At 35.6% G+C, this 132,957-nt stretch overlaps 12 protein-coding genes and 2 pseudogenes across 12 annotated transcripts; 12 read left to right on the top strand and 2 right to left on the bottom strand.

The window, feature by feature from the left end:
• Positions 1 to 7,228: 7,228 nt before the first annotated feature.
• Positions 7,229 to 8,167, top strand: LOC118628578 (olfactory receptor 52A1). Its single transcript, XM_036259558.1, has one exon. It carries the CDS (start codon positions 7,229 to 7,231, stop codon positions 8,165 to 8,167), a length of 939 nt encoding a protein of 312 aa, XP_036115451.1.
• Positions 8,168 to 25,531: 17,364 nt separating this feature from the next.
• On the top strand, positions 25,532 to 26,814 carry LOC118628577 (annotated as a pseudogene).
• Positions 26,815 to 34,378: 7,564 nt separating this feature from the next.
• On the bottom strand, positions 34,379 to 35,329 carry LOC118629011 (olfactory receptor 52A5-like). Its single transcript, XM_036260105.1, has one exon. It carries the CDS (start codon positions 35,327 to 35,329, stop codon positions 34,379 to 34,381), a length of 951 nt encoding a protein of 316 aa, XP_036115998.1.
• Positions 35,330 to 45,593: 10,264 nt separating this feature from the next.
• On the top strand, positions 45,594 to 46,545 carry LOC118628991 (putative olfactory receptor 52P1). Its single transcript, XM_036260085.1, is given in 2 exon segments — positions 45,594 to 45,985; positions 45,987 to 46,545. Coding segments are annotated over 2 exon segments (951 nt in total).
• Positions 46,546 to 54,430: 7,885 nt separating this feature from the next.
• Positions 54,431 to 55,384, top strand: LOC118628576 (olfactory receptor 51V1-like). The gene has a single exon (XM_036259557.1). The coding sequence runs from the start codon at positions 54,437 to 54,439 to the stop codon at positions 55,382 to 55,384; it is 948 nt and encodes a 315-aa protein (XP_036115450.1). The 5' UTR covers positions 54,431 to 54,436.
• Positions 55,385 to 59,251: 3,867 nt separating this feature from the next.
• LOC118628281 (olfactory receptor 52Z1-like) lies at positions 59,252 to 60,205 on the bottom strand. The gene has a single exon (XM_036259147.1). It carries the CDS (start codon positions 60,203 to 60,205, stop codon positions 59,252 to 59,254), a length of 954 nt encoding a protein of 317 aa, XP_036115040.1.
• Positions 60,206 to 62,037: 1,832 nt separating this feature from the next.
• Positions 62,038 to 62,573, top strand: LOC118629004 (MORN repeat-containing protein 2-like). The gene has a single exon (XM_036260100.1). The coding sequence runs from the start codon at positions 62,217 to 62,219 to the stop codon at positions 62,454 to 62,456; it is 240 nt and encodes a 79-aa protein (XP_036115993.1). The 5' UTR covers positions 62,038 to 62,216; the 3' UTR covers positions 62,457 to 62,573.
• Positions 62,574 to 79,627: 17,054 nt separating this feature from the next.
• LOC118628575 (olfactory receptor 51A4-like) lies at positions 79,628 to 80,566 on the top strand. The gene has a single exon (XM_036259556.1). It carries the CDS (start codon positions 79,628 to 79,630, stop codon positions 80,564 to 80,566), a length of 939 nt encoding a protein of 312 aa, XP_036115449.1.
• Positions 80,567 to 81,844: 1,278 nt separating this feature from the next.
• Positions 81,845 to 82,755, top strand: LOC118628574 (annotated as a pseudogene).
• A 4,586-nt stretch (positions 82,756 to 87,341) lies between these two features.
• LOC118628573 (olfactory receptor 51G2-like) lies at positions 87,342 to 88,314 on the top strand. The gene is given in 2 exon segments (XM_036259555.1): positions 87,342 to 88,277; positions 88,279 to 88,314. Coding segments are annotated over 2 exon segments (972 nt in total).
• An 8,124-nt stretch (positions 88,315 to 96,438) lies between these two features.
• LOC118628572 (olfactory receptor 51G2-like) lies at positions 96,439 to 97,374 on the top strand. Its single transcript, XM_036259553.1, has one exon. It carries the CDS (start codon positions 96,439 to 96,441, stop codon positions 97,372 to 97,374), a length of 936 nt encoding a protein of 311 aa, XP_036115446.1.
• Positions 97,375 to 105,416: 8,042 nt separating this feature from the next.
• LOC118628804 (olfactory receptor 51G2-like) lies at positions 105,417 to 106,376 on the top strand. Its single transcript, XM_036259768.1, has one exon. It carries the CDS (start codon positions 105,417 to 105,419, stop codon positions 106,374 to 106,376), a length of 960 nt encoding a protein of 319 aa, XP_036115661.1.
• Positions 106,377 to 116,719: 10,343 nt separating this feature from the next.
• LOC118628571 (olfactory receptor 52Z1-like) lies at positions 116,720 to 117,739 on the top strand. Its single transcript, XM_036259552.1, has one exon. It carries the CDS (start codon positions 116,720 to 116,722, stop codon positions 117,737 to 117,739), a length of 1,020 nt encoding a protein of 339 aa, XP_036115445.1.
• A 9,331-nt stretch (positions 117,740 to 127,070) lies between these two features.
• Positions 127,071 to 128,015, top strand: LOC118628570 (olfactory receptor 52D1-like). Its single transcript, XM_036259551.1, has one exon. It carries the CDS (start codon positions 127,071 to 127,073, stop codon positions 128,013 to 128,015), a length of 945 nt encoding a protein of 314 aa, XP_036115444.1.
• Positions 128,016 to 132,957: the final 4,942 nt, after the last annotated feature.

The following is a 132,957-nucleotide window of genomic DNA, read 5'->3' as shown; positions in this document are numbered from 1 at the left end:
GAAAAGATTTAGAAACACTGAAAACCAAGCGAGTGAAAATGAAGAATGACATAGCAGAAATTAAGAACACATTAGAAGGACTAACCAGCAGAGTAAAGGAAGCTGAGGACCGAATCAGTGAATTAGAAGACAGGGTAGAAAAAAATCAACCAATCAGAAAACCAAAAGGAAAAAACAATTAAAAAACAAGAAGATAGCTTAAGAGAACTGTGGGACAGCTGGAAACATAATAACATTCCCATCATAGGAGTCCCAAAAGAGGAAGAAAATGAGCAAGGAGAATATATTTGAAGAAATGGTGACAGAAAAATTTCCTAACTTGGTGAAGGAAGAAGGCATTCATGTTCAAGAAGCACAGAGAGCCCCAAGTAAAAAACAACCCGAACAGGCCCACACCAAGAGACATAGTATTTAAAATGCCAAAAATTAAAGACAAGGAGAGAATCCTAAAGGCAGCAAGAGATAAGCAACAGGTTACCTACAAAGGAACCCCCATAAAGCTATAAGCTGACTTCTCAACAGAAACACTACAGGCCAAAAGGGAGTGGCATGAAGTAATCAAGGTTATGAAAAACAAAGATCTGAATCCAAGACTACTCTATCCAGCAGAGCTACCATTCAAAATAGAAGGTCAAATAAAGAGCTTTCCAGACAAAAAAAAAAAAAAAGGTGGGAATATATTCACACCAAACCAGCACTGCAATATATGCTAAAAGGACTACTGTAATTAGTAGAAGAAATAGGAAGAAAAATAGAAGCACACTAAATGAAAATGACAATAAATAAGTACATATCAATTATTACCTTAAATGTGAATGGGTTGAATGCTCCGATAAAAAGACAGAAGAGCTGACTGAATAAGAAATCATGAAGCACATATATGTTGTTTACAAGAGACCCACCTCACAACAAGTGACTCACATAGGTTGAAAGTGAAGGGATGAAAAAATTCTTTTAAGCAAATGGAAAGTAAAAAAAAAAAAAAAAAAAAGCAGGGGTAGCAATACTCATATCTGATAAAGTAATTTCAAAATAAAGGTCATAACTAGAGACAAAGAAGGCCACCACATAATATTAAAAGAATCTATCCAACAGAAAGATATAATCTTGGTAAACATATATACACCCTATATAGGAGCACCAACATATATTAAAAATCTTTTGGAGGACTTCAGAGGAAAAATCAAGAGCAATACGACCATAGCAGGGGACTTCAATACCCCACTGACATCACTGGATAGATCTTCTAGACAAAAAAATTTATAAGAAAACACAGACTCTAAATGAAGCGCTAGATCAAATAGATTTAATAGATAGCTACAGAGAATTACACCCCAAAACTTCGCAATTCACATTCTTCTCAAGTGCACATGGGACATTCTCAAAGATAGACCACATGTTAGGCACAAACTAAGTCTCTACAAGTTCAAGAAGATTGAAATCATATCAAACATCCTCTCAGATCACAATGGCATACAACTAGAAATCAATTGCAACAAGAACATGCAAAGACATTTGAAAACATGGACACAAAATAGCATGTTATTGAACTATGAATGAGTTACCATGGAGATCAAGGAAGAAATTAAAAACTTTCTGGAAACCAATGAAAATGAACACATGACAACACAAAATCTATGGGATGAAGCAAAAGCAGATCTGAGAGGGAAGTTCATAGCACTACAGGCCTACTTCTAGAAGCAAGAAAAATTTCTAATAGACTATCTAACCTCACAACTTAGAGAACTAGAAAGCAAACCAAAAAGAAAACCCCAGAGCAAGTAGAAGGAAGAAAATAGTAAATATCAGAACAGAAATATATGACATGGAGACCAAAATATCAATTCAAAGGATCAATGAAATAAAGAACTGGTTCTTTGAAAAAATAAAAAAAAAAATTGATGGACCCTTAGTTAGACTCACAAAGAAACAAAGAGAGAGAACCCAAATACACAAAATCAGAAATGAAAGAGGAGAAATAAAACTGACACCACAGAAATACAAAGGATCGTTAACAAATATTATGAACAATTATACCTCAACAAATTCGACAATCTAAGTGAAATAGACAAATTTCTAGAAACACATAGTCTCCCAAAACTGAACCGGGAAGAGATAGAAACCTTGAACAAACTGATAACAACAAAAGAATTTGAAAATGTAATCAAGACTCTCTCAGCAAACAAAAGCCCAGGCCCAGAAGGTCTCATGGGGGAATTTTACCAAACATTCAAAGAAGAACTAATACCCATTCTCCTCAAACTATTTCAAAAAATTCAAGAAGAAAGATTTCCAAACTCGTTTTATGAGTCCAGAAAAAGACACTACAAGGAAAGAAAACTACAGGCCAATATTTCTGATTAACATAGATGTCAAAATTCTGAACAAAATACTTGCAAATCGAATCCAGCAATACATCAAAAAAATTCTTCACCATGACCAAGTGGAATTCATCCAGGGATGAAAGGCTGGTACAATATTCACAAATCAATAAATGAGATACACCACATAAACAAAATGAAAGATAAATATCATATGATCATATCAATAGACACTGAAAAAACATTTGACAAAATCCAGGACCCATTTCTGAGAATAATGCTCAGCAATGTGGGAATAGAGGGATCATATCTCGACATAATAAAGGCCATATATGAAAGACCTACAGACAACATCATACTCAATGGGCAAATATTAAAAGCATTTTCCTTAAGAACAGAAACAAGACAAGTAAGCCCACTTTCACCACTGTTATTTAACATAGTACTGGAAATCTTAGCCACAGCAATCAGACAGGAAGAAAAAATAATAGGAATCCAAATTGAAAAGGAGGAAGTGAAACTGTCATTATTCGCAGATGACATGATATTATACATAGAAAACCCCAAAGACTCCATCAAAAGTTTACCAGATGTAATAAATGAATTTGGCAAAGTAGCAGGATACAAAATTAATGTCAAGAAATCGATGGTGTTCTTATACACCAATGATGAACTCACAGAAAGAGAATCTAAAAAAAGAATCCTACTTACCATCGCTGCAAAAAAATTAAGATACCTAGGAATAAATTTAACCAAAGAAATAAAGGACCTATTCACAGATAACTACAGGTCATTGAAAAAAGTAATAGAGGAAGATATAAAAAAATGGAAACACATACCTTGTTCATGGATTAGAAGAATTAACATCATTACAATGTCCATACTACCCAAAGCAATCTATGGATTCAATGCAATCCCCATCAAAATACCAATGACATAGTTCACAGAACTAGAACAAATACTTCAAAAGTTCACATGGAACCAAAAGAGACCTTGAATAGCCATAGCAATCTTGAAAAAGAAGAACAAAGTTGGAGGGATCACATTACCAGATTTCAGGTTATACTACAAAGCCACTGTAATCAAAACAGCCTGGTACTGCCACAAGAACAGGCAGATAGACCAATGGAACAGAATAGAGAACCCAGAAATGGACCCAAGGTAATATGCACAATTAATATTTGACAAAGGTAACAAGAGCATACAGTGGAGTAGAGACAGCCCCTTTGATAAATGGTGCTGGAAATTTGGACAGCTACATGCAAAAAATGAAACTAGACCATCAACTTACACCATACACAAGAATACACTCAAAATGGGTAAAAGACTTAAATGTGACTCATGTATCCTTAAAAATCCTTAAAGACAATGTAGGCAACAAAATTTCAGACATCATACGCAGCAGAATTTTCACTGACACATCACCTAAGGCAACAGAAACAAAGGAGAAAATGAACACATGGGACTATATAAAACACAAAAGCATCTGCTCAGCCAAAGATACAATCATCAAAATGGAAAAGCAACCCACTGTATGGGAGAGCATAATTGCCAATGATATATCAGATAAGGGGTTAATTTCCAATATATATAGAGTGCTCATACAACTCAACAAAAGGAAGACAAAGAACCCAATTAAAAATGGGCAGAAGAACTAAATAGACACCTCTCCCAACAGGACATACAAATGGCTAAGAGACATATGAAGAAATGCTCAACATCACTAATCATCAGAGAGATGCAAATTAAAACAACAATGAGGCATCACCTCACACCTGTCAGAATGGCGGCCATCAACAAATCATCAAACAACAAGCATTGGTGAGGGTGGGGAGAAAAGGGGATTCTATTACACTGCTGGTGGGAATGCAGAATATATATATATATATATATATATATATATATATATATACACACACACACACACACACACACACACACACACACAGAGTAACTTTTCTTCCTATATTTATAAACATTTGAAGGCTCTTCGGTATTTTTCTGTTGTTTTTTTTTTTTTTCATGTGGCAAAACTGCTTTTTGAAGGAAAAGGGAGAAAAAGAAAGGAGGGAGAAAGGTATAAATGTGGGATGGAGAAAAACCAGTAAAATGTGCAACAAGTTGCTCAGAGCTCAATGTGGTAGGATTTTAAAATAGCCATCACAATTGGAACTGGTCATTCTTTGAAATTGCTGAAATTACAAAAATAGCTTCAATTAAATGAAATATAAACACTGAATAAAATGATAAATGTGTGGATTCAGATTTTTCTTTCCAGAATCTCCTTAGTGAAAGGAAGGGTCATAGGGATATCTAGTTAAGTAGATTTCAGGTAGAGGAACATGCCTATATTTAAGGATACTCTAGATTCTTTTGCAAATGAGGACAGCAGAAAAATAACTCAACGTATAAAAGGGAAACTTTTGTATATTCATTTCTCTGCATTTACCCTGTGGGGAATAAGAAAAGAGGAGAGCAAGGAGATGTCTGAAAGTTGTAGAAATGATTTCATGGACATTAGATGTAGGTGAACCCAAAGTGCTTAATTAAAGTCTGCTGGGTCCCTCATGGTTTTAGCTACTGACCAGAAAATTCCTCATTCCATGTTCACAACTCCTCTACCCATTCATTAGGGAACATTAAAATTGGTGGCTAGCAGCTTTCTGTCTCGACTTGAGCTCAATAAATATATGCTGCACCTCTGTATAATACAGACCTTGCTGTGAGCTTTGTGGGAGGATGAATGCAGCAACATGATCTTAGACACACCCCCAGAAGAGGAATTGTGCCTGTATTGAAGAGACAGAAAGGAAAAGCATGAAAGGCTATCCCAGAGATGTCCACAGATTGGCAGATGACCCCCGCAGCCAGTGGATTAGGGTTTATGACATTGACTGGGTGCCATTACATAAGGCGCAGATAGAAAGAAGAGACATTGGAGAGGAGAAAAAAGTTGATGTGTAATGCACAGTGAATGATAGTGATATGAGGAACTGACTCTTCAGGCATCTAGCAAGAGTAATACCGGCTCCCAACAACTGGGTGGTAAGTCTTATGCTTCCCAAGTTTATCCCCATAATTCTTCATGACCAACTTTTCCAATAATAATCCCTTCACCCCACCAGCCCTGCACTCACTTATTTACTCCCCCTCTGCCACTCCACTCTCTTTTCCTGCCAGGTAACACTCACATGCCATCTCTTTACTCTGGAATAAGTCAGGTGCTGTGATTGTTCTTGAAGGACTCCCATTCTAATCCTGATTGTATTTGAGGAAGAAAAACTTTACCCCTAAAAGAGTCAGTGATCCATGGATTGGGGTGTCATATAATTAAGCAGAGAAGAGCACACCTGTTAAATCAAACTGCTGAGATGACTTATTATTTCATTCTAACGCTATGTCAGCTGATAGAGCCTTCCTGTCATAGAAGGATGCCTACTGACTTGATTCCTTCACCTGAAGTGTACCTGCAGAAACCACAGCAGCTTCTTAAATTATTGGCATATTCCACCACATTCGGCATACAATTAACTGATCGTAAGCTTGTTGACATAAAGTAACTTTATTGAAGAATCTACAAAAAGATAAAATAACATAACCTTATTTTCATAAACTCAAAAGCACTTCTATAAGATATGACTTGACGATTTCTTACTTCCAAATATAAAATATAAAAAGTAATGGTTTTGATCAGAGAAGAACTTTTATATAAGTCCTAAGAGCCCACGTTTGCAGAAAATACAGTCATCAGTGAATGGAAAAGTGCATAAATTCTCTTCAGTTACTCTACACTACTCTCCTGAATCATTGCTCATATCCCAACATCTGCCCTATTTCATTTCTATTTCTCTATATGGCATTTGATTCCTTTTAAGAAAACTGTCAGTTTACCCTTTATTTTCTATTAATTTCTTATGACTGAGCTCACAAAATGGTATACATGTTCCAAATTAATTATAGTTCATTAAGAATTAATACGCCTAGCCCTGGCCAGTTTGGCTCAGCATTGGCCCATGGTCCAGAGAGACCTGGGTTTGGTTCCTGCTAGGGGCACATACCTCAGTTGTGGTTTGTCCCTGGCCCCAGTTGGTGTCATGTAGGTGGCAGCCAGTTGATGTGTCTCTCTCACATCAATGTTTCTCTCTCTCTCTTCCTCCTTTCTACCAGTAAAATAAAAAGTAGCAAATAACATTGACCAAGAATTGACAAAAGTATATAGATTTGAATATTTTTTCTTAAAGTTTTTCTTCACATTCTTTTAAAAGAACATTCAGTCTTACACAGATACAGAAATCTGTAATTATATGTATAATTATGTATATGTAAATAAAATCATAAATGTATTATGCTGCTTAGTATCTACTGTTGGTATCACTATTCTGTTTCATAGCAAGTCTTTTACACTAAAATCCTCATCAGAGTCTGAGAATTTGCTTGTCCAAACCAACTGTCCCTTACTTAAAGACAAATAGAAATAATAGAATATTAAGTTAACTGAAATGTGGGATATGGAGAGATTCATCAAATTCTGATTAAAATAAAATTTCCAAGCAAAATAAACAAGTCTGTTTTTTTTTTGTTGACAGGTCTGAAAAGGAAATGACGGACAGGTCACCATTTTATTTCCTTACCCAGGTGATTTTGCTGGTTCTAATGCAGTTGGTCTGCCATGCATATAACATCTTATTGTGATAAAGTGCTGTGGACACCCTTTCTGAAAACAGTAATATGATTCTGTGGATCTGTGCTTTCCCTTCAATGTGTCAATGAGATGAATAATACGATCTTAGAGTTCCACCCAAAACACACAGACTCAGAATGAGTTTGGATAAAAACAAGATGCAGAAGAGGAACACTAGCACGGACTAACTTCTTTTTTTTTTGTATCTGGAGGCCCAAAGATAATTATGTTCAATTCCAACATCACTGTTTTTATGCCTTCTGTGTTGACACTAATAGGGATCCCAGGCCTAGAGTCTGTGCAGTGCTGGATTGGAATTCCATTCTGTGCCATGTATGTCATTGCTGTGATCGGAAATTCTTTATTTCTGAACATCATCAGATCAGAACGCAGCCTCCATGAGCCCATGTATATATTCCTAGGTATGCTAGGAGTCACAGACATTGTACTTAGTACCAGTGTTGTACCCAAAATGCTTGCAATTTTTTGGTTTCATGTGCAAGAGATTTATTTTGATACGTGCCTGTTTCAGATGGGGCTCATCCACACATTTCAGGTCATAGAGTCAGGCATCCTTGTGGCCATGGCCCTGGACCGTTATGTGGCCATCTGTTATCCACTAAGACATGCTGCCATCTTCACCCACCAGCTAGTCACCCAAATAGGGACTATGATAACCCTCAGGGCTGCTATTCTAGTAGCTCCAACCCCCATTCTGATAAAATGCCGACTTCAATTTTATCATACCACAGTCATTTCCCACTCCTACTGTGAGCACATGGCCATTGTAAAACTGGCTGCTGAAAATGTTCAGGTTAACAAAATCTATGGTTTGTTTGTGGCCTTCACTGTTGCAGGGTTTGACCTCACATTCATCGCATTGTCCTATATACAGGTATTTATCACAGTGTTTCATTTGCCGCAGAAAGAGGCTAGGTTGAAAACATTCAACACTTGCATTGCTCACATTTGTGTCTTTCTCCAGTTCTACCTCCTTGCCTTCTTCTCCTTCTTCACACACAGGCTTGGTTCTCACGTCCCCCCCTATATCCATATTCTCTTTTCTAGCATGTACTTGCTGGTCCCTCCATTTCTCAATCCACTTGTCTACGGTGCAAAAATCAATCAGATCCGCATTCACGTGGTAAAAATGTTTTGTTTATGAAGTCCACTGTGATTAATACCTACTTGTCTTCCTTTTAATGCAATAGTAGTGATCACGCAAAACAAAACAAGCAACATAAACTCATGTTATTTAAAATAATTTAATTTTTATTTAATACTTTTGTGACATTTGCCAGGATGATAGTTAATTTTCAGATCATCATAGCTCATGATAGCTATCAATCAATGGAGGTTGTGGATCCTACAATAGCAACAAGAGTAAGAAATGTAGAAAGAGCAAAATATTGAAAATATATTCTTTACTTTTCTTTGATTTGTTTCTGGTTAAACTTCCTCCTCTAAGAATCCTTCTCCAGAAGAATTCACAAATTATGCTTCTCTTCCTGAATTCAAATGTACTCAAAGCTTATTGTTTTGAGGAGTCTGAGTACACAATAAAAATAAGTTGCTGACTCTCTTCACATCTTGGTCATCCCAGTCATCTTTAAAACAAAATTAAAGAAAATGTACCTTAATCATGTACTATCCACAAAAACAAAAACAAAAACAAACAAGAAACTTTATGACACTGATGAGACAATAAAGTCTAAAAAGTCTAGTACATTTCTAGGGTCATTTGGGGAGATAACGAGCACAAAAATCACGAGGTGTTCCATTTTACACATCAATACTTTTTCTGATATTTACTATTTACTTTTTATTAATTCATCTAGTGTCATAAAAAACACACAACTGTAAATATTGTTAGAGGATGGTGGCATAATGATAAATTTGACACAAGGCTTAAGTTTCATGAGTTTTCTGCCCTGGCAGCCCTATATTTATGATAGAGAAAGCAAGAGAGAGATAAAAAAAAAAAAAAGAGTGAGATAGATGAGAAAGAAGTAGTAATACCCAGGGAACATGAGGTTAAAAAGAGAGTAAAGCATTGAAATCTAAGGAAAGCAGTAGTCAAGAGAGTTACATTTGTTTTGTTTTAATTAGGAAGTCTGATTTTTGAGAAACGATGAATACACGGACAAGCAAGTAAGGACACACCATGCCAGGTAGATGATAAAGCAGATTTAAACTAGAGAATATAGTTTAAGGTAACTACACAGTTAGTGTTGTTTTAAATGTAGATACAAGGTGTTCATCAATAGATGAATGGATAAAGAAGATGTGATACATTTATAGAATAAAATGCTACTTAGTAATAAAGAAGAAGGAAATATTGTTATTTGTAACAACATGGATGGACTCAGATGGCATTATGCTGAGTGAGGTAAGTTAGACACAGAAAGACAAATACCTTATGGTTCTATTTATATGTGGAATCTAAAAAATAAAACAAACAAAAAACACTCATAGAAACAGAGACCAAAGGGATGGTTGTCTGGGGGGAGGTCAGTGGGGGGGGGGGGTGAAGAAAAATTGTACAGGGAAATACAATCAATAATATTGTGATAAGTTTTCACTGCAACAAAAGATAGGCCCTAGAATTAGTTGCTACAAATGGCAAGAAATAACATGCCCGGGAGAATATAGGCAGTTGAGAGAAAGGCTCTGGTCTGTCTTGTAGCTGGAGTCAGATCCATGCATAGCCTGGCATTGGGAAGCACGCTAGGTGGGACAACAGAATATCTTACTGGTCATTTATTTATGTTATCATTTATTTTATTGAATCCTAAATCAGATGCCATGAAAGTTTTTTATGTTAAAGTATTCATTTCAGTGTCTTTAATGTATTATAAAGATTGTCTAACCATCACCACTACCCAATTCCAGAATATTTTCATCATCCTAAAAGAAACAATATTCCGTTTCCTCCATCACCCCCACCCCCAATAGACCAACCCCCAGTCTTGCCAACCACTAATTTACCTTATGTCTCAACAAATTTGCCTTTCTGGGTGTTTTATGTAAACGGAGCATGAAATATGTGAATTTCATTTATGCATCATATCAGTACTGTGTTCCTTTTTTTGACCGAATAATAGTCCATTGTATGGATATAGCACATTTTGTTTAGCTATTCATAGGTTGATAGATTGTTTCTACTTTTTGGTTATTATTAACCATCATTATAAAAGCATCACTAAAGGTCTCACTTGAGGTTATTTGTAATCAATTTAAAAATAAGTCCAGTTAGCATTTTTATGCATTTTTCTTCAGTCATTTTATTTGCATAGGAGAAGGAATGTGCAAAGTAGGTATTCTGATTTAGACAGGTATCAGATGAGATATATGATGAGGCCAGAATGGGGTAAAGGAGTTGACAATATGGCAGGTAATCACAGTAAGATGGGATATGAACTACAAAAGGAATGAAGGACAGTAGAAATAGGGTACTATTAACAGTTTAGATATACCTCATTGTGTAAAAGTATTGTTGAAACTAGAATGAGAAAAAGTGAGCAACTAAAATATAAGAAAAATATAGGAGATAATAAATACCAGGTGTATGTTATCTATTACCTTTGGAAGAAGGGTGGGAAATGCTGTTGAGGTGAAATAGAAGTGTAATTTAATTATGTGAATACTTTCCCCAGTAAATAGCTGATGTGTAATTGGGTTTTTCAGTTATTATGCCTAATTTCTTTTTTCTGTATATGTTATTATGTAATTTATTTAAAAAATAAATGTTAATGTATATCTGATGTAGTATTTAGCAAACAAATCAATTTAACATAGTATATACAGTGCTTTCACATTCATAGTAAAGCTATCTTCTAATGTGTTATGATTTGTTTAACAAATATTTGTCAAGATTATTTTGTTTTGAGTACTGTGGTTGGAATTTGGGATAAGGCATTGACCATAAAGATACATCCCTGCTTTTACATTTACATTTAAGATACATCCTATGCATAAATATCATCTTTGTATAATGTTTAAAATTTAAATTAAAATAACAGCATATCCAGCATCCATATGTGTTCTGCTAATTAAAGATTTCTTCATGACAAAATATAATGTAAATGATAAGCATATTGTGGATATATCTTTCATAAAATGTTAAAATAATTATAATACAAAAATGATATATGTAATGTAATCATTAAAAGTAACCAATGAAGCCCTGGCTGGTGTGGCTCAGTTGGTTGAGCATCATCGCATGCACCAACAAGTTGTTGGTTTGGTTCTAGGTCAGGGCACCTACCCTGATTGCAGGCTGAATCCCTAGTAGGGGGCATGCAGGAAGCAGCTGATCAATGTTTATCTCTTTCTCTCTCTCTCCTTTTCTCTCTAAATCAATAAAAACATTTTTAAAAAACTATGAATGCAAATTTCTAAAGACACGCATGCCAAAGATTAATGCTATTTGACTTTGGTTGGTGAGATTATGGGTATATTTTCCCTTTTATTGCATTAATTAATTGTATGCAATAAGCATGTAAAAGAAAAAATGTATATATATATGTGTTAAATTAATTATATATTAAAGATATTTAAGAGTATAGACATCCCTGTGATCAAGTATTGGAAAAAACCTATGGTCTCCTTCTCTAGAAGAATGGACTTCATCCTCTGTCTTTGTAGACAGGGTATATATTACCTCTGTATTGCTGATTTTTTGCCCTGATCCCTAGCAAACCTTACTACATACAAAGCATACAATAAATTCTCTTCTTCCATGGGTACCTTGCCAATTGACATACTGCAAAGTGGCAGAGCTACCATTCAAACCCAAGTTTAAGCACATGCTCTCATTTAAAAAATATTTTTTGTCGGAACAAATATGTGCTGTTTGCTATTCAGCACAGCTTTACCTGGTCATTCAATAAACATTGATTAAGGACCCAATAAAGTCTAGGTATTGTTCTAGGCACTGAAGAAAAAGAGGTGAACAAGACAGCTGAAACTTATGGAACTTATCTTCTAGTAAAAGATAAAATACTTCAAAGAAATCACAAAATAGCCCTTGCCTGGTGGCTCAGTTGGTTGGAGTGTTGTCTTGTACACTGAAAGGTGGTGGGTTTCATTACTGGTCAAGGCACATACCTAGGTTGTGGGTTCGATCCCTGGTCAGGGAGCATATGGGAGGCAACCAATTGATGTCTCTTTCTCACATTGATGTTGCACTCTCCCTCTCCCTTCCTCTTTCACTAAAATCAATAAAATCAAAACAATCAATAAAAACATATCCTTGAGTGAAGATTCAAAACAAAACAAACAAAATAAATAAATAAAATAAACTCTATCCTCATTATGACCCCAACACACTCCTCCCTGGATACCTGAAATGAATCTGGAAATCCTTTGAATCTCCATGGGATGGCCGAGAGTAAATAAAAAGCGATGATTATATGTTTTGTTTCCAATTCTCTTTCCTTAAACAGGATGAGATAAAGCTGACAATTTTCTCAGGCAAGGAATGGATTCCCATGCTATGTGCCTCCTCACTTTATGTTCCATTTCTTTGTCACATATGTGAGAGCAAGATGAATCCCAGTCTCTGGCTTGGGAAACACACTTGTTTATGAGATGATGCTTCAGCACTGCCATCTCCTGGTGGGCATAGATATATCAGGTCCCTTGGGAATTGAATGACAGCATTGTTCTAAGACATGAAATCTGCTTTTCTGGCCCTAAACCTCTTTCTTTGCCTTAGGGAGTAAAAAAATATACATATATACATATATACATATCTATACACACACACACAAATATATATGTGTGTGTATATATAGATATAGATATATATATGTATATATATCTTTTAGGATTTATAAGAGCATGATGAAATTTAGTCATCAGGGAAAATTATGTTAGAAAACACATGTCTTCTATAGCTGGACCAGCAAAGAGTGACCTTCTCCTGTCACTTCTCGCTGCTGTTTCTGGACAATGAGTAAGTAGATAGTTAGAAATGTGTACTAGGTCAAGAAGAGATAAAATATATCTTGAAGTTCAAACACAAGTAAAGCCAATAAATGTCAACTCCAGAAACAAAATTTAAAATCATAGAAGTAAAGTGTATAAATTTAGTTTTTGATTGAATCTGACTCTGAACTTTAAGGAAATACAATTCAAGGACAATCATGATAAATTGAAGAATCTACTTTTGAAGGTTGAGAGGTTGAAAGAAATAAGTAGCTTGTTATTGGATAAGTTTGCTAGACTGGAACGCACTATACTTGGAAAAGGGAGGATTATGAGTGACATGAATCTCTGAACTATTATATCTGAAGCTATATAATTAAAAAAGGGAGACAGTGGTTACAGGCAACATGTTGGCTCAATATAAGAAAGTCTTTCTGAGAGAGAGTTGTACAATAATTAGACTGACAGTCATGGAAAGGGATCAACATGCAGTAGCTGCGCTAAAGAATTCTGTTTTGAGAGAGTAATTTGGAAGAATAATCTCCTAAACATTCCAAGTTTAAAATCCATGACTAAGGTTGTTGGGAGTCAGTGAAGAATTCAGACAATTTGGAGGTGATGACTTGGATGTATGGAGAAATGTTTCAAAGTAGTTAGGGCAACAACACACACACACAAATGGACAGATTAATTTGATTTAGATGTAGACAGCTAATCACCTAGGCAACATCTCTGCTCTCACTTTAAAAATTCATTCATAGATGCATAATCTTGTCAGCCCTAAAACTGAACTATAGTTTGCTGCTTATATTCAGTTACTGGAAAGTATAAAGTGCTCACAGCAACAAACTTTGTGTCACAATAATTTTAGAGTCTTCTCTTTCTGTATCTGCTGCCTCCCAAGTCACTTCCACTTGAAAATACCTGTGTTTGTCAGTTATTCTCCATGCAAGATCTTGGACAATTCTCAAAGAGACCCAGCCCCTCATATTTTTCTTATTTCAGGTTTCACAGAAGATAAAAATTTAGTGCTTTCTGCTTTCCTGCAGCAGTGAGTAGTCTTGATTTCTATAAGAGTTCCAGAAGAAGAACATGAGCAAGAGTTAGAGAATATATTTGAAGAAACAGTGACAGAAAACTTCCCAAAATGCAGCAAAAGCAACAGGTTACTATAAGACTATCAGCTAATTTCTCAACAGAAACACTGCAGGCCAGAGGGAATGGCATGAAATATTTAAGGTAATGAAAAACAAGGATCTGAATCCAAGACTACTCTATCTAGCAATACTATCATTCAAAATAGAAAGTGAAATAAAGATGGCTCAGCAGTTAGAGGGTCAGCCTGCGGTCCAGAGAGGCCCGGGTTCAGTTCCTGCTAAGGGCACGTACCTCAGTTGCGGTTTGTCCCCGGCCCTGGTTGGGTCGTGCAGGAGGCAGCCACTCGATGTGTCCCTTTAATGTTGATGTTTCTTTCTCTCTCTCTCTCTCTCTCTCTCTCTCTCTCTCTCTCCCTCCCTCCCACTCTGTCCTTGGGTGAAGATAACAAAAAAAAAATGTTAAAAGGACTGCTGTAATAAGCAGAAGAAATAGGAAGAGAGACTTAACCATAATAAATAAAAATGGCAATAAATAAGTCATATCAATAATAACCTCAAATGTAAATAGATGAAATACTTCAATCAAAAGAAACAGACTATCCCTGGCCAGTTTGGCTCAGTAGTTAGAGTGTTGGCCTATGGACCAAAGAGTTAAGGGTGTGATTTCAGTCAATGACAGGTATCTCAGTTGCGGTTTGGTCCCCAGCCCTGGTCTGCGTCATGTGAGAAGCAGCCAGTCAGTGTGTGTCTTTCACACTGATATTTCTCTCTTTCCTTCTCTCTCTTCCCTTCTCCCATTTTATCTGAAAATAAATGGAAAAAATATCCCCAGGTGAGGATCTAAAAAAAAAAAAAAAGACATAGACGAGCAGAATGGATACAAAAGTATGACTCATATATATGATATATATGAAACACCTATCTTTTCCAAGAAAAAATAAATAAAAAAAACAGCCAACTTTTGGTTACGTTCACCTATTGTATTTTTTTAGACTACATTTCTGCTCTGATATTTACTTATTTATTTATTTATTTTATTGTTGAAAGTATTACAGATGTTCTCCTTTTTTCCCCATTGACGCCCTCCTTCCCACTCCCACTTTTCTATTGCCTTCCCCAGCCTTGTGTCGATTGATTGTGCATATATGCACATAAGTTCTTTGGTTTATCCTTTCCTTCCCCCCTACCTCCCACCCCCATCCCTCTGAGGTTTGTCACTATGTTCCCTACTTTCATGAATCTAGATCTTTTTTGATTGACAGCTTATTTTGTTCATTATGTTCCACAAATAGGTGAGATCATATGGTACTTGTCTTTCTTTGACTGGCTTATTTTGCTTAGCATAATACTCTCCAGGTTCTTCCATGTCATATCAAAGGGTAAGAGAGTTCTCTTTCTTACAGATGCATAGTATTCCATTGTGTAAATGTACCACAGCTTTTTTATCTATTCATCTACTGATGGGCACTTGGGCTGTTTCCAGATCTCAGCTATTATAAATAGTGCTATTATGAAGACAGGGGTGCATATATTCTTCTTGATTGGTGTTTCAGTCTTCCTAGAATATATTCCAAGAAGTGGGGTCACTGGGTCAAATGGAAGTTCAATTCTTAACTTTTTGAGAAAACACCATATTGTTTTCCATAGTGGTTGCACCAGTTTGCATTCCTACCAGCAGTGTGCTAGCATCCCCTTTTCTCCAAATCCTTTCCAGAACTTGTTTGAGCATTTGTTGGTGGCTGCCATTCTGGAAGGTGTGAAGTGATATATCATAGTTGTTTTAATTTGCATCTCTCTGATGGTTAAAGATGTTTAGCATTATACACACACACACACACACATATATAGCTTCTGTCCATTTGTATGTCCTGTTCAGAGAAGTGTCTATTTAGGTCCTTTGCCCATTTTTAATTGGATTGTTGGTCTTCCTTAAATGAGTTCTCTATCTATTTTGGATATTAACCCCTTATTCTCTGTATCATTGGCATATATGTTATCCCAGAGAGCAGGTTCCAAAAGGTGGCTCTTTAAATATATATATAAAAAATTGGCAAACCTTTAACCAAAGTCATAAAAAAAGAAAAAAAATTGAAAAAAGAGAGGGAGAGAGGGGGGATTCAAAAAATAAAATCAGAAATCAAAGAGGAGAAGTAACAACTGGCACCACAGAAATACAAAGGATTGTAAAAAAAATATATTACAAACAATTATATGCCAACAAATTGGAAAATTTGGACAAAGTTGATAAATTCCTAGAAACATACAATCTTCCAAACCTGAATCAGGATGAATCAGATAATCTGAATAGACATATCAAAACTAATGGAATTAAGCAGTAATAAAAAAGAAAATGTCAGCAAACAAAAATTCAGGACTGAATGACTTTACAGATGAATTGTATCAAACATTCAGTGAAGAACTGACCCTTATTCTTCTCAAACTATTCCAAAAAATTCAAGAGAAAGGAAGACCCCAAAGCTCATTTTATAAAGCCAGTATTATCCTAATTCCAAAATCAGATAAACACACTATGAAGAAATAAAATTACAGGCCAATAATCCTGATTAATATTGTTGCTAAAATCCTTAAAAAATATTAGCAAACCAGATACAGCAATGCATTAAAAAGATTATACACTATGATCAAGTTAAATTTACTCTGGGGATACAAGGTTGGTACAATATCCACAAATCAATAAATGTGGTATGCCACATAAACAAAATGTATAACAAAAACCATATAGTCAAATTAAATGCAGAAAAAGCATTTGATAAAATCAAGCAACTATTTATTATAAAAATTCTTAGCAAAATTTAAACAGAGAGAACATGCCTCAATGTAATAAAGGCCATATATGACAACTCCACAGCCAACATCACCCTCAATGGGCAAAAATTGAGAGCATTTCCCTTAAGATCGGGAACAAGACAGAGATGTCCACTTTCACCACTCTTATTCAATATAGTACTGGAAGTTTTAACCACAGAAATCAGACATGAAAAAGAAATACAAGGCAGTCAAATTGAAAAGGAAGAAGTAAACTTATTATTTTCAGATGACATGATCCTGCTTATAGAAACCCTAAGGATTACACCAATACTGTTAGAACTTACTAATGAATTCCATAAAGTAACAGGATACAAAATAAATATGCAGAAATTGGTTGCATTTTTTTTTTTTTATCCTCATCCGAGGACATTTTTCCATTTTTTACTCAGATAGAGCGGGAAGGAGAGAGAGGAAGAGAAACATCGATGTGAAAGGGACACATCGAGTGGCCGCCACCCACACGAACCAACCAGGGCCGGGGACAAACTGCAGCCAAGGTACATGCCCTTAGCGGGAACCGAACCCGGGTCTCTCCAGACCGCAGGCCAACGCTCTAACCGCTGAGCAAAACTGGCCAGGGCTGGTTGCATTTTTATGCACTAATAAATAATGAACTCTCAGAAAGGGAAACTAAGAAAACAATCCCATTTACACTTGCATACAAAAGCAAAACAAAACAAAAAAAAAAGCAAAAGCAAACAAACAAAAAGCTAGGAATAAATTTAACCAAGGATGTAAAAGATCTGAACTCAGAAAATTATAAAACACTGAAGAAGATACAAATAAGTGGGAGCATATACCAAATTCATGAATACAAAGAATTAACATCATTAAAATGTTCATACTACCCAAAGTAATCTATACATTTAATGCAATTCCTATCAAGATAACAATGGTGTATTTCACAGAACCTGAACAAATATTCCAAAAATTTCCATGCAACCACAAAAGATCCTGAATGGCAACAGCAATCTTGAGGGAATAAAGAACAAAGTTGGAGGAATCGTGCTACCTGATATCAAACTATGCTACAAGGCCATAGTAATAAAAACAGCATGATACTGACATAAAAACAGAGATGAAGATCAATGTAACAGAATAGAGTTGAAGGGGAAAAAAACACCCCTTTCTGGTCAATTTATATTTAACAAAGAAAACAAGAATGTACAATGGGATAAAGAGTGTCTATTCAATAAATGTTGTTGGGAAAATTGGATAGATACATGCAAAAAAATTAAATTAGACTATCTTCTTACACCATACACAAAATAAACTCAAAATGGATTAAAGAATTAAATATAAGACTTGAAACCATAAAAACCCTAGAAAAATACATAGGCAGTAAAATCTGGGACATTTCTTTCAGCAATATTTTTTCTGATATATCTTCTTGGGTAAGGAAAACAAATGAAAACAACTAAAAAGATTTTTCACAGCAAAGGAAACCATCAACAAAATGAAAAGACAACTCACTGAATGGAAGAACATATATGCTGATGATACATCAAATAAGGAGTTAATATCCAAAATTTATAAAGAACTTATAAAATACAACACCAGCCCTGGCCAGTTTGGCTCAGTGGTTAGAGCCTCGGCCTGCGGTCCAGAGAGACCTGGGTTCGGTTCCCGCTAAGGGCACGTACTTCGGTTGCAGTTTGTCCCCGGCCCTGGTTGGTCGTGCGGGTGGCAGCCACTCGGTGTGTCCCTTCACGTCGATGTTTCTCTCTCTCTCTCCCTTTCTCTCTCTCCCTCCCACTCTATCTGTACAAAAAATGGAAAAATATCCTCGGGTAAGGATAAAAAATAAAAATAAATAAATAAATAAATAAAATACAACACCAGAAAAACAAGCAATCTAATTTAAAAATGAGCAAACGACCTGAATAAACACTTTTCCAACGAGGACATACAGATGGTCAATAGACACATGAAAAGATGCTCAGTGTCACTAATCATCAGAGAAATGCAAATTAAAACCATGATGAGGTATCTCCCCACACATTCTCAGAATGGCTCTCATCAATAAATATACAAACATCAGATAAGGGGTTAATTTCCAATATTTATAGAGTGCTCATACAACTCCACAAAAGGAAGACAAAGAACCCAATTAAAAAATGGGCAGAGGAACTAAAGAGACACCTCTCCAAACAGGACATACAAATGGCTAAGAAACATATAAAGAAATGCTCATCATCATTAATCATCAGAGAGATGCAAATCAAAACAACAATGAGGTATCACCTCACACCTGTCAGAATGGCAGCCATCAACAAATCATCAAACAACAAGTGTTAGCGAGGGTGTGGAGAAAAGGGGACTCTAGTACACTGCTGGTGGGAAAGCAGACTGGTTCAGCCACTATGGAAAACAATATGGTGTCACCTCAAAAAATTAAAAATTGATCTTCCATTTGACCCACTTCTAGGAATATACCCTAAGAAGCATAAAACACCAATAAGAAAGAATATATGTACCCCCATCTTTGTAGCAGCACTATTTACAATCGCTAAGATCTGGAAACAGCCCAAGTGCCCATCAGTAGACGAATGGATCAAAAAGCTGTGGTACATATACACAATGGAGTACTACACAGCGGTAAGAAAGAAAGATCTCTTATCCTTTGAGACTACATGGAGGGACCTGGAAAGTATCATCCTAAGTGAAACAAGCCAAACAGAGAAAGACAAATTTCATATGATCTCACTTATTTGTGGAATATAATGAACATAACAGTTTGAGGAATGGGGTAGTCCCAGAGACGTGGAAGCGGGGTACAGACTGACAATCCCCTAAGGAGTGGGGAGGTGGGGGAGGGATGAACCACAGAACTTATACGCATGTATGAATGAACAGTGGACATAGACAACAATCTGGGGAAGGGGCAGGGAGGGGAGGGGGGAATCAGTGGGGGAAAAAAGGAGAATCATCTGTAACAAAAATTAATCAATAAAAATAAATAAATAAATAAATAAAATATACAAACAAGTGTCGGGGAGATGTGGAGAAAAGGAAACCCTTGTGCACTGTTGTTGCGTATGCAGATTGGTGCAGCCACTGTGGAAACAGTATGGAGTTTTCTCAAAAAATTAAAAAATCGACCTGCTTTATGACCCAGCAGAATACATCTGAAGAAAACCAAAACACTGATTCAAAAGAATATACAGTCAGACCTTGTTTATTGCAGTTAATCAGTTCCAGATTCTACCGTGATACGTGAATTTTCATGAAGTAGGATTCTTTATTTATAAATCAAATATTTTCACAGTTAGAGTGTAGAAAACCTGTTACGACCTTCTAAATATGTTTTTTAACATTATTAGAGCCCTCTATACATGAAATAATACCCCTTAGTCACCATTACATTCATATTACCCTATACATTAGACAAAATAAGAGAAAAGACATGTTAGACATTACAAATACCGTATTATTATTATTGTACATTTAATTACACACACAATTCTTACAGCCACTAAGCTATAAAAATAGTGCAACCTGTTCAATGATGAAGTGATGAAGATGAAGAGATGTATGGCACAGCAAAGAAGAGCAAGGTTACTGCTCCTCTGAAAGCATGCCCTCAGTAGGAGAGTCTTCAGGTGGTGCAGTATCTTCAGCAGGTGCGTCATCTCTTCTTCCACTGAAGGAGTACTAGGAGTAGGCAGTGGGTGTCTGGGTGCGTGGTGAAGAACATAGTAATAGGCAGTTGATGGCACTTTTTCATATGCGTGAGGAGGCTTTTGTAGGGTTCTATCGCTCCAATTAAGTGCATTCCGGAACCGCAATGCATGTGTCATTTGTGGGTCCCATTCAGCAATCATGTCCTGTACTACTTTAATAGTTCTCATGACTTGCAAGAGACGCTCAAGTGTAAGGCCAATTTCCGCCTCCTGACCCCCAGGAACCTCTGGCTGTTCTTCCTCCTCCTCACTCGCAGACTTAGTCATCTTCACCAGACCCTCATCAGTTAAGAGATCTGAATGTGTCTCCAGCAGCTCATCCACATCATCGCGGATCATATCTACAGCTTCTCCATGGAGAACGACACTCTTCAGATGATACCTCTCCTGGAACTTCTCAAACCAACCCTTGCTTGCAGTGACATCTATGAACATTGCAGAAGGGGTCTTGGTTGAGGTTCGACCACTGTAAAGCACTGATAGAGCTGCCTCACCTTCTCCCGGATGGCCAGCAAATCCAACAGAATGTTTTTCTTGCAGCTGTCACTGATCCAAGTGGCTAGGGCAGACTCTGTTTTCACTATGAACTTATTATGACCTGTCACAATGCACTTTGTTTCCTTGTTGCAAGAGATAGTAGCTATTGCATGGATGTTCTTTTCATCTTTATGGATGGAGTGAATGGTAGACTCATTCAAGTCGTAATGGCGGGCGACCTCCATGATTTTCTTGCCATCTTTGATCAAATCCAAAAGTATCATCTTCTCCTGGATGATAAGCATCTTCCTCCAGTGCTTAGTTTCATTGTCAAAAGAAGCATCATGTCTTAGAAGAAGCATCATGTTTAGAAGCCATAGTGGGGCTTAGATAAAAGTTCTCAGAAATCGCAAACACTTACAAGAGCAAAGATGCTTCCAATGTGTAGCGATGTAGAACTTGCATGAGGCTGAGCCAGTCAGTGGCCAGGATAGGAAGAGGATAGGTTAGCCAATCAGTGAACCACATGCACTGATTGGCTTACTTTTACCACACCCAGTTTTTTGGAAAAAAGTTATTGCCCACACACAAGGAGTGGTTGAGCGGTTGCACCTGGTATTGAAGGATCTGTGGAGGTGCTCGAATACATAGGCCTACAGTCCATACATACAGTAATTTTAATTTTAATTGTAATACAGGGATGTTAATTAACTCAGACAACCTAGCACATGCTGTATCATTTTCACTGTCTCAATCAACTTTTTAATAAATATATTTGAAAAGACTGTGATAGAGTGAAGCTGCAAAAGTCGAAGCATGAAGTGGCGAGGAAGGACTGTATACACCTTCATGTTTGTTGCAGCATTATACACTGTAGTCAAGATTTGGAAGCAATGAAAGTGCCCATCAGTAGATGAGTGGATAATAAAGCTGTAGTACATTTGTATAATGGAATGTAATGCGGCTATAAAAAAGAAGGAAAAATTACCTTTATGATAGAATGGATGGACCTGCAGAGCCTTAAGCTAAGTGAAATAAGCCACTTAGAAAAAGATAAATGCCATATGATTTCCCTTATGTGTGGTACCTAGAAACAGACACACAGATACAGAAAACAAATTAATAGCTGTCAGAGGGGAGGAAGATTAGGAGGAGGGGTGAGAAAAGTGAAAGAATTAAGCAAAAAGCAAGAACAACTCATAGACACAGAAACTATTATGGTGATTACCAGAAGGAAAGGAGGAGGTAGAAGAGGGTAAAGGGGGGATAAATGGACAGAGACTTGACGTGGGGTGGCAAACACACGACACAATATACAGATGATATATTATAGAATTGAACCCGAAACCTATATAATTTTATTAACTAATGACACCCCAATAAATTCAATAAAGATAAAAATAAAGGAAAATTATAACCCCATATAATAGTCAAATAGGTAATAGGTAAGTGTAATAAGATGATCTTAATGGACTCAGGAATAAAAACACAAATTATTTTATGGAGTAATAATGTCTTGATTAGGGTTTTACTTTTAGCTTTGGGATTTCTCTTTCTACTACTCCTCAGAGAAGGTTATGTTTTGATGTTCTTTTTGATCTATTCCACTGTCATTGTACTAAAGATTTGTTGATGAGGTGGTGGGGTATGGGAGAAGAGCAATTATTTAAAAATCCTCGGAAAATATCTCAGTTTTTCAATGTGCCTCTGCCTTCGGAGTCTAGCTTTTACAAGTGTTTCTGTCTCTCTTGTAAGGGTATAGTTGTGTTATCCCCCCTTCTCTATATTTCCTTCTTGGTTGCCATAGTTCCAGTCTGGCTCCTTGAGGCCCTTTCCTCTACTAAGTACCACCCCACCCACACACACACACTGAGAGAATAGGAAGGAATGTAGTGGTCTGAAATGTCTGATTTCTAATTAAATAAGGTCTCAGTAGTGCCCTCCAGCCAAGACTTTTCCCCTTGGAGAAGATGTTTTTTGTTTAAGAGAGGGTTCTGGAAGAGTTTCACCATGACTCCTCTTCCTCTCCCATTTCCAGGACTAACAGGATATTTCTTTGATCCTACCATTACTAATATATTGTAGTTTGTAGAAGAAAAACCTGTATAGTATGGGGGACACCTATGAAACAATACAGTTTCTCATGCTCATGATAATCTACATATGCAGCCTGCAGCAACTAGTCAGATGGGATAGTAAAGTGTTATTACTGCTGTCACTTTAATGACCTCTGCTCCAAGCAAGTGATACTGTGCTCTGTACCTCTTTGCATGTACTGTCTCCCCATGTTTGAGGGTGGTGATTTGCCCTGTGACCTCCTTACTAAGATGACTTCAAGAAAAATCATAAATGTTCAGTTTGCCTAGCTTTTACCTGTCAGGATAGGAGTGACGATTCTAAGTTGATCATATGTCAGCGCTGAAATAGAAGTCATCAGACTTTTTTTTTTAGTTTACAATGTTAGGTTTTCCAAAGGGACATTTTTACTGTTTTATGCTTCATCCTGGCCCAGACCTATTTACCCTTCAATCTTATGTCTCCCAAAAGACCTTTCAACTTTCCAGAGGGATCTCCTGAACATTGGAAGAACCTATTACAAAGCAACCATAACTACCAACTTAAGCACAAAGTCCTCTCTGCCCACGACTACCACTGTCATATTTTTTAACCATTCCCAGATATGCATATTGATCCAGATGCTGCAATGGAACTGATCATTTGAGGTTTCTCAAGAACAAACTTGTTTTGTTCCTTATCATTATCTATAATATATCATGGGTTGTGAGGTAGAATTCAAGATAAAGCATTTGAAAGTACAAGAAAGATTAGTAAACATAAGTAACATCACACATTTATGAGAGAAATGATGGGACTTTGAGGAATGAGATTTGGAGAAGAGGACTTAAATAACATTCTAATATTTATGTAACTAATAACCAGAAACAATTATGAAGAAACATCTTCTAAGATGGCAACTGAAATAAATGAAGGGTAGGCAATGACTATGAATAAACTATCTCTGGTGGGACAGAAGCCTTGGTAGCAAACTTTAAAAATCAGTGTAATTTTTAAGGGACTGTGGGGGACATAGAGAAACCTTGGATCTTGCCTCAGACTCTCCTGGGAGTTTACTGAGATTAAGTACCTTCCTTTGGGTGTTCAGTCTGATGAAGGAGATTGACATGCGAATGAAAACACAAAGAGCATAGGGTGAGAGCTCTAACAGAAATGAAGACTTCATGACTGCTCGACTGAAGGATAAGAAATAGAGCAGGCAAGAATACTTCTGAGATTTCCTAAATGGCTGGGTGTCAGTAAGATATAGATGGATGAAACAGAATGGGGAGAATTTACTTAATTTAATCTGGGGTGACCCAGTGATCCCACTTCTAGGAATATACCCTAAGAAGCCTGAAACACCAATCAGAAAGAATATATGTACCCCCATGTTTGTAGCAGTACTATTTACAATAGCTAAGATCTGGAAACAGCCCAAGTGTCCATCAGTAGATGAATGGATAAAAAAAGCTGTGGTACATATACACAATGGAGTACTATGCAGCTATAAGAAAGAAAGCTCTCTTATCCTTTGAGACAACATGGAGGGACCCGAAAAATATTATCCTAAGTGAAACAAGCCAAACAGAGAAAGACAAGTATCATATGATCTCACTTATTTGTGGAATATAATGAACCTAACAGTCTGAGGAATGGGATAGTCCCAGAGACATGGAAGTGGAGTACAGACAGACAATCCCCAGAAAAGGGGGTGGTGGGAGAAAGATAAACCACAAAACCTATATGCATGTATGCATGAACAATGGACAGCAAAGCTGGGGACAGTGCAGGAAGGGAGGGAGAGAGGGGAATCAGTGGGGGGAAAAGGAGAAACATCTGTAACAAAAATTAATTAATTAATTACAAAATATATATATATATAACACCTTAATATAAAATACATGACGCATTCAAAAGCACTGTGTGGAAAATACTGCTGTATTCCAATAGCGTTCTCTACTCTGAAGAGGCAGATTTCAGGCAAGGGGAAATGCTGACTGACTCAGGAACAGGGAGAATATCAAAGCTCAGGGATCAGAAGGAAAAGGCACCGTATGATTTAGAAACAGATGAGATGATATTGCCAATAGAAAATTAGAGAGGTCTGGGCAGCTATTTGGACTGCCCAACAGACTATCTGCTCAAGATAACATAAAAAATAACTTTATTGAAACAAATGCATTTCTCCAATTTTCTTTCAAAATAAGCCTGGGAGAATACAGAAAAGACTTTTGAGGTGGGAGGGGTGACTATACAAGCAGACTATGATTTGGGGGTAGGTCTCTGTAATTTCCTCTGTGTACCACATTCTAGAGTTCTGACAGGAAGCTTCTCTCATTAAGAGAAGTTACCTCTTTTCTCTTGACATAGATGACATGGTACCATCTTGTACATAAATTTATTAAAAAATAAGGATGCTTTTTAACTATTTACATGTATTTACCAAGAACGATTATGCTTGTTTGTGATTGTAAGTAATGTTTCCTAGCTAATATATAGGTTAGCCTTTTTCTACGTTTGATTCTACCAGAAGCAAATATAAGAATGGAACATGTCACACAAAGTGTACAGGTGGAAGACACTCATTTGATAATTTTCAAAGAGCAGGAATTTAATAAATACTTAAAAACTCTTCAAACTTTGAATGTTCACTATTTACAGATTTTGTCTTAAATTCTTAACTTTGTCTTGGATTATAGACTTCATCCCTTATGTAGTAATTTTTCACAAGCCTAAGTTATTTTAATTGTGGCTAAAGCTTCAGTTCTGAATTTTTCAGAAATATGTTATAACTTATTTAACATTTCTTAACTCCTTGCAAGGAAACACCTCAGATACTTACTCACACTGGCCCAGAGGAGTGTAAGTTTGATAGTAGAGTGTGGATACCATAACTAGACAGTTTTTCTGCCACCACACACATATTATTTCTATTTAGACATCTACACAAGGAATCATTGCCATTAGGAATATTTATCAATATACCTTAATTTCTTGTATCAATAGTGTTCAGGATCATAAATTGAGATGATGAGAGCGATTATAAATTTACAAGCATGTTAAGAAAAGTAAGTGCGTGTGAGAGAAGTGTTTTTCATGTACACGTTTTGCATAATTGAGTCAGCCCTCCTAGTTACCATGGCCTTTGATTGTTATGTAGCTATTTGCATCCCACTGCGTTATACAGCCATCCTGACAAAACCCCTGGTCATTACAATGGGTTTGGGTAGTGTGACCCACACTACTCTGATGGTTTTGCCCTCTCCTCTCCTAATTAAGAGGCTACCATGTTATACCAAAGACGTCATAAATCATGCCTATTGTGAACACATGGCTGTGGTGAAGTTGGCCAGTGCCAACACTCACGTTAACAGGGTATATGGAATCTCAGTTGCCCTTCCAGTGATGATATTGGACCTAGAGCTCATTGCCACATCCTATGTCAAAATCCTTTAGCAGTCTTTCAGCTCTTTTTACAGAATGCTTGCTCTAAAGCACTGGGCACCTGTGCTTCCCATGTCTCCACTATACTGGTTTTATACACACCTGCACTGTTTAGCTTCCTAACTCACTGCATTGGCAAGAAGGTACCTCCAAGCATCCATGTAATTTTTGCAAGTTTGTACCTTCTACTGCCCCCTACAGTCAATCTCCTGATATATGGTGTCAAGACCAAGCAGATTTAGGACCAAGTGATAAGTCTCTTCTTCTCAATTAAGAAAATTTCTGAAAACTGAAGAATGTAAGCGAAAAGTCATGTTGATGGAATCTGTTTCATGAAGTTCTGATGTGTTGACAATAATTGCAACCTTGTCTCCAACATTCTATTTCTTGAGTCAGCTATGCCTTTTGGCAGAGATAGTTAATGCTGTGCATGTATTTTTTCTATCATTTAGAGATAAAGAAATGCCTCTTCATTGGAAGTTTTCAATAACTGTTAGTAACAATTGTTATTTATTATTGACATTACTTCATATTTTATATGTACTGATAATAATTTAATACCCAGAAATGTGGGATGACTGGGCTAGTTATTTTCACAATTTAAAACTTCTTCATACATTGTAAAATGCGGCCTATAAAAACAGGTTGTTTTTTTTTTCATTTTTATTTGTTGCATGCTTTGTTTAAAAATTCTCAAGGAAAAAAATTTATTTTCAAGTTTCTTTTCTCTTATTAATATAGTATTAATTACTTAATTTTCAAATAATTATCACTGTGTATTTGTCTGTTTTTTTAGTAGTTTACATGTATTTACTCCTTTATGCCACAAATCTATAGTGTGATAGGTGTCTATCACTGCCCTTGTATCAATTAGTAAACTGAGAAAGAGAGATTATATAAGTTGAACTAGGAAGTAGCAGTGTAGAATTTGAATCCTGAGACTCCAGCTTCAGAATATATGCTTTTTACCATATGATATTATCCACCACGATGAAAGTCTTACACTTATGATTCCCTTTAAAAATATGGAAGACTATTTTTAAAACTATTTTATATTTTATTCCCATACATCTGGTCTTTTTTGATATTCTGGTAGATTTTCTTGAGCCTCCCTTAAACCCCTTATACCTGATCAATTCTAGTAGAATTTTCAGAGCTTGCTTCTATTTTACTAGATAAATGTCCAATCGGTGCATTTTATTATTATAGTTATGATTTCCAAATTTGAGAAAAATTTTCAAAGTCACAAAATTCTAATTACTGACACACAGTTTCCCTACTCTTTTTAAATTTTGAATAATACAAATTTTTGGCCACATTCATTAAGTGCTTCAATTGAAAACAATTCTTTCCCTAATTAATAATATTAATTTTATTTTCCATGGATCACAAGGGAAATTTCTTTGGGCATATCTGCGAATAGTCTATAAAACACATCTTTTTACTTTTAGCTCATTTCATTAGATGAGAATTCACTGAGCTGAAATTTATAATTTTTGACCAAGGTTGATATATATTTTTCAAATACTTAGTGAGCATTTGTGTCTTTTCAAATAAATTATTTTCTAAAACCTTTTTATGTGGCTTTTTATGTTTTGTTGTTTTGTTTTGTTTTACCCTAGATATTGTTGTTTGTTGATGACTATATATGTATCATCTTAACTTTTATGTCTTATATTGCAAATAGTTGTGATCCCTTACAATAATGCAATTCCTTCATTTACTCAATGAGTATATCTTGAGAGAGGCTTTATCAGATATGTTAGAGTTAAAGTTATAGGGAGATAGTCAACTTCAAATACTACTTCCATCTCTAATAGCTGGGTGAATTTATTTTTAAGTTTGTCAGTTGTGAGTTTTATCAACAATTAAATGTAGAAAACAGTTTTTTTATTCTTTATAGTGTCAGAGTGAGGATTAAATGAGATGATGAAGGAAACACAATAATCACAATGGTCATCAAAGTCATCTTCCACATGTACCAGCGGCAGTGCCATGACAGGCATTGGGATGTGAAGATCAATTAGCAAAAGTATTTTTCCAAATGACTAAATAGAGCTCCCAACTACATATCTATTTCTTTATTTGACATGTCCAAAAGTGAGCATCTTCCACATATTCACTCACCTAAATCAACCTATAAAATTTATTATCTCACCAAGTCACTAAAATCAGTAAGAGAGAAAGAGTTAGTCTCACAGAGTATTTATTAAATGTCAGGAATATGCCAAAAATATATGAGAAACACAGTGGGGAAGAAAGGTAAATGAATTAATTAAGTAAAAAGAAAAATAATCCAGCATCTACTTCAGATAATATAGAAAAATAGAAATTTAATGTAATATAGTTTTAAAATTGTGTAGATGATTACGAAACACCAAAAATAATAGTGCCTGAGAGAAAAACCTAATTAAAACATGTTTAAGGAGAGGTCAAGAAAAAGCTGAGTTGAATTTAAAGAATGATAATAAGATTACCAGGTAACAGGGCTAGAGTTTCCAAGTAGAGGTTACATCATAATACAAATAAATAGACATAGTATGAAAAATAAAAACACATCCAGAAGTCAGTGATTTTATATAAATGAAAGGAGAATAAAGCCTCAGGGAAAACATATAATTAGAAAAGCAGCAGAGACACTCAATAGGAAAACATATGGTTTGTGACACTGAAGATCATTGGTCATCTTGAGAAATAAAGGACGGTATGATGGGAACGATGAAAATATCCATACAATCATGTATATAATGAGTAACTTTGGCTTTAGGTAATAAATCAAGTTCAAAACCTGAATATCTGCCCGGCTGTTGTGGCTCAGTGGATTGAGCATCAACCCATGGACTGAAAAGTCCCCATTCGAATCCTGGTCAAGGCACATACCCAGGTTGTGGGCGTGATCCCCAAAAGGGGGCATGCAGGGGGCAGCTGATCGATGTTCTCTCTTATCAATGTTTCTATCTCTCTCTCCCTTTTTCTCTCTCTACAAAATCAATAAAAACATATTAAAAAAATTTTTAAAAACCTTAATATTTTACTAAATGGCTACACTGTACTTTGCACCTAGAGAGTCTAATGTTACTCTTAGTCAATCACACAGAATATGAATATGACCAGTCCATGGGACAACCTATAGCACATAGGCTAAATCCATATTGCTGCTTCTTTGTGTGAATAAAATCTGATTGGAGTGCCATCATATCCATTGATCTTTGTATTGTCTAGGGAAGCTTTTGTCCTATACAATAAGTCCTCATTTAACATTATCAATAGGTTCTGAAACTTTAACTGAAACACCATGGATTGGAACTCATTTTAACCTTAGGCTAATTGATGTAAACAAGAATTAAGTTCCTGTGACATCTCATCAATGTTATAGGAAAAATACATTCAGTGAAAGGACATAGTCAAAGACCTGCTGAAGTGGCAATTAGGAGAATGATCACATGATTAAAAAACCTTAACATGTTTACTCTGTCCCTTCACAAACCACTTGTCTACAGATGAATAGGTGAAATTCATAAGATTTTTTTTAAACCCAAATTAATTTATTTATTTATTTATTTATTTATTTATTTATTTATTTATTTATTTATTTATTTTAACTTGCTTGACTTGATAATTCTAGTTTTAATTTGGCAAAATAATATTTCCAAAGCCTTTCAATAACAAAAATGGATAAAGTCAGTACTTTTTCCCTACTACTAGTCTTTTTTCTTCTTTTTTTTAATTAATATATTTATTTTTGTTACAGATGTTTCTCCCCCCCCCCCCCGTACTGATTCCCTCTTCCCCCTCCCTCCCCACCCTGTCCCCAGCTTTGTTGTCTATGTCCACTGTTCATGTGTACATGCATATAAGTTCTGTGGTTTATCTCTCCCCCACGACCCCTCTTCTGGGGATTGTCTGTCTGTACTCCACTTCCATGTCTCTTGGATTACCCCATTCCTCAGGCTGTTATTTATGTTCATTATATTCCACAAATAAGTGAGATCATATGATACTTGTCTTTCTCTGTTTGGCTTGTTTTTCTTAGGATAATACTAGAAATTCATAAGATTTTAAAGTTGATGAAACTCTTGTATAACACTGTGATAGTGAATACATGACTGTGCATTATTTTTGTTAATCCTCACTGAGACCATTTTTTCTATTGATTTTTTTCTTTAGACAGAGTGGAAAAGAAGAAGGGAGAGAGAGAAAGGGACATCAATGTGAGAGAGACACATCTATTGAACTTGCAACCCAGTTACATGCCTTTGACCAGGAATTGAACTTGGGCCAATGTGCCAACCACTGAGCAACATCAACCAGGGTTGTAACTATGCATTTACTTTTAATCCTCACCCGAGGGCCTTTTTTTGGCATTTATTTTGAGATAGAGCTGGAGGGAGAGAAGGTAGAAGAGAGAGAGAGAAACATTGATGTGAGAGAGACACATCAGGTGGCTGCCACCCACATGATCCCAACCGGGCTGGGGACAAACTTCAACCAAGGTATGTGCCCTTAGAGGGAACCAAACCTGGGCCTGTCTGGTCGGCGAGACAATGCTCTAACCGCTGAGCCAAACCCGCCAGGGTGTGACTATGCATTTAAAAAAAACACAAAACTTTAGCCATGATTGGTTTAGCTCAATGGTTAGAGCATCGGTCTACGGACCAATGAGTCACAGGTTCGATTCCTGTCAAGGGCATGTACCTTGGTTGCGGTTTATCCCTGGCACTTGTCGGGGTTGTGCGGGAGGCAGCCAGTCAATATATCTCTTTCACATTGATGTTTCTCTCTCTCTCCCTCCCTCCCACTCTATCTGAGACAAATGGAAAAACATCCTTGGGTGAGGATTGAAATAAAGAAATAAATAACAAACACAAAACATTAAACCATAGAGTGGACCTGAAAAGAAATGTAATTATTTAAGATGTTGGAAGATTCCCAGAGGGATGCAGACTATAACAAAAAAGGTCTAATTGTATGGTAGATGTATGAGATTCCCTCACTGAAGGGGATGGTGGGAAGAGGCACTGATCTAAGTGGCTTTGGAAATAAGTCGAGTGTTAGAACTCAAAGGGAAAGGACTGTCAATAAACCCTTTACTATAGTTGATATAGTTTTTCTCACAGGGGTAAAAATTATGAAATCCTACAGGACTTTGTACTGAAAAAGTACCAATTAAATAAATGGGTAACAAATGGTTGAAAGCAGGTTTTTCACTGTTGGACGGGAAATTTACTGATAATCAAGAAGAGGCCAGAAAGATTCAGAGGGTAACAAATTAAAGGGGCAGATATCATTAACAAATTAAAAGTGGCTTAATTTTGATACAAATGGTTAAATATAGAAATAGTTATTGCTACGTTCTTATACATAGGTTAACGTATACACAAGTTAGCATACACACAAAATTCCTTGCTCTGTAAGCTGGGAGAACCAAAGAGAAAGACATACAGGTAGCAACGAGCATACCTATGGCCCAGTTCAGGAAATATCCAAGATGAGCCTGGAGCAACTTTTAATGCCATCACGTAAGTGCTCCACACACACACACACTACAATGCCGGGCATATCAGAAAGGAGAGGAAGCTCACAATGGTCAAATTGGAACAACTTGAGCAATAAAATATAGTAATATTAGATTATGACCTACATTATAATAAAAATAATAATAAATCCACACTGATATAAATAAATTGAATAAATGAATAAATAAGAAGAATAAACCAATTGGTCATGTAGAATAATTTCAAATAAATTACTAAATTATTTAGCTACTCCATACTCAGGGAGAAGAAACATATGTGGGGGCTGCCTATAAAGACTTCACTCTAAAAACTACAATGTTGAAATGGGAATTCAAACAATACTAACTGTAAAGTGGAAAAGTCTTAAAAAGACTGCTTCAGACAACTAATTAAAGTCAACATAAGCAGTAGATAAATCATGCTGATTTTATGTACACTTGATGCAATCAAAATGCACTTTATCATCTATGATCTTCCTCCCAAAAACATATAATTCTATTCTAAGTAAAATAACATTAGGTAAAACTTAATAGAAGGATTTCCTATGAGTACCTGATTAGTACTCTTTGATATTGTCAAAGTCATTAGAAACAAGGACCATCTCAGAAATTTACAGCCAAGAGAAGTGGACTGAGAAACCCAGCTGCTGCATGAAATTGAGAACATGAGGATAATGACCTGCTGAATAAGGAGGCACAAGCCACCCACATAAGAACAGCAGGTATCTCCCTTGCCATCTGAGCTCCCACTTGGGGGAAGTGAATGCACCCACACAAATAGTCAACTAATCTTTGACAAAAGAGCAATAGCAATTTTGGAGAAACATTAGTCTGTTCAACAAATGGTGCTGAAACAATTGCCCAGCCACATGCAAAAACACCCACAAAAGGGAAATAGACTCACAAAGATGTATTACTTAAAGATCCCAAAAAATGAGAGGTGGGGATTCAATAAGCTGGGGGCAGGGCAGTCCTCTGCTCCAGGTCACAGGTTAGGAGGGGATACAGAGCAGGGCAACAAGCACATCTTACTTAAAAGATTGTTGGAATGGAGGTCACTAACTTTTCTTGGACTTAACTCTAATGATTGTTTTCAAAGGTGCCCCAGGAAAACTGAAGTGGGAATTTATGGCTGGAATCTTAACTCAAGTCATAACCTAAATGTCCAGACTTGGGTGTGAGCATCGCACTGTAAAATGCCTGGCAGCAGCTCAGAAAAATAAAAATTGTTTTCCTCCAAAGTTTTTTCCCATCAAAAGAAGCTTGAGGAGATGTGACAGCTAAATACAATGTGGCATCCTGGATGATATCTTGGATCAAAAAAAGGAAATTAGGTAAAAAATATATTTGAAAAAAAAATATGTAATTTAGTTAATTATAATGTATCTATATTGTTTTCCTAAAGGTAACAAATATACTATACTAAGATGATAATATGAAAAACTGTGTGTGGCATCTATGGGAACTCTCAGTATTATATATTCAAATTTCTGCAAATCTCAATATGTTCTAAAAATAAAATATATAATTTGTACTGAAATGAAAAACTGACAATCTGAAACTTCTTAGTTTACAGATACTGTATTATAAGACAGAAAATATTTGAAGACTTCAATGGCAAAAATTAGAGAAATGGTAAAGAAAAAGAGGAAGGCAATCAAAATAAAACAAATACAAGTTTGTTCATTATCAGTGGAATTCTCAACTTTAGACTGAATTTATTCTGTTTATAAAAAAACAACAACCACAGCCCTGGCCCATTTGGCTCAGCAGTTGGAGCATTGGCCTGTGGACCAGAGAGTCCTGGATTCGATTTCCACTAAGGGCACGTACCTCAGTTGCGGTTTGTTCCCGGCCCTGGTTGGGGTCCATGTATCTCTCTCACATCAATATTTCTCTCTCTCTCTTCCCCCCTCTCTCCTTCCCACTCTATCTGAAGATAAATACAAAAATGTCCTCAGGTGAGGATAAAATGAATAAATGAATGAATGAATGAATGAATGAATGAATGAATGAATAAAAATAAAAAATACACAAACTCAATATTTTCACTCAGATGCTAACCACTTATATTTGAGTGTGGAAAGATTGAGGAAATAACTTTATAACTGAACAACAAATAAGTCTTGGTGATTTCTGCCTATTTTATTTATTGATGAATTAATTTCATAGCTATAAAAACTAAAATTGTTTAGCATTTAGAGCCTTACTGTTTCGAATGGAAATTTAACAACTCTATATTTTAGCACACAATGAACTTGAGAAAACACAAAAACTTTCTAAAAACAATGGTTTCTCTGACTGATGTTTTGTTATTTGCTATAAAATAAGATAATAAGAAATCAAGAAACATCCTTACAGTGGAACATCTTGGACGCTCGATCTTGAATCTGCTTGGTCTTTGCACCATACACAATAGGATTGAGCAAAGGCGGAACAAGCAGATAAAGGTTGGACAGAAGAATATGAAGATATGGTGGGATATGGAACCCAAACCTGTGAGTAAAGAAGGAGAAGAAAGCCAGGAGATAAAACTCAAGGAAGACACAAATGTGGGCAATGCAGGTGTTAAAGGCTTTGAGTCTGGCTTCCTTTTGAGTCAGACTGAAGACAGTTATAAATATTCTGATGTAGGATAGTGTGATGAAGATTATATCAAAGCCAAGTACACTGAAAGCTACAAACAGACCATAGATCTTGTTGATTCGAATATCATCTGCTGCCAGCTTCACAATGGCCATATGCTCACAGTATGAATGAGAGACCAGAGTTGTCCAGTAATTTTTCAGCCGGCATTTGATGAGGATGAGACATGGAGCCACAAGGAAGGCTCCTCTGAGTGTCACCCCAGCTCCGATCTGAGTGAGAAGTTGGTGAGTAAAAATGGTTGCATGTCTCAAAGGATAACAGATTGCCACATAGCGGTCCAGGGCCATGGCTAGCAGAATTCCTGATTCAACACACTGGAAGGTGTGAATGAGCCACATCTGCAGGAGACAAGCATCAAAGTATATCTTTGGCAGGTGAAACCAGAATATTCCTAGCATTTTTGGCAGGATGCAGGTACTGAGAGCAATGTCTGTAGCCCCAAGCATTGCAAGGAAGAGATACATGGGCTCATGGAGGCTACGCTCAGATTTGATGATGATCATGAGCAAGGAATTCCCAAACAGAGCAACGATGTACATGGCACAGAAAGGAATGCCAATCCAGAATTGAACAGACTCCAGACCAGGAATCCCGATCAGTGTCAGCACTGAGGGCATGAAGACTGTGCCATTGAGATTGAGCATGTTGGCTTAGAACTCCCTGTTTTAGAGCTTCTGGTTCCAGGTGGCAGCAAGTGCTGAGTGTCTCTCTTCTATTTTCTGTTCTCACCCTGATTTCTGCAAAATTCGAACTGGGAAAATTTTTACCGAGTAACAGCCAAAAATTAAAATTTACTGTAGTTGTTTATCCAGGAAGTTTTTTATTATCACAATCTGACCAATTAATAATATCTCTATTTTTCATATGTTTACAAAAAAAATGGTATTATTTAAGATTATTTTAGTAAAATAAATCAGAAAATATCAAAACCAGGTTTATGAAACTTCAAATATACTATGTAATATTAAATAAACTTCAAATATACTATGAAATATTAAATAAGAAATTATACTTGTTCAGTTTATAATATAATTTCTGACTAAAATTTTTTAAAAAAAGCTTTAATATATTTTTTACAAGCACCTTTGAATATTATTAGATGACTCCATTTCCTGTCTGCTGCTATTCATTCTGCTTTGGAAGTGGTAGTCCATGATCCAAATATGTATTTGCTGGCAATTCTCATATTTAAGCACTAGTGCAATTCCTTGTAAGCTCATAATTTTCTCTCACATATTGAAATTAGGCATACAATTAATACATAATTAAGTTAAATATCCTTCCATTGCATATCTTCTATATGTGGGGCTCTGAGCAGGGTCTGGATAAGCAAACAATAAAGCTACAGAACTTAATCAGAAAGTGAGGCCGACATTATTTGTCTATTTTTCACCTCAATTTTTACACAAGAATATTTGATCCTATGATTAGACTCTAGCATACATCCATATCCTGTGTTTCAAAACTAATAATGATCTTGCTCTATGATTAGAAAAAGATTTATTGATATTTGCAATAAATATTCTTGGTCATTTTTCTACTTCAAGAGCCTCTACTCATGGAGGCTACGCCAAGGCAAGGTTTAGATATATGAACAAAAACTACTCCCTTATTTCTTGAATTTCAACAAAAATACAATGTTAAGTCTGAACGTATACTTCTATAAAAGGACATTAAATGCACATATATCCAAAACATAGATGGTTTTCATCCAGATTATTTTGGTTTTGAAGAACCGAGTCATTGAAAACCTCACTTCTCCACTATTGTAAGCATTTGTTTAAGTGATCACTGGGTAGTCCAGGATGCAAATAAATATGTAATCACTAATTAGTAGTCCTTCTATCAGTTTAGCTCTCATATATTCCCTGAATCTGCGTGAACAAAAACTACTTCTTGGCTCTCTGGATTGATCTAATTATTCTATTTCTAATCTTTGCTATTCCTCTGACTAATTCTTACCTCCTAATCCTTACTATTCAATTGCTAGTTCATCATAAACACACACATTTTTATTTAGGAAATTTGTCCAAGCAGACTCATTACAATTATCAGTAATATGTACTGATTCTTGATTTTCTTCAAAGTGAGAAGAAATAATTTTGATTTTCAGGGAAATGGTCTTGTCACCTTTCCATCTTGAATGTTTCACACTTGCTGATCACTTTCTTTGCTATTTTCTATTAGCTATGACAGAGCCAGGATTGATCTATGACCACACCATGAAAGAGTCAACACCACCTGAAGGAAGCTTTGTTCTGAGGGTGACATAATACCAGAGAGAAAGCTGATTTCTATGGAGATTTATTATAACCCAGTATCCTAGAATCTTATACTTGGCAAAAACTCCAAAGCCTTACAATTTATATTTTTCTTTAAAGAACATTTACTTTTGACCACTTTTCTTTTTTGTGTGCAGCTAATTCCACTGAGAGATAAATATCTGAGGAGTCAGTTTCTATTGTTATAAAATAGTTCAGGAAGAGAGATCTATTCAATTACTATTCCTCCAAATTCTTTCTAGAACTCAGTCATTTCACCCAGTTTGGGGTTCACATTTTACTCATGATGGGTGAATACAGTTTCTCTTTCTTCAATAGGGTTGTGCAAAATTATTATCAGGCATCGTGGACATTCAATTGTAAGTGAGCCTAAAATGCAGTCTACTGTATTACTCCCTTATTCTCATAGGGTGTAAATTCAAAAGGTTATTTGTTGGTTTGTTTATTTCTCTAAATCCCCACTCATCTTTGCTAGTGAAGGAACACACTAAGCTCTCTTGTCATTTACCTCTCCCTCATTAAATCTTATCTTCAACTCCTCATACCTTCACAGAAGTTCTTAATGTGAAACCCATGTTCTCTTAGTTTACCATTGCTGCCATCACTGCCTCTTCCTAATTCACATTCTTCTCTAACATTTTATTCATTATAACACATTAACTACTCCTTGGTTGCCTGACACATAGCCTTGCTCCTGGAATTACCTACCACCATGTGCCTGAAGATCTCACATTATAATCTATATATTCAGTTTCTCCAATAAAGAAACACGGTGATATTTAAAAAAAATCACAATTATGGAAAGGTTGCTACTAAAATTTATGTAGCTCTGAATTCCCTGGCATTTTTATTCATAAATTTCTCCTTTTCTTCCAAGCTCTGTAATATCTTATCTCTATCAGCTGTAAAATGTTTGTTACAATTTTACTAAGTCTCCATTTTTTATCTCTGCTCCAGTAGGAAAGGAATCTCTTCCAGCTAATTTCCCTGAATATATTCTTGTATCTACTTACCGTCCCTTACTCTTCTTACCCTAGAAATTAGATGTTTTTGTCTGTTTATTAGCTTCTCCTAAGCCCTGCATTTTTGTCATGTATTAATTTCCTAATTATTTCTTTTCTGATAAAATATATTCCAGGTTTAATTACATTTTCTTATAAAACGCACTGTTATCTTGATAATATTCTTTATTTCATTTTAATTGCCCCTATAATTCTTAATGATAACTTGCCATATTTTGCTAATCAGTTTGAGATTAATCAAATCATTGCCATATGCATTTGCTTCTACATCTTTTTAAACTTTATTTTTCCGGGAGGAAAAAATCAAAATGAAATTCTATCCAAACACAATAAACTTTTTAAAGGATTCTTCTAATTTGATACTTCTATAGTGCTTTACATCATTTTCTCTTTAAAACACATATTTAGTTTCTATAATCATACTCTATCCTGTTTTTCTATCTCAAAACACTCTCCTTTGTTGCTCTATCTGACTCTCTTTATGTTGTTGATGCTGCGAATTCCACTGAAGACCATATTCCTCTCTGTGGTTCTTTCCATTCATTTTATATATCCCTCTCCCCAGCAGTATTGCCCAGTCATCTAACTACGGTTAACAGTAAGTAAATATCACCTCTACATACATCTAACCTGAACACAGGACACATATATTAAACTACCTCTTAAACAATTCCATCTTGGTGAAGAGTCTCTACTTCAAGGAACAGGGAGAAGTCGTAAAAAAATAAAATCAAATTTGGACTTTAGATTCAAGTGTTTTTACTTAATCCCATTTGCCAGTCATATGACCAATATATCTCAATAGTTCAGGATTCCTATGAAGAGATCTTTTATTATGTATAATTGTACATGTGGGGGGGGGGGCTCAGTTTCTCTAGAAGAAAATTGGATAGCCAATCACTTCTTCAAATCCATACATTCAGTGACTAAATGCTTATCAATAGGAGATGTAATTTTCCTATGTGCAATTAATATTACTCATAACTTTCACTTAATCACCCTTACAAATCTATCAGTCATAACAAATATATGCTAGAATTCAATAAACTAATTTAGAATTCTACAACTATTTTCTTATACGTTCTGTGCTTCTAATGTTTCCTTTAGGCATTCTCCTGCCCTTCCTTGCCTTTCCCATCTGACTATTACTTATTTATTATTAAACTCTTAATTCAAATATCACCTTCTCTATAAACAATCTCCTAATAGTCTAGACAAAGTTAAACATTTTTCCTTCTGTCCTCAAAATATGACTGTTAAATATACCATATAGAAAATTAATTAGCATTTTGTCTTACCTGTATCTGCTTAGTATAAAAAATGCACAAAACATAATGCAGATGCAAATTCACTTGCTCTGTTTTCAGGTGTCTATCTGCATGAAGAAGAAGGGTAGAGATTAGCAAAAGTGAAGAATCGATCTAAGAAAAATGCTAAGAATCTAAGTATCTTAACATATAAGCTTCCTCTGTTTTTATTTCAGTATTATCTTCAAATACTCACCTAAGTTAGGATATATACCTGCTGTAGTTATAGATCTGAAGAGATTCACCATAGATGACAAGGAAAACAAATGGTGAGAGTGCTAACTAGACCAAGAGGAACTCAGTGTTGCTTGTTTACACTCTCATGTTTTAGGTGAAATCCTCACAACTAAAGTGTTATTCTTTTTTTAGGATTTCATAAGAGTGACTCCTCATGCATAATTATAGAGTGCAATTTCCCTCAGTCCCTATAGCATTTCTGACACTTCTCTGTGTGGATCTCAGAATCACCTAGAAAGATATATACTCACAAGCTCAATTCTTGAGTCTTTTTATGTGTCTGCTTTAACATGTTATTGTAGCCAAACATGTACTTATAAAGAAATTGTTTTCAATGAGACAAATAGAGGACAAATGTAATATCAGCAGTTGGGCAAGACTATAATGCAATTCTCCAGAGGAATAGAGTTAATAGCAATATGTCAAGAGATGTCATCATATAAAATATAATGTTTGTTTTCAGCTTTCAATGGCTTCTAAAAAATGAATGGACAAATATTGGGAAGAAGAAGCAAGTGCTGATTTCAGTACCCCATTCCCAGTATCCTCAGAGGCTTATGATTTAAATTCACAAAACTAAAAGAGAGAAGTAGAAGTCGAGTGTCCTCCCTAACAATAGCTCAGCTAACCACCCTGGAGATACGTATTTAGACCTCATGGATTTTTCCACTTAGATCAATTTCTCATTTCTAGAAATTATTGGTGGTGGTCAATTTTGACGAATCAATGCTGTGCAATTCCTAATAGACAGAATCAGCTATATAGTCTTTCATGTAAGCTTCCTGATAGAGGCATTTTATTTTTTGTTGTATAAAATGTGCAAATTAACACAAAATGAGTTATACTGATTCATAATCCCTACACTGTGTCCAATATATGTGTTTACAACTATTCTACTTATAATATTCTGAAACATTAATGAGTGGTTAATGTAGCTTTTCTTGTTTTACACAGGGAAAATGTTGTTGAGCTGGGGAGGGTACATTTGAGATTCTGAAGAAAGAAACATTTTTTCCTAAATGATTATGACTATTGTTATTATTATCACTGCAAAATTAATCACAACATAAATTTGAGAACTCTAAAGCTATCATGATTCTTTCTCTCTAAGGATAGTCCAGATGAACTTATATAACTTTATAATTATATAATAAATTTGCACTTATATTTCTAGCCTCCTGATGGTTGAGAGGTACTAATCTAATCTGTGTTTCCAGATTAAATTCTAATAAAATCTTGGATAAGTATACTTCATATTATTTATGGCTATGATCTTTTGGAGCCTTGTGTCTATACCTGTAAAATGAAGACTGTGGACTTCTTGATCACAAAATTCTCACCCTACCCTACCATTACCTTCCACAACTATGTGAGCTAATCACAAACCTGTTAGACACACACACACAACACAACAAAAACACGCAGAGAACCTGAATAAAAGCTTTCCATCTATAAGTGTGATTAAATTTTATAGAAAAGCTTTTTCATCTTCATTGTAGAAGGCAGGAATAGATCAAGTAAAAAGCTTTGAAATTAAATGTAAAATGCATAAGAAAACTCTCAACTAGAATTATTTCTTTAACAACATTTGGTTTCTGAAGGAGAAAATGAGGTAAAATAAAGAGTGTTACACATTTTTAATCAAACAAAACTGGTTTGTGTGCACATCATTTCTCCTTTTGCATGAAATAAAGTGCAATGACAGTATTCAAATCTGTAATAATATTTCTGTCTTTTATAAAAACAATTATTTTTAGAATTGTTAAACTATTACACACACCATAAAAATGTGTATGAAATATAGAATCAAACAAATGGTAGCAAATCAGATTTTTATTTTAGTCCCAACCAAGAAGATACAAAGAGGCCGACACCAAGACTCATAATAATTAAAAAGCCAAAAATTAAAGACAAAGAGAGACTCCTAAAGGCAGCAAGAGATAAACAATAGGTTACCTACAAAGGAACCCCTTGTAAGGCTATCTGGTGACTTCTTAACAGGAACACTACAGACCAGAAGGGAATGGCATGAAGTAATCAAGGTAATGAAAAATAGGATCCGAACCCAAGACTACTCTATCCAGTAAGGCTATCATTCAAAATAGAATGTGAGGGATTCCAAAATGGCGGCAGAGTGAATGGAAGCTACACAGAACACCTCCAAGGACCAAACTGGAATTATAGCTAAAATAAAGATAAATCATGGAGAAAAAGCAACAGAAAAGCAGCTTGCGAGGACCACATAACCAGGGACACTGACTAGATCCCGGTAGGATTGCAGAGGCGTGAGAGGGGAGCTGGGAGCCCACAGACAGGAGCTGTCCTGGCTATGAGCAGGACCCTTGGGGTTAAAATCCCAAGCCTGCTCCACAGCACAGAGAGCCAGGACACATTGCTAAAATAGCCACAGCCACTCACCTTGGGCTCCAGCAGATGGAGGGTAGACTGGACTGAAACTGTGTGGGGACACTCCTGATTAGGAGGGCACTCAGAGCTTTTGCTGAGTTGCAGCCATGCAGGACAGTGGTCATCTTACTCCTTCTCAGGGCTCTAGGGAGAGAAGGTGTCCTCTCTCTCGGGGATTTAACCCCACTGGGTGGGCCATTGAAATGCAAATTGAGGCCCATTAACAACCAGCATCTGCCCACCCTCGGTAATCTCCTTATGCTGAGCACCTGAGGGAATTTTTTATTCAACTGAGAAGCCAAGGCTCTTCAAGTAAGCTCTACTGATAGCCTCCAGGCAAAAAGCTAGAGGATAACTGTACCATTCCTGGGCTAGCAACTCTAACCAGGAAAGTAAGACTTGACAGTGGTGTTTAATGTGGGTTCTTCCACGCTCATTCAAACCCAGTAGAGGGAGTCACAAACAGCAGAAAACCAACACCCACAGGAAAAATTTGGCAGGCTCCAAAACCCCCTGAGATAGCCAAAATGGTGAAGCAAAGAAACAAATGCCAAAAGAAAGAACAAGAGACCTCTACTGAAAATGATATAAATGAAATGCAGTTAAGCACGTTAACAGAGCTAGAATTCAGAGCCATGATCTTGAGGAAGCTCAACAGCATGAATAAGGACATGAACACCATGAGTAAAGACATAGAAACAATGAAAATCAACCAATTGGAAATGAAAAACCACCAAGAAGAAATGAAGAATGACATAGTACAAATAAAGAACACATCGGAAGGACTAAACAGCAGAGTAGAGGAAGCTCAGGACTGGATCAGTAAATTAGAAGACAAGGTAGAAAAAATTAATCAATCAAAAAAACAAAGGAAAAAAAAAAACAATTAAAAAACAGGAAGACAGCTTAGGAAAACTGTGGGACAACTGCAAACACAATACTATTTGCATCTTAGGAGTCTCCGAAGAATAAGAAAATGAGCAAGCCTTAGAGAATATATTTAAAGAAATAGTGACAGAAAACTTCCCTAATTTGGTGAAGGAAGAAGGCATTCAAGTTCAAGAAGCACAGAGAACCCCAAGTAAGAAGAACCCAAACAGGCCCACACCAAGGCACATAGTAATTAAAATGCCAAAAATTAAAGACAAAGTGAGAATCCTAATGGCAGCAAGTGATAAGCAACAGGTAACCTATAAAGAAACCCCCATAAGGCTATAAGCTGACTTCTCAACAGAAACACTACAGGCCAGAAGGGAATGGCTATTACAAAGCAACCATAACTACCAACTTAAGCACAATGTCCTCTCTGCCAATGGCTACCACTGTCATATATTTTAACCTTCCCAGATATGCATATTGATCCAGATGCTGCAATAGAAATGATCATTTGAGGTTTCTCAAGAACAAATTTGTTTTGTTCCTTATCATTATCTATAATATATCATGGGTTGTGACATAGAATTCAAGATAAAGCATTTGAAAGTACAAGAAAGATTAGTAAACATATAAATAACACTTATGAGAGAAATGAGATTTGGAGAAGAGGACTTAAATAAAATTCTAATATTTATGTAACTAATAACCAGAAACAATTTTGAAGAAACATTTTCTAAGATGGCAGCTGAAATAAATGAAGGGTAGGCAATGACTATGAATAAACTATCTCTGGTGGGTCAGAAGCCTTGGTAGCAAAATTTAAAAATCAGTGTAATTTTTAAGGGACTGTGGAGGACATAGAGAAACCTCGGATCTTGCCTCAGAGTCTCCTGGGAGTTTACTGAGATTAAGTACCTTCCTTTGGGTGTTCGGTCTGATGAAGGAGATTGACATGAGAATGAAAACACAAAGAGCATAGTGTGAGAGCTCTAACAGAAATGAAGACTTCACGGCTGCTCGACTGAAGGATTAGAAATAGAGCAGGCAAGAATACTTCTGAGATTTCCTAACAGCTGGGTGTCAGTAAGATACAGGTGGATGAAACAGAATGGGAGAATTTACTTAATTTAATTTGGGGTATCTTTATGTGTTTTTATTATGATACCTTAATATAAAATACATGACGCATTCAAAAGCACTGTGTGGAAAATACTGCTGTACTCCCATAGTGTTCTCTACTCTGAAGAGGCAGATTCCAGGCAAGGGGAAATGCTGACTGACTCAGGAACAGGGAGAATATCAAAGCTCAGGGTGTCAGAAGGAAAAGGCACCGTATGGTTTAGAAACAGATGGAATGATATTGCCAATAGAAAATTAGAGAGGTCTGGGCAGCTATTTGGACTGCCCAACAGACTATCTGCTAAAGATAACATAAAGAATAACTATTGAAACAAACGCATTTCTCCAATTTTCTTTCAAAATAAGCCTGGGAGAAGACAGAGAAGACTTTTGAGGTGGGAGGGGTGACTGTACAAGCAGACCATGATTTGGGGGTAGGTCTCTGTAATTTCCTCTGTGTGCCACATTCTAGGGTTCTGACAGGAAGCTTCTCTCATTAAGAGAAGTTACCTCTTTTCTCTTTTTCAGAAATATATTATGACTCATTTAACATTTTTTAACTCCTTACAAGAAAACACCTCAGATACCTACTCACATTGTCCCAGAGGAGCATATGCTTGAAGCAGAGTGTGGATACCATAACTAGACAGTTTTTCTGCCACCACACACATATTATTTTGATTGAGACATCTATACAAGGAATTATTGCCATTAGGAATATTTATCGATATACCTTGAATTCCTATATCAGGGTGTTCAGAGCCATAAATTAAGATGTTGGGAGCAATTATAAATGTAAAAGCATGTGAAGAAAACAGAAGATCATATGACAGAGTGTGATACTAGGAAGAAGCTGAATGCTAGGAAAACCATAATCATCAGTTATCAAAACTACAGGATATGGTCAGAGATGGGGGAGAGTGGGGACAGAACAGATAAACCAAAGAACTTATATGCATGTATGCATAACCAATGGACAGAGACAACAGTCTAGGGGTGGGAAGGCGGGATTGGGAGGAGGGTGTCAATGGGGGAAAAAAGAAGTTCATCGAAAATAGGGAGAAATTTGTCTTTGATTGATGAAAAGGTATATTGGCTTTAATTTTTATAGGTTCATTCTATGTGTTAGAGTTTACTCTGATTGTTTTGTTATGCTCACTATGGGTAAGAGTATGATTAAAATAATGATTGCTTTTTGAAATATCTGTAATTATTGTGTGTGTTTATGCATATGTATCCACACTTGATATCAATTTCCTTGAAAAGACAATTTGCCTTTTTTTTCTAAAACTGGTTAAATCACAGAATTTATACTGGTTTCGACAGAATTATGTGGTTATTATATTACTAACTGATCCTCTATTAGGAAATAAAAACTACACAATAGAATTGAATAAAATTCCAAAACTTAGGGGGAAAAAATATCTGAAATAAGAGAATTTAATCTTCTCGTTTGTAGGCGAAGATGCTAAAACAAAGAAGAGTAAAGTGGTATACCTGCTGATTGACAGAGGTTTAGAACAGTCAGCGCTTCAGGTAGGCTGTTCAATCCTGTGTCGTGAGCCTGAGGACAATCACTGTCATACTGCTTTCTTCCTTTGGGGATTTGGCTGACGACTTTGACTTTGTTTCTGAGCATGCAACTTACTGAGTTTTAACATGACAGACAATTCTACATATCACTACATCTCATCTTTCTTTCTGGTTGGTATTCCTCGTTTGCAAGAGTTCCACTGCTGGATTGGCATCCCTGCCTTCCTACTGTATGTCCTGACCCTGCTGGGGAACAGTGTAATCATTGTCACCATCAGACTGGAGCCAAGCCTCCACCAGCCTATGTATTTCTTCCTTTGCATGCTGGCAATGAATGGCATGGCTCTTGCCTCTTCCATAGCCCCCAAGATGCTGGGTATCTTCTGGTTGGAAGCTCACAGGTTTGACTTTAATGACTGCCTAACGCAAATGTTTTTCATTCACATGTTTTGTATAATTGAGTCAGCCCTCCTAGTTACCATGGCCTTTGATCGCTATGTAGCTATTTGCATCCCACTGTTATACAGCCATCCTGACAAAACCCCTGGTCATTATAATGGGTCTGGGTAGTGTGACCCACACTACTCTGATGGTTTTGCCCTCTCCTCTCCTAATTCAGAGGCTACCATATTATACCAAAGATGGCATCAATCATGCCTATTGTGAACACATGGCTGTGGTGAAGTTGGCCAGTGCCAACACTCACGTTAACAGGGTATATGGAATCTCAGTTGCCCTTTCAGTGATGATATTGGATCTAGTGCTCATAGCTACATCCTGTGTTAAAATCCTTCAGGCAGTCTTTCAGCTCTCTTCCCAGAATGCTCGCTCTAAAGCACTAGGCACCTGTGCTTCCCATGTCTCCACTATACTGGTTTTATACACACCTGCACTGTTTAGCTTCCTAACTCACTGCATTGGCAAGAAGGTACCTCCAAGCATCCATGTAATTTTTGCAAGTTTGTACCTTCTACTGCCCCCTACAGTCAATCCCCTGGTAGATGGTGTCAAGACCAAGCAGATTCATGACCAAGTAATGGGTCTATTCTTCCCAAACAAGAAAATTTCTGAAAACTGAAGTATGTAAATACAAACTCATGTTAATAGAATCTGTTTCATGAAGTTCTGATGTGTTGACAATAGTTGCAACCATGCTATTTCTTGAGTCAGCTATGCCTTTTAGCAGATAGTTAATGCTGTGCATGTATTTTTTCTTTCATTTAGAGATAAAGGAATGACTCTTCATTGGAAGCTTTCAATAACCATTATCAACAATTGTTATTTATTATTGACGTTATTTCATATTCTATATGTATTGATAATATTTTAATACCCAAAAATGTGGAATGACTAGGCTAATTATTTTCACAGTTTAAAACTTCTCAATACATCAGACAATGCAACCTACATAAACAGGTTTCTTTTCTATTTTTATTTGTTGCATGCTTTGTTTAAAAATTCTCAAGTAAAAATTTTTATATTCTATTTTTTCTCTTATTTATGTAGTAATAATGACTTAACTTTCAAATAATTATTAATGTGTATTGGTCTGTTTATTGAATAGTTTACATGTATTTACTCCTTTACGCTACAAAACTATACAATGGGATAGGTGTCTATTACTCGCCTATATCAATTAGTAAACTGAGACAGAGAGGTTATGTAAGTTGCACTAGGAAGTAGCAGTGTAGAATTTGAACCCTGGGACTCTAGCTTCAGAATACATGCTTTTTATCATGTGATATTATCTACCACAATGGAAGTCTTACACATATGAGTCTCTTTAAAACTATGGAAGCCTATTTTTAAAATATTTTATATTTTAATCCCATGCATCTAATCTTTTTTTGATATTCTGGTAGATTTTCTTGAGGCTCCCTTAAACCTCTTATACCTGATTAATTCTAGTATAAATTTCAGAGATTGCTTCTATTTTGCTAGATAAATGTCCAATCAGGGCATTTTATTATTATACTTATGATTTTCAAATTTGAGTAAAATTTTTAGAGTCACAGAATTCTGATTACTGACAGAGTTCCCCTTCCATTATTTTTTTTTAATTTTGAAAAATATAAATTTTGGACACATTCATTAAGTGCTGCAATTGAAAATTATTCTTTCCCTAATTAATAATATTAATTTTATTTTCCATGGAACACAAGGGAAATTACTTTGGGTATCTGCCAATACTCTGTACAACACATCTTTTACTTTTAGCTCATTTCATTGGATGAGAGTTCACTGAGCTGGAAATTTATAATTTTTGACTGAGGTTGATATATATTTTTCAAATATTTAATGAGCGTTTGTGTGTTTTCAAATAAATTAATTCCTAAAACTTGTGGCTTTTTATGTTTTGTGGTTTGTTTGTTTTTTGCCATAGATATTATTGTTTGTTGATTACTATATATGTATCATCTTAACTTTTATGTCTTATATCGCAAATAGTTGTGATCCCTTACAATAATGCAATTCCTTCATTTAGTCAATGAGTATATCTTGAGAGAGGCTTTATCAGATATGTTAGAGCTAAAGTTATAGGGAGATAGTCAACTTCAAATACTGCTTCCAACTCTAATAGCTGGGTGAATTTATTTTTAAGTTTGTCGGTTGTGAGTTTTATCATCAATTAAATGTAGAAAACAGTTTTTTTTTTCTTTACAGTGTCAGAGTGAGGATTAAATGAGATGATGAAGGAAACACAATGATCACAATGGTCATCAAAGTCGTCTTCCACATGTACCAGCGGCAGTGCCATGACAGGCATTGGGATGTGAAGATCAATTAGCAAAAGTATTTTTCCAAATGCCTAAATAGAGCGCCTAACTACATATTTATTTCTTTATTTAACGTGTCCAAAAGTGAGCAACTTCCACATATTCACTCACCCAAATCAACCTATAAAATTTCTTATCTCACCAAGTCACTAAAATCAGTAAGAGAGAAATAGTTAGTCTCATAAAGTATTTATTAAATGTCAGGTATATGCCAAAAATATATGAGAAACACAGTGGAGAAGAAAGGTAAATGAATTAATTAAATAAAAAGAAAAATAATCCAGCATCTATTCCAGATGATATAGAAAAAGATAAATTTAATATAATATTGTTTTAAAATTGTGTAGATGATTATGGAACACCAAAATAATACTGTCTGAGGAAAAACAAAATAGTTAAAATATGTTTAAGTACATTTCAAGAAAAAGCTGAGTTGAATCTTAAAGAACGATAAGATTATCAGGTAACAGGGCAAGAGTTTCCAAGTAGAGGTAACATCATAATAGAAGTAAATAGACATAGTATGAAATTGAAAACACATCCAGAAGTCACTGATTTTATCTGAAAAATCAAAGAAGAATAAAATTTCAGAAAAAACATATAATTAGAAAAGCATCAGGGACATTAAATAAAAAAAAAATGTGTTTTTTTACACTGAAGATGATTGATTATCTTGGGGAATAAAAGATGGTGTGATGGTATTGATAAAAATATCCATACAATCATGTGTATAATGAGTAACTTTGGCTTTAGGTAATAAATCAAGTTCAAAACCTGAATATCTGCCTGGCCAGTGTGCCTCAGTCGGCTCATGGACTGAGAGGTCTCCATTCAAATCCTGGTCAGGGCACATACCTAGGTTGTGGGCATGATCCCCAAAAAGGGGCATGCAGGAGGCAGCTGATCGATGTTCTCTCTTATCCATGTTTCTATCTATTGCTCTCTCTAAAAAATTAATAAAAACATATTTAAAAAACAAACATGATTATTTTTTTAAATGGCTACACTGTATTTTGCACCTAGAGAGTCTAATGTTACTCTAGGTCAATCACACAGAATATGAATATGTTCAGTCCATGGGACAACTTATAGCACATAGGCCAAATCCATATTGCTGCTTCTTTGTGTGAATAAAATCTGATTGGAGTGCCATCATATCCATTGATTTTTGTATTGTCTAGGGAAGCTTTTGTCCTATACAATAAGTCCTCATTTAACATTATCAATAGGTTCTGAAACTTTAACTGAAACACCTTTTATTGAAACAAACTTTGACCTTAGGCTAATTGATGTAAATAAGAGTTAAGTTCTAGTGACATCTCATCAATGTTATAGAAAAAAGACATTGAATGAAAGGACACAGTCAAAGACCTGCTGAAGTGGCAATTAGTACAATGATCACATGATCAAAAAACCTTAACATGTTTACTCTGTCCCCTCACAAACCACTTAGCTATGTATGAATAGGTAAAATTCATAAGATTTTTAAGTTGATAAAACTCTTTTGTATAATACTGTGATAGTGAATACATGACTGTGCATTATTTTTGTTAATCCTCACTGAGACCATTTTTTCTATTTTTTTTTAGACAGAGGGGAAAGGAGGGAGGCACAGAGAGATAGAGGGACAATCATAGTGAAAGAGACACATCGATTGAATATGCAACCCAGGTACTTGCCCTTGACAAGAATAGAACTCGGGCCAATGCACCAACCACTGAGCAACATCACTCAGAGTTGTGGCTATGCTTTTTTAGAAAACACAAAACTTTAGCCCTGGCTGGTTTAGCTCAGTGGTTAGAGTGGTTGTGGACCAATGAGTTGCAGGTTCGATTCCTGGCAAGGGTATGTACCTTGGTTGTCATTTGTCCCAGGCCCTGGTCGGGGTTATGCGGGCAGCAGCCAGTCGATGTATCTCTTTCACAATGATGTTTCTCTCTCTCTCTCCCTCCTTCCCACTCTATTCTGAGACAAATGAAAAAACATCCTTGGGTAAGGATTAAAATAAATAAATGAATAAAAAACACAAAACTTGAACCATAGAGTAGACCTGAAATGAAATGCAATTATTTAAGATGTTGGAGGATTCCCAGAGGGATGCAGACTATAACAAAAAAAGTCTAATTGTATATCAGATGAATGAGATACCCTCACTGAAGGGGATGGTGGGAAAAGGCACTGACCTGAGTGGCTTTGGAAATAAGTCGAGTATTAGAACTCAAAGGGAAAGGACTGTCCATAAACTCTTTACTACAGTTGATAAAGTTTTCCTCACAGGGGTAAAAATTACGAAATCCTACAGGGCTTTGTACTGAAAAAGTACCAATTAAATAAATGGGTAACAGATGGTTGAAAGAAGGTTTTTCACTGTTGGACAGGAAATTTACTGATAATCTAGAAGAGGTTGGAAAGATTCAGAGGGTAACAAATTAAAGGGGCAGATATCATTAACAAATTAAAAGTAGCTTAATTTAGACACAAATGGTTAAATACAGAAATAGTTATTGCTACATTCATATACATAGGTTAACATATACACAAGTTAGGATACACATAAAATTCCTTCCTCAGTCAGCTGGGAGAACCAAAGAGAAAGACATACAGGTAGCAACGAGCATACCTATGGCCCAGTTCAGGAAATATCCAAGATGAGCCTGGAGCAAATTTTAATGCCATAAAGTAAGTGCTCCACACACACACACTACAATGCCGGGCATATCAGAAAGGAGAGGAAGCTTACAATGATCAAATTGGAACAACTTGAGCAATAAAATATAGGAACATTAGATTATGACCTAAATTATAATAAAATAATAATAAATCCACACTGATATAAATAAATTGAATAAATGAATAAATAGGAAGAATAAACCAATCTATCATGTAGAAGAATTCTAAATAATTTACTAAATTATATAGCTACTTCATACTCAAGAAGGAGTGTGGGCTGCCTTTAAAAACTTTGCTTCAAAAACTACAAGATCGAAATGTGAATTCAAAAAACAATAACTTTAAAGTGTAAAAGCCTTAAAAAGACTACCTCAGACAATGAATTAAAGTCAATATAAGCAGTAGATAAATCATGCTGATTTTATGTACACTTGATGCAATCAAAATGCCACTTTATCATCTATGATCTTCCTCCCCAAAACATATAATTCTATTCTAAGAAAAATTACATTAGGTGAAACTTAATAGAAGGATTTCCTATGAGTACCTGATTAGTACTCTTTGATATTGTCAAAGTCATTAGAAACAAGGATCATCTCAGAAATTTACAACCACAAGAAGTGGACTGAGAAGCCCAGCTGGTCATGAAATTGAGAACATGAGGATAATGACTGCTGAATAAGGAGGCACAAGCCACCCACATGAGGACAGTAGGTATCTCCCTTGCCATCTGAGCTCCCACTTGGGGGAAGTGAATGCACCCACACAAATAGTCAACTGATCTTTGACAAAAGAGCAATAGCAATTTATGGAGAAATATTAGTCTTTTCAACAAATGGTGCTGAAACAATTGCCTAGCCACGTGCAAGAACACCCACAAAAGGGAAATAGACTCACAAAGATGTATTACTTAAAGATCCCAAAAAATGAGAGGTGGGGATTCAATAAGCTGGGGGCAGGGCAGTCCTCTGCTCCAGGTCACAGGTTAGGAGGAGATACAGAGCAGGGCAACAAGCACATCTTACTTAAAAGATTGTTGGAATGGAGGTCACTAACTTTTCTTGGGCTTAACTCTAAAGACTGTTTTCAAAGGTGCCCCAGGAAAACTGAAGTGGGAATTTATGGCTGGAATCCTAAACTCAAGTCATAACCTAAATGTCCAGACTTGGGTGTGAGCATCGCACTGTAAAATACCTAGGCAGCAGCTCAGAAAAATAAAAATTGTTTTCCTCCAAAGTTTTTTCCCATCAAAAGGAGCTTGAAGAGATGTGACAGCTAAATACAATGTGGTATCCTGGATGATATCTTGGATCAAAAAAAGGAAATTAGGTAAAAAATATATTTGAAAAAAAAATGTAATTTAGTTAAATATAATGTATCAATATTGTTTTCCTAAAGGTAACAAATATACTATACTAAGATGATAATACGAAAAACTGTGTGTGGCATCTATGGGAACTCTCAGTATTATATATTCAAATTTCTGCAAATCTAAATATGTTCTAAAACTAAAATATATAATTTGTACTTAAATGCAAAACTGACTATCTGAAACGTCTTAGTTTACAGATACTGTATTATAAGACAGAAAATAATTGAAGACTCAATGCCAAAAATTAGAGAAATGGTAAAGAAAAAGAGGAAGGCAATTATGGCAATCAACATAAAACAAAAACAAGTTGACTCTGAAAAACAAAAATTGTTTTACTACAAAGTTGTTTTTACCCATCATAAGAAGCTTGAGGAGACGTAACAGCTAAATGCAATGTGGCATCCTGGACAAAATCTTGGGACCAAAAAAAAAGAAAATTAGGTAAAAATTAAGACATTTGAAAAAAAAATAATTCTCATCAATTTGATTTTTGTATTCAACAAAATCTTAACCAACATCTCAGCAAGTTTTATGCATATATTGACAACAGCATTCTAATATTTATAGGTAAAGCCAAGGAATCATATGAACCAAAATAAATTTAAAAAGAACAATTTTGGAGGACTCATTCTGCTGGGTATATATGCAACTAATTCTTGGCAAAGTTTTAAAAATAATTCTATTGAGCAAGGATAGTATTTTCAAAATATTATGCTGTACGATAAAAATAATCTTGACACCTTATATAAAAATTAACTCAAAATGGATTATTGAATTAAAGCTGAAATGTAAAACTTCTAGAAGAAAACCTATGAGAAAAATCTTGTGATCTTAGGTTTGATAATGAGTTTGTAGATATAACAAAATTAGCTCAATCCTTTAAAAAAAGAAAATTGGATTCTACCACAATTTTTAAAAATACAACGTTTGCCTTTTTTGGTTACAGTTAAGAGAAAGAAAGAATTACTTACAAACTGAAAATAACAATTTGTAAATCATGTATCTGCTAAGAATTTTGTAACTAAAATATGTAAAGAACACACCAACCTCAGTAAGAAGAAAACAACTTCATCACAAATGAGATGTGTATATGGCAAACAAGAATATGAAAAGATGCAAAAAAAGTATTTGTCATAAGGGAAGTTCAAATTTAAAACAATGCTGTATCACTACATGCCTATCAATATAACAAAGCAAAATAAAACAAGCACAAAAAATCTGACCATACCAGGTATTGGCCAAGATATGGAGGAACTATTATTCTCATACACTACTAAATGGTACCATTGTTTTGGAAGACATGTTGACATTATTTAAAACAGTTAAATACACATTTACCATAAGATCTAGCCATTCCATTTCTAGTTATTACTCTAGATCAAATATTGCCCTGATACTTTCCAGTTTAAACTGCATGCCATTGATGTAATATTGGAAATAATGAGGTAAAATTAGTGTGAGGGTCAGAAAAGGCAGAAATCCTGTATAAGATAAAGAGATGTATAAAAATAGAGATGAAACATATGGGTTATAGAGAAGAAAAAGTACAACTAAAACAGTTGTATAAGGGTAAACCATTTCGAGAAGGGCAGTGTGAAATGTGCAAAAGAAGTTCTGATTTCACTTTGTTAAGTTCCTCTTACCTACATTTTATGTCTGCGAAGTTAGATTTCAATAACCAGTTCATTTCATCTGGGAGCTCATGACCTTCTGGGGGTAGTGAAAGGAAAAGCTGTGTTACCCAAGAGAAAAATTACCCATTTCATATTTTCCTGAGGATGCTACCAGCCTTGATAGCAGTACACACTTGTGATCATACATTATCTTCCTCTAGAAATAAACAGACACTCCCAGAAGTCCAGCCCCAATTCTAAATCCCATATGCTCATTAAGATTATTGTTTCTATATAAAACTCCTTAGCCTTCAGGCATTTCTTATCACGAGCAGTGGAAACATTTATGGCTAGAGAAAAGGATTTTTGCCCTAAAAGATAAAGAACTAGGTCTCTATTTTGCTGATTTTATAGCAGTAAATAAAATTGCATTATATTTTATTTTATATTTAAAAGCAGGCAAGCATTACTAGAAATTAAGGGATCATAAATTGATCTAATTTGCCACATCTCTAGAAATATTTCAGTTCTCTCTTAATGTCTGCTATCTCTACCTTAAACTACAATAGTTCCAGATTTATCCTCAGTGGCTTTCCTGGCCTAGAAGGTGAATATCTCTGGCTCTCCATCCCTTTCTCCTCCATCTATGCTATGATTTTCCTGGGAAATTTCCTGGTGCTGCATGTGATCCGAACTGAGCCAAGCCTGCACAAGCCCATGTTCTACTTCCTGGCCATACTGGCCCTCACTGACCTGTGCATGGGGCTGTCCACTATGTGTACAGTGTTGGGAATCTTGTGGGGGTTCATTCAAGAGATCAGCCTGGACACCTGCATTGCCCAGTCCTATTTCATCCACGGTCTGTCTTTTATGGAGTCCTCTGTCCTCCTCACTATGGCTGTTGACCGCTACATTGCCATTTGCCATCCACTACGCTACTCCTCCATCCTAACAAATGACAGAATCATGAAAATCGGGGTGGGAATCTTATGTAGAAGTACTTTACTCATACCTCCGGTCATTATTCACCTGAAGTTCTTAAATTACTGCCACCCCCCCATTCTCTCTCACTCTTTCTGCCTGCACCAGGACTTAATTAGAATGGCCTGCTCAGACATCCGTTTCAATAGCATCTACGGTCTGGCCCTGGTGATCAGCAACCTGTTATTGGATGCAGTGCTCATACTTGTGTCCTATGTCATGATCTGGCATGCAGTCTTAGCTATTGCATCACAGGAGGAGAGAATCAAGTCTTTGCAGACCTGTGTATCTCACATCTGTGCTGTTTCAGTTTTCTACATTCCAATCATTGGTCTGACCATGGTGCATCGCTTTGGGAAACACCTCTCACCTTTGGTACATGTGTTCATGGGCAACGTCTATATCCTTTTTCCTCCCTTAATGAACCCCATTATTTATGGCATCAAGACCCAGCAAATTCGAAGGAGAGTCCAGAGACTGTTTTACTTGAAAGAAATGTGCTGAGAGCAAATGTTCATGTATTTAAAAGACAATAAGTGGAAATCAATGGGGTAAGAATCAGTATATAATTAAAAATGAATTTAATAACTTCTATTTGTATAATGATTTATGTGTTGCAAATACTTTCCTCTCCATTTTTCCCCATAGCTACCATAAGCCAGTGAGATTGATATGGGTTATAGTGATCAATTATATAAATCACTATTATATATATATAATAATTATATATATAACTATATATATATATAGTGTGCTGAGAATATTAATGTATGAGACAAAGTAGCTATTAAAATTTATATCTTAGTATGACCACTTTTGTGAGGATAGTTTTGGATTCACCCAATAAGGAAAATGTAAATTTTAGACAAATTAAAGTCCTTCAGGTAATTATTAAAGGATCAATAATGATCTTAGTCCATTTTCACTAGTCTAGGCAACATTCATATTTATTGTTTAGCCATCATCCCTGCTACCTAGTTTTGCCACATGATAATGTAATTGAGTAAGGATCATAGGGAGACTGGATTATTTGGATAATTTAAAAAGTAATGAAACAAACAAACAACAAAATCTAATCTGATCATGTTCGCCCACCAGCCAAATACTTTTTCCTCACTTGTATCCTCTGAATAGTAATTAAACTGGAGATATAGACAACCATAATTGCCAGAGTAGAAGGAGCCAGACTTTTGTGGTCAGTTTGTTTATCTAAATAATAATACGAATAGTAACTAGCATTTGGAAAACAGTTGAAATGTTTATTATGAGCCTATATCTCATTTAAATCACAGTCCAAGTTAAAAAATAGAAGAGCATAGATTGTTACTAAGACCATGTAATAGAAATGCATTTCTAATTTATTTCACCATCAAGACTCTGTGGTAGATATGATTTTCTATTATATGCATGGATAGTTTAAACCATGCACAAGTTAAATGATATGTCCTACTTTTAGGAGGTAGTAGGTGAGGGGATGTGAATATATTTTCTATTTTAGTTTCAAATCACATTACAGCTTTATTTATTATCTTCCTTCTATATTTTTTAATATAAACTCTATTAAATGGTCATGCAATTGTTATAAAATATTCATATGCTAAGTAAAAGTAGAAAAATTATTAAATTCAGTCATGGGTGGTAATATAGTACATACATTTGGACTCAGTATGTGTAAGTTTCCTCAAAATATTATTATCACAGTGATATATAATTTACTCAATATATTTAAGGCAAGTTTTTGAGGTATAATTACAAACATTAATTCACTCCATTTAGATATACATGCACATTTTGATGAGCTTAGAAAAATATTTACAGTTATGTGATCACCACCACAATCAAGTATGGCATCTTTCATCACCCACAAAAAGTGCCTGTTTTAATTCTTTGGAATCAGTCTTCTCCCACAACCCAAAGTGCCTGGCAACCAATAATCTGATTTCTGTCATACAGTTTGCCTTTAAGAGTAGGTCATTTAAATGAAATCTTTATATAAAGTAACATTTTATGTCTCGAGTCTTTCACTTGTAATATTGCTTTTGGCATTAGTTTTTGTTGTTGCTTGGATTCACAGTTTATTTTTATTGTTGAATTCTATTTCTTTATACCACATACAGAAAATGTATTTATTCATTAATTGATTGACATTTTAGTGTTTAATAGTTTTAGCTTTAAATGATGCTATCATAAGCATACACTTTTTATGATTATCAAAGTATTTCTTCAAAACTGGTAGTTGATTTTTAATGTTTATATCTTTACTATTAATAATACAATGATCACCATAATAACAATAGCCATAAAAATAATACTTAGTTTATATTTATCAGATGCCTGTTATATGCCAGTCACCATGGAAGCACTCAGTAGTACTTCTTGCTGTTAATTTTCAGAGCAAATCTATGAGGTTAATCATAATCATTGAATTGTGCAAATGAGGAAATTAAGGTAAAGGGATTTTAAATCACTAGGAAATAATGGTGGAACAGTTTAGTTTCACAGGGTTTTTACTACTGGGACTGCTGTTTTATTTTACATTACAGTTATTTTCCCATCATTCTATTGGTTTCTGTTGGTGGTGGTGGTCATTGTGAGAGTTAGAAATTTTAAATTGAGTATTAATGCAAATAAGTTTCAAATTAATTACCAGTTGAAACAATTATTTACTAGGCCATTCTTCTTTCAGCCAGTATTATGATATACCGAATCTTATGTAATAGGTTTTGTACTTTATATTTGAAAAGTCAGATGTGATGAGATTTTTGTTTTGTTTTGTTTTGTTTTCTTTTGTTTTAGTGCTATCTTGTTCCAAGAGACCCTATGTATGTCAATGGTTGTCTGAATTTTCAACCTTGCAGTCAGCTGAATGTTGACTCATTTTCTCTTTAATCTACCTAGTGATCAACCTCAATGTTGGTGTTTACTCCTCAAGCCCTGAAATCTGACCCATTTTATCTTACTTCCCTGACTCTAACACTTGCTTTTATGGCCCTTGACAATAGAATCATGTCCCCTTAGTCAAACCAACTCCCTTGGCAACTTCAATACTCAGCATTAGCCATGATTTTGTGTTCCTCAAACTCCTAGAGTGAAAAAACTCCTAGATCCAATCGCTGCCTTGTGGAGGAGAAGGAAACCAGTTTTCTGACTGAATATGCCACATGGTCATTTTTACTTCAGCGCTGTTCTCTCAGATTGGCATGAGATATCTTAAAAGGACATTTTCGTCAGATATTTAAGCAGAAAACAGGGAATTTATTTCCCTATTCTTTTAGCTTCCCCCTACAATACATTGGGTTTCTGTTCTTTTATGCCCTGACACTTTGGATGAGGGCCTGCTAGTGTGCAGCTGAAACTGGGACCTTTGAAGATTGTACCTTCCTTATTCTCCTTTTCCATCTGTGTTTCTCTTCCCCATCTCATGCTGAAAGGGGTCCACTACTTTTCTTTTGTGTGTAAAGGGAACTTCCTCTGCATCCCAATCTACTTCCTCCCTACCCTTGTTCTACCCGATACGTTCTAACAGATGCACTTAATGAGATAATGACATTAGAACTCTCTGAAAGAAAGAAAAATCAATAGTATTTAAAAGGCAAAATATATTGTCATATAACATATAACACACACACATATATATAGTATTTAAAAATATATAGAATATAGAGAGAGATATATAGATTTCTGACTGGTTTCAACTGACTATTTTCTTATGGTAATATGTCCCAATTTTGGCAACTTTTACTTATTATACAATAATGCTAACATTTTTTTGGCATAAATTAAACTTTTTCCCACTGTATCACATTTAAATCAATTCCGAACCCAACATGACTCTGTAAATGTCCAAACTAAATTTTATTACTACATTTATAAATGATTATAAAATTTATTAAACAGTTATTATGTTCCAGATATTATATACTTCCTCAATTTACAAAAAAAAATGAACTTATAGATACAATAACTTTTCTAAGATTTTATATTTAGAAACATTGGAGCAATGATTTGATCATTGGCAGTATAACTTCAGAGATTGCCCTCTTAGTCACAAGTCTACAATGTAATCCAATGTCTAAAACTAGTATTTCCTTATTAATTACGTGAAAATGATTGCACTCAATCAATTATATTTTAAGCCTGTTGTAGCAAAACTTAGTATTATACAGAATCTAAGATGTTCTTGGTCTGATATTGCCCTGAACAATATAAAAAAAAAGAGTAAAATTTTACTCTTGATCTCATTTACTTAAATTTTTACTGTTATTGTTCTCCCCTAGTGCTGGCATGATTTAAGATGTCCAACATACTTGTAGGTACTCTTCTATTAGTGGAGTTACACAGAAAAATGAAGACTAAGCTGTTTAGTCTACATCAACAAAATGTCTTGCTCAAAGAGAAGATCTGGATAACCTTCTCCTGAATTTTCTTGGACTTAACCCCATAAATAATGGGGTTGAGAGTGGGTGGTACCACCACATAAAGATTGGCAAGAAGAATATGTATATGGAGTGCTATATTGTGGCCTCCAAATCTGTGAGCAAAAAATGAAAAAAAGGCCGGGGTATAGAATAATAGGATCACACAGACATGGGAGCCACAAGTATTCAGAGCCTTGAGTCGAGCTTGTTGGGAAGGAATTCTAAACACAGTACAGAGTATAAGGGCATAAGATATTATGATAAGTACCACATCCAGGCATGTGGAAAATAGGGCTACAATCACTCCATAGTAGATGTTGACTTTGATGCTATCACAGGATAACCTGGCAATGCCCATATGTTCACAATATGAGTGATGAATAATGTTCTTCCCACAGTAAGTAAGCCGATAAACCAGAAAAACCAAAGGAAAGCAGATGAAGAAACTCCTAATCACAGATGCAATACCCATTTTTCCAATGACTGAGGGAGTTAGAATGGTAGTATATCTTAGTGGATTACAGATGGCTACATAGCGGTCAAATGCCATAGCCAGCAATATGGCAGACTCTGCCACAAAAATGAAGTGGAGGAAAAACATCTGGGACACGCAGCTACCAAAAGAAATACCCCCATCTTGAAGCCAGAATATTGCTAGCATTTTTGGTGTGGTAACTGTAGAGAGAAGAATATCTGACAGGGCCAACATAGAGAGGAAAAGATACATAGGTTCATGAAGACTATGCTCGGTGAAGATCAGATATAATAAGAGGGTGTTGCCTACAAGAGCAATTATATACATGAAACAGATGGGAATGGAAATCCATGTATGTGCTTCTTCCAGTCCTGGAATTCCAATCATGGTGTACCAGATGTCTCTAAGGTTGGTATGGTTTGAAGTTGCCATCTTGTACTTTGTCCTTTGATAGTGAGCCCTGAAATGAAAAGCTAAAGCAAGAGAAAGAGTGAGAGGAAAATGGAGAGAGAAAAAATTAAAGTTAATTTATCAGGTTGAATGAGAATCTTGGCATTGCAATAGAATTAATTGCCTTAAAAGAGGACTGATAGTCAGTAATGATTCAAGGATAATAAGTCAGATAGGCTTTACTGACATGCAAGTTAACAACATTATATGGCTAACACTACTAATGTTACTGGAAATAATGGTGATACTAATTGTAATAATAAACATTTAATGGATTTATAATTTAGTGTAAGCACTACAGTTAATACATTATACTTATTGACTTAGTATCATACAAGAAAGTTCCTTGTAAGCTCTTGCACATCACAGTTTTCCTCCTTGTCTGACTGATCATTTCTAATAAGTAATCTATTTTATTCTCTGGATCCCCAGAAATCATGTGTTAAGAATACTGGTGTGGTTTTTTTGTGAGCTCAAGACCTCTAAATCAGTGAAAATCATTATTCCTTTAATTTAAAATGAAGTCTTTCTTCATCAAATAAAAATACCTTGGAGAGAAAGAGAAACAGAAGTCTGGAGAGTCCTGGCTTTGCACAGTGCTATATTCAATTCATGCTGTGTGTATTAGAACCATGTTCTCTCTCTCTCTGCATATTTCCAGGATGCATGTGTTTCAGTTAAAGCACTACTGTGCAAAGCAAGCAATCATAAAACATCAAATATAAACTACAAATATCCTCTGTTTTAAGAATGTTTTGCTACTGTGAGTATCAAGAAACATGAACACAAATAACCACCCCTCAGATTAAATCAGGATAATAATGATAAGAGATACTCTATCACATGTCTATAGCACAGAAAACAGTATCTTTAACTAGGGGGATGGTGCAATGATTCACAGAGATATTGTCATTAGATCGTTTAATAATAATAATAAATATTTTTAGACTTTCAAGGAGCTAACTTGGGAAAGAATAAGCTACAAAATTAAGAAGCTAAAGTAATAAATGCAAGTCACTGTAAAAATCAAGTGATCTAGCATATTATCTTACAGACATCAGAAATATGACTAGAAAGTAGATGTACCTTGAAGAGTTAGAGTTTTAAAAATCAAGCTAAAGACTTTGGTTTTAGTTTAGTTCTATATTTAGAATTGACTTATTATTCAACAATTTTACTAAGTCTCTAATATTAACCAGAGTTTTAAGGAGAACATAATATGATCAAACTTTAACATTTATCTTTCCAAAGAAGCCTTTGTTAATGGGCAGTATGTTTATTTTTCATTTTCTGTTCCCCAAAAAACACTTATAAAAATTTTAATTAAATATTTTGTATTATTCATCGCAAATACTTTCCAAGTTCCATATGGCTATGTATCTTAGCTATATCTTAAGTATCTTAAGTATCTATTATAATACTTTATTTTTAGTAAATATGGTTTAAAAGATAGCAAGATGGAGTGAAGGAAAGGAAGGCAGCTACCAGAAGTTGCTCTGGGAAGCTTTTGCAATAGACCAAAGCAGAACAAGAAACATGACCTTAACAGTGAAAGCAGACAAAATCAGGAATGTTCAGGGTTGAGAGAGTATTTGATACCCATCCTTCTCAAACTCTTCCAAAAAATTGAAGAAGAGACAATACTTGCTAACACATTTTATGAAGCCAACATAACTCTGATACCAAAACCTGCAAGGATAATACCCAAAAAAAGAAAACTATAGACCATTATCTCTGATGAATACAGACACAAAAATCCTAAACAGAATACAGGCAAATCAACTTCAACAATACATTTAAAGTCCAGAAAAATCCCTCTAGCACCTCTCAGCCAACTGAAGAGGTGTATAAGATAAACTTTATATTTCCAAATGGAGTCAAGTATGATGGTGATTGTACAAGAACACCTTCTGGAATCATTGAGAGAAATGGAGTAGGTATTCATACAACTCCTAATGGGATTGTCTATACAGGAAGCTGGAAAGACGACAAGATGAATGGTTTTGGAAGACTTGAACATGTTTCAGGAGCAGTGTATGAAGGACATTTTAAGGACAATATGTTTCATGTACTTGGGACTTATACATTCCCAACAGGGGAAAAGTACATTGGAAATTTCAATGAAAATAGGGTGGAAGGTGAAGGGCAATATACTGATATCCAAGGACTAGAATGGTGTGGTAACTTTCATTTCACAGCTGCTCCAGACCTGAAACTAAAGCTCCACATGTAGATTTTTTACATTATAGTTGTAATGTGGCAATTGAAGTGTTTAATTGTAAGGAAAACAAATCTGTCATATAAAACAACTTCATGCACTACTACCACTATATTATAATATTGCCAATAAAACCATTTCTCACTTAAAAAATAAAAAGTAATACATCATGATCAAGTGGGATTTATTCCAGGGGCATAAGGATGGTTCAACATATGGAAATTAGTCGATGTAAGATACCACATTAACAAAAGAAAGACTAGAAATCATGAGATTGTATTAATAGATGGAGAAAATTATTTGATAAGACACAACATCCATTTGTAACTAAAACACTGAATAAAATGGTATAGAAGAAAAGTATCTCAACATAATAAAGGCCATATATGACAAACCCTCAACTAATATTATACTAAATGGTGAAAATCTGAAAGCTTTTCCTCTGAGATCTAAAACAAAACATAGATGTCCACTCTCATCACTCTTATTCAACATAGTTCTAGAAATCCTCTCCAGAGCAATCGGGCAAGAGGAAGAAATAAAAGACATCACAATTGTGAATGAAGAAGGAAAAGTGTCATTTTTTGCAGGTGACATAATTCTTTATATAGAAAATCCTAAAGACTCCAAAAAAAAAAAAAAAAAACTATGAGAAAAAATAAACCGATAGAGTAAATTTCCCAGAATACAAAACCAATGTACAAAAATCTACTATATTCTTATATACTAAAAATAAACTCACAGAAAACGAAATGAATAAATGATCCCTTTTGGAATTGCAACAAAAAGAATAAAATAACTAGGAATGAACTTAACAAAAGATGTGAATATCTATATAATAAAAACTACAATGCATTGATAAAGGAGATTGAAAAAGACAAAATGGAATGGGAAGATATTCCATGCTCATGGATTGGAAGAATCAACATTGTTAAAATGTTCATATTACCCAAAGCAATATCAATTTAAAGCAATCCCCATCAAAATTCCAATGATACTTTTTAAAGAAATTTTTTTAAAAATTATTAGATTTCTATGGAACCACAAAAGACCCTGAACAGCCAAACAATCCTGAGAAAAATTAATAAAGCCAGACGTATTACACTATACTTCAAATTATGCTACAGAGCTACGATAATTAAAACAACATGGTATTAGAAGAAAAAGAGAGAAGAAAAGTCACATAGACAGATAGAATGGAATTGAGAGCCCTGAAATAAAACCACATGTGTATGGCAAATAATCTTTGACAAAAGAGCCAAAGATACACAATGACGAAAAGAAAGTCTCTTCAATAAATGGTCCTGGGAACATCAGAAAACCACACACGAAAGAATGAAACTAGACTACATTTTGTTCCCATGTAAAAAAATCAATTCAAAATAGATAAAGGACTTAAATATGAGAGCTAAAACAATAAATTACAGCCTAGCAGAGTGGTTCAGTTGATTGACCATCATCCCATGCACCAAATGGTTGATGGTTTGATTCCTGGTCAGGGTTCTTACCTAGGTTGTAAGTTTGCTCCCCGGTCAAAAGGTTGATTGATGTTTCTCTCTCACATCAATGTTGCTAGTCTTTCTCTCTCTGTTCTCTCTAGACATATCCTCAGGTGAGGATAAAACACACACCCACATGCATGCACACACACACAATAAATTGCAAGAAAGAAAACATATGTACTAAACTTTGGATTTTGGACTTAGAGAGGATTCTATGAATCTGACCCCAAAGGTAAGAAAATTAAATTCAAAAATAAATGAATGGGACTATATTAAACTAAAATTGTTGTGCATAGCAAAAGAAACCACCAACAAAACAAAAAGGCAACCAACTGGATGAGAGAGGATATTTGCAAACAACAGCTCCAACAAAGGGTTATCAATAAAAATATATAAAGAACTCATACAACTCAGCACCAAACAAATGAACAATCTAATTTAAAAAATGGGCAAAGAACCTGAACAGACACTTCTCCCAATAAGACATAGAAATGGCCAACAAATATATGAAAAGATGCTCAACTTCACTAGCTATTAGGGAAATGCAAATCAAAACTACAATGAGATATCACATCATAGCTGTTAGAACAGCTATTATCAACAAAATAAGCAATAACAGGAGTTGAAGAGGGTGTGAAGAAAAAGAAGCCCTTATTCACTGTTGGTGGGAATGTAAACTGGTATATCCACTGTGGAAAACAATGTGGAGATTCACCAAAAATTTAAGAATAAAGTTACCATATGACCCTGTGATCCTTCTTATGGGCATCTACCCCAATAAATTGAAAACATTTATTCACAAAGGTATATGCACCCTTATGCCCGTTGCAGCATTATTCACAGTGGTCAAGACATAGAAAAAAACAAAAAGTCTTTTGATATATTATTGGATAAAGAAGATATGATATATATATATATATATTCAGCAATGGAATACTATTTGGCATAAGAAAATATGAAACACTGCCATTTGCCACAACATAAATGAGCTTTGAGAATATCATCTTAAGCAAAATAACTCAGTCAGAAAAGTGAAGAACCGTATGATTTCACATATGTGGAATATAAGATGCAAAGTCATAGATACAGACAGCAGTATTTTGCTTACCAGAGGGAAGAGGGTTGAGGGTTAGTAAAGGATAAAGGGGACCAAATATGTGGTGATAGAAGATGATCTGATTTTGGGTGGTGGCCACACAATGCAATATACCTATCGTGTGTTAGAAATGGACACTTGAAATCTGTATAACCTTATTAACAAATGTCTCCCCAATAAATTTAACTAAAAATCTATTTTTTAAAGTAAAATAAGGAGATAACAAAGATATGTATTTTAAAAATTAAATAAAATAGATAATTCCAGGTAATAGGTTAAATGAGGAATAAATAAAATATTTTGAGACCTACTATCTGGGAAAAAAATAGTGATGCCATTAACTAATATTAAAAAGTAGAGCAGGAGATGTAGGATTTAGAGATGGTTGATGCAATTGTTCCTAATGTATTAATATGTCAGATGTCTACAGAACCACTAAGGAAATAAATCTGGCAGACTGTCTCAATTTAGATAGTCCACTGGAAAGAAAACTGGATTAGGTGTGAGGTACCATCTAAGTTATAGCCTCAGCTATGCCACCAATAAACTGGGACCTTGGTGTAGACATTTCACCACTCTAAACTATCATCCATTTGGTTAGAATAAAACTAGTGTTTAAGAATATTCTCTTCTAGATAAAGAAATCTAAAATTCAATCATGGACCTGAAGCTTAAAGCAAAGAAACAAAACAAAACAAACAAACAAACAACAAAAAAAACAATCAGGCTGTTATTTCAGTTCTACTATAAGTCTATTTATTAGATTCAAAGAAGAATAAAGAGATGCGTTCTGGGTATTAAATCTCTTCCTTAGCTGTATCTCAAACACATCCTATATCTGATCACATTGAATTCAATCACCTGGGCTTTTTAATCCAAAGGACACAATTTAGTCCATATATTATTTATATTTTTAAACTAAATTTCTAGCATTTATCATGAGCTATAACCTGTGTTATATATAGTTTGTATAATTTAATCATCACAAAATACCATTTGCTTATAATAATAATCCAACAAAATGGCTGCTAGTATGATCTCCATTTAACATATTAGGAAACTATGGGATAAATAGGTTGAATAACTTGTCTAAGTTCACACAGCTAGTATCTAATCAAGCACAAATACAAACTCAGATTATCTTGCTCTAAACCCCATGCTTTTAATATACTGTTTCATTTGCCATGTGTGAGTAACCACTTCTTGAAATTTTCTTCTCCTTTGGTTTCCTTAATCTCCATATTATTGCTTCTTACTATATCTTCATAGTTCTTTATCTTTATTCCAGTGCTATTCTTATTATTGTTGTTGCTGTTGTTATTAAGTTTTACTTCCTATTTGTATTGAGAGCAGAATTTGAAATAAAATGTTGTTTTATTTCACTAGTTATTAGTGAAAGGTATTAGATCTTCATTAATGTGACTAGTGTCATTTACCAAGTAGGAATTTTCATTAAATGCTCTCCTTTATACCTCTTTTTTCCCAGCCATTTATATCTATCTCTCTCATACTCTTGGCTTGCAATTTGTCATATTTTATCCTTTTTATTTTCTTTACCACGCTGATTCTACCCTATTCTACCCTGCCCCAAATAGATAGATAAGAACCCCCATCCCAATAAAAAGCAGGAAGTAGTAGCTGCCATGAGAGCCTCCTAATTAATATTCCAGCTCTGGCTTGTCCTGTGAAATAGACTTCTGCACCCACCTCACCTGGTCTTGTGTCTTAATTCCTCTTCTGTTTTGAATGAAATGAAACAAACCCAATTTTTCCAAAGAGACATTTAGCTGGCAAGCAGAAAGTAAAGAACATCACACAGAAACCTGGAAGACAGAACCTAAAAAAAAATCTTCATGATCTCTCTTTACTTATAGAAAATCTTACTATAGTTAAGGCAACAAAATCCCAGGCCCTTTTATTAATTTTAGAAACACCCCCACTTTCACATTTTGAAATAATTCATCTTCATAGAGATTGAATATTTCAAGAATCATAAACCACCTTTCAGCAAGCCCTTTATTGACTGAAAAAAGAAGGTCTGGTCAGGTAGCCAGTCATTTCGGTCAATAGATAACAAATATTATTTCACAAGCACAAGACATGCCTCCATACTCAGCCTTGAATCTGTTTAAGCCATGGCCTTGGGCAGGTGTCACAACAGGAACATATATGGGAGAGAAAAAAGTCATAGGTCCTTTGTACCAGGAATGTGTCCAATCTAAAACCTGAAAAACATGGGACACCTTCTAAACTCAACAGTAACCTACTGTCCAATATGGAACACTGTGTGCTTCTTACCTCCTTTATTCCACAGCTTCACACTCACTGAGGTCCCACAAGATAAGCAGGCTGTCTCTCTTTGGTCTAGTTTCCAGTGCTGTCTCAGAGGCTAGTTCTATAGCTTTCTCTATCCCAAAAGGCCTAACATCCAGGAGAATTGGGGAATACAGGAAGTACCTGTGGTCTCCTGAGCACTTGGTCATTTTACTAAGACCAGGAAAGATCCAGTGAATAGATACATAAGCTTGTGGAAAGAACATAATTTTATGCAGCTCTGGAGAATTAGCAACAGCTCTGTCAATGGCAGCAACCCTCATGGAAACTGATCTGACAAAAACAAACAAATCACAGAAGTATGTGCTATTGTTGAGGTTTCCATTTATTAAGTGTATGATTATTTGTGAGAGTGTGATTGTCAGAGCAGGAGGTTCTGGTTTTTGGTGCTGAGGGAATATGCTTCTTAGGAGTACTACCTTCTAAAAAATGCAAAAATAAATCCATGGAGCTGAAAACTACACCATATGATTATTAAATGTTTCTAAAACCTTGTTTTCTGTGTTAAAAGTCAAGCAAGTACAGGTAGATAAAGGAATATATAACCCATGACTCCTATGCACTGCCTAATATAAGAAGAGAGATGTGCATGTATGGAAAAAAGCCTTTAATATCAACTATAATTGCCATGAATTTATCATTAAATAAAATTTTATAATGTATCATTTCTTTTAAGTCCACAAAGATTTCCCATATTATTATTTTGTCATTGGCTAAATGAGGACGTTGAAGTCCAGAAAGTTGAGTTGCTTTGTTCACTTGCACATATACTATATAATCAAACCAAAAACTAAATGCAGGTTCCCCATGGCCAAATTTCATGCTCTTAGATGAAATTTTGTTATTAATAAAACTTTAGAATGATCAAGTAAAAGAATAAGTGCTTCTCCAAATCATAAAATTATTTATTTGAAGCAAGAAAGTGTTCAGACTAATATTATTTTTATATGTGAAATACTTTGCAAATAGTATAGAAATATAGAGATTATACTTACACTAGATACCAAAGATTCAACACTCCATTATGTACAGAATTATAAGTTAAAGGGAAACACCTCAATTTGGAGGGAGTGTGATAAATAAGTGTGGAAATGAATCTGTCTATCTTTTTATCTATAGACATAGATGTAGATATAGATATATTACACTATATAGTATAATTCAGATGAAATCTGACAGAGGTTGTCTATGTCCAGTGCCATAACTCTGACCCTGGTTCTTTCTGATGCCTACATGTAATTTGCCCCCAGAAATTCAATCTACTCCAGAAACACAATGGAAGATTCAGGGTCATGATTGATGATGTAACCAATATTAAATTGCAGTTTTAGGAAACTGAAAAGGCAGCAAGACTATACAGTTAGTTCATCAATACACAGAGGTCCTTTAAGAGCCATGGATGGCATTACAAGTTGTAATTGTGTTGTTACCTTTCCTCTTGTTTTTGATAAAATATATGACAGAGCAAGACAGAGTTCATGTGATAATAAAGAACACAAAGAAAAAGTTCTTGGAGCTGAACAGAAAAAGATAGAGCTTAAACACCATGAAGACTCTTCACATGCATTGGTTGAACAATAAACAACATATAAGCATATTTTCTCTATCCATTATTCTAAAGTATCATTGATAAATAGCTATCCCTGATGTGGGTCCATGCATTCTTAAAATAAAATTGTTTATACTGACAGGACCCCACACACATAAAATATAATTTCCTGTGGACTTTTATATCTAGGAGTGGCCTTGATGGAGACTTTTGTTATGGGGTACATACTAGCCTCTAATGAGAATCAGGAATTTCCTGGGAATTGAATTGTTTTGTATGGTAAAACCAGAAGCATTGGTGTAACCTATTATAAACTTAAGTATGTCCTAAGCTAAATACAAATATCTAGTTATCAAATGTACTTCTTTATTTGCCTTAATAACTATACTTCAAACTCAGTATTACTTCTATGTCTCTATTTAAGTTTTTGACTTGTGGAAATACAGTTATAACAACTATTTTAATGTCCTTGCTTGTTGTATCTAAAATCTGTATCAGTACTGGGTCAGTTTGTATGTATTTTGATTAGAACATTTAATTCATTTGCATTAAAGTAAATATTGATAAATATGTATTTATTGCCATTTAATTATTCATATTTTATCTTTTTTTTTCCTCCTTCTTAAAAAAGACCCTTTAACATTTCTTGCAATGCTGGTTTGGTGGTAATAAACTTCAGCTTTTTCTTATCTGGGAAGTTCTTTATATATCCTTTGATTCTACATGATAGCTTTGCTGGATAGAGTAATCCTGATTGTAGTCCTTGCTTTTCATCGCTTAGAATATTTCTTGCCAATCCCTTCTGGCCTACAAATTTTTTGTTGAGAAATCAACTGACAGTCTTATGGGAGCTCCATTGTAGATAACTAATTGATTTTCTCTTGTTGATTTTTAAAAAATATATTTTTTTATTGATTTCAGAGAGAAGAAGCAAAAGGAGGAGAGAGAAAGAAACATCGATTAACATCAATCAGCTGTCTCCTGCAAGCCTCCTCCCGGGGATCCAGCCCACAACCCAGGTATGTGCCCTGACAGAAAATCAAACTGACAACCCCCTGGTGCATGGGACAGTGATCAACCAACTGAGTCACACCAGCCAGTCTATCTTGCTACTTTTAATAATCTCTCTTTGTCTTTAACCTTTGGCATTTTAATTATAATGTGTCTTGGTGTGGAATTTTTGGGGTTCTTATTAGGGACTCTGTGCTTCCTGAACTTGTATGTTTATTTTCTTCACCAGAATAGGAAATTTTATCATTATTATCTCACATAGGTTTTCAATCTTTTGTTCTCTCTCTTCTCCTTCTGGCACCTGCATGATGTGAATATTGGTACACTTGAAGTTGTCCCAGAGCCTCCTTATACCATCCTCATTGCTTTGGATTTTTTTTTTTTTTTTTTTTGCTTTTTTGCTTTCCTGATTGAGTGTTTTCTGATTCCTTATCTTCCAAATTTTTAATTTGATTTTCTGCTTCATCTTCTTTACTTTTGAACCCCTTTAATGTATTCATTATTTCATTTTGTGTATTCTTTATTTGTGTTTCTTTTTTATGTTTTCTATCTCAAATTTTATATTTTCTATCTTTGTTAAAGTCCTCACTAAGTTCATCTACTTTTCCCTAAGTTCATCGAGCACCCTTATAACCAGTATTTTAAACTCTGCAACTAATAGATTGCTTGTCTTTATTTTGTTTAGTCCTTTTTCTGAAGTTTTGTTCTGTTTCATTTGGGACATGTTTCTTTGTCTTCTCATTTTGGCTGACTCCCTGTATTTGTTTCTATGTATTATGTAGAGCTGCTACATTTCCTGTTTTTGGTAGAATGGTCTTATGTAGTAGGTATCCTATGGTATCCAATGGCACAGCTTCTCCTATCACCCAAGCTGTATAATCCCAGTGCACACTGTGTGGATTGTGTACACCCTCCTATTGTAGTGGAGCCTTGATTGTTGTTTGCACCTCAATAGAAGTGATTTACTTTCAGGCCAATTGGTTGCAAGAACTGGCTATGACCATGTGGGAGACAATCTTTGCAGGAGCCAAACCCAAGGAGCCTTGGTGCCAGCTGAGTTTTCCTCTAGAGTGTATTGTTTTTGGAGGAGGTTGAGTGGTGCTTCAATGTGGTCTGAATCTGTCCACTGGGTTTTCTGGCTCTGGGGCCTCCCTGGAGGTACAGGCCAAGGTCAGCCACTACCTGTGCCCTTCCTGGGGCCACCAGCATGAGCTACAAAGTGATCTGCAGATGACTGATATTTGTGCTGGGCTTGGAGGTACCCAGGAGAGTCCAAGTTGCATACCAAGTCCAATTGCCACAAGTGTCTGGCCCTGGAACCACTTAGCAAGAGGTATGCAGCATGCTGAGTATAGTTTCTGCTTGTTTGAGAAATTTTAAGAAAGTCTGAAGCATGAACCAAGAGAGGCCTTCTGTATGGAAAAGACACTGGAAATAGCTTGGATTGGTCTTGCAAGTTGGGTGGGGTGGAATCTCAGGGAATCACCAAGGCTGAATGTAATGTGTTAGCCAGGTTGATGGAAACTCAGATATGGCTTCCACCTACTGGCTCAGTGGAAGGAGGACTCAGACAAGAAACAATGGCCTCTTCTATCACTTCTCTATGGGAGAAAGCTGCACTTCCAGCTCTCACTCCAATGACAGACAACTCAATTCCATTCTGCATGTTTCTGGTGCCCTAGTGCTAGACTCAGAGTAAGTAAGTCTGAGTAAGTCTGAGTAAGTCTGAGCATGGGCCCTGTAAGCCCTTACAGGGACTCCAGAAGAGTTTAGTCTCACTCAACCACAATCCCCAGTAGTTTTTACAGCCAGAAGTTGTGTGGATTTTTTCTAATGCTGGAACCCTGGTTTGGGAGCCTGGTGTGGAACTAGAACCCCTTGTTCCTCAGGGGATACCTCTTCATTTAATATACTCCTTCTGTTATTTTTCCTGCCACATGCAGATGTGGGATCAACGCGTTCCTTATCTCTGTCCCTCCTACCAGTCTCAATATGGCTTCTTCAGTATATCCTTGGTTGTAGGACTTTTGTTCAGCTAGATTTAGGGTGCTTCTGAATGATGATTGTTTGGTAGTTTAGTTGTAATTGTGATGTGGTTGTGGGAGGATTTGAGTACCACATTAACCTATGCTACCCTCTTAACCAGAAACCCTGTAAATATTCTTAAATTTTGTTGTGATAACACATTTAAATTACCCAGAAACAGTTTGATCCTCAAGTTCTTGTGTTTAAGATTTATCAGGTATGACCACACAGCATTTAACCTAAAACCAATTATTAATTACTACCCACTACTGGGACTTGTTTTTCTAAATTTTCTGCCTAATACCCCATGAACTATGAGCTATTTCATTCTGATTGGGAACAGACACTTATTCAGATCATGTGTGAATATTAAGCCTGATTCCTTTTATACTTTCATGGTTATTTCTTTGACCTCATTCAGTTTTTTTTTTACCCACATGCACCATTCAGTACCTTGATAAATATGTGAGGGAGGCTTCAGTATTGTGATTCATAAGAAATATGTATTTGGTCTTTCAGCTGACCAAATATATTTTTCATTTATTTTATCCTCACTCTTGATTCCTGCCTCACAGCTCCCCAAACCTTAAAATTTTCTGAGTGACCATAACAATTGAAACATCTGCTGTTACATTTGGTCTTTTATCCTCAGCTCCTGAAATCACTATAGAGCCATAAGGGTGAAATGAGTGTTGCTTCTTATTTCTAACAAGTCCATTTTTATACTAAAACTGGGTTTATGTTAATGATGTGACTTTTTTTTCTTAAAAGGGGAGAGAAGAAGGCTACTATGGTAAGAGCGAATAGGTTTCTTTTTTTTTTTTTTTTAATCCTCACCCAAGGATATTTTTCTATTTATCTTCAGATAGAGTAAGAGGGGGGGAGGATCATCGACATGAGAGGTACACATTGACTGGTTGCCTCCCGAATGACCCCAATCAGGGCTGGGGATGAGCTGCAACCGAGGTACATGCCCTTGACTGGAATCAAACCCATGACTCATTGGTCCAAGACCTGACGCTCCAACCACTGAGCCAAACCTGCTAGGGCTGATGTGACTTTTAGAAAGCATCTAAAAATAGGGACTGTTTGCCAGCAAAACCAACCACGTATTCAAAGGGTGGGACTTTGAGTTCTACTCCCTCATTTCTCTTCATTTCTGGGATGAGGGGTTAGAGATTGAATCAATATCTTAATCTGTCATGACTATGTAATGAAACCTCCATAAAAAAGGGGGGGGGTGGAGAGCTTCCAGGTTGGAGAACCATAACACTTCCATATGCAACTATTTGGAGCCCCAAATTCCACAAGAACATAAGCTCCTTTTCCAGGAACTTGACACATTCATCACTTCATCTGGCTGTTGATTCACATTTTTTTTTTTTTTATCCTCACCTGAGGATATTTTTCCATTTTTTTGTACAGATAGAGAGGGAGGGAGAGAGAGAAAGGGAGAGAGAGTGAGAAACATCGACGTGAAGGGACACATCGAGTGGCTGCCACCCGCACGACCAACCAGGGCCAGGGACAAACTGCAACCGAAGTATGCGCCCTTAGCGGGAACCGAACCCGGGTCTCTCTGGACCGCAGGCCGACGCTCTAACCGCTGAGTCAAACTGGCCAGGGCTTGATTCACATTTTTTTATCCTTTGGAATAAATTCATAATTTTTTGAGCATAAGTTTCCTGAGTTCTGTAAGCTTCTAAAGCAAATTAATTAAACCCAAGGAGAGGGTAATGGGAACTTCTAAGTTATAACCAGTGAGTCAGAAATACAGGTAACGACCTGAACTTGCAATTGGTGTTTCTTTTGAACCCCTGGTTCAGAGTTGTGGGGGAGGGGAGAGAGGGAAAGGGGAATCTCTGATCTGTGCCCAGTTGGTCAGAGACACAGGTAACAATATGGGCTTGCAAACTAAAACCTTAAGTGGAGATTGGTTTTGTGGGATTGAGCTCTTTCTACGAAATCTAATGTAATCTCCAGGTAGAAAGTGTCAGAATTGAATCGAATTGTTGAAGAATTCCTCTTTGGTGGTGTGGGAAACCTCTCTACTCCCCACATTGTAATTGGTGTCAGAACCTTTGTAGGGACCCTCTGCAAACTTCCAAGACTCTCTCTTTGTGCTCTTAGTTATCTCTTCTCCTATACTCTGTCCAATGCACTCTAAAAACTTTGGTCTTCTTGGTTCTCAGGCATTGTTCCTCCACTCAGGGAGTTCATGAGCTGTGTCTGGGTTTCTACTATGATGGCTTGGAAACTTTCTCAAAACAGGGAGCTAAGGCAATTGCAGGATTTATTTTGTATGTTTTGATGTCTCTTGGGGATTATAGTTCTTTGTTGCAAGATAGTCATCATCTTGAAAACTGTTGCTTTATACATTTGATCTAATTATTTTGGATTGAAAGGTAAATTTAATCTGTCTTACTCCATTTTGAACAAAAACAAAAATTCTCATTACCATTTATCCTTCATTGATCAAGTAGATGTTGGATGTCTTTCTATACTTGGTACCATCCTAGGCTTCCTAATAAAGTAGGAAATAAAGATTAATACTTTGAAAAGAGAGAAAAAAGTTAGTCACAGGGAAGATATAATAAAACCTTAAAAGGAGAGAAAAAATAACTTAGAAGTAACAGCTTTACAGAAAGAAAGGAGAAAACCAAAACTTGTAATGAGGTCATGCTAACTCAGTCTAACATAAATTATCCTATACCACTCAAAAAATTACAGCATCACAGTGTTGTGAAACAATACTATAATGTACATGTATAACAATGGTTATAAAAAAAAATAGTTTCCAACATTCAGCTTCTCAAAAAAAGTAAATAATTATATTTTCAAATGACTGACCTCTAAAATAATCAAAACTAAACCTGAATGATTAAGAGTCACTTAGGAAAGATCATTTCTAAAGAATGCTCATCATATATTTATGGTGAACAGTAACAATTCAACTGGTTTCATGCTTGGATGTGTGATCAATTGTAAGGACTCTGGAGTGTTGGGAAAAGGAGGTTTGGTATGTCTTTGCTTCCGAATAATTTGTTTTTGTGAAGTCTCACATGTAGCACATTGAAACCACTATCTCATGAGAATACTTTAATAACCTCCCTCTGGCACATCTATGATTCTCTATTGCTATAATTAACTCTGGTTGGTGCCAGGCAGATACCTCTATGAGAGGTTTCTAACATCTCATAAGAAGCCATCCATTATCTGTCTATGCCAAGGAGGGTTACACTGAAAGAGAATTGTGCTGCTGCATTCACTTGTTGACCCATACTATAGATGCTGGTTTCATGGATAGTTTACAAAACATATAGAATAAGTGTTTAATTTATTTTATTTAAAATAACAGGCAGCACCATCTTTAGCAGCTGCTGAACAGCAGTTTTCCGTAGATTCACAATGAAAGTGGTGGAAGCACAGTGTCCTTAGAAAGGAACTAAAACAGAGAGTTGGGGAAAGGTGAGAGTACAGAAGCTTAATTGAAGAGTCATGAAGAGTTCTCTGGAGTTCAAGGTTAACTGACAGGCATTCACAGTACATATGTGAGAGACCAAGGTTTTGTATTGGGTTCTGGAGCATGACTGGATAAATTATATGTTTTAAAAGGATTTTTCAGTGGGTTGAATGTGGAACCTACTTAATTGGAATAGTTAAGTTTCTTTAGGATCTCCAGAAATAGTCTGTAAAATATCTTTCTGGTTAGAATGAATAATTCAGCACAGATCACACTGGAAACCCAGCACGAGGATAACTGGGAACTGCGCACATTGAGAAACACCAGAATTATATATTCTTTCTCTCTGATCATACATAATTCTTGCTCTCCTTTCAAATTTAGTGGCATCTACTCTTCAGTTCTAATTAAGTCTTAGTAGAAAGGATGACTCCTTCCCAAAATATTTTTTACATCAGTTTAAAAGGAAGTCTGGATTACTGGTGAGTTTTAAATCTTTGCTAGGGGTCAGAAACTATTTGCTATAGTGGGAATCTCTAAATAAGTAATTTGTTTGTTTAAGCAAAATTCATTATATTTTTTTCTATATCGAAATACTATTAAACTCTCTTAACTGTGTGATTATGTGAAGGATGAAAACCCAATATTAAAGGTATTTACAGTCAAATTGGATAAGGAAAACTCATTCAAGTAACAGATGGAAGATAATATAAAATCATGTGTGGTAAGTGACAAGTGTAAGAAAAAAAGCAGAATATTTTGTAGAGATTTAGTGGCTGAAGAATTATTCTAATATGAAATAGTCATGGAAAAATTTTGTAGAATGTTAGATATAGAATTATTTTTAATCAGTAAATTTGATTACTATCTGTCGAGATAAAGCATGATCACATTTGAGATTATATCAGGGCATGTACAAATAATCTGACATTGAAATGATTTTTACATGGTAGTGTTAAACAACCCACTTGGCTAGAGTGGAAAGTGACTAGAAAAAAATTAAGTTAGTTGAAACAAAAGACATTCTTTTTGGAAAAGGCTAGACATATAGGCACAAGAAGTATGAAAAACATGATGGGCAATAATATGACCTAAATATATGCTTGAGTTTTACATGAGTGGTTGCAGGGGGCATTGATGCTTTTGGAGGTCGCACTGATTGGATCAGTGACAAAAACAAAAGGGTAAAGGGGTATACAATAGAGGAGAATAAATCCCAAGATATTCTGGAAGATAGTTAAAGCAAAGGGAGGAAAGCTGGTTACATGTGTATATACAAACCTATAGTGTATGTATGTGTGTGTCTAAACAAGATGCATGGTGTGTTGTAGATCAGAAGTTTATGTTTATAAGAGAGTCCTATGAGATGCAGTGTGTTGAGTAACTGAATGTGAGTGGTGTCTGTGATATATTTGGATGCCCCAGTCTATTATGAACCATGATAGTCTTCTTTTTTCTTTTTCCTCAATCTGAGTGACTCTCATACTCCACATGAACAACTAAAAATAAATAAAAACACCTTAGCATTCTAAGTTCTTAAAAAGTTGGTCTTCTTATTAGGAGTCCTGTTTATGAGGGGCTGACTCAGTAACAGCTCAAAAGATATGCTTTGTGAAATGCTCTTTACTAAGCATACTATGCAAGAATGTGGTTGGATATCCAGGACATTCACTGCCAACACCACGTGAATGAACGACTGAACAAGCATGGTCTGCACATCAGTAGATGAACCTAGGTACTTTTTGACACATCTGAGATTTACTCTTCAAAGATATATTTACATCTATAAAATATAATTTTGTTTGTTTACATTTATATGGTTTTAAAACTGCATGATACTTTTAATTTGGGTTTAGGGCAAAAAAATATATTAACCTTTGATCCTATTCTTCCCAGTTTCTAGCTGTTTATTGAGAAGATACCTTTCATTCATTTTTGTTTTTGTGCCCTGGCTGGTGTAAGGAATCAGGGGCGCTGCTGAAAAACAGAGAAGAGACTGGAGAGCCAAACAGCTGAATAAACAGGGATCAGGCTTTATTGGGTACACTCCGGGCGGGTTCACAGACTCCGGGGGTCGAGTCCTAGAAGCCGTGCTGCTGGGTTTGTGCTTTTTATATCTGCCCGGTGCAGCTGAGATTTGTCTGTTAGGGTTTGACCTTGCTGGAGCTATGCATGGGAGCCTCTGGAATGTGAGTCCATAAGAGCAGGATGGGAGTTAGTCTACAAGCCCGGGACAGGCGGTTCCCGGAACAGGGTGGGAGTCTAGGCTGAGCAAGCCAGACAATGGTCGAGCAGTTTGCCTGGCGCCAGTTTCTAGCTGTTTACTTGAGAAGATATCTTTCATTAATTTTTGTTTCTGTGCCCTGGCTGGTTTGGCTCAGCAGTTGGAGCGTGGGCCTGTTCGGTTCCCGCTAGGGGGTGTACCTCAGTTGCAGTTTGTCCCCAGCTCTGGTTGGGTCGTGCGGGTTGCAACCACTCAATGTGTCCCTTACGTGTCGATGTTTCTCTCTCTCTCTCCCCCCCCCCCCCACTCTATCTGAACAAAAAATGGAAAAATCTCCTTGAGTGAAGATAAAAAAAAATGTTTTTGTTTTTTCTGGTGTTCTTATTTTGGCAGTATTTTAAAATACTAATATTTTCAAATACTATGATTTTAAAAAGATATTGGGTTTTGATTTCATGTTTGTCCAGATAAGGTCAGTTATATTACCTCTCTTCTTCCTAATTCCTCATGTCCAAATGTAGTTACATCACTTTTTGTTTTTGCTTACAATTTTAAACAATACATTTAAATATAACTATATTTAACTAATCATATATAATCTCTTCCTACCCTTTTTATAAAATAAAGACTCATGTGCTAACACCCTTTTTTTCAATTATGCTATCTTAATATACTTTCTAGAAATTGGTATTTACTATATCATAGTGTGTATTTACTTATTGAAATAAAGATATTTTGAATTGTGTTTAAGGAATGAATTATTCGTTAATGTATGATACTATTCTAGCACCAGCTAAGAGATAATGACAATATCCACTTTAATGATTTTATTACTTTTTTGTATTTTAAAAAATTAATTTATTAATTTAAAAGAACATATTAAACAACCTAGAAATTAATTGTATAAATGGTATCACATAAACTTTTTAATGCCTTGGGGTTCATGTGGGTTATTAAGATATCCTGTGCTTTATCTCTGCATATAAATAACAGGAAAAATGCTCATGTTCTCAGATGTTTGAATATTATTAGGTAAAATTTGGATATGGGTAAAGTGCAGAGACTTCTTTTAGAGGTTCAGGTAAGGTGATTCAAAATAAAAATAGATGCAAACATAATTATATAAATTAAGAAATAAAAAAAAGTGCCTAGCCTGTGTGGCTCAGTTGGATGAGCCTCATCCCATGAACCTGGAGGTCACCAGTTTGATTCCTGGTCAGGGCACATGCCCAGTTTGGAGACCTGATCCCCAGTAAGGAGTGTGCAGGAAACAACCGATTAATGTTTCTCTTTTGTTAATGTTTCTATCTCTATCTCCCTCTCCCTTCCTTTCTCTGAAGGCAATAAAAACATAATTTTTAAAAAATGAAATAGAAAAAGTTTACAGAATAAAATTTTTCTAAGCATTGGATAAAAACAAAATGTTGTTCTTAATTTTGTTGCCACTTGTTCAATTATTAGAGTGTTATAAACCAAAATAACTCTAGTAGCTCTTCCATTTTAAAAGCAGTATCAGCCTGGCCAATTTGGTTCAGCAATTAGAGCATCACTGGCCTGCAGACCAGATTTGTGGGTTCTATTCCTGGTCAAGGGTACGTACTTGGTTTTCAGGTTCAATTCCTGGCCCTGGTTGTGGTCATGCAGGAGGTAACCAGTCAATGTGTATCTCTCACATCAGTGTTTCTCTCTCTCTCTCCCTTCCACTCTATCTGAAAATCAATAAAAAAATCCCTGGGTGAGGATTAACAATTAATTAATTAATTAATTAATTAATTAATACAGTTTTCTATTACCTTAATTTTAGGTAGTTATTCAAATAAGTTTGGAAACATTCTTAGGATCAATCCATGATATAAAGATTCCTAGGATTAGTACTGTCCAATAGTGTTATATGGATATGTCTTCCTATTTTAAAATGTATGCCCTTCTTTCAATAGGAATATTTAGAAGCTAATCTGGACTGAATCTCAAGAAATATCATTATGGGATTTATAAACAATAGCTGGTTCCAGCCACCTGTTCTTCTTCTAACAGGCATTCCTGGACTGGAGGCTGTACAAATATGGATCTCTATCCCACTGTGTGTCATGTATGTAATTGCCCTCCTAGGGAACTTCACTATCCTCTTTGTTATCAAAACCACCTCCAGTCTTCATGAGCCTCAGTACATCTTCCTGTCTATGCTGGCAGCCACAGATATGGGTCTGTCTTTATCAACCCTACCTACAGTGCTCAATATCTTTCTCCTAAATCACAGAGAGATTGAGTTCCACTCTTGCCTAACACAGATGTTCTTCATCCATACCTTCTCCTCCATAGAATCAGCCATTTTGCTGGCCATGGCCTTTGATCGATTTGTAGCCATTCAAAACCCACTGCATTACACTGTGGTCTTAACCCTTCCTAGGGTTATTGGGATGGGGCTGGCAGCCATAGTTAGGGGTGTAGTTTTGATGGCACCCTTGCCAATCCTGCTCAAGCGATTGTCCTTTTGCAAAGATATTATTCTATCTCATTGTTACTGCTATCACCCCGATGTTATGAAGCTGGCCTGTGGCCCTGTCAAAGTCAACATCATTTTTGGGTTATTCCTTGTCCTCTGCTCCTTTGGAGTTGACTCTATGCTCATTGTCATTTCATACATCCTGATTTTGAAAACAGTGCTGGGTATTGCCTCCAAAGACGGCAAGCTCAAGGCACTTAATACTTGTGTTTCCCACATTTTCACTGTCTCCGTTTTTTATGTACCACTTATTGTGCTGGCTCTAATTCATAGGTTTGGTAAATTCACATCTCCTCTTCTCCATGTCACCATGGCCAATCTCTTCCTCTTCTTGACCCCTATCCTTAACCCCTTGGTTTATAACCTAAAAACTAAACAGATAAGGTCTGCAGTACATAAGATATTTAAGGGCAGGTGAAACTTGCGCAAGTAGTCAAGTATGGTCTTAACAGAAATGATGCCCTGCTTCTCTCTTCCTCTTTTATCTGTCAGCTTCCCTCTGGGAAATATGTCATTATTTAACAGTATGTTTTTGTGAGGGTTGAGGTATTTCCTTCTTGTCTGTCAAGAAGATAATGGTATTTTGTTTATTGTCTTGATCCAATTCATAATCCCCATATTGCATGACAGATCTTACTGAAATATTGTCTGTTTTTAATTTAAATATTTAAGTTAAAATATTTAAGTGGATTACAATCAATTATGTGATAAAGGCCAAGTTATTAACATGTTTTTGAAAGCTTTCCATTTTCTTATGTATGCCCTTCTCTCCAGCCTCAACTGCAGCTACTGATTGCCACTTCTAAAACTAGATGATTCAATATATTTTTACACATATATGCCAGCCTTTACATCACTCTAAGTTTTGACAAATTGCTTAGTTTCGAATTTCAACACCAGTCTTAAACAAAACTTTCTTCATTATGAATGTTTCTAACATCTTAGTGAAGTTGGCACTTCCCATTAATCCTCAATGTATCTCACAGATGATTTTATTATAATACATTATTTTAATAAATGGAATATGCTTATGTTCAACAATGAATGTAACCACATTTTATAAACTATGTAGTAAAAGTACATTTAAATTTTTTTCAATCACATAATAATTGTTTGTAAAATATAACTAAAATTATGTTTAAGAAGGATGAAATAAAAAATACAATAACTTTATTGTTGTACACTAATAATCATTATTGTTCAATTAAAGAAACACTGATGAATAATGTCACATTAATGCAAAAGTTTCTGTTTATTTTCAACTTCTTCACGCATCTCACTTCAGAAATATTAGAATATTAAAGTGTGTTCATGATATACAGTTTGAGTAGGTCTGCAAAATATGTATAAGGTTGAAAAGGCAGTAAGAAATTCTCTAAAATGATATGCTACTATAATTACAATAACAAGCATGCATTTGCATAAATGTTTGAAAGAAATTTATGTATCAATTAAATGACATGTAAATTAAATGAAAGGTTGTTTTTAAATTAATTTTCCTTGGTTTACTTATAATACCTGGGAATTTGGAAGAAAAAAGATCTTATTTTCTAGTCTAGAGGCTCAGAGGTTATCTGTTAGCAAACAGCATTTAAAATGAGATATCATAAATATTCAATTAAACGCTCAAGTCAAATTTCAACATGTCTCTAAGACAATGCATTTTATTCCAGGAAAGGCATGCAGTTTTGGCATCATGTCTCCTTTCAACAGTACCAACTTGATATTCTTCCTGTTGACCCACCTACCTGAGCTGGAAGCTGTTCATATCTGGATCTCCATACCTATTTGTACCATGTTCTTTCTTACCTTGGTGGCCAATATGACCATCATGGCTCTTATCTGGCAGGAACAAACCCTCTGTGTGCTTATGTACCCCATTTGGGCTATGCTAACTGCCTCTGAGCTGGGTCTGTCTCTCTTCGCCTTCCCTACAATAGTGAGGGTCTTCCGGCTGGATGCTTGTTTCTCTGCTTGCTTCACCCAAATGTTTTTTATTCACACCTTCCAGGATTTTGAGTCTGCTATAAACTGACAATGGCCTTTGATTATTTTTTGACCATATCTTGTCTATTGCACTATTCTTCCATCCTTAGCAATAAAGTAATTGCAAAGATAAATCTGGTCAATGTAGCGCAAGCCATGATTGCACAAGTGCCCCTTCGAATCCTCTCAAGGAGGCTATGCTTCTGGTGCTCCAATGTACTTTCTCATTTCTACTGCCTGCCTCCTGATATCCTAAAGCCCTCTTACTCCAACTCTAGAATCAGTAGAACTCTTTATGGTTCTTTCCAACATGAGACTTGATTTTCTCCTTAATCTCCTTTCTTACATGTTGATTCTGAAAACTGTACTAAGCATTGCATCTCATAGTGTTTCCCATCTCTGTGCTGTGATCTTCTTCTTGACACCCATGATCTGTCTGTCTATACTTTACAGAGTTGCCTGAAGGTTCCCCAAAGCCATCTATGTACTCATGGCCAAAAATCATTTTCTTATTTCTCCTATAATGCACCCCATTGTGTATGTGGTAAAAAAAATAAGCACATACAAGACAAAATTCTAAAATTTAGTCAAAAAAGGAACCAAAATCCTCAACAGGATTAATTAACTTTGGGAAATAGGTATAACAGTAGTTATTATTCCAACTCGTCCACCTGAAATGACCGGTATGATTTCAAAGTTGTGTAAGTGATGCCATCAAAATCCTGTAACCTAGAATAAATATCTGGTTTAGTCCTTATCCATGAGGGTTCTTAGCAGCCTTTTTTGTAATTAGTATTATTTGTTGGTGTTGTTAAAAATGAAGCATCTATCCTGTAACTGATTGCAAGCTCTCTCAGGAAGTGGCAGAGTAAGATGACAACAAACACTATTTCTACAAGATGAAATATTTAAAATGGCTATGGTTATTTTATTTTTGATAATTTTTTAAAGTAAAGGATTAGATGAGAGTTTATAATAGGAACAATAAAATTGACAAGGAAAGTTGACAGTTTTGTGGCACACACAACAAATATAATAAAGCTAAATTGAAAGAAAAACATGTTCAGACAAAATGTCTATAAGCACAATGATTATGCCTATTTTCAAAGACAGCGACCATCATCTCTAATTTATAAAAATAGGTGAATTCAAATTTACAGAGAAAAAAATCTTGAGGTATAACAATATAATCCTGAGACATAACACTTAATTAATTTACCAAGCATATAGCAAAAATATACCATGGCTATTTTCAATGACAAGTTTTGGCAAAGACGTGGATAAATTTTAGTCTTTGAACACTGTTAGTGGGAATATAAATTGTGCAAATAATATGGAAATAATTATGAAGATTTCTCCAAAAAATAAATTAAAACTACATTTGGTTTAGCAATTACTACTTCTGGAGAAAAAAATTTTTTTTATTTTATGTATGTATATATATATATATATATATATGAATTCATATATATATATATGAATTTTTAAAAATTTGTATATATATTTGTGTATATATGTGTGTGTATGTGTGTGTGTGTGTGTGTGTGTGTGTGTGTATATATATATATATTTATTTATATATATGAGAGTTGAAGCTATATCCACCCTCTCATATTTTGAACTGAAGAGGTTTAAAGAGATATTTGCCCTCTCATGTTTATTGCAGCAGTATTTAAAATAGTCAAGACATTAAAACAACCCACATGTCCATTGACCAATAAACAGATAAAGAATATGAGGTATATACACACAATGAAATATTATTTGGCCTTAAAAAAAAAGAAGGAAATCCTGCCATTTGCAACAACATGGATGAACCTGAAGAACATTAAGTGAAATAATCTAGTCATAGAAGAATAAATACTGTATGATTCCATTTATATAAATTATCTATAATAATCATGCTCAAAGCAGAGAATAGAATAATGGTCAGCAGGACTGGGGGAAGGGAACAATGGATCACTGCCATATATTGATGTGTTTGTGTAAGGTAGCAATATGTTTAGAGGATAAAGGATGATGGCAGGAAAGCAAATATAGTTGATCATTTCTGAATATTAAAGTAATTTATATATACACTGAACACATGTTTCATATCTGAAACATACATAAATTGAAACTATATTAAAATTTAATGAGAAGTCTTTGATGAAATAAACTTTTTAGACTTCCCAAATATATTACAAAAAATATGAAATGTGTGTGTGTGTGTGTGTGTGTGTAAATTAATTTTGGACAGATTTGAGTTTATGCCAATACTTATTGTGAAGCTCTATGTTGACTAGTTGGATGTTGAATTTACCTGATGCAATAAAGTCCCCAGAACTCGGGCCACTTGGAGTATTCCTAGGAGGTAAAAAGGATTAATGAGTACTCACAGATCAAGCAGAGATGGAATCCCAGGAGACTCCTATATTCAGGGGAAAACTGCATGAATAATAAAGCAACTCAAATCAAGTCACAGACATTTTTGATCTTGGACATGGATGAGAAAGCTGCCTTTGCAGGATTTTAGCAATTATGCTGCCTTAAGATGCCAGGTGAGAGTGAAAACAAGGTTTACCTGAGTTGAATTTGAAATAGAACAAATTTTGGAGACTTAGTACGAATTAATGAGTAGAGAAACTGTAGCCTATAAATCAAGGAATCACAACGTGTGGAGAATGTTTCTTTCTGTGAAAGTAGCCTTCATTAAATATTAAAATAAATAAATAAATGAAGATGTTTGGAAAATGACACTGAACCACATAGAAAACTGGGCTTAAAGTATTCCTGAATTAAATAAGTGGAAAACTAACCATGCCTGTGAGAACATTGAACATGAGGTTTAGCCTCATCCATGAACATGAACATTGATTGAGACCAGAACATATATATTCTGAAAATGCCAAAGAACTCATGGTTGAGAAAAGGCATTGAAAATAAAATCTGGCAGTAGACACTTAACCCTAAGAGTTCCAATGATTAGAGTAGACAGAATGTGCTATCATGAAATAAGAGTTTTCTATACTCTTCCACCTTTCCTGCCCCAACATAATTCTAAATGTAAAAATGTGGTTTTAAAGCTGCTGGAAATAATTTTTATTTTGTTTCTTATTCTTTTTGTATTAGATAGCATGTAGGATATTGATCACTTTTGAAAGTCTCACTCAAAATTACCCAGATTGAGATTTTGATAAATTAAATAGTATTCCAAATGAAAGTCAAAAGCGGTGGGCTGGGTTCTAAGCTTCTCATCTTTAATAGGAGGGCAAGGAGGGTAAGACTTTGAGGAACAGTCATTTAAATTTGTATTGTTTTTTCTAGTACTCTTTATTTATCAAGGATTGGACACAAGTAAATTTTTATTTATTTTTATTATTTATTTATTAATTTCTTTTTGTTACAGATGTTTCTCATTTTCCCCCATTGACACCCTCCTCCCCTTCCCCCACCCCATCCCCAGCTTTGTTGTCTATGTTCATTTGTCATGCATACATGCATGTAAGTTCTGTGGTTTATCTCTTCCCTCCTCAGTCCCCCCTCCTCTGAGGCTTGTCAGTCTGTACCCACCTCTATGACTCTGGGTTGATTTTGTTCAGCAGTTTGTTTAGTTCATTATATTCCACAAATAAGTGAGATCATGTGATATTTGTCTTTCTCTGCTTGGCTTGTTTCACTTAGCAGAATACTCTCCAGGTCCTTCCATGCCATCTCAAAAGATAAGAGATCTTTCTTACTTACAGTTGCATAGTATTCCATTGTGTACATGTACCACAGCTCAACATCACTAATCATCAGAGAGATGCAAATTAAAACAACTATGAGGTATTACCTCACACCTGTCAGAATGGCTGCCATCAACAAATCATCAAACAACAAATGCTGGTGAGGGTGTAGAGAAAAGGGGACTATAGTACACTGCTGGTGGGAATGCAGACTGGTGCAGCCACTGTGGAAAACACTATGGTGTTACCTCAAAAAGTTAAAACTTGAACTGCCATTTAACCCAGTGATCCCACTTCTAGGAATATACCTTAAGAAACCTGAAACATTAATCAGAAAGAATATATGTACCCCCACTTTAATAGCAGCACTATTTACAATAGCTAAGATCTGGAAACAGCCCAAGTATCTATCAGTAGATGAAGTGGATTAAAAAACTGTGGTACATGTACACAAGTGAAATTTTAAATCACCTGGCAAACACTGAGGCTATCTATCACAGTTAGAACACGTATGTCCCATGCAGGTAATGATTATTTTGAAGTGCATATTTTATAGGGCTCCCACACAGACACACAAATACCAGCAATGACATTAGTGAATGAGGATAATGAGAAATCATGATGATTAGTTTACACAAGAGTTTATTGTTAGTGGAGATAACTTCACACGGATGTGAAGAACATGTATGTAATGCTTGTTTAGTTTCTAAACATAAGTAAAAATGAATTGGTACTAAATAACAGAAATCCACCCAAAATACAAAGCCCACATTTTATTATTAAAGAAAAGAAACAGAATTATGTCAAATGTATATGAATTTTTGTAATTATTATTTTCAATTTCTATATTCATCTTTTCACAAAAAGTAGATGAAAGTATGCTATTAATCACTAGTGCAACATGTATCATTGTTGACCAAGGCAGAGAAATTTCATAGAATCACATGCCTTATCATGTAATAATAAGGCAAGGTGTACATTGTTTTATTGAGAAATTCAGTAGTCAGTTTAAACTACCATCAGTATGACTCAGGTAAATCACAACCTAAATGTCCATTGATTGATGAATGGATAAAAAAATATTGCATATGCATCAAATGAAATACTATTCAGCTTAAAAAGAAATCCTGTCATTTGCAACAACATGGATTAACCTGGAGGTCATTAGGCTAGGTAAAATAAACCAGGTGTAGAATGAATATTACTTGATATAACTTACATGAGAAATCAAAAATAGTAAGCTCATAGAAACAGAGAGTTAAACTTTTTTTTTCCTTTCAATTAGATAGCATATCTGGAGAATTTGACCAACAGGGTAGGTATTATCTAGTTTAGATTTTTATTTTATATGAGTATTATACAAAGAGTTAAGTTCAGTACCAAATTAATAAGATTATTAATCATTTATTCCAAGGTATATGTGCTCAGAGTGTAATATTTTAATATTTGTTTTTTGGAACAATGAATTTCATTTTAGAAAAGACGTGCTACCCTGGAATCATGCATTATGGAAATAGTACAAACTCCATATTCTCCACCTTCCTGGTCACAGGCATACCTGGGCTAGAGGCCGTGCACATCTGGATCTCCATACCCTTTTCTGTCATGTTCTTCATTACCTTAATGGGCAATGTGAGCATCATTGCAATTATCTGGCGAGAACGGGCCCTCCATGTGCCCATGTATCTCTTCTTGGCCATGCTAGCTGCCTCTGATTTGGGTCTGTCCCTCTTCACCTTCCCCACAATGCTGAGGATCTTCTGGCTGGATGCTCGTAAGATCACCTTCTCTGCTTGCTTTACGCAAATGTTTTTTATTCACACCTTCCAGGATTTTGAGTCAGCTGTCATACTGGCAATGGCTTTTGACCGCTATGTGGCCATTGCTTACCCATTGCGCTATTCCTCCATCCTCACCAATAGTGTCATTGTCAAGATAGGTCTGGCCATTGCAGTGCGAACCATGGCTATACAGGTGCCTCTTCCTATCCTCTTGAGGAGGCTGTACTTCTGTCACTCCAATGTACTTTCTCATTCCTACTGCCTGCATCCTGATATCCTAAAACTCTCCTGCTCCAACACTAGGATCAATAGCATCTTTGGACTATTTGTGATGCTATCCAGTATGGGGCTTGATTTTCTCCTTATTATTCTTTCATATATTCTGATACTAAAAACTGTACTAAGCATTGCATCCCATGGTGGCCGCCTCAAGGCTCTCAACACTTGTATTTCCCACCTCTGTGCTGTAATCCTCTTCTTCACACCCATGATCTGCCTGTCTGTTCTGCACCGCTTAGGCCCTAAACTTCCCTCACACATTTACGTGACCCTGGCCAACATGCATTTTCTCATTCCGCCTGTGATGAACCCCATTGTGTATGTGGTGAAAACCAAGCAAATACGAGATAAAATTCGGAAGCTCTTCATCAAAAATAAAGTCAGGAAAATTCCAAGTCACATTTATAATATGAGTGAGCACTAACAGAGAAAATGTTTCATAAAACCAAGAGCTTGCTAATATTCCAAATGCACACAGAGACTCTGTTTGACCATTGACTCTTCTGAATAAGGTAGGATATAAGGCTGGATAACTATGTCTATTCTGTGATTTGAATGAATATGTATTAATAGTAAAAATTATTCAATAAATTAAAATTTTTAAATAATGAACTGCCCTCATTATTTCTTAGTCCAATAGTTCATATATTTTGGACAGAGAAGTTTGTAGTTTTATAGTTCATCTCCCACTAAGTGAGTAAATTACTACTTGTTAGCATCTGTATGTATATCATTTATTTGCATTTCTCTGAATCACAGACTTTAAACACAATCCCCAAAAGTAACCACACAAATTTGAATTTATTGTTTATCTTTCCCTCCTTTATTTTATTATATGTAATATATGTGTATATATGTATATAACAAGCATAAGCATATATTATAAGCATATATAAACTATATAGCATTGTTTTAAATGCTTTCTTTTAAAAATCAAGAATATTTTAAGTCACACCATATTTTTTTGAGATTTACCCATGTTCTTCATATAGGCTGAAAATACTCATTTTCACTGTTGTAAACACTCCTCTGATGTCCAGGAGATAAAAAGGTGCTCCAGAGATTCAGTTCTCCAGTTAGCCCTACCTCTTCTTCTACACTATGCATTACCATTAATGGGATTGAAGAGATTCCTAGATCTCTGCATATTCTTTCCCTGTCTTTATCCTAATTTCTGCATGAGACCTGCTGGAGTAATTTCATTACCCTTCCTAACACTTTTATGAGAATTTCATCTTGTACCCTTGACTTTAATCCCCATATATTTGCATAAAATTCCTTTTGACTTATATTCTGCATTTTCAACCAATTATTTTTGCTCACTCTTCTTGTATCTTTATTTCTCCCTTGGAAGGCTGAATATTGGCCAATGGATTATCTCCATATCTTAACCTGTGAATATATTACCTTAAACGGCAATAGGAATTTTGTAGGTGCAGTTAAATTAAGAGGATGCTAACACGAGCCCTGGCAGGTTTTCTCAGTGGTTAGAACATCAGCCTGCAGTCCAGAGAGACCCAGGTTTGGTTCCCACTAAGGGCGCATGCCTCTGTTGCAGTTTGTCCCTGGCCCTGGTTGGCCATGCTGGTGGTGGCTGCTCAATGTGTCCCTTTCACGTTGATGTTTCTCTCTCTCTCTCTCTCTCTCTCTCTTCCTCTCTCTCCCTCCCACTCTATCTGAACAAAAGGTAGAAAAATGTCGTTGGATAAGGATAAAAAAAAAAAAAGAGGATGCTAACATGGGAAGCCTGTCCTGAATTTTCTGAGTGGGCTTGATACAGTCACAAGGTCTTTTCAGGGGAAGACAGGAAGTCAAAAAGGAGTGAAGACACTATGTTGATGGTTTTCAAGACATAGAAATACAGGCATGAGCCAAGGAATACAAATACCCCCTAGAAGCTGGAAAATGCAAGTCAACATATTTTTTCCCCATAGCCTCCAGAAAGAACCTGCTTTTCAGATAACTGAATATTAGCCCATTAAGACTCACTTTGGACACTTAATCTACAGAACTGTAGAATAACAAAATTGTGTTATTTTAAGTCACTGAGTTTTTGGTAATCTGTTACAGCAACAATATAAAATTAATACACCTCCCTTACCAAACATAAATTTACACTACTTAATTAACTAGAAATAAGTTTATCCAACCACTCCTTCTCCACTAGCTGCTTTAAAACAATTTAAAAAATTATTTAAGACTCTCTCTTGATAAAATGAACTCTTATTAACCTTTTGGCTGTCACAGGGTATTTAACTGATTTTGTCCCCTTTGGTTCTACTTGAAAAATAATAAGCGTTAATTTTTTTTTCTTACCAAATCTTTTAAAATTTTATTGTGATAAAATATAAAACACATACATAAAATTGCATGGATATCAATGTGCAATTTCACAAATTTTCCTAAAATGAGCATTCATGTAAATATCACCTAAGTAAAGAAATAAAAATATAGACCCCCAAATTTCTTCTGCAGCCTTTTCTGGACATGACCTCATCATTGCCACCGTGCTAAACCAGTATTCTGACTTTTATAGTGTTTATTTCATTGTTTTGTATTTATATTGTGATTATTTATACATTCCCCCAAAATACAGTTTACTTGTAATTAAACTGAAATAAAACTTTTTTCCTCTTCAACTCCATTATAATAAAATTTTGTCTCTACTATTCTAGATTAAAGTTGCTTGGGCAAACATCGCCCATTAACTCTAAATTACTGAAACAAATAACCTATTTCAAATTCTGTCTCTTTCTCACAGATGTTTCATCTATACTTGAAACAGTTAAGTGCTCACTTGTTATTAAATATTTGTACTTTGTAGGCTTCTCTAACATCTCTGTATTCTGGTTATTCTCTGATCTTTCTGGCTAATTGTATTGATTGCATTTTCTGGCTTCTGATGCCAACCCTCTGAATACAAATGTTGTCTTCATCAATTTCAAACTCAGTCTCTGCCCTGAACTTCAGACAAGTTCATACCTCACTCCTGGATAATTCCCTTTGTTTGCTACATGGAAACCTTAAACTCAATTAGTCCAAAATAGAACTTGGACTAGAATCACAGGAATGTCTTCTGTTCCATTTTCTTTTTTTTTTTTTTTTTTATCCTCACCTGAGGATATTTTTCCATTTTTTGTACAGATAGAGTGGGAGGGAGAGAGAGGAAGGGAGAGAGAGAAAGAAACATCGACGTGAAGGGACACATCGAGTGGCTGCCACCCGCATGACCGACCAGGGCCGGGGACAAACTGCAACCGAGGTACGCGCCCTTAGCGGGAACCGAACCCGGGTCTCTCCGGACCGCAGGCCGATGCTCTAACCGCTGAGCCAAACTGGCCAGGGCTTCTGTTCCATTTTCAACTGCTGGTTCCTCCTGCAGTCACTTTTGATTTTTCATTTATGGGAATAACATCTCCATTCACATCCTCATTCTAGCCAAAAATGTGAACTATGTCAGGGATGCTCCTTGCTCCCCCTTGCCCATAATTTCCAATCATTTATTAATATGGTAGATTTTACTTTATTAATATTTTCCCAACAGCCCCCCCTTTTACATTTCTACTACTCCTGACTCAGTTTAGAACTTAATAATTAAATACATTATTTTTGCATTCTGCTAATTGTCTTTCCTGCCTTCATTCTCAAACAACTCCAAACAGAACTGAAAATAGCTTTGAAAATCTAAACATGATCATATTGCACACACTTGTTTAAGTCTTATCATTGATTCTCTTCTCTGTGGGTTAGTCTTTGCTCATAACTACCACTATTATTCTTTGATGGTTTTCTAGCTCAAATTTTTTTTTTTATTTCTGATTATAGGTTCCATGCTCTGACATGAAAAACACTTTCTGTTTAACACTTTCTATACCTCAAACAAGTTATTCCAATCATCCCAGCTATTCTTTCTTCCTTAAATATTTTCTTTATTATTTAAGGGTCCATATAGTACCCACTTTATTATGAATTAATAATTCCTCCCTCTTTCGTTATTTCTGTTATTTAGGATTAGGATTATTTTTAGGCCATATTAGAAGCTAGTTGTATTTCACATAGGCTGAGCAAAAACATTTCTAACACATGTCTAGTGAGGTCATGGCATACTTCTGATAATGCACTAAAATTCCTACCAGAAAGGAGTTAATGCATCAAATTTGTTTTACTCTGTTTTTTTCTTATTTCTGTAGACATGATGATGGATGACTCTTGACCAACCCTGAGAACAAATCTTAGAGAATCTTCACATAGTTACTGAGCAATAATGTTATTGTCTGTGCCCAATGTGGTAGGTCTATATGAACCAGATGGGTAGCATGTGTAAGGTAAACATAAGAGTTTATTCTATGTATCTGTTGCCTGATCTCGGGTCTACACATAATTGTCATGTGACAGATATGTGCCTATGTGACAAGCACCATTTAAGAACTCTGAACTCCAAAACTCAAGCAGAATTCCATGCCTAGCATCTCTCATGTGTCTCTGAGGTCTGCAGCTAAAGGGACCCTTTAGAAAGGAAATGTTTATACACCTGTATGTGACCTCTCTTGGCTTTACCCATGTATAGTTTTTCCTGCTGTTCTTTCACAGTGTCCTTTGCTATATCAAATCTCAGCCTGAGTATAATTTTACTTTGAGTTGTATGAGAGTTTCAAGTGGGTCACTGGACTAGTGATTGGTTGTGTACCCCTGAGACGGCTCCTTCACCTCATTCCTAGTTTGGTTTCCATCTCAATTTCCCAGGCCATGCCAGCCCAGCTCCATACCTATTGCAACCAGAAGTTGTATCCTATATCACTCTCTCCTCAGTTTAAAAACTAAATCCAGGCCCATTTTATATGCTCCTAGTGAATCTTTTATACTCTTTACCACTGCTTATAATCATTCCATCAGTGAATATGAAGAACTCATTATGAGGAGAGAGGGAGGAGGAGAAGAGACAACAGCAGTAAAAAGTAAGTTGTATGTTATTGTAACACAAACCAATTAGTGCAAAATGAATTTATCCTGGAGGAAATCTACTAATATTATCACTCATGGAAATAGTGCTATAGATATTCTGAAATTACCCATGCCCCAAGACATTTATAATTTAAGAAAAAAAGGCTGGATTTGAAAGAGGGGAGTTGGAGCACATAAAGAATTGTATGCTCTGGAGATACAGATATGATGCAAGATGTTCCTGTAACCAGAATAGCTATGGTCTATGTAATTACTTCCATCTCTAAGGAGCTAAAATGATCTTGGGCTGAGAAAAGAAGAAAGAAAGCCTGAAGCGGAACTGGCTGCATGTTCTAAACTTATATCATATCATCTGCAGAACTGGCAAAGACCCACAAGGATTAGCAATAGGCAGATCTGATTGGTACATGCCCATGTGATGCTTCTCTGAAAGCCTATCCCACAGGGATTGAATATGAGCCTTCAGAGAAAGCCAGAATCCGTGTTTTATAAACCTGCTCTCTTGGCACTACGTTCAAGTCAGGGAGCCTTGCAAGGCCCCAGCTGCCCCACAGTTCACAGAAATTGTGTCTCTGCCCTGGAGTCTGGTGAGTGATAGAAACATCTCAATCTAGATTAGCTCAAATCATGTTGCATGTGTACCTGGGATGGAATTGAGAGAAGTCACGGGCTATCCTAGATATGGTTTCAAACTCTGTATATAGGTCTCTGAGGCAGAAAGAGCATCCACTAAAGGTACATGCACTTCTAATCTTCTTCAGTTTGGGGAAATATTCTACAGTTTTGGGAAACAATCTCTGGACCCTCTTTCTTCACCCAACACTCATTCTGTTCTTGCCCTTAGAGTTTCAGACACATATTAGATAATGTTTCTCAGAAAGTTGTTTTTAATGAGACTTCTGAGACATGGAGGTTTACATTCTTTTTAGGGATGTCACAAAATTAGTTTAGCAGGATTTGGGCAAGATGACCTTGAAAAATATGAAAATTTTTGTCTATTTTTTTTTCTGGCAAAGCTTGAATAAAAAAGATAGGATTTTGCTGCTCACTTAATGTTGGGAAGATCGTGTCACAATGTCCTGTGGGAGGGGAGATTCCCACATCTGCTCACATTCTGTGGTGTACAGCATGAGGACAAATAGGCAGGGAAATATATTCTTCTAACCTCTGCTTGATTATGGCTACTCAGTCCTTAAACTCTTAGCACCATGACTGGGCCTTCTAGGAATACCTCTTTCTCTTCTCATCCTTTATCACCACAGCTACCTCAGGTAAAGTGCTGTTCTTTGGATAACCATATGTTATCAGAATTTGGCTCTATACACACCATTACTTCTCTGGAAAGTCCAGCAATGTGGCTGGCCCATAACAGTCATTATGCTGAAAATATCAGTTCATACCATTCACAAAATGGAGTGTGCACTGCTGCTTTACCTTCCTTGCTGCCCTGTCTCAGTTAAGTCCCATATTCCTAGTGTTCCAGACTTTTCCCACTCAGCCCATTTTGTGAGGATCCTTTCTCCTTGGGAAGATGGCAGCTTGTATTTCTGATGTAACAAGGTCTCTATACAGCTCAAGACCTAGCCCTGGACAAACTCAGGCACATTGGCTGAATCTATACCTATGTCCAAGCATCAGAGTCTCAGAGTAGCAATTTGTCTTTGCTGACACTCTTAGAAGGTGGGGTCAAACAAAGACTTTCAGGTGGCTTTCCCAGACAATCCCCATTTGTGAACGGATCACCAGCTGGACACACATCACCTGAGGCATGTCTTCTGAATATAAAACAATCTTCTTACTTATGCTTGTCAGGCTTGAAAAATGGATTTGTTATTTTATTCATATCAGTTTGTTAAATATTTTCCCATAAATATTAATTCTGATGTTTTATTTGTATGAATAATGACAAAATTTTTATATTTATAATAGTTTCAGCCTATTACATTTGGGGGGGGGGGTAATGCTTTTCTTTCTTTTGAAAACACTGTGATTAACAGTCTATAAGTAAAACTAGTTAGAGGCAGGTTGATGGGTCTAAAGTCCATTTATTGCCTGCCTCTCCCTCTGTAACCAAAATTCAGAGACAGTTTTTTATCAGAACAACATAGATGACTCCAGGACTCACCCACACTCACCTCTCCATAGGTGTACCCCCATAAAAACGTATTTCTCCGCTTTCTATTACAGATATTTTCTCAAATCTGAGAGGCCTCCCTCTGCTTTTTTCTTTAATTATGAATGGTCATTACTATTATTTTTCCTCCATGACTTGCCCTATTATTACTACCAATATTTTTTTACTATTCAATTATCATGCTTGTTTTAATTCTGAAACCATTGTTCACCCTTCACAGAACGTCTTCTCTGTGTTTTTCTTAGACTAATGGTTAACATGTGGAATGGGGATTGTAGGTATTCTGCATGACTTAACGGAGAGGCATTATAATTAGCTCGTAAAAGAGAATTTGAATAGAATGAAGACTGTTCTACTGGTCACAGCTGCCACATAAATGACTACCCAAAAAGATGTTGAGGTCTTCATTGTTAAGAAAAGTTTTCTAAAATGTTGAGAGAGAAAAATCATCATTCAGTTGGACATTAGATATGTGACCGAAGTTTCCTTTGAACTCTGTATACTCAGATTTCACCCTTTATACCCTTTAACAGTTGTTCTTCAAGGTACCCAAGATTATTCTTGAAAAAGTTAAAGCATAGAAAGCAGAATGTGGGTTCATAGTTGGAACCTTGTATCTGCCCCATGGTCAATGCCCTCATGAACTACTTTATGGATATGTCCGTGTTGACCAGTGGGTTAGTAGAGCTTCAAAGGTAGAAGCTCTATATTGTTTCATTGTCTTACTTACATTGAGTGTATAGTAGAATCTCTTTATGTGATGCCATAAAAAAATATATGTGTTTCCAACTACAAATATTATCTAGTTTTCCTCTTTTCCCTCTCACATATATGTATCAACTATTCAAACATTTTTAGACATCACCTTGAAACAAAGATTTGGAAGGAACTCAAATCCAGGTAAGATTCACATCAAGCCCAAGCCACTCCTGGTGTCTTCTTGTCACAAATAGTATTATTTATCTTTTGAATTTCTTTCCAAACAAATTATATATCTGGTAATATTGGGAGTTCACAGTCAGTGTTAGCATTCTTATACTTTATTATCTAGCCCCCAAGCAGCTATTAAATGTGATTATCCTTATCTAGGTTTCTTTAGAACTTTATATTCTGGTATTAAAACTAATCTAGTTTAAGCATACAAACCTTGTGTTGTCATCATTTTTCAAACCTTGAAACATATTCAAATGAGGAAGGAATTTTCTTTGACCCAAATGTGCTTCTGAAGACTAAGACAAACCACCAGAAGAGAGACTGCACTCTGTCCTATTGCAACGCCTAAAGAAATGGGATTCAGTACTGTGAGACGAGAAGAAAAAGGGCATATTACTCTGGAAACATGGGCTATGGGTACCAATGGGATGAGATGATAGGAAAATGCTGTGAAATAATTACTTTTTGCTTTCTCAATACTTTTTCCAGGCAAGTCTTTTCCAGAGTTATGGTAATTAATGCCAGTAGCTTCTTCTTCATACTGATGGATCTCCCAGGACTGGAGACTGCTCACTGCTGGACAGCTATTCCTATCTGCCTTATCTATGGTCTCTCTTTGCTGGGCAACATCATCATATTGTACCTCGTCAAGTCTGTGCCCAGCCTTCACACACCCATGTACTTCTTCCTTTCCATGCTTTCTGTGGCTGACTTGGGGCTCTCAGCTTCTACACTGCCTTCAATGGCAGCAGTCTTTCTCCTGGGCCAGAGGAAGGTGGAAGCTGCAACCTGCTTCATGCAACTCTTCTTCATTCACACTTTCTCAGTCATTGAGTCAGCTGTGCTGTTGGCCATGGCTTTTGATCGTTGTGTGGCTATCCGAGAGCCCTTACGCTATGCAACCATTCTCACAAGCCAGCGCATTAGGGCCATTGGGCTGGCCATTGTGATCCGTAGTACTGCCCTGCATCTGCCCCTGCCTGTACTTCTTGGAAGATTACAGTTCCAGCCTATTAATGCTCTGTCTCACTCTTATTGTGTTCACCCTGATGTTCTAAGGCTGGCCAGCTCCAACACTCTTGTGAACAGTGGCTTTGGGCTCTTCGTCATGCTTTTCACATTGGGGACAGATGTTGTACTCATTCTCCTCTCCTACGTGCTGATCTTGAAGACAGTATTGAGCATTGCTTCCAATGCTGAGCGGCTCAAAGCCTTCAACACCTGCATTTCCCACATCTGTGCAGTACTACTCTTTTATACCCCCCTAGTCAGCCTGTCCATGATCCATCGCTTTGGGAAAAAGAAACTACCAGGTCAGGTATACATGCTTCTCTCCTATCTGCACTTTCTTGTACCTCCAATGCTCAACCCAATTGTCTACAGTGTAAAAACCAAGGACATCCGGGTACGCATTCTAAAGATGCTCCACCCCAAAAAGCTCTGACTCTCAGGGACAAAATTGGTTCTGAAAGTCAGCTTGCTAATTAAAGAAATCTCAAAGAGGAAGTAGATAGTATTTATCATTTGATCAATTAATTATTCAAAAATACTGACTGCGTACTTTATGCTGCTTCCCCGTCATTAGAACAATCCCTGTCCAAGGGGAAAATCATGTTTCTTATTCTACAAATGTCAATGTCAGCTGAGAAACCTCTGGTTATTTTAGGGGAAATAAACAGCCTCTGGAGAGAGTATCATGTACATATAAAAGTAAACAGGTAGGAAGAATAGGATTCAATGACATTTAAGATCTCTTTCAACTAAAAATCTAGAATCCCACAAAATTAAGCTCAAAAGGACCTTACTTGATTGTACTTTCTGAGTTTGTCAAATATGTGAAATCAAAATATGTTTTCTTCTTAGTTGCCTATTAACTACATCTAGCCCTTTGAATGAAGTTAAAGCCCTGTTCCTCACTTCCTAATAGATAAATGAGATACTCTGTGTCCTCAACAACTACATTGAGATGCTGTAGTTCTTGAATGGTAGATGCCATGTACAAATCAATTTTTCCTCCATACTTTATATAATATTTTTAAAAGTTTGTTTTCATGAGAATTAATTAGGCTTTCACAACAAGTTGAAGCTAGAGAAATTGATTTGCTCACTTTGTCATGGTCTCTATCTTTCTGTACTAAAGTTTCAGTTAATTTCTCTGATAGAATTGCTCTACCAAGACCAGTTCGTGTGGCTCAATGAATTGAGCATCAACCCGTGGACTGAGAGGTACCCGTTTGATTCCAGTCAGGGTGTATGCCCAAGTTGCAGGCTGGATCCCCAGTAGGAGGCGTGCAGGAGGCAGCCAATTGATGTATGTCTCTCACACCGATGTTTCCATCTATCTCTCTAAAAAAATAAAAATACAAATAAAATAATTGCTCCATTAAAAACATAACCAATAATAGGTTAAGTAAGCCTTTCACTTAAGTGTTAATGCTTTGTATCATATTATAAATCATTTACAGTGTTGTGAGGGGAAGGAGAAAAAAAACATATTACCAATATTTGATTTCTCCCCTACATAGTCATTCATTGAGATTATATTTATTCATATCTGCTGGGCCATCTCCTATTCAAAGTATACAGCAAGCAGCCCAGCAAGTGTGGCTCAGTGGTTGAGCATCAACCCATGCCCCAAGAGGCCACCGGTTTGATTCCTAGGTCAGGGCATATGCCCAAGTTGTGGGCCCAATTCCCAGTGGAGGGCATACAGGAGGTGTCCAATCAATGTTTCCTCTCATCGATGTTTCGATCTCTCTTTCCCTCTCTCACCCTCTCTCTCTCTAATATCAATAACAAGAAAAAATAAATAAAAGAAAAAATAAAGTATACAGAAAGCAAAATAGAATAATTAGGGGAAATAAGCTTTAAACATATAATGCTCCAGTAAGTCACAGTTGCTTCAATGGTTGACAGCACAGTTCGCAGGGGTAGAGAACTTTTTTTCTGCCAAGAGTCATTTGAATATTTATAACATCATTCGTGGGCCATACATAATTATCAACTTAAAAATTAGCCTGCTATATTTCAGCAGGCTAATTTGGTGAGGCATGTGATGTTAGTGTGTATTGATTTTGAGGGCCTTATTCAGCCCCTGGGCTGGACATTCCCCATCTCTGGCCAGAGGACACAAAGGAGGGCAAGTCCATTTAATCAGTGGGATTTCAAGAGATAGGTCTTTGAAATGATGAGTTTAAAGTTTCAGCTAGAAAAATAAACTATTTAAACATTGTCTTTGTTTCAATGTCTGATCTATTTTATACATCTTGCCTAGAGTTAGAGTTGTTTATCAGTTGGCATATGTTCTATATCCATTACTTCCTTATGGCATGTTACATTGGAGTGGAAAGCTTTTGGGGCCTCCCTATTATCTTGCATTCATACTCAGGGGCTTGACAAACTCACAACAAACAAGTTTTTGTATTGTTTTGTTTTGTTTTCCTTTTATATTGTGAAACAAAATAATTTTATGAAACATTATTTTTGCGGAACATGAGCTGCCTGTGTTGGTTTTCAGGGATGTGGCTAAATTTGTGGAATCACAAATTTAACTACAGAAATGTGTTCTTAAAGTTGGAAAGTCCTTCATTTTATTGAACTTTCATTATTTCTGTGGCCACAATAAAAATGTTTTCTTGCTGTATTTTAAGAACATAATAATAACAATAAAAATTTATTAAATGTGTAATGTGTGATTTTTAAAGAATAATATATTTGCATATATTACATTAAAGACAATATTATGAAATAATAGAAAATAATTATTATTTGAGTACTGACAAGCTGTTGTAAGGTTTTAATGGAGTACCCCATTTAATCCTCACAGCAATGATGTGCATTAGTTCCTTTCACTGTGCCCATCTCACTGATGAGAAAACTGAGTCAATGAGAAGTTAAATAACATGCTCAAATATTTAGAGCTATTAAGTGACAGAGTTGAGATTCAAACCCACACAGTTTCACCTCGGGGCCATTTGTTGTTAGCCATATATCTATAATCTCACAATGGTAGCATTGTTGTATTTTACAGACATGAAAAATGAGGCTCAGAGAGCTTGTGCAACTTATGTACTTGCCAGTGGAGACCATCTTCAACTCGGGTCTTTCTGATGAAGGTTGCACCCTCAAATAGCCAAGGACTTTTCAACCACAATATAAGGTTACTCAGTAACTGAGATAGAATTGGACAGAGCTAAAGGATTTCCCATCACAATGGAGTCTCTTTATAGTTCATTGAAAAACATATTTGGCAGTGATAAGGTTACAGGTAGTTGCCACCCCAAAGCCCATGGTGCCTGCTGTGCTCATCAGGGGATATCATCCAGCAATTGGCTGCTTTGCTGTAAAATTGCTCTTTGTGGTGAACTCCCTTCCACTGTAACCTAGAGGAGGGTGGAAAGCTTTCTCAGCCCTTTTCTCTTTGTGGGTGAGTCAATAACATGGGGTTTGGAGAGGAAAGGGATAAAGCCATTTGTCCCTTATTAGTGCACATTTAAAAGCAGTGTTAATGATATGTTTTGAGTTAAGTACAGTGTATTAAAGATTTAGAGGAAGGAGCTCTTCTTCAGAGCCATTGAATGAGTTTCCTGAAGAATTCCTCAAATGTGCTAGCATAATAGAAAAAAACAATTTAATGGGCACTTAGAAGATGGCTGGTAACTCACCGCAGAAGTCCTCCTTGCCTTAAATACAGCCTGATAGAGGTGCACCTGAAGATCTGGGCAGATGGATTCTATGCCCCTCAAAGGTAGACAAACTGAGATGAAAAAAATTTTGAGGAGCAGAATGATATGGGAAGTTGCTCATTTGTGAAGACAGTTTAAAAAGACAGTCTGTTTCTTTTTGCAAGATAGAAGGTAACAGAATTATGATGTGAATTAATAAACCCAAGCTAATCAAATTAGTTGTAATTCTTTCTAAATCTTCAAAGAATCACTTTGAGAAAACTCCTTGCATTTTGATCATGGTAAGTAACTTTAAGACAAATATTACAATTATTATACATATTCTAAGTATTTTATAGGACATTTTCAAGTCTTTCATTCACTATCTTATTTTATCATTAACTAAACCTATAAAATTGGTATGCTATGAACACTAGTACAATTTATCCATTTTCATTTTTTAATGAATAGGAAAACTGAAATCAGCATGGTTTATGTGAGTGTATGGATATAGTTCCATACACCATATCTATCACTACTTCCTGAAGAGAGTAGACATTGGTGTTAGGAAATTCAACATGGTGTTCCACTTTATTTTCTATGACACTACCGGTTTACATCTAATAGAAATTCTGCTGACAAGCCAAAATAAATAGTTCCTATAAGTAAGAGACTCATTATGTATTCTTGACAGTTTGGAAAAATAGTTCTTGCTGAAGCCCAAATTTTGTCTAAGGTTTTTTGTTTTTGTTTTTGTTTTTTCCCTCAGTGTTTTTGTGCTGAAGCCAGGACCACAAACAGATGCTTTGCCTTCTCAACCATATTTTTCTGCTTCTCAACATTAAAACTATTCACTCAACAAGTGTTTCTTAGAAATCAAAACAAGAAAATCACACAGTCACACACACTCAAACTCAGAAAACATTTTATCTCCTAGGTGGTCAACTTAGTGCAATATATACAAAAACAGCATGCTCCACATATATGGACATCTCAATGCCTTTTTTAACAACTCCATTTTCTCTGATGATAAGTGAAATAAAGTCAGGAATTCTGACTCTGCTTTCACTATGGATATTCATTGTGCTTCTATCAACGTATTTGAAATCGATGGGTAAACTGGGGGACCTTTCAGTTTGTTAAAGAAATGTCAATTTTTTATCGAATTAAGAAAAAGACATGGCAGTGTAGGGTGATCATAGGATGGAGAAGGGTGAGTGTAGGATGGAGAATTCATAAAGGACATTTAGACACTTAATTTGAATGCACAGTTCTTCCCAGTGTTTCCTCGCCTTATTTCATATTTGCTCCATCTGTCAGTAACTGAACAGAAATTCATAAATCTATATGTAGAAGGGATAATACTACTTGTACAACTTCCTACAACATCAGAATTTAGCTAACTTACAGGTTACCTTATTAACCATTTTTTACTTTGCACACTAAATTATAAGGAGAAAACATAGTATCCGTATTTATTATAATTGCCATATGCTTATTGGTCTTTAATGATCTGTGGTAAGATATTTTGGAAGTCCCAATGGAAAAAATCTGTGTCTGTGGCCAAGTATTGCTGGGACTCCATTCCAGAGCTTAGTACTGAGGAACAAGTTTTCTTTTATGTCTAAGGGTGTTTCTTTATCCTTAATTCATTAGTTTTGCTTCTCTTCCACTTCCTTGCTTTAATGGGCCTTCAACAGCATTGCTCATTTCTGTTTATAAAGCAGAACTATACCTACCCATGTACTGCAGCGATTTTCAGACCATTGTTTGCATTAGAATCACCTGGAGGCTTTGTTAAACTACCAAACACAAGAATCCTAAGACAGTAGGTTTGGGGTAGGACACAATGGTTTGCATTAATTACAAGTTCTCCTGTGCTTCTAATGCCCCAGCTGATGCCCAGGGTCCACATTCAATGCCACTAGATATATATTCAGAACAGAAGATAATATCCCCAACCCCCAATCAGGTAAAATGCAGTTTTCTTATGTGACTGTGTTGGCTCTACAGGTTGCCTCTGTTCTCAATTCTCTTATTTCTGTCATGATTCCAGCCATAACAGATACCTATCTCCTAGTTAATTTGTGTACTGATAACTTTAGGTTTTTCCTGATACATCTCAATACATTTCCTACCTTTCACTCACCCATGAACCCACAGATTTCCACCATCTTGCTTCTTCTTGATGTTCCACTTTTTCCCTAATTATCCCTCATCATAGAGCTATTACCTAAGCTCTCAATTTAAAATAACACCTCCAGCCCTGGCTGGTTTGGCTCAGCAGTTAGATCGTTGGCCTGCAGACCAATGAGTCGCGGGTTTGATTCTGTTCAAGGGCATGTACCCAAGTTGCAATTTGTCTCTGGCCCTGGTTGGATCATGCAGGAGGCAACCAGTCGCTGTGGCTCTATCACATCGATGTTTCTCTCTGACTCTCTCCCTCCCTCCCACTCTATCTAGTAGAAAAAATAGCCTCGGTTGAGGAATAAAAATAAATAAATAGATAAAATACAAAACACATTCTTCTCTTTCCTCATTGTATTTCTTTTTTTACATATTTGAAGTAATATTGACTCATGCCTCCCTTATTTGAGAGACTTTATTGTTAATTTTTTAATAGTTCTCTTTCCGGAATCTAGAACAGTGCCCAGGGCAGTTTAATTCTGGAGGTAATGAAGTAGAGTATAAGAGGAAAATCGGAAGTGGCCATCATATAAAAACTTTTAAAAATGGAAATTCATGGGTGTTTATAGTTTACTTTAATTTAATCATGAGGCTTGTGAGCATCTTGAGTCTGTTAGTTAATAACTAATATTTGTCTTAAATTATAAACAATGATGTCTAGAGTAAAAATAACTGAGTTAGACAGAAGTATTTCCAGTCTTGGATCCTACCTTTATGATCAGTGTGGCTTCAGCAAAGTTATATACTTGAGTTCATAACAATAAATTTTATTAATCTGGAAAATTTGATCTGCCAACTTGAGGGTTGAGATGCTTTAAAATGATATCAGTGAAGCCCTGGCCAGTTTTGACCAAACGTCTCAGGTTTGATTTCCGGTCAAGGGCACATACCTGGGTTGCAGGTTTGATCCTCGGCCCTGGTTGGGTTCATGTGGGAGGCAAACAATCAAGGTGTCTCTCTCTCATTGATGCGCCTCTCTCTCTCTTTCTCTCTCTCTCTCCCCCTCCCCTCACAAATATCTTTGGGTGAGGATTAACCAAAAAAAAAAAAAAATTCTAAAATGATGTGAGTGAAAATGTCCTGTAAAATGCTTTCAATTAAATATAAAGGTAATGAATTGCAGTTGCACATTTTTACCTGCAGAAAAAAAGTGACAGAATTCACTGTTATGTGGATCTCCTTTCCACAGAGAAAAGAATACGGGATTGCAGTCCACAAGACACGAGAGGAAAGGAGATTAAATGAAGAGAAAATCAATGTTATCTAAAAAGAAAACTAAAAAGCTAAAAAATATATGATTAAACAAGATTCTTCAAAAATAAATTGTCCTTAATGTTGTTATTATTCTCTAGTGTTTTGTATTTCTGGAAAATTCTAGAAATCTCCTTCCTCTGATTTTTAATTAGGAAGGAAAGTTTAAAGCTTTCAAGTTGAGTTTTCTTTACTGTGTTCTCAAAACAAACAAACAAAAAAACTCAAAATGTATTAAATATGAGGAGGTAGCTGAGAAGACAGGACATGGAAAGTGGCCAAAGTTCAAGGGCGAGGTCACAGGGAAGACAGAAGATCTGTCCCCAAATTTCTCCTGAAACTACGTGACAAGTGGATCTGAGTCCTGATTCCTTGGAAAATACATAGCTTTTTTTTTTCCTAGTTTCTATATTCTCATCAAATAATGTTGAATAGTAAAAGATAAGCTTTAAGGTACCCGTTCAATATTCTATAAGTTAAGAATCATTCTATCTAATGTTCCACATGGACAATTATATTAGGGAATGAATTGTATAATATAAATGCCTAAAATTTTTACCATAGCTTCATGTTTTAAATTATATGTGCAATAAGAATTTGTGTGTTCACATAGGTGGTTGACATAAAAAGAGGAATTATTTTGTATTGCTTTAATTATGAAAGATGCCTCTTTACAAAATTCGCATATTCACTGTATGGAGAAGCACCTACTGAAAGGCAGTGTGAAGGAGAACCTTATGGAAATAAGAAACCCTCATTCTGGTTCCAGATCAGACACACTAACTATATTGAAAACTAGAGTTCATTTCCCAAAATGAATAATGTACACGTGGGAGCAATTCTATCTACCCTTTTAAGAGCTGTGTTTCAAACTCTCATTTTGGGGTAAATTGTGGTGTGTGGCTTCTGAGACAGGCTTACATGTATGCAGGATTTCTTCTAATAATTCAACACATTTTTAAAATTTTTTTTTAATCGTTTTCTTTATTGATTTATATAGAGAGAGGAAGGAATGGGGGAGAGAGATAGAAACATCAATGAGAAAGAACATCATCAGCTGCCTCTTGCATGCCCCCTACCAGGGATGGGCCTGCAACCTGGGCACGTGCCCTGACAGGGAATCAAACCTCCACCTCTTGGTGCATTGGTCCATGCTCAACCACTGAGCCACAGCACAGGGCTAAAACACATCTATTTTAAAGGACTAATTAGGTATGAACTAGGGGAAATACTTGGGCAGATTATAAGGCCATGGTTAACAGAGAAACATTTTGGGGATTCTCTAAGTGTCTTGATTTATAGAACAGATTCTGACCCAGGAACTCCTTTGATTCCAGGCCCTGTGAAAGCACATCTGCTTGGAGTTCTGCCCCTGCAGGTCATCATGTCAGACTCCAACTACACTGGCACCTCCTTCTTCCTGACAGGCCTCCCAGGCCTTGAAGCTGTGCACATCTGGCTCTCCATCCCTCTGTGTGCCATGTATGTGGCATCTCTGGCAGGGAATAGCCTGATCTTGTGGGTGGTGAGGTCAGAGCCCTCCCTGCACCAGCCCATGTACTACTTTCTGTCAATGCTGGCAGTGACCGACCTGGGCCTGTCTGCTTCCACGCTGCCCACCATGCTCACCATCTACATGCTGAGACTTACGAAGGTGGCAGTGGATGTGTGCCTGGCCCAGCTCTTCTTCATCCACACCTTCTCCATCATGGAGTCCTCTGTGCTGCTGACCATGGCCTTTGACCGTGTTGTGGCCATCAGCAACCCCCTGCGCTATGGCACCATCCTCACGAGTTCCCGGATTGCCAGCTTGGGGCTGGCCATTGTGGTACGCAGCATCGGCCTTCACATCCCGGCCCCCATCATGCTGAAGAAGCTGCCTTACTGCCGCAATCTCCTGCTTTCCCACTCTTACTGCCTGCACCCCGATGTCATGAAGTTGGCCTGTGCTGACACTCACATCAACAGTGCTTATGGTCTCTTTGTGGTGCTCTCCACGCTGGGTGTGGACGCAGTGCTCATCGTCCTCTCCTACGCACTGATCCTCCACACAGTGCTGTCCATTGCCTCCAAGACAGAGCGCCTCAAAGCCCTCAACACTTGTGTCTCCCACATCTGTGCTGTGCTGCTTTTCTATACACCTATGATTGGCCTGTCCATGATTCACAGATTTGGGAGGTGGGCTTCCCCCTGCAGCCGTGTCCTGCTCTCGTATCTTCACTTTCTTGTACCTCCGGTGCTCAATCCCGTGGTTTACACCATTAAGACCAAGCAGATCCGACTGAGGATGCTGCGCCTCTTACAGTCAGGTGGTGCTGGTAGCAGAAACATTCAGAATCATTAGGTCTTTTCTAAAGAGAAAGCAGAAAAAACTTGTCATAGCTGTTTAATGAGTCACTGAGCATAAAGTGAGTCCCATAGTCAGGAGAAAAAAGTCAAATAGAGAGAGTACCATCTTCCACTGGAAGTTCTCACTCATGGGGAGAAATAACTACATTCTCATTTACTAATTTTTTATTGAACAAAGTTTTATTCAATATCTACCATGTTAAATATACTGTTATAGTCCCTGGAGATAGAAATATAACTAAGATACAGCCTGTCTTTTATTGGAAAGGCTCAAGCAAGGAACTGCTATTCTAGACCAAAAAAGGAATCTAAACAATAACTAGGAACTTTATAAATGTATAAAGATGCACACGGTGATTTTCCTAAGAGTGTAGGACAACGAATTATTGGCAAATAGGGTGATGGGCTAGAATTTAGCAATATTAGAAGTATTTTTGAAAAATTCTCACTAAATATAATCCCTATGAGTAAAGATATTCTTTATCTGCTGTTAACCATCACATTCCCTTTTCTGAATGTAGCATTTTCCATGTATTAGGTATTTAGTTTGTATTTGCTGAATAAAAGAATAAATGAATGAGTGGGTTATTTTTTGAGAAAAAATTCTGGCAAGGTAAAATGTTCATGTAATTCTAGATAAATAAGAATGAAGCCTATGAGGATTTCTTAATTTCACTCCTAGGGTATCCCACCCCATTTTTCTGCCTTCTCTAATTTTAATTGAGAATTTTGTATGATTATATTTTATCTCCTTCAGGGTATCATTTTTACATTTTGCTTATTACTGGTTGCCCTCGAGTTTACATTATACATTTTGAACTAGTCATAATCTACTTTTAAATATCTTTATACCATTCACATGTAATTCAAGTATCTGATACAAAGTAGTCCCAATTCCTCCCTCCTTTCCCTAGTGATGTTACTTTCCTTTCACTTATTCATATGCCATAATCACCTAGAATATTGCTTTTCTTATTGCTTTAAGTATAAGGGTTTTTTAATAGATCATTTAATATTTAAATAAATAAAACTATATTTCACCTTTATTTATTCTTTCTTTGACACTCTTCGCTTTCCTAGTGGAGAACCAAAACAATGTTCCTTTTGCCTGAAGGACTTCTTTCAACATTTCATTCTGGGGGGTCAGCTAGCTTTCATGCTTCCATGAATTGCTTTGTTTTTATTTTTATTTTTTATTTTGATAAAATTTGCATCTGCACATCTCCCTTACAGTCTGAAGAATATTTTCACTGAATATGAAATTCTAGGTTGGTGATTTCTTTTTATTTAAATATTTAACATATTTTAACTTCCTCTTGTTGGCCTTGTATCTAAGGAGAATTTTGCTATAATTCTTATTCTGTTCCTCTACTGGTAAGTGTTCCCTCCACAACAATAGATTATTTTAATATTTTCTTTGTCTTTGGTTTCTTCAGTTTAAAGAAATTTGACTAGATGCATCTATTTTGGTAATATTTCTTCTTGAGTTGAATCGGATTCCTGGATTTATTGTTTGGTTTCAGTCATTAATTATGAAAGTTCTTAGCCATTATTGCTTCATATATTTCTTCTGCTTATCTCCCCCTCTTTTTTTTTTCTGGTATTCAAATTACTATATATAGCATCCTTTCATATTGTTTCATAAACCTTGGATGTGTTGTTCTATGTTTTGTTCTCTTTTTCTTCTGCATTTCAATTGGGGAAATTTTTATTGACTGACCTTCAAGTTGATTTATTCTTTATTATTTTAGTCTACTGATGAGATCATCAAAGGCCATCATTAAGAATAATAGTAATTTTTTCCAAATTTGAAAACTGCACATTGGTTTCCTCACTTACAAGCAGGAGCTTGTATATTATAGGGAGAGATATGGGCTAAAACTAGTTGCCTGGAAGCTATAATAACTTCCCAAAACCTAATAATTATTAAAAAGTAAAAATTAAGTGGAACTGTTAGATAGCCAGGTAGTCCCACCCTCTTTGGTAGACTGGGATATCATTAAACACTAAAAAATAGTGTATATTAACAGTGCTAATGTTCCCCAAGTTTTTTAATGAACTATAAACTTAAAGTCATATATTCTTATAACATATTACAGAAGATATTTGCACTAAATGTTTAATATAATAAAATAGTACTTTAGCACCCTTTTTATTCATTAATAGTTTACTCTAAACAACACCTCTTGAAAACTATTATAAAGTTATAGGAAGGAACGTTTTCATCTATGATGTACGCATCCTAGAGAACCATTCATGTACTCCTTCAACAGCTATTTGAAAGATACTATGCTAAATGCTGGAGACGTAGAGTTAAACAAAGTGGACATCAAAAGAGATACGTTCCCACTTCCTGAATATGGTGGCACATATGTCAAACAGGCTTTAAAAAATCAAACTTTAAATAAAATCAAATACAATATAGTGGGTTGTTTATACATGTGTTGAATGTTTAAGTTGAATACAACTACAAAAGAGATACATGACAAATGAGAACTTTGCCAAACAAGAGAGAGGAAAGACATTCTGATAAAGAAATGGATAATAAGAAGGTGTTGGCCCATTGACAGCTTTAGAAATTGAAGTAACTAGCATTTAAAAAGGCTAGAGTTGAGAGTGAAAGGATATAAATAGAATAAAGAGGGATGGACACTGGAGAGGTAGCAGAATTGTTGATTTTGTAGGCCAGAGTAAAATGATTAGACAGTATCCTAGAACAAAAGTTAAACTTTTAAATGGTTTTATGAAGTAAAATTACATGGTAAATTAGTATTAAATAATAAACATAATTTTGATTGTTGGGTTCCAGTTATCAGTCTAGCGTTAAGACCTGGAGAGCATTATGCTAAGTGAAATGAATCAGTCAGAGAAAGACAAGTGACATATGATTTCACTCATACGTGGACTCTAATGAACAAAATGTACTAATAAGCAAAATAGTAGTAACAGACTCATAGATAGAGAGCAGGCTGACATGTCAGGGGCAGGGTTAGGTTAGCAGGGTGGAGGAATTGAGCAGAATAAATAAATAAAAAATAAATAAATAAATAAATAAATAAATAAATAAATAAATAAATAAAATAAATCACAGGGGACTTATCAATGCATATCTCAGGGCCTCATCTCCAGAAGATTCTAATTTAGCTAGTTGGAGACGTGGCCCAAGTAATTTATTTTTAGAAGCTTCCACACTTGCAGGCTGGATTGGGAGCCTTTGTGTGAAGGATCTCTGAGGAAACAGATGTGAGGCCCTCTGGTCATGTGAAAACGCATGTGTGTTCCAAGAATTCTCAATACATCTGTGGATCGTGACCATGGCAACCTCACTGATGGTCCAGAGACTATCAAGATTGTGCTTTAAACAAAATTTGTTTGGTTGCTTTTGGTCATAAGAAAACACATAAATACTTACTTTAACTGGTGCAAAAAGTACTAATTTACTTAAAGAGTAGAGTTTAATTTATTTATTTTTTTTAGATTATAAAGGTAATACATGTTGGTTGTAACATTCGTAGTGCAAAAATTTGCAAAGTGAAATTTGCAAGGTCCCTCTCCCCTTCTCAACGCAGCCCTCTAGACAAAACTACAATTGGTGATGGAGTGCAGAAAAACTCCTTGGCATTTATGTAGGGCATTTAAATTGTTTTTAAAAGAGCCATACAATTTCTATAATTCAACATTTCAGTTTATTTACTGGGGAATATGTTTAAGGCATTTTACTTTGTTCTGAAGAGTAAAAAAAAAGGTCACAATTTTTTTTTCTATAGAAATAAAGAGGATCTGTGACAAGAATAGATCTTTAGAGAACATAAAGATTAGGAGACATGAGAAAATAAAAAGACATTGAACTACAACAACATTGTAGAGGAAACAGAGTTTATGGATACAAAAAGAGGATGCAAATTTGCTCAAATATTTTCAATGTAGTTCTAGTGTGGTGGTGTAAAAAAAAAATAAAAAAAAATTCTGCATTATAATATTTTGGATCTCCCAGATAATTTCCCAACACCTTTTATTCAAATCTAACTTATCTATTCTTTGAATCAGATATATAATATTTTAATTTTAGCATTTATTTATTAATACAGGTCTTTAAAGTTTTATTGTTAACTCATTATTTTCATTGTTGGAATACTTATATGCATTTAACTTGTATATGTATTTTTTATTATATTCTAGATTTGATTGTAAATTCCAAAAGAACAGAGACATTCTAAACTGTTCATTGTTTCCATGCTGATATTGTATACAGGTCTTATGAACAAATGAGTGACTAAATAAATGAATAACCCCTCAAATTGCCTTGCCATTGGAATAAATTTTGTTTATATAATGTAGTTCGATGATGTAAATATATATGGTATAGTTGTAGATATCGTAGTTCTAGAGGGTTGAAGATAGATTGTGACCTTTTTGTGCTGTTAGGACCTAAGGCCTTCTCTATTAGAAAAATTTTCGATCCTCATTGCAGAAAAATATTCCCGGGAGAATCTTACACTCACATGGCCACCACGAGGGAAAAGTGGTCTCCCAGGAGCCTAGGTTCACTTGACTCTCAATGGTCTTCTCTCCTCCTCACAAATCTGAGCCTCTGACTCCCTGCACCATAGGTACTGATAGCAAAGTGTTCAGAGTCTTTCTCAGGAGCAGCAGCCTAGTGCTGTCCCTGGCGCCTGCCATGTGTGGTGACAATGGCTCAGAGAAACTACAAGTGAATGAAGTTAATGATCTGATTTGCCTACAATGATCAATCAGGACATTGAGTTGTTTCTATAACCTCTGAGACTGGACACTAGGGAGCTTCCCTGTGAAATCACCTTGTGCTGCAGCTTCTCCCACTTGCTGAGCCACCCGGAATTCTCCAGTTCGCTTTACCTGTTCACTACTCTGAGTGGCTGTGCTGTATTTGACTATTCACAGTGACGGTAGACAGTTTAAACAGAACTATTAATAAATGTTTTCCTTATCTTGAAAATTATCTTCAAATATTTATGTCTGCTTCCTCTGTTTCTGCTATAAATTCCTCATTATTCATTCTTATGGGGTTCCCTGGCCTAGACCAGTACCATCCTTGGTTCTTAATTCCCTTTTCCTCCATCTGCAGTATGGTTATCCTGGGAAACTGCCTGGTGCAGCATGTAAAATACATAAATTAATAGTGGTTGTTTCTCACATCTCTAATTCATGTGAGGATGATTATTGCACTTTTCCAATCAAATGATATCTAAGACATTTAAAAACACAGGTTCATTTGGCTAAGTTTACTAAAGTGACCCATTGTTGTATTTGAAATTTTTTCCAAGGCAGTATCTCTCTAGTCTTCTGCTTTTGCATACATTAACATATAGTCCTGCATCATTTTAATTTTGATACTTCTAAGTAACAGTTAATATCTATCATTTTCCTAACGCATACACTAATACCCATTCTGATTACTTATTTATTTAACAATATTTATTTAACAATAGATCATTTTGCAATGTAATATTTTCAGCCAATTTTCTCCTTGGGCTTTTTCTGCTCAAAAAAGATTATATCCAATCAATCACTGCAACATTTCCTATTCATTCTCTGTTTTCCTCACTCCTTTTTTGAGGGCGATAGAACTCTGTATCTACAATAATAGATCTTCCTGCCTCATGGGATAACATAGTCACAGAAAGAAGGAAACAAAATTAAACTCTTGTCAAGAATATTGTTTTCTTACTTAATATAATCAATACTGTCACTATCGTTATCATAATCATTATTAATACTGTCACCATTATTATTAACTATATCAGTTCATATTTGTATTTTCAGTCCATTTCCATAGAATTTAAACTTTTAAAGTATTGTAGTCTTCCTAAATTGATGTAATATAGTCATAGCAGCATCAGTTTTACTCAGCATTACTATACATATCTTTATGGCTTTATTTTTCTTCCCTTTCTCTCTCTCTCTCTGTCTCTCTCTCTCTCTAACTTTCTCGCTCTCTTTCTTTTCCCCTTTTATTCTTTCTTATGGAGTCAATAAAGCAACCCTCCTCTCTTCCATAAAACACAAATACAGTAAAAGAAATAGGTTAACATGTTAAAAAAAAAAACAAAAAAAAAAAAAAAACAAGCAAATCACCTGCATGATTTCCTTTGACTATAGATTTGAAAAGGTGATGAAGGACATGTAGTGAGGAGTATAAGCACATAATGTACATACAATAGAACCATGATGATGCTGCGCTAACCCATACTCTCTTACTCTAGAGACAAAAGACTATTGACTGTATTCCCAAGTAAATATGGCATGTCCTTGTTGTTTTCAACAATAGTACCCTTTCTTCTGACTGATTTCTCTGTCCTGAAGGCTGTGTCATTGATTTCCATTTTGTTCTATGCCCTCTACCTAATTACCAGTGAGTAGCATCACCATCTTAAAGGTCATTCAGGTGGAACAGTCACTCCACGCGCCCATGTACCTTTTTCTTTCCATGTTGGCAGTTAGTGACCTGGGACTGTGTGCTGCCACCCTGGTCACCCTGCTCAAGCTTTTCTCATTCAATGTCTGTGAGGAAGACATTGAGGCCTGCCTCATCCAGATGTTCTTCATCCATAATTTTCCTTGATGGTGTTAAACATCCTCTTCACAGTGGCTTTTGACCCCTTTGTGCCATCTCCAACCCACTCAGGTACATTACTGTTTTGACAAATTCCACCATTGCCAAGATTGTTGTGGGGCTTTTGCTATGGACTGTGGCAGTCATCTTCCTAGGACCCTTTCTAATTAGGTGAATGAGGTTTTGGAAGGCTAATGTGTTATCCCCCTTATACTGCCCACACACCCAGTTATCATCAAGCTCTCCTATTGTGACCATCATGAGCATCTATGGCCTCATTACCATTCTCATCACATGTGAAGTGGACCTCGTACTCATTTTCCTCTCTTATTTGAAGATTCTGTCACTGTCTAGGCATTGTCTCCTGGGAAGAAAAGTTCAAGGTCCTAACATTTGTGTTTCCACATCTGAACTGTGCTGCTGGTATATGTCCCTATGCTGGGGATATTCATTATGCATGATTTTGGGAAATATGTTCCACCCATGGTGCACATTATCATGAGCTATACATATCTATTGACCCCTCCTGTTCTCAAGCCTGCTGTATACTGCATTAAAATCCAGGAGATACACATCTGTACTTTGGGTAATCTACTGAAATTATAGCAGAAAGAATGTTAGAATCATTTATATATTTCTAGAATAATTTTTCTGAAATTAACTTCTAACTGGAACAAAGAAAGCATTTATCCCTGAGAAATATTCCTATGTTTACAATTCTCATGCACTTGTCTCTCTCACTATTCTGGAAGCTTTTGAAGATAGCAATGCTATCTTATAACCTTTTATTTCCCACATGTAACTAATCTAAAATAGATAATAAATAACTATAAAAATACAAAGTGTATTCTCAATAATCGATGTCATCAGAAAGCCCCAATATTCATAGAAATCAGTGGTTTATTAAAATGTCTGTAATGTAAAATATAAGGCATTCCATGATTTTTCACTACCTATCCTTGAAATTATATTTAATTTTTATATTATATATTTTCATTTATGAGAGTTTTATTTTTAGTATTACTTTACAAGTATATTATTCTATTTTACCATGTACCTTTTTTGACCCTATTGACAAATAGGCATGTAAAGCTTAGATAACTATGCAGAAAATTACAGAATAGTTTTTTTTATATGATTTATATCAGTTCTCCTGGCATGGATTATAACCTTGATTCTTTTTTGTTCACTTTGTTGTTTATGATTTTGTTTTGGAGTAACGTGAATAGTTAAGGTGAGACACTATCTTTTGAGATCAACTACAAAGATAAGACCAAGACCTGTATTTTGGTATGTAGGAAAATTCTAAAAGAATATTATATTATTGAACCCTATCTTGAATGTTCATCAGTGGGGAAAAAAAAAGCACAGTTTTATATTATTCAGTATTTTCTGACATATTAAATATTTTCCCAACACTGGTAATGAAGGCGATCATGGATGTCAAGAGAAGAATTGCACGGTGAATTCATATTGGTAAATTAAAATAGACGATTTACTAGATCACTTTGAACTAAGAAGGTCCATGATTTCAGAGTTCAAGAGTACATGAAGGTACAAACATAATTAATTCTAAAAATAAAATTATATATGAAGGCAGCTGCCATTGATTTCCATCTCCAAATACTGAATAGCTTCATAATTATTTATTGTCACTAAAGGAATCTCCTTATTTTAATGGTATTTTGTAACCTTTGCAATAAACGTGCCTCACTTCTCTGGCTAGCCAATATTTAATGAGTCAATTTTCATTTTCCCCACAGGTAAATATATATTCATAAACTTCTTTTAATTAATAATAGGTTTGTATTTTTCTTTAGTCTTATCATGTATAATCTCCACCAAAAATCGGGGCTTATAACCATAGTTTATATATTCCTCTCCTAATACAGGTGGTGTATCTATATATACCATGTACACCATCTAATAACATGAATTGTTATTATAAAAGGTAAGTCTAGTCAGCAAATCCAAATACTGACTGTGGGTCTCAGGTGCTAAAGCAATCACTCCACATGTAAAATACCCAAAAGACTTCTCGGCCCAGAGGATATTTTTTGAGTTGTTTTTATAAACATTGCTGTATAATACAGATGACTATATGTATATATACAGCTCCTTTTTTTTTCTGAATTCTTATAAGCTAGATATGACCATCTAGCTCTTGAGATCTAAGACTTAAGACCTAGGAATATCACTAGGAAGAAACTCAAGATATGCTTTTTTAATGTTCCCAAATATTTGGAAAAAATCATGCATCTAAAAGGTACATTAGAATAGTTTAGTGGTTAAAACTTTGGGCTCTGCAATTAGGATCACTGAATTTTAAAACAGGCTTTATGTTCTTATTAGTGCTGTAATCTTGGGAAAGTCCTTCAATGCCTGAGTTCCCTTCTATATAAAATTGGGACACTAACAATAGCTATTTTATAGGGTAGTGGTGACCATTTGATTGAATAATCTACATAAAGTGGTTAGAATAGTTTTTAGGAAAATATTTAGCATTTGTACACATTGATAAATATTTACAATGATTATTTTTACCATTACTGCTATATTACCCATCCCTGTGCTGATATGCAATATGTTCTTTATTTAAATATGTTGGTATTCTCTGTGTGGTAGTTGCACAGCAAAGACCAGCACTGCAAAGGAAACAAAGCCTCAGTTTTACGAGGCTAAATATGGTGGTTACACCTCCATATGGTTGGTTAGTAGCTCTTTTTAGATGAACAGCATTTATTATCCATAACTTTGAAACTTCCTAAGGTCTACAATCAAAAAGTCTTCATAGATATACATGGTGCCTTTGCAGTATACTGCATTTGATTATAAACTTGACTAAGTCAATGTTTTATAGCTCTGGTGATAAACGATTTGAAGAAAAGCAATTTTTATTTTCTAATTTGTGATATATTAAAAAGAAGAACTGCTGTTATTTCTTAAAATTTGCTAAATTTTGATCTTATTCTTTTGTTGGTGAATATAAAAATTATAGTCACTCTATATAAGGCTCTTTCAATGATAGGTATTGAATAATTATGAAACTTGACATTCTTTAGTGACTTTCTTGTTCTGAATGAGAACATTCCATATTCTGAATTTTTGTCTTCTTTCACTCCAATTTATGGTCATTGAGTGGTAATACTTATTAAGATATGATTAATATTACAACTTTGGCATAGCAGCTTAAATTTTACTTTAATTCAACCATTATCTTTAAGAGTTCAAATGAGAGACAGATGAATTAAACATTTTTCTCTATTGTAGAAGAATTAACCAGGCGAACATATTTTCTACCCTTAGGATGGGGAACATAAATTGGTGTCTTCAAGCTGGCTCCAGTTATATATCATCCAACCCATCTTCTGCCATTAAATTTGTCTATTGCAGAAGGGAATATGAACTCTCTCCAGTGTTATATTCAGTTTTGTGAAAAGAGAAAAAGTTATGTTTGGAATTTAAGAACTTATTATCAAGTTAGAAAGGCAGGAACTATATACATAATACGTTAAAAGTTTAAAACTCATGCATAAATTATGTGGCTATAGCAATTACTTTTACAAAAATAAAAGATTCAACTATTGATTTTTCTGATTAATTTTTTTTTTTTAGGGAGAACAAGATGTCTCCTAAAAGAGAAATGGTTTGCCCATGATCATTTCGTTATTTACTAATTTTTCTCAAACCATTTTATTCTCCTTCTGCTTCATCATACCAAAATTAATAGTTAGGATTCGAGTAGGATGAGGAAATGCTCATTTTCTACTGTTATTTACATTCTTTTCTCTGTTTTTCATATAATAGACTTTGGCTACCTCTCTATAACAGCATCCAACTATACATCCACTTCCCTCATAGCCTTTATGCTAACTGGAGTTCCAGGATTAGAAGACTTCCAGATCTGGATCTCCATCCCTTTCAGCTTCATGTACCTTTTGGCTGTGACAGGCAATGGCCTGGTTATGGCAGTGGTGGCCTGGGACAGAAGCCTCCATGAACCCATGTATTTCTTCCTGGCCATGCTGGCACTCAATGATGTCCTTCTTTGTACTGTCACAGTACCCAAAATGCTTCTTATCTTCTGGCAGGGACCTTCCCCATCAACGTTTCCTGCATGTCTCACACAGATGTTTTTTGTTCATGCTCTGTTCCTCTCTGAATCTGCTGTTCTACTGGCCATGGCTTTTGATCGCTATGTGGCTATCTGTGCACCACTCCATTATGCAACCCTATTTACAGGCTCTCTCATTAGCAAGGTGGCCCTGGCTCTGATGTTTCGTAGTGTGGCTGTAGTTACCCCTGGTGTTCTCCTCATTCTTCGTCTGCACTTCTGTGGGAGCAACATTATCCGCCATACCTACTGCGAGAACATGGGCATTGCCAAGTTGGCCTGTAATAGCATTACCCTTAATAGCATTTATGGGCTCACTGCAGCTCTCCTCACTACAGGGCTGGACTTTGTTCTCATATCCCTGTCCTACTGGGTAATCCTGAAGACAGTCTTTAACCTTCCTTCCAGGGAGGCCCGGACAAAGGCCTTTGGAACCTGTGGAGCTCATATATGTGTCATCTTGATATTCTACACGCTGGCCTTCTTTTCCTTCTTTATTCATCGCTTTGGAAAGCATGTGCCGAGGCACACCCTTATTCTCCTAGCAAATCTCTACTTACTGGTGCCACCTACCATGAACCCCATTGTTTATGGGGTAAAAACAAAACAGATAAGGATGAGACTACTAGGGCTCTGTAATCATTCAAAATGATCCAAAGGTTACAAAGCAACAGGAACAGGGGAGTCCAGGATGGGGACCAGGCTTAAATGTCATCTGAATTAATCTGGGCACATCATTCTCCAGAACACTTAACTTCTGGATAGAACTGGAAATATTCATATTTGTAAGTGCTATCTTCCTAACACTGATACACAGGAAACTAAAGAAATTGCTCAGGTTTTATCAAGGAATATCTCAGCATATTAAGGTAATAAACAGTGGAATGTCACTATAACAGCATAAGGGGTTTAAATATCTTTTGTATAATACTCAAGACTTTCTGTGTCAATTTGCTATAGATGGGACAAAATGTAAACTCCATATATTCAGGGATTAGTGCTGATCCCAAAATTATCATTACATCCAGAGGACCCAGCATATACAAGTATTTTAATAAACATGTGTTTACTAGATAAATGTCTTAGCTAATCAACTAATAAATGCTAATGATTTTACGTAACAAACTCCCTAACTTGTTCTTATATATTATATGGGGCCTATAATTCAAGTACTTACTTTCTTCTCAGAAATCATTCCCTAAACTTTCAGAAAGTATCTCTTTCAATATCTTAGTGCAGTCAAGATTCCTTTTGTTGCACACAGTTGAAATTGACTTTGGTTAGATTAAATAAACAAAAAGCAGGTTCTGAATTATATCATGACATCCAAGGATAATTTGAAGGACTATGACTCAGGAAGGACAAAAGCCAGACTGTTCTAGGGCCTCAACAGCAGGACAGCATGAATTTCTCTAATGGATTTGGTGATACTATTCTGTCCCACCTGCAATGGTTATGGGACAAGAAATATCATTGCCCCATATTGGGTCAAGTTGCTAAACCTGGATCAATCTGTTATGTCCCTTAATATTCTGACTTAATGGGGATGGGATTATGTCAGAACAATTCTCAAGACAGGAAAGCATGCCAAATGTGAGGATTATGTTCATTAGATTCATTTGGCTCTTTCATATAAGTACATGAGATTTTCCTAGTTTAGCTCTTCCCACACCAAACATTCTTGCTAATTGCATTTATATCACATGGCACATACTTTATCAACTATAAACCTCTCTTCTCATGGTTAATAAAAGAGTTAACTTATTTCCCTGGCATCAGAAAATGAAAAGGTGAATCATGAATATAATGTAAACATAAGCATAGTTTAGCAGTGGAAGTAATTGGATTAAATGCCTTAAAAATATTTATGTCATTCTCTTCATAATTGCATATGTTTTTCATATTTTATGTGCAATAAGGCTGTTATCCATGCAGTGCTTTTTTTAAAAAGGAAATTATGGTTTTATTCTTTAAGTCATTAGACTGAATGATAGAATGGTATATGGGAGTGTTCTGCAACAATATTTTGTATTAAAAATGTCAAACAGATGGTGAAGGGAATAATAGTTTTCTCTGTCATTTTTGTCTTGCCATCGTATTTTGTCACAAATAGAATTCTGCAACAAAAAGATGATCCATGCATAATCCAAAAGATAACATTTGATATTATGAACACACTTGCTTTGCATTTTGCCTAATGGAAAGGGATTGAAATACAAAAATAAATGATTATTTAGGCTTTTGTATATCCTACAGATTCTGCAAGAAGGCAGAGAATGCTCTCACAAGGCAAATAAGTATGCATGACTTAATCAAACAAGTTAAGAAAATCTCCTAATTTATAAATCTATATACAAATGAGACAGATGTGTCAATTATATTGTAATTCTAGGCAGGAACAAGGGACTTCTTGTTTCAGGATCCCTCGCTGCTTGCCAGAACACTGGACTCCAGCCCTCAATAAAGCTTTGAAAATAAGTTGATGCTTCTCTTCTCAATTCATAATACAACCTTGCCACCCTTGCTACCCCTTTCTTCATTCATTCATTTGTTCATTCATTCATAGATTTAATCACTCATCTCTCACTAACTATATTTTACTGGAAAGAATTATCTTAATATTGAGAATATGTATTTTTCAAATAGCTTTGGTAAAATATATTTTGCATGTATAATATGATTCTAAAAATAAACATAAGGAGTATAGTAGATAAAATTTAGGTTATTTTTGCAGAAATCCACTTAAATAGTTGTACTGGTATGTAAAATTTAAAATTTAGATGCAATAGTTTCAATATATATGTTAGCAAAAAAAAGTTGATAAAACCATCTTTAGGAGCACAGTACTAGCAATGGTGTATTCATCATCCAGAGGTTAAAAATATATTTTGTATTTGAAGGTCTTATTTTAAAGATGATTATAAATAGCTAAATGTTATTTGTACAAACAACATGCAGCTGATGGTAATGTTTACATTGTCTTCAAAATAGTCTTTTTTCTATCAATTACATTTTACTTATTTATTACAGTGAATATTATCTAATTTCGATATTCACATAATTTGCCTATTTTTATTTGATATCTCTTTCATCAAGGTGAATGTGCTTAAGAAGAGGGGTAATAGAAGTACAATCAACAAATAAGGTAAAGTGAGGGTGGGAACAGACATAACTTGAAATAAAATCAGAGACCAAAATAGGTTTTTAGAAATTCTAGATATATTCTATATGCCTAAAATTTGAAATTATAAATTTAAGTTAGTAAAGTCTCTCTTATTATATGAAACATGGGCTCATGACAGGTAAAAAGTTTTCTTCCCTGATTAAAAATATATACACCCAACTAGTCATTTTTTATTTAATATCTCATTTCATTTTTCTTCATTCATTTTTTTATCATTTATACATTCTATAATAATTAAGTGCCTCTATTACACAAAGCATAAGTTTGATTCTTACAGGTAACAGATTATTTGAGGCACAGTTTCTACAGTAGCTAGAATAGGGCATATGAAAATATTTCATTTATTATTAAGACTTATACAAATATTAGAAGGTTTAAAAGTCTTCCTTTTTCCCTTTGTTTAGTTTTTGCCTTTGAACAAGTATAGACATGTGGATCATAAAAATTCAATTAAATTTGCAAGTTTTTTTTTTTATACAACTCTTTGCACAACCATGTACCTGATAATTTCAGGGATATATATAAAAAAAAAAAGATAGCATTGCATATTGAAAAGAGTTCTAGATAAAAATTAAGAGACCTGTATTATTTGTTTCCTGTGATCATAACTTATAAGTAGCTATACCTCAGTAAGTTAAATTTCTTTTATAGTTAAATAAATAATATACCCTATATAATTATTAAGATACATTTAATCCAAAGAATTATAATCAATAATTTCATATGTCAGTATCTGGAGGCTTTTAATAATTACTGTCTCATTTTCTGTAGGATTAAAATTATATCTAAAAATTAAGTAAAAGAAAAAAATTGAGGGTGCACCTCTCTATTTCTGAGGAAATTAAATCTTAGAAAGGGCAGAACATGTGTATAAACTGTTCAAGGTAATGCTGATGCACCATGAGGATTGATCATTTCTGCTTTGAGCCTTAATATAAAATTATTTTCCATCTTTAAAGTAAAGAATATGCAGATTTACAAACACATTTATAACCAGAAAGGTAATATAAGATTCCCTGACAAACATAGAATGTCAAGAAACAGAGATACAGGTTTAGTAATCTCTCTGGAAATAAACCACAATACCCTGAATATTGATATTGTGAGCAAGGGCATGCTCATGCCAGTGAGGGAAAGCAGAGCCCTAATAGCTAGAGAAGTCAAGCAACTACTCATACATCTGTTGGCCATTTGTCTTCTTGGGATAAGTGTCTGTTCAGGTCTTCTGCCCATTTTTTAGTTGGATTGTTTGGGGCTGAGCTGTAAGAGTTTGTTATATATTTTGGATTTAACCCCTTGTCAGAAGTGTTGTGTGTGAATATCTTCTTCCATTTGTTTGGTAGCTGTTTATTTTGTTGGAGGTTTCTTTTATTATGTAGAAGCTTTTTAGTTTGATATAGTCCCATTCCTTTATTTTTGCTTTTACTTCCTTTGTCTTTTGGGTCAAATTTATAAAACCCTCTCTATGACCAAGGTTCATAAGTTTAATACCAATTTTTTATATGTAACTTATTGTTTCAGGTCTATATTTAGAGCAATCAGGCAAGAGAAGGAAATAAAGGACATCTAAATTGAAACTGAAGAATTAAATTTTTTACTGTTTGCAGATAACATGATTCTTTACATGGAAAACCTTAAAGACTCTACCAAAAAAAAAAATTAGAAACAATAAACAAATAAAATAAAGTTGCAGGATACAAAATTAATGTACAAAAATCTATTTTAGTCCTATATTCTTTTCTTTTAATTGTTGAAAGTATTGCATATGTCCCTTCTTCAGTCCTATATTTTAACAATAAAATTTCAGAAAAAGAAATGGAAAAAACAATTTTTTTTTACAATTGCAACAAAAAAGAAAAAAATATATATCTAGGAATAATCATAACAAAAATGTGAAGGATCTACACACTAAAATCTACACAGCATTACTTTATAAGATTGAAAAACACACAATGGCTCAAAATGGATAAAAGACTTAAATGTGACTCATGAATCCATAAAAATCCTAGAAGAAAATATAGGCAACAAAATTTCAGACATCATAGGCAGCAGAATTTTCACTGATACATCACCTAAGGCAACAGAAACGAAGGAGAAAATGCACACATGGGACTATATCAAACTAAAAAGCTTCTGCACAGCAAAAGATACAATCATCAAAATGAAAAGGCAACGCACTGTATGGGAGAGTATAATTGCCAGTGATACATCAAATAAGGGGTTAATTTCCAATATATATATAGAGTGCTCATACAACTCAACAAAAGGAAGACAAAAAACCCAATTAAAAAATGGGCAGAGGATCTAAATAGACACCTCTCCAAACAGGACATACAAATGGCTAAGAGACATATGAAGAAATGCTCAGCATCACTAATCATCAGAAAGATGCAAATTAAAACAACAATGAGGTATCACCTCATTGTCAGAATGGCCGCCATCAACAAATCATCAAACAACAAGTGCTGGCGATGGTGTGGAGAAACGGGGCTCTAGTACACTGCTGGTGGGAAGGCAGACTGGTGCAGCCACTATGTTACCTCAAAAAATTAAAAATTGGCCCTGGCCAGTTTGGCTCAGCGGTTAGAGCGTCGGCCTGCGGTACAGAGAGACCCGGGTTCAGTTCCCGCTAAGGGCACGTACCTCGGTTGCAGTTTGTCCCCGGCCCTGGTTGGTCGTGCAGGTGGCAACCACTCGATGTGTCCCTTCACATCGATGTCTCTCTCTCTCTTCCTCTCTCTCCCTCCCGCTCTGTCTGAAAAAAAAAAAAAATGCAAAAATGTCCTCGGGTGAGGATTAAAAAAAAAAAAATTAAAAATTGAATTGCCATTTGACCCAGTGATTTAACTTCTAGGAATATACCCTAAGAAGCCTGAAACACCAATCAGCCCCATTGGGTTATGAGAGAGTCAACCAATCAATGTGTCTCTCTCACATTGAGGTTTCTCTCTCTTTCTCTCTTCCTCCCTCCCTCCCTTCCACTCTGTCTAAAAAATCAAAGAAAAAATATCTTTGGGTGAGGATTAACAATATACATATTGTTATAGGTTAATATATATAATTATATATTAATGATTATATATTAATTTAAATATATATATGGCATCAAAAGAAAACATTTTGTTGCATTACATTTTCTCATAGAAAATTAGGAATTATGTGTATTCAACCAAATCAAAAAATCATTTTGTAAAGTCATGCGGTTATAAACTTGAAACAATTTTATCTAAGTAGCATATCTATAAACTAATTTCGACCAACCATATGTCCATAACAAAAGAAGTTTTATAATGAACCAAATTCCAGAGAAAAATAAAGTATCTGTTTTTCCCCTCTTTTTTGATCTTTAACAAAAATGTGGGAGAATAACTCTGAGGACTTGGTGCTTTCTTCAGCTCCAGAGTCTCTGCTCTGGCAGGTTTGGGGCTCCCCCCAGGGAAAAAAGCTCCGTGGGGCTTCCTGCACACCTGAGTCATTTTCTTGGCTCCGGAGAGGCTGTTGTTCTGGAACTATTTATAAAGTTGAGGCTAGCTGAAAAGGCAGTGAACTAAATAAAAGCAGGTCAGGAGCTTCTGATGATACAGGGCAGGTAATGTCAAAAATAACACAACCACCTCTGTATCTCCCTCATCACCAGATGAAGAGCCCTGAGTACCTCTTCAAGGCCAAAGGGATAGAAGAACAGAAAGACTTTGGAAGATTAAAATGAGTGCTCTTGGCTAGTAGGGGTGAGGCAATGATGGGGTGATTATTAGTATCTCCTGTAAAGGAACCATAACGTAATTTTTACTGCATCTTTATACTTATTTCTCTCACTTCAGGGTCTGAACCAACTGCAATATTTCTTGAACCACCAGATCTTAATTTGCTTTAGGATTTTTCTTTCTCCCAGTAGCTTCATAGTCCTCGCATCTGATCTTCTTTCTAGGAAAGACATACCATACAGCTGAGGTTTCTGAGGATAACTAAGGCCAGTGAAAAGAGGAGACATAAAGTAACAGCCCTTGACTCCCTGTTTAGTAAAGCCCTAGGGCAAAGTATATACATTAGCATTTGTTGTATGGACAACAGACTGAAAGATAAGCCAGATAACTTAACATATTTATCAAGGAGGTGAGAGTGAGAAACTCTAGGCTGTGGGACAGAAAGAAGCAGCACCTGGGAAGAGAGGAGGTGTGTGAGTTTCATCTTTTTTCTGATTCTGCATGCTCAGGAATGCTACCCAAACATGTCACGTCTGAAATAGCTATCATTGTTCCTGAAGTGAGAAGCAGGCACTTTGTGATTTACTGAACAAAACTCAGTTTCTGTAATGGCAATGGGACAAAGAGGAAGAAATCCCAAGCGAGTATTGTATCCATGTGGCTTCTGGAGAAATAGACTAAGCGATGATGACCTAAATAGAATCCAGGCTATCTGAGTTCTGCATTTTATTACATCCTACTGGAAAAATATCTAAGGACATCTGAATTTCTAATTCAGGCCTTGGTTACTAAGTCTCCAGAAGAAAGTGAAAACCCCCCAAAATGGTGAGTCTACAGTTTGATGAATGTGGAAAGAAAGTCTCTGTAGTACAAAAGAATATCCTCCTGAAAAAAGAGCTTTTGGATTTACCGTAGGGACCAAGTAATTCTCTACTGTGCAATGTACAAAAAATTTCACAGTGATTACATTGTTGTTTTACATTTCTAAAATTGCATAATTATCTTTATAGTTTTTCTTAAAATTGGTAACATTTTGTCAGATTTGGTCCTCTTTTAAATGGAATATTCTCTCTTTTATTTTTACCGTTCTACTCAATTACACTTTTTATTTTTGTTTTCTTCATCATTCCCTTTTTCCTATTTTCGTAGAAATTATTGTTGGTGTTATTTTAGAATTTCTGATTAAAGTTTTTTCTTTATTTTCTTTTTATTACCCATATAATAAAAGCACTGCAGTCTATGAATTTATTACAAAGTTCAGAATTGGAATTATGCCATACAGATGGCGTATGTTCTCATGTTTTGTATTATTGCTTCTTGATTTATTCTTAAATTGAAGAGTTGTTGTGAAAAGTTAATTGAATTGCACAGTCATGGATGTGCTTCACATACCTTTTACATATTACTATCTAGTTTATAAACTTCTATTTTATTTACTAACGTAAAGGCATTATTCAAAATAAATCTTGCACTATATAGGGTGGAGCAAAAGTATATTTAAAATTTTTCACATGGAAAATAATACAATAATTAATAAATAAAAATGCAAGAATAAATAATAATGCAAGAATAACTCTGTATCTCATGTACTCGTAACTGTAAACCTACTCTTGCCCCACCCTGTATGTATTGAGCCATTTTTCTATTTCATTACCAAATAATTTAAATACCCTTTTTGTCTTTTCTCTTATTTATTTTCAAATGAGAAAAATTTTCCTCAGTAGTTGCTAATTCCAAAATTGAGTGATATGTTTATTTCTTCTGTCATGCCATCCTCTAGGTTTTAAGAGTATTACTCCTTTTCAACACTCTGACCTCCACCTGAAGTAGTTACTGAGGAACACACCTCTGAGAAGATGTGCATCTTCTATGTGTTTCCTATCAGAGATGGGCTATTCTATGCCATCACTCCTTTGGTCATATTAAAATAAGACTAGGGAGTACAGTTAGTAATAATGTAATAACTATATATGATGCCAGGTGGGTACTAGACTTATTGGGGATCAGTTTGTAAATTATATAACTGTCTATCCACTATATTCTACACCCGAAACTAATATAATATTTAATGTCAAAGTGGAAATGAAAAAAAATAATAGAGATATAATCGGCAGTTTTAATCTTTACAGGCTCTCTACTACCTGAATTTTCAGTCATCTGTTTTCTTGTTTTAATTTATATATCTCTAGGATACAATGGGACGCTATCATTGTTCTTATATATCTGGTTGTAAACTGTCCTCAGAGTCAATAGTGGGACTTGTGAGCATGGCATAACTTAGCTGTATATTGCTAAGTTCAGCAACCTCCCAAACTCTGCCATCTAAACTTGTTGGATAGAAAGGATAGGGAAAAGAAAAGATGTTTGGAGGAGGAATGGGATACTAATTAAGAAAAGATGATTATTGCCTGGTTTAAAAATAGTTACTGGTCATATGAGAGTGGCTGCTAAATTTTACTTAGTCTGAGGAGACATGCAGAATGTATCCGGGTTTAGAACCTTTTGTTGCCACTCTTTTAGCTCTAGAATATGTGCAATTAAAATTATATATCAATGCACGATAATTAATGTGGCATAGTGGAGACTCAAGTGAAATTTAGTAAATAATCTTCCAATCTCTTCATTCTATAATGTCATTGCCACTTTAATATATTTCACAAATAGTTCTGGATAAACGAATTTTAAACCAAAGTGAAAAAGTTAAGGTTCGAGTCTTCCATTGTGAACTTTGTTTAGCTTATACTTTTCTCTTTTTTTAAAGGTTCAGAATGCTTCAGAACATGAATCCTCTGACTCATACAAGTGGAATAAATATCCCTATCTGTTGGGTCATAAAACTGCTTGGTGTTCATATAATTTCACCGCAATAATCACATGGAAATTCAATCACTGGTTTGTACCAATTTCTCCCCTACTATAATGTTAATATCTGAAGTTAAGTATTGGGCCCTACTTATCATTTTATCCTTAGGGTGTAAAATATTGTCAAGTATTTAACATAAATTAATAAATAAAGGCATCATTAACTAAATGGACAAGTGAATATGAAAGAATCTACACCACTCCACAACTGAACGCAGCCGGAGATTTTCATCATGCCATTGACAAGTATTACCAATTTACATCCCAGTACTTTTCTTCTCCTTGGCATTCCAGGTATGGAAGCCATGCACAGCTGGCTATCAATGCCCTTCTTTCTTGTGTACATTAGTGCTCTCCTGGGAAATTTATCTATTCTATTTATCATTAGAACAGATTCCCACCTGCATGAGCCCATGTACTTCTTCCTTTGTATGCTCTCTGTGGCTGACTTGATCATCTCCACTACTGCTATGCCAAAAATTCTCAGCATTTTTTGGTTCCATGACAGGGAGATCTATTTTGAAGCTTGTCTTCTACAAGTATTTCTCATTCATTCACTATGTAGCATGGCCTCAGGGTTCATCTTGGCGATGGCCTTTGACCGGTATGTGGCAATCTGCAATCCTCTGAGACATTCTACTATCCTGACACACAGAATCATCAAGAACTTGGGGCTGGCTATTGCCTTCCGGGGGGCTGTGCTTTTTAGTCCTCAACCCTTCATGCTTCGTTGGCTTTCCTACTGCAGAACTAATATTATCCCTCACACGTACTGTGAATTTATGGCTCTGATCAAGCTTGCTTGTGCAGAGACCAGGATCTACAGAATATACAGCCTAACTGCTGCCTTCCTTACTGGAGGTTTAGATTTCATATTAATCCTATGCTCCTATACTGTCATCCTTTACACTGTCTTCCATCTTCCATCTAAGGCTGCTTGGCTCAAGACCTTGGGCACCTGTGGAAACCATGTGTGTGTAATATTAGTAGCCTATACACCAGCATTTTTCTCTTTCCTCACTCATCGGTTTGGACACCATGTAGCTCCTCACATTCATATTTTTGTGGCTAACATCTACCTGCTTGTTCCACCTATGATGAACCCAATGATCTATGGCATAAGAACCAAGAGAATCAGAGACCGATTCCTCCAAGTTTTGACTTCTCCCAAATTCTAAAACAACTAGTTCTTCCCTTACCATGTTTTTAAGACTTATGGGGAAAAAAGACATTAAACTTCTTTGTAGAAGAATAGATTGTAGACTTCTTTGTAGAAGGATAGATTCATACATTTTCCTATATGTTATCTTTAAAATATTAATAAGCATTGACTAGATTTTATTCTACTCAAAAATGTATTTGCCTGATAATGCAGTGTCTCCAGTATTAGGTGACATTATTTGCTATGTTTGCTCCCACAGATTATCCTGTTTTGTCTTACCAACTTTATTAGAGGTGTTGTATTGACTTATCTTTGACTTTCACTAAGCTATACTACATTTGTAGGACTTAATTAATGGGGTTGTCTGTATCTCCTGGACAATAAGATTAAAAGCATTTCCTTGGAAATTGAGGTGGTTCTAATAAAATGTATTCTGAACACAGATGAAGAAACTGTCATGATATGCCTTCCAGAGGTCATCTTGTAATTTTTTGTGAATTATTTTACTTTATCAAAATAATATTTCTAAATAATATCTACTCCCACAAACACCCCCAGAAGACATAATATGCAAAATCATCCTACCATTTTTTTCCTTTTTCTGTTTCCTCAGTGTGGTTCAAGTTGATTCTTTGAAAATATCTATAGCTCCCTGTCTCATTCTTTGATGATCTCACAACCTATATTATAACATAAGAAAACATTTTGTTTTTGTATTTCCTTGTAATTCATCTTTCTAGCCACTGTTGACTGTGATATTATCCATTTTTCTTCCTTTTTTGAGGTTTAATGACTCACATTTGTATGAAATATAATGTAGGATTAGTCATTATGGGTAAATAATACAATTATAACATTCTCATATTACACTACTCTTGATGGTGACTCAAATAGTTTTGGCATTAGGCCATAGTTAAAACATTTATACTGTTGTGGAAATAAACAAATGAGAACAGAGATGATTCATTCAGAACTTGCTCTCGCCACAGAATTAACCATCATTGTTTGCCTTTTGTAGAGATTCAAAGGCTGTCAGAGTGGCAGGAAAAATTTATAGGGACTAAAAGGGAAGGTTTGAGGTGTGCTCTGCATGGAGGTTGTCAGCAGGTCAGAACTGGAGTGGGTTAACTAGAAGTGGGCTTCTTCTACGATTGATTTAGGAAACATATTTGGCTCTCTTTAGTTGGTCTTGGAGACAAAAAAAAAGAGAGATTTGGCCATTGTTGATCAAGTTCTGACTATTTTGCATTAATTGCTGAAGAGGTTGTGGATGGGCCTTTTGGGCTTCCCCTGTGGATCAGGGTTCATTGTCATATAAGGTCTGGCCACTTTCTATGTGTTTATTCAGTCTCTGACAAGAAAAGAACTATAAATAAATAAAAAAAATTAATCATAGTTTCAGATTACTTTTTAAATCTCATTAAATTACAAAGTGAAAATATTAATAACAATAAAGAACATTTGAACAACATAATTAACAACTAGACTTAATGGATATACAAATCATTTTATATCACAACAAAGACTATAGTTGATCTTTTCAAGCACATATAGGACATTTATAGAAATTAAACATGTATTGTGTCATAGATTCAATGAATTTCAACCGATTGAAATCCTATAGTCTACATTATCTCACTACAATGGAATTAAACAAAAAAATACAAAATAAAAAAACAGTGATATGAAAGATTTCTATTTGCTTCAAAATTTAAGAGTTATATTGTTGAGCCCTGGCTGTTGTGGCCCAGTGGTTAGAGTGTCGACCCACACACCAAAGGGTCACAAGTTCGATTCTGGGTTGCAGGTTTTATCCCCTTTAGGTTTGGGCATGTGAGACAGACAACAACTTGATGTGTTTCTTTCATTTTTATGTTTCTCTCTCTCTCTCTCTTTCTCTCTCTCTTTCTTTCTCTTCCTCCCTTCCACTCTCTCTAAAAAAAAATAATGAAAAAATATCCTCAGGTGAGGATTAACAACAACAACAAAAAATTACATTATTGAATTTCCAATCAATCACAGGGAAATAAAAACAAAATAGGATTGAATAATCATTTTGTGAGATGTAGTTCAAGTTGACCTTAGGTAGAAAAGAGAGATTTAAATGTATATGACACAAAAGAATTTTGGCTACAAATAACAGAGGTAAACACACATCTTAAGAATTTAGAGAAAACATAAATTTATAACCAAAGAGAGAAAAAGAAGTAAATGATGATGAAAACAGAAAACACACAACACATACACACATGCAAGATGATCAAATAATTGATAAACATACAAACTCATTGTATGTAGGAGCTACATAACAACATTATAGATGGAAAATGGTTGTCTTTTATCATATTTGGAGAGAGGCTTTAGAAAGTATCGGAAGAGTGAAATTGGAGAGGGTGGCTATAGACAACCATTTCAAGGGTTTTGCTGTAAATGAGTAAGATAAATAGGGCAATAGCTAGCATATGAGTGGATCATAAAATGTTTTGTAAAAATAATTGATCATATCTTTGTTTTAGATGGGTTTAATGATAGCTCATTTGCATGCCTATAGAAATAAAACTGCAGGACAACAGTAATTACCCATGAGAAAGAATGTAAAATTGCTAGACTGAAATATTTGAATTGCAAGACAGGGTACGATATATAACGTTAATGGATAAGTTGGCATTTTTCAGGATAAATACAGTTTTTTCATAGTAGCAGAAAATCAGTAGTAATATATGAGCTTAGAGGCAGATAGATGGGTAGACATGTTGATGGGATTGTCTCTTGATTCTTTTGCTCAGTGAATTGGAATCTAGGTCATCATCTGAGAACTGGGATGGGAAAGAGTGACAGAGGTTTGGGTTGAAAGAATATATGAAATAATTTTGAGGAGTTTGAGAAATTAATAGTGTTCAAAATCATATACAGTATTCAAAACCCATCTGATACAGTGACTATGAATTCAAATTGAAACTAATAGCTTGGTTGTAGAAGATATTTTTCTCCAGCCATGTTTGGTAGCACAGATGTGCAGGCATGAAGTGGCCTGTTATATTAGTGAGCCAAAGATGGTCTCTGTGTATGGGCCTCTCTGACTTAGAGACTCCCCACCAATGCTGCTGAGTGACTTCACCTAGACAAGAAAGCCTCTGTTAGATGCTCTTTCTCCTCCTGGGAGTTTCCTAGTCTTCCTCCCTTATGGATGGTGTCCCCATGTAATAAACCCTGGGCAGTTTCATTCTGTGAGGTATATTTGCCCTTCCTGTCCCAGCTCATCAATAAGCCTATAAAAACATTAGTCAGATAAAATTTATATGCGCTACTGCTACCTCATGGTCATATTTTTTTTCTTGGTCAGTCCTAAAATCTCTACCATGTTACATACTATGAGAGCTAGATTTGTTGCCATTTGCCTATTAAATTGTTCTAATATGAAAGGATAAGGGAACTTTTCTATTATCATCTCAAATTCCAAACTGTTATAACCAACAATAGATTACTTAATGTAAGCCTCCAAGGTGCCAAGAAGATTAGAGTTGAAAAGTGAAAAGTTTTCTGTTTACATTTCAAGAAAGCATGAGGGTCTAAGAACCTGGAGGTTTCTTTAGGCCTTAAATAACTTTAGAAAACTCTGACTATATGGCTTTTGGAGAGATTGTATTTACATACCAAAGGGTTGGAATAAAAAGGAGACCCTTTTGGAAAAGGGTTGTGTGTGACTGTCTTATTTCCCTTTATAAGGAGAAAAAATATTTTTCCCCATATCCCAGGCCCGTGGACTGTCCAGCTGTTTGCTTACAAAGGACAATTGACCTGGCTCTTGCCACATCTCCCTGGACTAAACACCAGGGTGAAGCAGTGAGGGATGGGGCTGATTCACTTATTAGTTACTGTGAAGTTATTTGATAAGAAATCTATCTCGAATGTGTTTCTGTTTCAGAAGTCCTCTATGTATATTCAGAGTAAAATGGATAAAATGATTATACTCAACAGAGTACCATTACAAGAAAGAAAAGAGAGTTTAGGCCACCTGTAAGTCTGACTTTGGATATTACACCAGGTAAATCAGGAAGTGATGATCTGAAGATGATCAATAACAGTGGGTTGAAGTATTGGACAGAAAAATCTGGAGAGTTATGAGATAGTATGTGAAGAATAGATGATTTGAATTTGAGTTTATAGAGGGATTCTGGTTTATTATTAATAAAATACAGGGTATGGAATGGGAGACCCTCCCTGCAGTAGGATAGAAAATAAGATCTTTGAGAAGAGAAGATACAGAAATTGAAAACCCATAATATTAATATCATGAACAATTAAGATAAAAATAATCTCAGGATAAAATAAACCAGCAACTAAAATCCACAAGGAAGATGCAGTGTTTAATCATTCAGATCTGGGGAAGAGATTATCAGGTATAAAATGGTGAGAATAATGGCGATTTTTTATAAGGTTGTGTGTATGTGTGTGCCTGTCTGTTTGAACGAAAGAGAGTAACATTTATGAATAAGTAGGCAAAATTCCTGGTGGGATTGTTTGTCTGTCTGTGTGAATATAAAGGGAGATAACACTTATGAAGAATTTAGCAAAATTCCTGGTATATAATAAGCACTTGATGAATGTGGGTCATTATGACGTTGATTACAATTACAATGATGATGGTGAAACTATTTTCCTGAAAGAGTGTTATTCTAGAATTCTCCTGAGGCATTTTGAATGATTCATCCTTCCCTCCCCTCCCCTTCTTTTCCTTTCCCTTCCCTTCCTTCAACATTTTGAAAAGTGGCTACTTAGTGTGAAGTGTGTTATTATATAACGATGGTGCATAGCAGGGATTGTTTCTATTCCATAAGACCAGAGGACACCATTCATATCATAGTCTATGTATTTCATACCCCCAGGTTTATATAGATAACAACCTATATGACTGCTTACTAAACACTAGACTGGCATCATAGTCATTTAGTAAACAT

Source organism: Molossus molossus, unplaced genomic scaffold (assembly GCF_014108415.1).
Source record: "Molossus molossus isolate mMolMol1 unplaced genomic scaffold, mMolMol1.p scaffold_m16_p_13, whole genome shotgun sequence".
Lineage (NCBI taxonomy): Eukaryota > Metazoa > Chordata > Mammalia > Chiroptera > Molossidae > Molossus > Molossus molossus.
Note: the sequence above shows the minus strand (reverse complement) of the source record. Positions and strands in the feature narration are given on the sequence as shown.

Excerpts from the sequence above, each read along its gene's own strand:
- LOC118628575 (XM_036259556.1), top strand. The coding sequence starts at position 79,628 with ATGGGATTTATAAACAATAGCTGGTTCCAGCCACCTGTTCTTCTTCTA.
- LOC118629004 (XM_036260100.1), top strand. The coding sequence starts at position 62,217 with ATGAATGGTTTTGGAAGACTTGAACATGTTTCAGGAGCAGTGTATGAA.
- LOC118628578 (XM_036259558.1), top strand. The coding sequence starts at position 7,229 with ATGTTCAATTCCAACATCACTGTTTTTATGCCTTCTGTGTTGACACTA.
- LOC118628281 (XM_036259147.1), bottom strand. The coding sequence starts at position 60,205 with ATGGCAACTTCAAACCATACCAACCTTAGAGACATCTGGTACACCATG.
- LOC118628576 (XM_036259557.1), top strand. The coding sequence starts at position 54,437 with ATGTCTGCTATCTCTACCTTAAACTACAATAGTTCCAGATTTATCCTC.
- LOC118629011 (XM_036260105.1), bottom strand. The coding sequence starts at position 35,329 with ATGCTCAATCTCAATGGCACAGTCTTCATGCCCTCAGTGCTGACACTG.
- LOC118628572 (XM_036259553.1), top strand. The coding sequence starts at position 96,439 with ATGGTAATTAATGCCAGTAGCTTCTTCTTCATACTGATGGATCTCCCA.
- LOC118628804 (XM_036259768.1), top strand. The coding sequence starts at position 105,417 with ATGTCAGACTCCAACTACACTGGCACCTCCTTCTTCCTGACAGGCCTC.
- LOC118628571 (XM_036259552.1), top strand. The coding sequence starts at position 116,720 with ATGAGGAAATGCTCATTTTCTACTGTTATTTACATTCTTTTCTCTGTT.
- LOC118628570 (XM_036259551.1), top strand. The coding sequence starts at position 127,071 with ATGCCATTGACAAGTATTACCAATTTACATCCCAGTACTTTTCTTCTC.